Below are 144,179 nucleotides of genomic sequence, written 5' to 3' on the forward strand. Positions count from 1 at the left end.
GCCACCATCCCTGTTTCTGCAGCAAATTGGAATGAGTAGAAATTTGCAGATTGCAGAATTTGAATTCATCAGAAAGTTTGTTTTGCGACCCACTGCAAATTCTTATTTTCTAAACTGACCTTTTAGTAAATAGGGCAGTTTGAGAAATGAGTTACTGGCGGCAAAGAGTCCACGCACACGTTGCGACTAATTCTTGAAGACAGTATCTTAATATATTTCCTAAAAATCACGTGTGCATCTTAAAGAAGAAAACGATATTATTAACCTGGAAATAAATCTTAAAAATATATTGTCATCCGATCCAAGGGGTGTGTCATATGAGTCTTTACTGCATCAAGAAGAAACCAATGATAAAAGATCCCAATGATAGCACAATGCCCTTTTTCATTGCTTCCAGCAGGTTCTCTTTATCATGCTTAAAGTTGATTAAAGGATGTGTTGAAGGGGGGCGGGAGGAGCTAAAACCTGATTTGGACGATTTACAAACTTTGTTTTCTTCCAGGTGTGATTGAAGTTGTCCAGTGACCATGCCTTCACTGATTTTGATAATCAGGGAAGGCTGATGAGTTACTATGGAATTCTTAGTGGACAGAATGTTTGTACGTTTCAAGGCCCCTCAACAAATTCACACAACTGAGGGCAATTGTGCTCATGCTCTTGCTATTTTTGTTTACATCAGGGGAAACAAGGAGTTGAAAATATTGTGGGCAGCCTTTGGTGTAACTGACACAGATGGTCCCATGACTTGATGAGATCGTTGAGCTTTCACCTGTCTTTCCTAGCTTTTCTTGGCAAAGTAAGAGTTAGCTACTTCACTCAATTGTTCTTTTTTTACTTTTAAATGAAATACTTTCCTGTCCAATTCTTCTATTATTAGCCACGCGTACACTCAAGGAACACACATTTTATGTATGTAACTTTTTTTTTCTTTTTTTTTTTTTATTCCATTCGTTTAATAGAACTTAAAACCAATGAACAATCTATATTTTCATATAATAGTTGCCATAAGGAGAAAAGCACACACTTTCACCTGATTTTAAAATTGACAGTGCGTCATATATCCAATGAGACTATTGTTTTTCCTCACATTAAGTGGAGTTTTTCGGCTTGTTTGATTTAACCTTAAACATTTTCGGGATGGAGTGTGTAGGGAAATGGTGAGAGGGGCGTCACCTTGAGTTAGAAATGCAAAGTCAAAGGAGACATTTCTGCGGTGCCGATTCTATGATGACTCCATTCGCGTCTTAAATATTATTATTGCATATTATACTGTCGGAACAATGGCGTCTCTGCATTCCAGGGAAATGGCACTCTCTGCTTGAGCCTCAATCAAGCATGATCAAATTGCGCCTTGCAGGATAACATCAGCAATATTTAGTGTCCCGTGCTTTCAAAACATGAAATGATTGCAGCGCTTTTTTAATGAAACATTAGTCTCACTTTTAATTCAATTGCTTCGTGTGGACGAACGTCCCTTGCGACTGGGAAAAAAAATAAAAAAAATATCTCAAGTCCCTTCTCATGAGCCCAAGGGTAATAGATGCAGCCATGCCTCGTCAATATTCATGAGCTGTTAGCTTTCGTGATTTTCTGGCCGTTATCTCCAACGTAGGTGACAAATGAGCAGGAAGCGGAAGGTGACCTCTGGCACCCCCTGGGGACTAGATGGATGGTGCCCTGCGCATCGACGAGCGGTGTTTGTCCAATTATAGGCGGCGGGCGGGTACGGCGGGACGCGACAAGGTGGCTTTGCTTTTAAAAATAGTAACGCACTGCAACACCGCGGACCTATATGTGGACGCCTTAGGCCAGCACACTTATGCTAAGCAGCGATAAGAGGCACCAATTAGCTGCAAAGTCGTTAGTCGAGAACCGTACATTTCAAAGAATTTGTCTCAAGCTGTTTATTTCGTTGGCATAGGTGAAAGGCCAGAGTCACAAATGGCTTACCTGGTGCATTCAGATTTGCTGCTCAGCGTCTTTCACGATCTCCTCTTGTTATAATTGTGTTCGTTGTTCCACCAGAACACAATGTTTTTATCTAATGTGTCTCCCGCTCTCTGTCTACTTGTGTCCGTGTTGCCGTCCCTCACCTTGTACGGAGGGAATGCAAGCAAAGCTCCCACATGTCGTTAGATAGGTGTATGAATGAAACAAAGCTAGTGGAGTAGGGGGAAGCTTGTAGGTTGGGACACAGTGAAGTATAATTAATGCTTTATGTACCCCCTTTATCCTGTCAATAATGAAGAAGCTCCTCAATATAATTTGAACAGAATGCATTGACAGAGGTAGGAGGCAGATTCTGAGCTGGCCTGTAGGGCAATCTAACAGGTGTGTGGGCCATTTTCTGGCTGTTTGTGGGCCTTTTTATGGTCTATGGTGGGCATCTTTTTATTGTTGATGTTCATGATACCACAAACATCGCCTGCATCGCAGCAAGTACAAATGCATGCAATCTCCCAAACATTGCAAAACACCTGTAGAGTGTGTCTTTACAAGTTCAAACCTGCCACCATTTGCAAATGTGGGCTACGTTTTTGCAACCTGATTTGCTAATCATATTTTGATTCCGGGCCTATTTAATTTCCCAGTCAGACACCGGTAGGAGGTGGAGGTCGTAAGCTGGCAATGTAGCAAAGTGACGGAGATAGCGCAAGAAAATTATGAAACAAATGAATTTAAAAAACAAGAGAGTATTGGGAGAGAGGGGTGGGGGGAGAGTGAGCAGACTCAAAAACCCTTTAAGTGTGAAAAAGGCCGCTTTATTGGAACAGGTGCACATTTACAAAATACACAAACTCGGCAACCGCCTCACAATCTAAACCACAACCCAGGTTTTGTTCGTTTTTATTTCAAAAACCCAAAACCCCGCCCCCACCCCACACCCTCCATCACACCCCACCCCCACCCGTACATACCCAACACAAAACCATACAAAACCCAATAACATTATAACATTATAACATCACCTAATAAATATAACCTTACATTTCTGACTATAAACCAACATAACATATCCCCCGATCCATATTCTCCGAACCCCACGCCAATTAAACTGAACAATCCCCAAACAATAACCGATACAACTAACGGGTCCAACTTGGCCCAACACTGACGATCTCATAGCAAAACCGACACGCACCTGTCCCAAGCGACAAAGAACAACGTAAACCCCATGAACACATGTTTCAAACCGCAGCCAGACGAAAATAAATAAATAAATAAATAAATAACTAAAATCCCTTAAAAAAGGGGAGGGAGGGAGGGACAAAAATTCTAAGCTCAACCGGCCACCAGGTCACCAAGCCTAAAATGGTGCCCGGAGCGAGGAGCCCCGCCCATTTATAGGGGAGCGCACAAAACAACTAAAAACAGCCCAAAAAACGCCCAAAGAACCTGCTAGAAAGAATACCCCACCCAGATCTCCCAAACCGCCCGGGGGAGGAGACCTCCCGGTGGTCGGCTGCCCTCCCCCAAGCCCCCCTTGGGAGAGAGGGGTGGGGGGAGAGTGAGCAGACTCAAAAACCCTTTAAGTGTGAAAAAGGCCGCTTTATTGGAACAGGTGCACATTTACAAAATACACAAACTCGGCAACCGCCTCACAATCTAAACCACAACCCAGGTTTTGTTCGTTTTTATTTCAAAAACCCAAAACCCCGCCCCCACCCCACACCCTCCATCACACCCCACCCCCACCCGTACATACCCAACACAAAACCATACAAAACCCAATAACATTATAACATTATAACATCACCCAATAAATATAACCTTACATTTCTGACTATAAACCAACATAACATATCCCCCGATCCATATTCTCCGAACCCCACGTCAATTAAACTGAACAATCCCCAAACAATAACCGATACAACTAACGGGTCCAACTTGGCCCAACACTGACGATCTCATAGCAAAACCGACACGCACCTGTCCCAAGCGACAAAGAACAACGTAAACCCCATGAACACATGTTTCAAACCGCAGCCAGACGAAAATAAATAAATAAATAAATAAATAACTAAAATCCCTTAAAAAAGGGGAGGGAGGGAGGGACAAAAATTCTAAGCTCAACCGGCCACCAGGTCACCAAGCCTAAAATGGTGCCCGGAGCGAGGAGCCCCGCCCATTTATAGGGGAGCGCACAAAACAACTAAAAACAGCCCAAAAAACGCCCAAAGAACCTGCTAGAAAGAATACCCCACCCAGATCTCCCAAACCGCCCGGGGGAGGAGACCTCCCGGTGGTCGGCTGCCCTCCCCCAAGCCCCCCTTGGGAGAGAGGGGTGGGGGGAGAGTGAGCAGACTCAAAAACCCTTTAAGTGTGAAAAAGGCCGCTTTATTGGAACAGGTGCACATTTACAAAATACACAAACTCGGCAACCGCCTCACAATCTAAACCACAACCCAGGTTTTGTTCGTTTTTATTTCAAAAACCCAAAACCCCGCCCCCACCCCACACCCTCCATCACACCCCACCCCCACCCGTACATACCCAACACAAAACCATACAAAACCCAATAACATTATAACATTATAACATCACCTAATAAATATAACCTTACATTTCTGACTATAAACCAACATAACATATCCCCCGATCCATATTCTCCGAACCCCACGTCAATTAAACTGAACAATCCCCAAACAATAACCGATACAACTAACGGGTCCAACTTGGCCCAACACTGACGATCTCATAGCAAAACCGCCACCCAGAAAGCCGTGGGGTGAAAGACTGATACGGAGAGAGCCCCACCTTTCTGCCCCCCCAAAGCCTAAAACAGGGAGGGGTGGGAGCACGAGGGAGACCCTGGAAAAAGGGGAGGGGAACACCAGAATACAGAAACCGACTACCACCTACTCACCAACCAACTGACGAACCGTCAAACAGCGAGATAGAACCTCCCGCAACTCCAGAAGATACAGGTCCATACCCATACGAGACAGGTGTACCCCATCCCCCCGAAAAAATTCCACCGCATCATATTTAATGTCACTATGGACGATGCAACCGAAACCCAGGTCTCTACAAAACCGGGAAACCTCCAAATTCACCTTCCGCCGGGATTTGTCCACCGCCTTCGGTTTCACCGCATACCTCCAAACCCTTCGAGGCACCATCTCCGTCCAAATGACATGACAACCCGACCACTGACTGTGTAGCAAGGCCAAATCCTTTTTTATCGCCCGGAGCAGGACAACCCCTTTGACAGAACCCATGTCATTCTCACCCAAATGAATCACCAAGACGTCCGGGCAAACCCCCCCCACCAACCAAGAATTCAAGGCAGGTATAAGTTCTTTCCACAACATACCCCCCTTCCCCTTCCAAACCACAGTAAACAAACTGTCATTGAAACCCAACGAGGAACCAAAATAACTCTGTCGGGCTTGGACTTGAGCTCTCTTAATGAACGAATGGCCCACGATCCAAACGGTAACGTAAGCAGCCCGAGGACCAGCCACAGAACCTGAAAAAGAAAACAGAGTCAGACAGGCAAAACAGAGGTGGACGCCAGCGCTCCAGTAGGCTCATTACGAACATAGCGCCGAAAACAGTTAGAAGTCCAGCGCCCCAGACCCATGATGTCTTCCCTCGACCATCCCCTGTGGAAGGCCTCTGTGGCTGCCCCAATCCGAAAAGAATGAGTACCGTATGAAGACCCATCCAAACCAATATGTCGCAGCGCTTTTCGCAGTACCATGCGCAGTTGATAGTTCGTCACACTAGACCCATTGGCATGTTGAAAAACTCGAAACTCCACAAACCCACCCGACAGTGTCCTCCAACAAAGTCCCCAATGTAAAGGGCACGTTTCCTGAGGGGAAACCGAGTCTAACCAGACACCTTTCCCCACACTTCTCTGATCCGTTTTGGAGTGTGAGAGCCAAATATGGACCCCCCGCTCCGTGATCGTAACATCCCCCCACAGAAGGCCAGGAGAGGATCTGGTGCCAAGTAATTCAGACACACGAAAAGCTCCAAAAAACATCCACACCATCAACGTGGCAAACAAACACGCTTCCACTCGGTCAGTACACACCACCGGCAAGACAGAAACAACCTGGAACAGTTTTTGCCACGACAAAGGGGATCGCATAGTGCGAATAGCACCACTCTCTCTAGACCACCCCTCCAACATTCTCCTACCCAGCTCCCCAGCCGACGGAGAGTAACCCCACAAAAGCTTACCCATGAAAGAAACTCCAGCCAGCTTTCCAGCTATAGTAATTCGAGACAACTTCCTATCCATTAACACCAAAATAAACTGTACCACATCTTCCGACCTCTGCCAATCCAGGTCCCTCCGACAAGCGCCTGACTCCAAAAATTCCTTCCAGGCTAACTCATACGCCGTCCTCGTGGAAGGGGCCAGGGAACCTAAAACCAAGTGAAGGACCCGGTGTTTCCTATCGTCCAAAGGTGTTCCGGCATGGGAGTCGGCTCCTCGTCTGCCTCCAAAGCAAGCCCACGGAATCTCTCCCACTGTGAACGAGACAAAGCATCCGCAATGTCATTGTCCACGCCAGGCACGTGAAGGGCCCGAAAACCAATATCGTGTTTCAAACAACCCAACACAAACACTCTCAGAAGTTTCAAAATCTGGGGATCTCTGGCCGACTGTTTGTTAATCACCTGAACCACAGACATATTATCGATCCGAAAGAGGACCTTTTTGTGGGCCAACTCCTCCCCCCACAGTGTGACCGCCACCACCACAGGAAAGAGTTACAAAAAGGCAATACTCCTACCACCATTCTTCCATCGCATGGGCCACTGTTGAGCACACCACCGTCCCTGCCAGTAAAGGCCAAAACCCTCACTACCAGCGGCATCAGAGAAGATCTGTACCTCCCAACACCAATCCACCTCCCAACACAAAGGCACACCATTGAAGGAATGTAAAAAGAAGACCCACATACGTAAGTCCTCCTTCACCCCCGCAGACAGTCTCACTCTATGATGTGGAAGGGAATGACCAGACAAGGCTCTGCCTAACCGCCTACAGAAAGTCCTACCCGCCCGAACCACTCTGCAGGCAAAATTAAGGTGTCCCAGCAAAACCTGTATCTCCCTCACAAACACCTTTTCTTTCCCCAACATAGTTCCAACCAGCTCAAGCATTTTCTGTTTCTTGTCCAATGGAAGACGAGCCTGCATCACATGAGAGTCAAGCTCAATCCCCAAAAAAGACATGGTCGCACAAGGACCCATGGTCTTCTCTGGAGCCAATGGCACACCCAAGTAACTCATCAGTGATTGAAAAGATGTGAGAGCCGCATGGCAGGCTAAGGAATTGGCAGCACCTACAAAAAAGAAATCGTCCAAATAATGAGTGACAAGGTCATGGCCACTCTGTGTAGTAAACCACCATTGAAGAAAGGTGCTGAAAGTTTCGAACAAAGCACAGGACATAGAACAGCCCATTGGCAACGCCTTGTCCACGTACCATTTCCCAAGGAAATGGATGCCCAGAAGACACCAGTCCTCAGGATGGACTGGAAGGAGCCGAAATGCGGACTTAATGTCGCATTTTGCCATCAGGGCGTCAGGGCCCGCCAAGACAACCAGCTGCATGGCTACATCCACAGAGGAATAAGACACCGATGCAGCTTCCGGGTCAATGAAATCATTTACGGACTCACCGTCCGGCCAGGACAGGTGTTGAATGAGCCGGAACTGACCAGGCTCCTTCTTAGGGACTACACCAATTGGGGACACGATAAGGTTCGCCAGAGGCCAGTCATCAAACGGGCCCGCCATCCGACCCTCACTCACTTCTTTGTCCAATTTCGCCTGTACAATGTCTGGGTGTTCGCTCGCTGACTTTAAATTCTTGGACCAACGCCTTAAACGCGGTCCCTCATACCCCAAGCGAAACCCCACCTGAAAACCCAACAACAAGACCGACCGCGGCTCCGCAGGCTCATAGTCCCGCAAAGCCGCGGCCAATCTAGTTACGTTAACCGGAGTACGAGCCTTTGGGCCCAGCTCCAGATGAACCTTTTCCTCCCCTGGGAGCTGGGGGTTGTTGTGGTGGCACGAAAGTTCCTGAACTTTGTTGGGAACCCTGGGGCCCTGGGGTCCTAGGACCCCAGCAGCGGGACAACGGATGACTCTTCCTCCCACGTTGGGAACATTCATGGCGGAATTTACAAAACTGTCTGGTACAGGTCCCCGTATTAAAATCCCAGCATGTGCCGATGGGCGACTGGGCGGAAGAGACGGCCCCCACCCCTCCCCGGGTGGGACGGGACTGAAAGGGACGATACAATATAGGAAGACCACTGGCCGTAAAAATGGTTTTACCAGAGGCAGACGAGCCCATCGTTTGCTGCCAAAGATCAGAGTCCAACTCCCCCCATTTTGCCTCAGGATCCCAAGCCATTCGTGCCCTGAACTCCTCATCATATTGGGCCCACGCATAATCATTCCTGGTTAGCTGAGCCTTACGTATAACATCCATGTATTTAAACAGGGACACGCAGCGCTCAGGGAATTTCTCACAATAGACGCTGGCAAAAATTAAAAAGGCCGCCGTCCAATTTTCTATATTCAGGGGAACTTTGGGGCGTTTAGCTAACTCGAACTCCTCTTCTTTAGAACCTTCCTTAGCACGAACTTCCCTGTGGAGCAATTTTAACAGCTCCACATACTCACCATTCCATATCTTTTCTTTCGTACTAAGCATCAAATGAGCCCCCAAAGGCTTTGTAACACCCATGTACGGCAACTTTTTGATTTTAAGTTCCTTGCTGTGAAGCACCCTTGTCGTAGTACCCACACCACCAGTGGACGTGCCACTATCTACCATGTGACTTGTATTAATCTCTTCACCATTAGTACCAACACCTTGATCACGTACCACACGTCCTTTATACAGTTTACCATCCTTTTCCGTCGAAATTAAATCGACACCAACACCAATAGAGACCATATTGGGCCGCACGGCCTGAACCACATTCTCACCTGGATTTAAAAGAGGCGGTTGACTGGTTTCCGTCCTCCATGCCATCCGTGCACCGTCATCTGCCCTTCGAGGAGCCCTCACCGCGGGGCCGAGCACTCGTGGCCGTGACGATTCCACACGACTCCGAACCACTTGGTCCTGTAACATGTCACGAGAAACATTAACATGCCCCCCCCCAGACACAAAATCACGAACCTCGCCCTCCTCAGGGCTATCTTCATCATAATCTAAGATCAGAGAGTCCTCCAACTGAGGGGGGGGGACAACCACCGAAGTCTGTCTTGACTCCACCGTATTTGAACGACCCTGGGCCTTACCAGCCCGCACTCTGGACCTAGGTGGGGAGGACGACTGAACTCGTCTATACACCCCCCCACCCGAACTACTGACCACCTGTTGACTTCCAGAAAAGGATAAACCAGTAGTCAAAACACCACGTGGCACGGGAGAGGTCGTACGCAACCCGCTCCCATGAGCAATGCTGGAATCCACCGCCGAGGCCGGGAAGGTCATACTGGACCCGGAGGCACCGCCCATGTAGAAATCCCTCGTTGGGACCATCGAGGTCGTATTAAACCTGCTTGTGATGGCCACGGCGGGATCCCTCGAAGGTATGGGACGTGCCGCGCGAGGCTCCACCCGCACTTCTCCTCGGCGTACCCGGGCTGCCTGCCGCCCTGCCAAGTCTGCTGCCGATGATCGAGCTTCGTCCTGCAAAGAAAAAGGCCGGACTGGTGTGCCGGGTCCCTCACAAAAACCAACTCTATGAGGGGCAGAAAAACCGCTAACAGTAACCCCGCCCCCCCTACTCGACATCCTAAAACCTCCAGAACTAACCACACTCTTCCTCTTTAAAGCATCGCAGAGACGCGGAGACGGCGGACAAACCTCCTCATCCGAACTAGCATTCAACACAGCCTGAATAACTCTCGAAGCCGTCCCCTGAGGGTCCCAATCCTGAACCCCCCCAACCGAAACAGCACCCCGGGAAGCAGGCCCCGAACCCGCCAATCCACCATGACCTTGAAAATCCCCCGACAGCCTATAAAAAGCTCCTTCCCCCCCCACACATCGCTGAGCCACATCCCCCACCACCCGAAACTGGCGGGAATCACCCACAGACCCGCCCGCGCTGCCCAGCTCCCCACCCGGAACCAGAAAATCATGCCGCCCCGCACCCTCTCCCAGACCCATCTGGGCCCACTCCCCCTCCCCCAAGGAGCTGCAACCCCCAGACATGGCCTCCCCCCCCACAGCTGACCCAGATGGGGAAAACAATAACGGACTCTGCGGCTCCCTACCCACCGCGCAAACCAGAACGCCACGGCCCTCAGGCCCCCCGACACCCGCAGAAGACACCAAAGGCCGCGCGACATGCTCACCAACCGCACCACCATCAACCGTCACCGGGACCTGCCCCACATGGCGGCGTATAACGCTCAGGGGAGCGACCACCTCCTCAACGTCCGGATCCGGGGCACCCCGCAACGGTTGCTGCGCCACAGAAACCACATCCAAAATGGCCTCCACCCGCCCTGCCTGAGTGACGTCAGTCCCCACCCCTGCGGAGGCAGAAGCCGAACGCCGCGTGCAACCACGTTGCCTGGAAGCACGACGGCCCCGCAAAACGGGAGCAGAGGCCGCTCTATCCCTCAGACCGATCTCAGAAACCTCCCCCTCCCCGAGAGGGAAACCCCCAACCCCAGCCCCCTCCAACAACGAAGAATCCAAAGAAACGGCCGGGTCAGAAGAACTAGCATCACTCCCCCTCCGGGCCCTAGAACCCCCCCGACGGGTCCTAGAACGACCCCGCTCACTTACCCCATCCTGTCTCCGACGTTTCGGGGAGTAACATGCTGCCACCGCAGCCAACACCCCCGCAGAGGCCTCCCGCTGGGGTCGCGGGGTCTCGGCCCGACCCCGGTCGCCAATGACCAGGTCCAAACGCCCAGCCTCGCTGAGCAGGCGAATAGCTTCCAACACGCGATAATCCTCACCAGACATGATATCGGATCAGACTAGCCAAGGAAAAGGAACAATACTACCAAAGTATGCACACAAAAATTCTAAGCTCAACCGGCCACCAGGTCACCAAGCCTAAAATGGTGCCCGGAGCGAGGAGCCCCGCCCATTTATAGGGGAGCGCACAAAACAACTAAAAACAGCCCAAAAAACGCCCAAAGAACCTGCTAGAAAGAATACCCCACCCAGATCTCCCAAACCGCCCGGGGGAGGAGACCTCCCGGTGGTCGGCTGCCCTCCCCCAAGCCCCCCATGGAAGAGAAGGAGAAAGAGAGAGAGAGGAAACAAAAGTTTCCATGCATTTGCAAAGCCCGTAGGCGGTGGTGTGATGGTGAGTGGCCCCCCTCCTTTGCTTCATTTAGCCCTGGGTTGTGGTGGCCCCCGGGGTCCACAACAGACCTTTTCTGTTATATTATTTGAGCCCTGGGGAGTAGTAGACTCCAAGAGATGCGGGGTATCGCGAGCCTCCTGCATTTCTATGGTAAGTATCAAGTATCAATTTTTACATTTACATTGCTCCAGGGAGATGGGGGTCCCGATAGCTGCGGGGGGGGGGGGCGGGGGGGCAAGCATCCCCGCTGTATAATGTTAAGTGCCCCAGGGAGGTGGTGGTCCCTCAGGTTGAGAGGTCCAAGCAGCCCCCATAAATGAAAGTTAAAGCCCTGGGGATGTGGTGGTCTCCACATTGTGGGCTCCACCTGGCTCCGCATTTATTTTGGATAAAACCTCAAGGAGGTGGCAGTCCCCAGGGCTGCATGGGGGTGTGTGTCCAGTGCACCATAATATTTAGGTTTAAAACACTAGGAAGGTGGCAGACTCTGGGGCTGCGGTAGGCCCCCCTGCATTATTCAAATGTAATGCTGGGGTGAGGTGGTGGCCCCCGGGATTTTGGAGGGTCTGCGAGGCCTGCTGCTATTTTAATACACTAGCCACAGGGAGGTGGAGCCAAATCAATTACAGGACATTGAAGACTGTCTGGTATTAATCCCATCCTAGTCGCCAATGTAAAGAAATCCATTAGACACAATAAATATAATTAATTAATATATCTTTAATGGAGCTTGTAAATCAGCTTCCATATCTGTCCTGGTATGTCCCATGAATGTTCCCTCAACATTCTTTATTCTTGACATTCTTTTACATCTCCAAGAGCCGTGGCTTCTGCACAGTGACAGCTGGTGGTTCAAACTAATAGGGGACATTTGCAGTGGCCTGCAGCGAATGATAAGAGCCAGGGAGGCCCTGGGGTTAGTGTACAGACTTAGTGTACCGCTGCTTCTGGTCTGAGCCCTGGCCACATTCAATCTCAATCACTTTCAACCACGTCTGGAGGATTTTGAAGTGTTATGCGAGATATACCCGGAGAGCTGCTAACAGAAGTGTTAACGGAAGCGGCTGAGGCAGTAGGGGGAGTACACTGCGGCGAGCCACAAGCAGCAAGGAACGGGGATCAGACGGAGTATTGGAAGTTGTGCTTGGTTAATTAGAATTAGCCGTAGGTGGGAAAAAAAGGGAGGTGTGAAGAGAAGATTGACACGGCGGTGTCTAGGGGGGTGCCGTCCATCACTGGAGGGACAGGACCTCTCTCATAGGAAGTAAAACAATTTCGAAACAATTCCAAAAGTTAAACGCATACATTGTAAGGAGAATGAGGTCTGGGAGAACCAGAAAACAATTGTCACGGAAAGCGGTCAGGCAAAGGGAAAGAAAACTAAGGAAAGCGAGGACTCTCCGAAAAAAATTCAGGAAAAAAACAAGCTGTTAATTCCCCTACAATATTCAATATTCGGAAAGCCAGCTATCAATAGAAAATTCATGTTATTAAAAGACCCTACAACAGCAATCTTTTCAGAAACAGGCCAATTAGAGGGTCTTCCAAACCCATTAACACCACAAAGAAATCATTTAAGTCCCGAGATTAACAACATGGAGAGTACAGAAACTCGGAATAATAGTCATATAGTTATCCAAGCTCAAGTTCACGCCACAGACCATTCAGAATACTCACATTCAACAACTAAGTCAGCATTACAAGCAATACAATTTACACAAATACCAGAAGAAATGCATTTGGAAATTTCGGATACCCTTAAATCTGCAAAGCTTCTACAGAACAATTCATTGCTACATTCAATTTCATTAACAAACATCACTGATCTCCTTCAAGCTCTGGAAGTTGAAAATACAAATTTCCCAGAGAATAGAAAGAGCAAAGTATCAATAAAAAAATGAATAGATATAAAGCATTTGAGGATTACTATATCAAGTACAGCGGAGCCAATCGAATCCCAGACCCTATCAAACAACACGGATATCATGCATGATCTAGAAGTTGAAAAGCCAAACGCTCTAGTGAATAGAAAGTCAATAGAATCAACAAAATAAAGGATAGAGCCAACGCTCACAACAATTGAAATATCAAGTACTCTGGACCTGCCAACCCTGAGCGTATCAATTCATAATACAAAAAAAGCAGATCAAGAACATCTAGTTGAGCTCCCCCTAAGCACTGACACAACAACCCCAAGACAGAGTATAATCAGAACAGCAGATAATGTTGCGAATCAAGGAATAAACAAAGATAATAAGGGAGCTACACATGTATCAGAAGCAGAAGGGGGGACTCAGCAGGCAGCATACACATCATTGCTCAAAGTGAGGGGGGCGTGGCTTGGACGCCGATCGGGATGGCGGCGTGAGCTCGCAGCTCCGCGCGGAATCCCGCTAATTCTCCTGTTTTCGGAACCCTAGGCGACCCGGAGACGACGCTCCTGCCCTCTGAAGTGTGAGGGGACAGCTGGGCACAATCGGAGAGTCGCTGGGGGACTGCTGGCCCCGAGGAGACAGAGTCGAAGAAGCGGCCGAGGTGTTGCCGAGGGTGCGAAGAAAATGGCGGCGAGGAGGTCGGACGGCCCCGAACTTCAGCCCTGAGCCAAGTTGTCGCCGACTGGCAAGAGATCCTGCAATCAGCTGATCGAGGCACTAGGGTCGGCGGTGCTGTGTCCTGAGACCAGGGGACGCTGCCTTGATTCGCCCGGAGCTTGGGGACCCTAGTTGGCCACCGCCCTGAGACTCATCCTTTCCCCCTCAGGCTTCCGAGGGGGGCGGCGGAACGGAGTGCGCCTCGCTGGTCGTTGCTCCTGAGAGTGTCGGTGGGGACATTGCTCTGCCCGGTGCCCGGCGACTGTCACTGACCTACGGGCGCCGACGAAAAACGGGCTCCTGGACCTGTGACGCAGCACCCTGGAATGGCGGCGATCGGAGGGCCGAAGGCCGAGAGACGCGCTGAGGGGGACTCGGCGACATCAACTCGGCTGGGCGAGAGTCCCTCCCCGGAGCTTGACCAAGAACAGCGGCTGAACCGGCGTTTAGATGCCATACTTGATGCGATCACCTCGACTAAGGACGCATTGCACCAAGACATCGCCCAAGTGGCCACGGGCCTGGGGCTGCTACGCGCGGATCATGCGAAGCTGGCAGACAGGGTTAAGGACCATGACCAACTGTTGCTGGACCTGAAGCCATCGGTGGTGACCGCGGAGCACAGGATCACGGACATATTGGCCCGGCTGGACTCGCTGGAGCGGAGGGCGGAGGATGCCGAAGGCCGCAATAGACGGAACAACGTGCGGGTCGTAGGCCTGCCGGAACGGATTGAGGGGGAGGATGCGGTGGCCTATATGGAGAACTGGTTCCGCACTGTGGTGGCGCCGGAGGGGCTCACTCCTTTTTTCACTCTGGAGCGGGCTCACCGGGTACCTGCTCGCCCGCCGGGGCTTGGCCGCCCCCCCCGACCGATGGTGGTGCGGCTCCTCCACTACAAGGACCGAGATCTCCTCATCCAGCGGGCCAGGATGTCGGGCCCTTATGAGGTGGAGAACAGTAGGGTTACGATCTTCCCGGACTACACCCAAGCGGTCCAGAAGAACAGGGCATCGTTCCTAGCAGTGAAGAAGGAGCTCAGGGAGGAAGGCATCCAGTACTCCTTGCTCTACCCGGCTAAGCTGCGGATCATAATGGATGGGTCTACGCACTTTTTCCAGACTCCGGATGAAGTTTGGCAATGGCTGGAGTCGTATAGAGCGGGGACGGACAGATCACATAAAAGTAGACGAGACGAACCCAAGCAGCCCCGGGTGAGGCAATCGCAACGCATCAGATCCCGCAACAGGCGCCAGCGGGAGAAACAGGAGGCTCAAATGGCGGCGGAGAAGAGGGATGCACTCGCAGCGACGGCGGCCATTACAGGGTCGCAACAGAACAGTGAACGGGCAGAAACGGACTCGGGAGGGGAAGGCAGCAGGACGGGAGAGAAACTCTCAGAGGCGGAAAGCTCGAAGGGGCCGATAGTGACCCCACAGACATCGGATGGTATCTTTTGCGGCTGAGTTTGGATTGGGACTAGATCGAGACTTCATGGTAGGGTGGTATCCTGCTGATGGAGGGCGGGATGCCGGGAGGGGGGGCTGTGTGCTTCGGAGGGGATGAAGGCGCGGGGCGCGAGCTCTGCTTGCTGGGGTCGGCGGTGACTCACCCCCCTTGGGCCCTTAAGGCCGACTGTGGTGGAGACCACAGGGTAAGAGTGCGAGAAGTTGGTTCATGGTTTGGATGGGGGCGGACATTGGGTTTGTGTGCTCTGTCCTGGGGAGTGGGGTTTGGGAAGTTTTTCTGTTTTGGGTATGTTCGGGGGGGGCAACTGCATTGGGGGGGCTATGAACATTCGTTACTTGATTCGGACTGTACGAAGTTGGAATGGGGACATTACCTAATTTGAAATGCCTGACGTGGAATGTCCGGGGGCTGCGAACTATGGTGAAACGTCACAAGGTCCATGCATATCTAGTACGCAGGGGGGTTCAGATTGCAATGCTCCAGGAGACTCATCTCACTAAGAAAGAGTGTGCTGCCTTGCAGAAAAGATGGCGGGGCCAGGTGTTTGGCACCACTTACTCAGCGTATGCCAGGGGGGTGTTGATCTGGGTGAGGGCGGGGATACCCTTTCAAGTGCTGAATCAAGTCGTGGATCCGGATGGCCGGTTTGTGGCAGTGGAGGGGAGGTTACATGGACGGGATGTGGTTTTCTGCTGTGTGTATGCGCCGAACACTGATCAAGCTCGATACTTTGATAGCCTCTCGGGGTCTTTGGCCTCTTTCCTGGCGGGCCCAATAGTGCTAGGGGGGGACTTTAACTCGATCACGGATGTGGCTCTGGATAGGTCCCATCCCCCCCTGGTGGACTCCCCGGTGCGCAGGTTGACCGCACACAGGAAGGACTGGCAGGATAGATGGGGGTTGCTGGATGTCTGGAGGGAGCGGCACAGGGAAGCCAGGGATTACTCCTTTTACTCTGCTCTTCATGATCTGCATGTCAGGATTGATTCGGTGCTCTGCGGTGGATCCCTAGCCCCATTGATTTCCCATGCGGAGTACTTGGCTAGGACTATCACAGATCATAACCCCCTATTGGTACACATTCAGTGGCAGAGAGAGCGCTCAGTAATACCAACATGGCGGCTTCGGCCGGAGACGCTTGAGGATTCTGTGTTCAGCGACGCGGTTCGGCAAGGCATTGATAGCTATTTCGGAGTGAATGAGGGCACGGCCACGAGTAGGTCCACTGAATGGGATGCAATGAAAGTGGTGGTGAGAGGGGTGTGTTTGGGTAGGTTTTCGAATGCTCGCACGACTGTGTTGAATGACCTCATGAAAGCGGAAGAAAGGTTGAGGGACTTGGAGCGCCGCAGGCCGGCTAGGCCAGATTTACAGGCCCAGCTATTGGAAGCGAAGGAAGTGGTCGCCACCGAGACGGAACGTTTAAGGTGCTATGACTACAGGCAGTATATCATCAGGGCGCACGCGGAAAGGGACAAGGTGGGTACCCTCTTGGCCAGACTAGCCAGCCCGGAACTTAGGGGCTGCCCAATCCTCAGCATTAGTAATGCGCAGGGTGAGATGGTGTACACCCAGGCAGCAGTATTGGAACGTTTTAGGGGGTATTATGAGGAATTGTACCAGAGCCAGTTGGGAGTGGGGGTTCAGGACATTGCGGAATACCTGGGAGAGAGGCAGCTTCCGGTCCTGGATGAGGAGGACGCGAAGGAGCTGGGCAGCCCGATCACGCTCACGGAAATACGGGTGGCCATAAAACATATGGCCCGCAACAAAACGCCCGGGGTAGACGGACTGCCGATTGAATTTTATCAGCAGTATGTGGACAGCTTGGCTCCCAGGCTGCTGGTGGTGTATACAGAAGCTTTCGAGGCTGGGGCATTGCCTGGGTCCATGCGGGAGGCCTTGATTGTGCCGCTCCTAAAGCCTGGCCGGGATGCCGCGGATGTGAGGTCTTACCGCCCGCTATCCATGCTGACGGTGGATTATAAGATTCTGAGCCGAATCCTAGCCACCAGGCTGGCCCCATATATGACGGGCCTGGTACACAGGGACCAGGCCGGGTTCATACCCACGAGGAGCACGGCGCTGAACATTCGCCGCCTGGTGGGGATAATGGACGCCATCTTGGACGAGGAGGGAGCCCCGGCGGTCCTGTCTGTGGACATCGAGAAGGCCTTTGATAGCTTGGAATGGCCGTTCCTGGACGGAGTTTTAGAGAGGTTTGGCATGGGCGAGGGGTTCCGCAGGTGGACAAGGGTCTTATATGCTTCGGCTACGGTGAGAGTGCGTTTGGGCGGCCTGGTGTCTGCGGCGTACCCGGTGGGCAGGGGCACACGACAAGGATGTTCTCTGTCCCCCCTATTGTTTGCTCTGGCGATAGAACCTTTGGCGGTCCATGCGAGGTCGGGTGACAGGTACGTGGGGATAGCCAGCGGCGGGCCGTGGCATTATATATCGCTATATGCGGATGACTTGCTCCTGTACCTAGCTGACACCTCGCGGGCATTGGCCGGAGCGATGGATCTGTTTTCGGAGTTCGGCCGGCTGTCGGGCCTTAAGGTCAATTGGGCGAAGACTTGTGTGTTCCCGCTGCGAGCGGGATCGCCCGACCCTGGTGGCGACCTGGGCGTGGTGTGGGAGCCATCTTGTTTCACCTATCTGGGAGTTCGCGTCTACCACGAAACTGCGGACCTATTGGAGGGCAACATTGGTCGCTGTGTCCGGGCACTGAGGGGCAGCTTGTCTTTCTGGTCGACTCTCCCGCTGACGGTTCTGGGTAGGATTGCACTTTTGAAAATGGTGGCGCTCCCCCGCTTCCTCTATTATTTCCTAACGCTGCCTGTCTGGATTCCCCAAGGGGTCTTTAGAGACCTGAGATCAATGATTATTGGCTTCCTATGGGGGCATGGCCGCCGTAGAGTCGCCCTGAGCACGCTCCTTCGCCCCAAGTTAGAAGGGGGCATGGCTGTGCCCGACTTCGAGCTGTATTATTTAGCGGCGCAGTTGCAGGTCCTCACACAGAACGTAGCTAGGGTGTTTCGGGGTCCGGAGGAGGACCGGGATCGGGGGATACAACGCCACGTGCTGTCCTATATTGTCATGCAACAGAGGCTTGAGTTGCGGGCCCTCACCATGGAGGAGAGGACGCTCCGGCTGTGCTGGCAGAGGAGCCTTCGGAGAGCGAAGGCGTCGCGGCCCTATGCGCCGGAGATCCCGATCGGCATGCTGACGGCCTTGCCGCACGGGGGAGATTGGTCCCCGTTGCTGGATTGGGAGGAGGCGGGACTGCAGGTGGTAGGCGACTTATACATAGACGGGGCTTTGGCACCGTTTGAAGCGCTCCGGGACCAGTTCGGGCTGCCCGATGGGGGGTTCCTCCTACACGCGGCAGTGGTGGCTGCCATACAGAAGCACTGGAAAGGGGGGCTCATGGAACCGACAACGACTATGGCGTGCCAATATGTGGTGATGGTGGCAGGCACGTTCAAAGCTGTGACGTGCCTCCATAATAGGATGCTGAATGAGGGACTGGAACCGCTCCAAGGGCTCAAGGCTAAATGGGAGGAGAGCGTGGGCCGGCCCATACCAGATACGGCATGGGGACACATCCTGCGGCGCACGTGGAAGGGCACGAGAAATGCGCGCTTTCAGCAGGTGCATTTCTATGTGCTTCATAGGGCTTATTTAACTCCTGAGAAATTACAGCGGTACTTCCAGGTACCGGATGCCCGATGCCCACGGTGTTCGTCTCTGGGAGCGGACATGGATCATTTGTTTTGGGGGTGCTCGCACTTGGGGACCTATTGGGCGGAGGTAGGTGAACTCCTGAACGAAGTGACTGACAGGGAGGTGGAATTCGATATGGCGGCGTGCCTGCTGCTCTGGTTCCCGCATACTAAACACACCAAGGTGACAAGCAAATTCATCGACCTGGGTCTGATATTGGCACAGAGGGAAATATCGTGGCATTGGAAGTCCAGGGGGGGACCCTCACTGCGTAGGTGGAAGAATGAATTGCTGCGGTGGTCTGACTGCGAGAGTGTGCTCCGGATGAAGCAGGCTGTCAAGATGGGGAATGAGAAGGTATTGGATGCGGCGCGTGCATGGGAGCTAGTGTTGCTGGCCTTGCGTGATTCTTTGGTAGAGGACGAGGATGGGGAGAACTAAGCCGGTGGACACCGCGGGGCGAACAGAGAAGTGCTATATTCCGCACTGTTGTGGTTCCATCCAACTCGACAGGACGAGGCGTATACCTAGCAGTTACCGGGGGGGGGCCTTGGGGGGACTGGTTCATGGGAGTTTGGGGGGGGTCGGAAGCCATTAGATGGTAGCCCGTCTGGGTACCTTGACTCTATTAGGATGGTGGGTAATGTGTGGAGTGTGGAATGGCTGGGGGGAGCGGCCAGGCGAGATAGAACAATAGCGCCTAGGGCAGGCCCCGACATGGGCGGTACCACTGATTATTACTGGGATGGCTGACGGAAGTGTTGTTGTGGGTGGGGGGGTAAAAGCAGATACGTAAAACGATTTTTCAACCATGGTCCCTATGGGACATACACCGTGATGTTTTCCTATTGAATGAAACAACATGCCGCCCGGCCCCCGGGATGCGGGCTGAATGGCTGTGTACAATTTGGATTTCTTATTGAACGGGGGGATGTCACGAGTGAACTGGTTGACTAACTGTATCCTGTGGTTTATAACTCTGCAATAAAAATATAATTAAAAAAAAAAAATCATTGCTCAAAGTGCTGGAAACAACAATAACAGTCCTGAACATGCAGTCTGATACGTTAGATACCCAGATTGACCTAATGAACATTATAGCCTTGTATATTGTAGGAATAAACATGAAACTGGAAACACTAGCTGATCTAACAACGAAAGACCGATTATCAAAAACGGTATTAAGCAAAGACTGTGTGTGTGGCCCTATAATTGATAAGCTAAGTAACGTTCCAGCGATTCTAACAAGTACTTTAAACGATATAAAAAGGACCAATGATTGGGAGGGAGTAATAAACTGTCCAACAAAAACTGCAGTAGCATTTCCACAAAGCGCTACAAAAGTATCAAACGTGGCCGAAACTCCGATAAGCCGCACTGATATCGAAAGTCATAAGCATAAAAAGGGCAACGCTGGTAAGGAACCACAAAATATGAGAAGTGATGGACATATGACCACAGTAAAAAATGCAATAGAGGATCATAGTGAGCAGCAGCTACAAGAAGGTCAAAACAAGATAGAGATGATCCGGCAAACAAAGAGACAGAGAAAAAGAGCAAGGAAATCCAGAAAGAATAATCTCAACGTAATACAGGAAACTTCGACCAGTAGGAAATGGTTCCCCATCTTTGAAACTTAAAAACTCGACGTAGACCCAGTGACGCAAGTCGTACAAACAACTCAAAGATCTATAGTGGAGGAAGACTGTCAACAAGGAGATCTTACCCAATGGACATCATTAAGCCACAGTATACAAACAGATGAATCATGTGATATAATGCAGATAAATCAACATCAAATTGTATGTGCATCGAAAAGAACCATCGCAAAGTGCACAACCACCAGCAGGAATTATCAGCCAAAAACCATGGGTTGCCCACAGATGGGGCAAATAGATCACCCGCCTGAGTTGGGAAAAAAGGAAAACTACGCAAATAGAAGCAACAACCCACTAGGGGATCTCTCAGGAAAGGTACAAAGAGTGACAGTAGAAGAACCGCAAGAAAGGCTACCGTTGGGTGATAGGAGCAACACCTTGGGAAGAAATGGCACAGGAGATCCGGATTTCAGAAATTCTCCAAACAAACAGGAATCGAAGGACAAGGTACAAAGAGTGAGAGTAGAAGAACCGCAAGAAAGGCTACCTTTGGGTGGTAGGAGTAATACCATGGGAAGAAATGGCACAGGAGATCCTGACTTCAGAAATTTTCCAAACAAACAGGAATCGAAGGAAAAACTGAGCATTACAATCAATACACAAACTGGAGTTAGATATGGTAGCATTCACAGGGAAGTAACAGACCACACCGCATTGACCCAAGCTGGTGATCACCAGAATAACCCAGTGTAAAGAAAGGAATTTACGGAGAAGGAGCAAAGAAAACCTCTGGTAGGAGACATGCCTAATGAAAACTTTATAATTAAAATCATTAAGCACGAAGGTGACAGACATGGAACCACTCAAAGAGAGGTATTCCAACGCTCCGAACCAAGTCTCATACATCTGAGCGATAATCGAGAAAAGAACCTGGATAAACAGATCATATTGACACCTCATTATCTTTCTCAGGGAGAACAAGACCTTCTCAATCAAGGGAATTTATTAAAATTAATAGCTGAAATTCCGTAACTGAAGCATTTGTCTACTTCCGACTTGTTGTCAATCAAATTTTCTCGAGAAAGAAGAGAATAGTAGTACCGAAAAAACATTATCAACGTGGAAAAACAAAGATATCGTAGCACTAATAATGAATGCAAGAGAACTGTTTGAAAGTTGGGGTATCACAATGACAAGATCAGTAAAGAGACGATATCCCATACCTCTACTAACAGAGATAAAGAAAAAAAAAAGAGAGGAATTACAGATCGTACCTGCATACTCAGTACTCCACAACCCAAGAGGAAAAACAAACCCGGTTGGAGACGCTACAGTGAGTCCTATTCCTCAACAAGAGGTCAATAAATGGAACTGGATGGCTACAACCTTAAATGTAAGGAATATGGAATGACCAGCCACAAAGGAAAAAGCTCCACCAGGAGTAACATAAGATTTTTAATTCGGAATGCCGCGGGTGCTAAAAAAGAATTAGAGGAAGACACAGCCCCAGCTTATTGGGAGTCTCATGACATCATCACACTGCAAGAAACATGGATGATGGAGTGTAAGGATGCACCCAACTATACACTCCACCAAGTAAAAGCTACCAGAATACACAAGTGTGGAAGGCTGAAGGGGGGTTTAGCAACCTATATTTCAACCGCGCTAAACAATCACACAGAACAATTACAGAGTACTACACACGACCTACAAGTTATAAAAATGGAACAGTGCCAAAAAAATAATACAACAGTAATTCTAATAAATCTGTACATTCACCCGAAGGTAAAGAAAAAAAAGGAACAAATTGAAACTTTAATCTCATTAGTCGCTTCGATCAGATTTGATAATCCAGGTTGGGAGATAATTATAACTGGTGATTTCAATTCAGATCTAATCTATACACCAGACGATGATGATCAGTTGTTAGTAGACAACGAGGAATGGTCCGTTCCTCCACAAGCATGTGCATTAACACAGAGACAGGATCTAAAGGGGCAAAAGTTGGTTCAGACACTGGAACATATAGGCCTGCGAGTCCTAAATGGTAGAACAAAAGAGGACAATCCACCACGCTGGACCTATCAAGGGATTCATGGGCAGTCAATTCTAGACTGGGTCAGCTAACCACGGCAAACCTTAAAAGAATTCGATGGTCAACAGAAACCTACCAGAACTATTAACATTGGCAAAAGAAATCATCGAAGCCACAAATACAACAGGCAAAAATGCAGTAGAATCTTGGTCTATCTTCACCGAAACGCTATTGTTTAAGGCACCAAAAATTAATTTCGTAAAGACTAGGAGTCTCAAGCCTAAAACAAATATGTCCAGGACAGCCTACATATTAAGGAAAAAAACCTAAATATACATGGCAGGATATAAAGACTGCCCAAAAACATTACAAAATCCAAATTTGGAAGGACCTAAAAGCACAACAGGAAAGCCTCTGGAGAAAATTACTTTTCAATGCCAAAGAAACAAATATTAGGCTTTTCTGGGAACAAGATAATACATTGATTAGATATAAAAAAAGTGATAAATAACGCATCTATATCAGAGAACGCGTGGGCATCCCATTTAACTAAAATATTTGATGACCATACAACATCTGGGAATCAGCCAATCACTTTGAGTACCAAGGCCTTTAACACAGTGAAGAATGTTGCTGGATTACTAGACCATGGAACAACTGCACCCCAGGAAATTCAAAGCCATTCAGAAGAAGACATTACAAGCATAATAAAAAAGGCTTGCAACGATGGCGCTCCAGGTCCAAATGGCATCCCCCAGGCCATTTTTCGGACGGATCCAGAATACTGGGCGAAATCGCTACATGGTCTGTACAATGAAATCACCTTAACAAATACCCTCCCGACAAGTATGAAGGGCTCAATCATTAATCCCATCTACAACGGTGGTGAATGAGCAGAGCCGGCAAACTACCGGTTAATTGCTCTCATGGACGTGGAAGCGAAATACTTTGCCACACTAATCCTGGAGGACCTAGTGGAATAGTCCAATACAAATGGCCTGATTCCCGTTAATCAAACAGGATTTCGTAAAGGTTGTGGCACCACAACAAAAATGTTAGCACTGGTAACTATGGTCGATAAATGCAAAAGCCAGCGAAGACCGGTACATGCATCTTTTATAGACTTCAAATCGGCGTTCGATCGAGTGAAACGTGGACTACTATGGGCCAAACTACACAAACTGGGGCTTCCGGACACAATATTACGCCCTATCATCGAACTCTACACAAACACGTGGGTCCGTGTAAAACTAATGAATGGTACCAAATTACCAAAAAAAATACCAACTGAGATTGGATTAAAACAAGGCTGTGTATTAGCCCCCATCTATTCAAACTTTTTATGGCCGACCTCTCACCTCGATTGGATCAAGCAAAAGCTCACCCAGCAGGGCTGAGAAGATTGCCCATAACGCATCTTTCTAAAGCAGACAATATAGTTCTGTTTAGCCTGACCCGTGTAGGCCTTCTAAGGGCACTAAATGAACTTTCGCTGTTTCTAACACCAACGCACTAGAGAATAATGAGACAAAAACAAAAACGCTGTCGTTCACGAACCGACCACGACAACAGCATCAATTTAAATTAGGAGAAAAGCGCCTTGAAATAGTAAAAACCTATAAGTACCTAGGGGTATATATCGACAAAAGTCTGAACTTCCAATCACAGATTCAATATCTTGGAAAAAAAGGAAACGGAAATATTTATGCCTTTTGCGCTATTGCGAAGAAGTTACATGGCCCATCATTCTCACCTCTAATCTCTGTGATGGCCGAAAAAAACTCCTACTGTCAATCATATATGGGAGCATAGTGCTAAATGGGAAAGATGTCAAAATCTTAGACTCACTACAGACAAAGGCATACAAAAGAGTTTTCAGGCTACCACAGTCAGCAGCCCCGGCACAGGTCCGACTTCAATTTGGCCTAATCAAGCAGGATATTGGGAGAAAATATGCGACAATTAAAACATGGTATAAACTATGGCACAATAGATCCAATCTGCTAAATGATGCCCTGTAGCAAGCCCAGGAGGATCCAAATTCAAGTTACGGTAAATGCTTAAAAAAGGCATTAGATGAAACTAAGATGAAGGAGTTGTGGTCTAAGAACCTGTCACTTCAAATCTTCCGTGGCTTAGCAAACAAGTCATCAAAACTGCAATCATTATTGGCAGACAAAGCCACCTTAGCAAAAGATCGCACGGATGGATGGTTCTCCAATCATATACTACACTTTGACCGGCGGAATACCTCTGCGCAACATACTCGCCGCACTTAAAACTCAAATTAATGGCATCTAGATTTGGGGTATTACCAAGCAGAGTGAAACAACCATCATGGAAATATAGTGGCATCAAATCTTGTGGTTTATGTGGGGAAGCCTGGCAAGACATCATCCATCTAATATGCGTCTGTCCTAATTTAAAAATGCAACGTATAGGATTTCTGAAAAAGGCATTAAATGACAGAGGTATTCAAACATGTAGAGGGGCAATAATTAAAGGACTCAGCATGACTGACCTGCAGCTGGCTTGTAAAATAATGACATATTTACTGTATTACGAGACAAATTTTAAATTGGCATAATGAGAAGGACACTTCTGTTGTTTACTAAGATAATGTTTAATTCATAAGTGGGTTCATGCTTTAAAAAAAAAAAGGATGTCCCCTGTTTGTAGGAGTTCCATTGCGTCGTTGTCAGCAGTTGTTCTGAACCCAGCCATGTTCCAGCATATTATTCTAATCCTGGATCTTATTTTCACTTCTGTTTGGCCTCTAGTGTCAGTTATCCTAGCTTCCCTTGGAATTCGATAGCGTTGAGGCCCACAAACGCTTCTATACTTTCCTATGCTAGGACCATGTTCTCCAGTTGGTGTGCAAAGCTGCTGAAATCCAGGTCCAGTCATCCAGCTTCCTTGCGTCGTTGGTTGCATATGCCCCTGTACAATATCTAATGCCACCACTCTTGTAAAGATGGATTTTGATGTTGTTCTCTCAGCTGTACTTTGGAAACCATTTATTGCCTTTTAGTACACATTTTTGGCACTGTTGAGCCTCTTTTTGTTTATGACCTCTGCAGTAGGATATTGGGATATTTCTCTGTTGTGCAAATGTCTACGCGTATCCCCCACTCCTTAAGTGTATCTTTATTCTGCCATGATGTTTTGAGCCTCGACCCAGCTCGTCTACTTTGTCAGAGTTGACTGTCTGTGGCTTATCCAGGTGTAGGTCTTAAAGTGCATGGATGCTAAATGTGCTGTTGTTAAGTAGGCCAATGAGGGTATGCTCATCAAGAGATATAAGATTTTTGACTGATTAACGGTATCACCTAGACCTCTTGTTTCGAATTCGGGAGTGAAAATCAGTTCAAGTGGTGTGTTGGCCATAGAGACGTCATCCCTTTAATTGATATCTTCATTGCATGCAAGGTCATTATTCGGGTGTTTTTGTTCTAGAGTCCTCACCCGGATATTACTTGGTCTGTGCCCTTCTTGTGCCGTTTCACCCGTTATAGCGCTGGTGAGGAAATTGACCATCCTTGCATTTTGGAAGGGTGTCATCGCCCATGCTGTTGTCGTTTGCAATGAGGCTGTATTCAAGCCTTCGCATTTTGTTTCTAAGAGCGATGTTTGTGGCATTCCTGTGCCAATTGACCATTTTGATGCAGAGGAGGCAGCATCTGCTGTGCGCATAGAGGCATGTCTCCAGGTCTATCAGCAGTCTCTGCGGCTGATGAGCTATTACTGTCCTTGGGAAGTCCCCTTTGGTTGCCCTGGAGGTTCCAGACATGCTCCTTTTGGTGCGCTATTACTCATGGAATGTACGGCCTCTGATTCGAGTTTTGCCTGAGGCTTAGTGTTGGAAAGTAAGAAAAAGGGGTTATTTCAACTGTCAGTGTGTGATGAGTAAAGGCTGTTAGGTTTATTTGATTCCTGTTGTTTTTTGCCTGTCCCACATCATCCAAAGTTTAGGAGTTTGTTTGAAAGATTGGATAGTTTGCTGGGCCCCTAGAGGTACAGTCTGCTTCGGTCATTGAGGGTTTGTGGGCTGCATTCAGAGATTTTTCTTTTGACGTCTAGAGAGATGGCCTGCGATTCCGTTTGGTTGTTCTGCTGGGGTGCTCGTCAACCATGCTGGTTTTGGAACTGCAGCCTACATCTAGGAGTGTGCTACCAATGTTAATTGTATCATTAGGTTCACATAGATCTTTTCGGGTAGTTCCGTGCTTAGAACAAATTTCCTGTTTTGTTTCTCGTTTGTCCATGCTTCCCTGTATTGCTTTATTAGGGTGAATAGCAGATCTGGCAGCGTCGTCAATTTTTCAACTATTGATTCATTTGTGGTTTTTTTTAGGCTTGCAGTGGCCCCAGAACCTTTTTCTCTTTGGGGCCACAAGTTGATTTTGGAATTGAGCATATCCACTTTTTTTATCAATCGCAAGTACGCTTTGAGCCAGCATATATATATATATATATAAGTTCCACTTGAATCTACAATCTGTGAGATTGCCACGTGAGTGCCTTTCATGCTGCCAGCAGGGAGGAGTTTATTGTTTTCATTATATGTGTTGAACCGTCCTTGTCATTGGAATCTGGGTTTAGCGGACTGGTGCCGATTAGTTGGTCCATTGGTGTTCCTTTACCTGCTTCTATCCTTTGAAAGGTTTTACTATCTGTGTCTGTATGTGAGTTTTCAGCGAGTCTGAATTCAGGTCGTGGAGTCATTCCTCGGACATGAACTGTAGTGTGCGAGGTGTCAGGGTCGCCAAAGTCCCTGTCCCACTTCATCCAAAGTTTAGGAGTTTGTTTGAAAGATTGGATAGTTTGCTGGGCCCCTAGAGGTACAGTCTGCTTCGGTCGTTGAGGGTTTGTGGGCTGCATTTAGAGTTTTTTCAGGCTTCTTTTGTGCCAGTGACATGCCCTATTCCTTTTGCTTGTTTTCACCAATTTCCGTAGATTTTTCTTTTGACATCTAAAGAGATGGCCTGCGATTGAGTTTGGTTGTTCTGCTGGGGTGCTCGTCAACCATGCTGGTTTCGGAACTGCAGCCTACACCTAGGAGTGTGCTACCAATGTTAATTGTATCATTAGGTTCACATAGATCTTTTCGGGCAGTTCAGTGTTTACAAAGAATTTCCTGTTTTGTTTGTCGTTTGTCCATACTTCCCTGTATTGCTTTATTAGGGTGATAAGCAGATCTGGCAGTGTCGTCAATTTTTCAACTATTGATTAATTTGTGGTTTTTTTTAGGCTTGCAGTGGCCCAAGAACATTTTTCTCTTTGGGCCCCCAAGTCGATTTTGGAATTGAGCATATCCACTTTTTTTTATCAATCGCAAGTACGCTTTGAGCCAGCATATATATATATAAGTTCCACTTGAATCTACAATTTGTGAGATTGCCACGTGAGTGCCTTTCATGCTGCCAGGAGGGAGGAGTTTATTGTGTTCATTATATGTGTTGAACCGTCCTTGTCATTGGAATCTGGGTTTAGCGGGCCGGTGCTGATTAGTTGGTCCATTGGTGTTCCTTTACCTGCTTCTATCCTTTGAAAGGTTTTACTATCTGTGTCTGTAGGTGAGTTTTCAGCGAGTCTGAATTCAGGTCGTAGAGTCATTCCTTTGACATGCACTGTAGTGTGCGAGGTGTCAGGGCCGCCAAAGTCCCTGAATTGTTGTAACAAATGTGCTCTTCCTGATTTAATTGCAGGGGTAGAGCATGTCTAGGTGGTTCCCTGGATGCTTGGATTGATAAGGTTAACAGGATTGACTGACTTGTTCAAGGTGTCAAGTTCCTGGTTGTTGATGCAATGGACAAATGCCTCTATTTCGAGCACGTTCCCTTTATGGCTGGTGCCCATGGGTTTTTTGTCCTGGATTTTTGCTGATGTGTTGCCGTCATTTATTGTTCATAATATCTCAATGATGTCGGTTGTGGCTGATGGCACTATGGCAGTTTCCGGCGTGCAGTGATTAAGTTGTTTATTAGCAATCCTTTAGGCGCTGAAGCTGTCCGCAGGCATACCTGCCCAACTGCCATGTCTGCGAGTCTTGCCATCTCTGCGGATGATGGTTTCTTTGGGCTGCTACAGGCAGCGTTAGTTGGGGTACTGGTGGCACTTCTCTCCGTGGTGTAGATGTTTGTCTGGATATTGCTTGTCCGGGGACAGGACTTGGGACTTCTGTGGGTCTCATGACTCCCCGTGCAGCTACCTGCTGTTTCTGCCTTCAATCTTGTGAACTATTGATCCATCTGGATACTTGTTGAGGTTGGATTGGGGTTAGAGGGCTCACTGCCTCTTGTGGGGCTCAGTTTGTCCACTCCGTCCGCTGCTCTGAGCTTGTGATGCGCCTTAAGGTCCGTCACAGTCCACCAGAATTTGCTTCCCTGTCCTCCCTGTATTTTGCCCTGGAGTCTTGCGCACGAACCTGGTTTTATTCCTGGCAGTGTTGGACTGCCCTTGTCGCTGCCCTCGCTTTTCTGATGGTAATACTATTCCTACGGGCCTCGAATGCTCTGTGTGAATACTTCCAGTTAGTGTGAAATGTTGAATCCTGCTGTCTCAGACTGCAAGCTCGCTCTGTTGACCGCACTCTAGAATTTAGCTGCCTGGTATGGCTGTGCTGGATGTACTGGTTGGTTACGTGGGCTGTTGATACAGGCGCAGGCACAAGCTGTTCGGCCACAAACATCTGCGTCATTAATAGGTGGACGGGTGGATCCCGTTAGTGCGCTTGAATTTAATGTCAGGTGCCTCCTGGCTAGGTGGCTTGAATAATGAGATTGTATGCTGGAGGGGTCAGTGGGGCAGAGTGTCAAGTTAATTGGCCCCTTAACACACTTTGCCTCTGCTTTCCTTCTGCTCCGTACCACAGCCCCTCCCCAACAGCATAATGCACTTAGGGGCCCCACTCGCCCACAGGGTTTGTTACCTCAGACCCAGAGGCTCCAAAGGCTGTGACTTGTCAGATCCAGTAAGGTCTAGTTGCTCCCCACTGCAGCAATGGCTCAGTTCTCCCTTGCCCTGTCTGGTGCGCTAGCTTAGACCCAGCTTGGCCCTGGTCCTGGTGTGGTCGTCTGCGCCCTCTGTGCTGCTTGCGCCCTTCTGCTCACTGCTTCTGCCGGGCAGCAAAGTCCTGCCAAAAGCAGTCAAGGTGAGTTGTTGCACGTTATTACGAGGAAGACCGGCTGGCAGGAAAGCAGGGGGGAAGGCAGGCAGGAGTGCAGATCTTGCGCAGGTCTCCCCCCTGGTCTCCCTAAGCTCTTTGACTGGAGGCCGTGGAGGCGGGCCGCCAGTTGTGGGAGCCGGACTAGAATGACGGTTATGGAGCCGGTTGTTGATGGGAGGCGAGCAGCGGCGGATCAGTGCTCATGTGTTTGTACAGCCGTTTGTATGGCATTCGTGTGTCCGCCGCTGCTGACTGCTGTGCCCGTTGTGTGTAAGGTTCAGGCCTGTACTGGGCATAGCGGGCACCGGGCAATCCTACGGTGCTCCGCAAGATTGGGGGCCAGTTGGAGCCCCTGGGGGCCGATTCTGTTACAGTGCCATTTTTTGCACAGCTGCAAAATCGGCCCTGCAACAAAATCGGCCGAAAACCGGCCCTAGCAAAGCGCTCAGCGGCACCTCCAACCCCCCCTGCAGCCGAGCACTTTGCCAGGGCCGGTTTTGGTTCCCAGTCCGGCCCTTTTAAGGATCGGCGACGTGGGGCGTCGTAGGATCGTTCACAAAGCCTGAACTGGATGTGCCCTTACTGCGTGTCACACTGCCACCAGCAGCACACATGGTTCTGTTTCCATCTAGTAACCCAACACAATCTCTTGGTAGGGTCTTCTGCACAATCATGAGCCAAACAGATTGGCAATCCCGTGAGCACGGAATTGCAATTCCTACCACTCTAGTGGCCCACACACAGTTCTGTTCTCATATAGCAATCCTATATAATCTCTTGGTGGGGCCTTCTGCACAACCATACACCAAACAGTCCAAATCTATGGGTGGGGCCTTCTGCACAACCATGTGTCAAACAGACCAACACTCTACTCAGCATGGAATTGGCACCAGGTAGAGCACCATTTTTACAGGTTGAGCCAATAGTTGATTTCTGCTCTGTATATATTAATCTTATGCATGTTCACAAGTTATAACATTGCATGCTCATGCACCTCATAGCTTGTATTTTCGCAAAGGTCATTTCACCTTACACTGGCCATGTAAAACCCCATGATGGTGTACCTGGGGAGGTTGCTAATTTTGGCTTGTGATAAACATAACAACATTTAAAAAATTTTATATTACACAATTTTACGGTATAGCTTATGATATCTTTTGCTTCTATATCTATTGTGTTTTAATGCTATCGTTTTGTATAAGATTTTTTTTTTCAGAATAAGATTTTATTGTGTTGTTAAAAATTGCATGACAAGCACAGCGCCCCGGGAACCGAAGGAGCTGTGAGCATTAGAGTAATAATCACACTTAGGCAATTCAAACAACAGTTTAAGATTAAATATTGTTTTTACGTCCCCCCTCCCCTCTCCCTCCTACTCCCCCTACCCGGAACCCTCCTCCCGCCCCCTGCACAGCGTCCAAGTAGTCTATAAACAAAAATAACATATCAAGAAACATTCGGTGTGTATTCCTCATTGCCCGGGATCAGCGTCCAAATTACTCTCTTCAGGTCCACCATGTGCTGGCGGTTCCAGCCACAGTCCTCTATAATTTGCCCATCTCTTCCAAATCTTATACTGCTTCCGAGGGCAGCCCCTGGCTTCAAAGAGTTTTGTATAAGATTTTAACTAATCATACAATAAAGATTAATTCAGTAATCTAGCTGTCTGCCAACGTTTTGAAAAGTGCACCTATTGGAAGTGGACATTTTCTTGCTTTACTATCCTGTGTATCTACCTGCTTGGGGAATTCAAATATGGTTTAGTCTGACAGTTGGGCTGTTTGTGCATTCACTCTAGACAGTCACACAAAGGGAGCTGGGGTTTGCCCTGTATATTTTGATGGCCTATTACAGGCTGATGGGCCATCCTGAGCTAGAGTGATGTAAGGAGTTGTCACTGGCCCCTGAATCGGGTTGTGCCTGCTCTCTCACAATGCTGTCTCCCCACAATGTACTGTGTCTGGAGCAAGACAGGATCTTGTAGATAACCCAGACTTTCCTTTGGTGTGTGCCTTTTGCAAAGGCCAAAAGGGGTATAAGTATTGGACCTGTAAATCCACATTTTTAGAATATTTCTAGAAAAACAGGAGACTGCCAAGAGGAAGAACTGAAGAGTTGTCATGAGTTTGGCCTGCAATTGCTACTCCTGTCTTGGAGAGACTGAGGACTGTACATCTGCTTTGGTATCCTGATTGAGAAGATTCTCCAAGGGCATGTGTGTGCTTGCCTCCTGTTAAGAAGTATCAAAGCCATCAAAGACTTCACCTGCAGCCCCTGAACTCCTCTGCCATAAGTGGTGACCTGCCAAGTGGTGCCAATTTCAGTTCTGGTCCCTTGGAGATGGCTTCTGCTGCAACAAGAGCTGAAAATCCACGCATCACCCTCCAGCGCACTTTTTCCCGCCACAAGCTCACTATGTGGTTGAAAAAACAATGCATCACCGCGGTGCAGCAGAAAGTATTGATGCAATGCCTGTCCATAGATGAGAGTACTGCAGCAGCTCGATTCTGGATTCCAAGACCCCCTTTCTGACTCCGATGCAGCCCCTGCTGTGCCGCTGAAGGAATTGACACATCACCTGCCCATGGCTGGGAGAATTGACTCATCTCCTGTTTAACCATATCAACCCCAGTGCATCCAGATTTTCCATGCATTGCATCTATGTGCCAAGTCTACATCGACGCTGGGCTTCAGTAATAAACAGAGGCTATGTGTCTGGAGAAACAATGCACCACCTCCCCTCACAGTATGAAACTGATGCATCACCTCCTCTCAGAGTAAGGAACCAACGCATCACCTCTTCTGCGTAGCAATAAGGAACTGAAGCATCGCCTCCCTTAGGAGTAAGGAACTGACACATTACTTGCTTTTCTGGTGCCTGACCTCCCTTGCGCCTCGTTTCATCTTTGATTTTGACGCATTGCAGGTACTTTGTGCTAAAAGTGATGCATCCGTAGGACTGAACTGTTTTAAACATTTTAACCCCTTAAGTGCTGCTGACGGCCAACGGTCGTCAGCAGCGCTACCTCCCCAGTGCTGCGCACGACCATTGGACGTCCATTCAGCACTGATTCCAATGGACAGCGCAGCACTGGGGAGGGATGTTTACACGCAGCTAAGGTGTTAAAAGAGATATATTTACTTCTGTATGTTGACTTTTTGTCGGTTTGGTCTTGGTCTTGTTTTAACCAAATAAAGATTGGATATTTTTCTAAACGTGTGTGGTGTCCCTTTGAAGTATTTCCTTTGTGTTACTGTGTGTGTTTCATACAAATGCTTTACACATTGCTTTGAGATAGGCTTGACTGCTTGTGCCAGGCTAGCAAAGAGGTGAGCAAGCGTTATCTTAGCTGTGTGATCCCCTTACTCTGACTCGAAGGAAGGCCCCCTCCTTGGACAGGGTGCAAACCACTGCCAATTAGAGATCCCAATTTCTAACAGGGTCTAAATTGGATTTCTTCATGAGTGGCCGAACCAAGGCATGTTTCCATGCCTGTGGGACCTGCCTCGCCATTAACGAAGTATTTTAGGAATTCCACCAGTATTTGAAGAATCTCTGGGTTTAATGTGTTTTAGATATTAAGTTATGCCTCTAGTGTTAATGCTTGCAGAGATATCCAAGCCACATCCAGAATGCATCCTACCAGATCACAGTTAATTTAACATAGGACTTCAAGGGAATTTCTTCCTCAATCTTTTGCCTTGTGCAGGAGAAAAAAAATTGTTATTGCAGCGCCTAATAGCTCTATTCTAAACTATGAGTTGAATCTGCACTTATAAATACCAGGTGCTATAAAGAAATTTGTTTTCCATATATTTTTTTGCACCTGATATTTCCAGGAGCGATCTTACTATTGGCAACACAGCACCCAGAATTAACATTTTTGGTTATAAGATGCAGTAGAGAAAAAAAAGTGAGGGATTATTACCTACATTTTCCTTTCATTTGGATCAGACACTAAATGTACTAGGGCACAATTTTCAATCAATATTTATTAGTAAATTAAATAAGCATATAAGATATGCTGTACACATTGAACTCAAATGAATAAAAGTTTATTTTTTGAGAACTTTTTTAAGTGCAATAACCCACCAAGAACCATGTGGTGGATATATAGAGGAATGCAAGGCAATCAGTGCAAGTGAGGCTTGTATCTAAAGAAAGCACCTGATAAAGGAAAGACACATACTCTGGCAGACTTCTCAGAAGCAGCAGTGATGAAGCTCTGCTGCGGCATCACCTCAGACAGCTAAATATGCAGATTCTACAAATGCAGGTGTACATACATATTCAGTAGCAGCAACAGCAGCAAAAGCAGCAATAACAACAACAATTTCAAAGAGACTTTGGGTTGATAAGGAGATGTATCAACCCACTAAACATGTCCAGATCATACATTCTCAGCAAGTACCAACTTGAGATGGAAACTATATATTGCCAATGGGATGCTACAAGCACAGCCTTACTGTCCAACATTGATATATTGATGACAACACCATTCCTGATTAACCTTCTGGCTGTATTTTATTTTGGGCAATTGATGGCTTTAAGGGCTCAGTAGGCTCTATGCTTGCTATGGCATAGCCCACACTTTCTAAAGTCCTCTAGCATGTAAATCATGCCCTTCAGATACTTGCATAACAACACATCACATTATTTCTTGGTTCTGTAATATCATAGATGTTCTTGACCATACACATGTGGCACTTGTTTCACTGAATGCAAAATACCAAATTAATCAAAACTGGTAGATACAACATACTCTCATTGTTCACATAATATGTGATGCAGACATCATCTTCACTCATTGCTGTGCATGCTTTCTGGCTCCACCCTAGATTCAATGACTTTAAGAACTAGAGATATACTAAGGCAGTACATCACCATCATGGGACATGGCTACTGACTGAGTACAAAACTTACCTATAATCTTGCACTGTATAAATAGATCTTGATATAATATATATTCATGTACATATTGTATAAATAGATCTTGATTTTACCTTACCTTCGTGATTCATTCACTAATGAGTGAGATACCAATTTGACCATGTTTAAATGGGAGAGCACAATCACTTCTTCCATTGGTTAGCAGGCTTAAAGAGCACAGAGTCCCATGGCAAATAAAGATGGTTTCAGCAAACGAAGGCAACAATCTGGGGAAATGCTACACCAAAGATGGTTATTTCCAACATGTCCCCTCCCAGCAGAAAGCAGGGAGAAGTACCCAGCCTCAAGGGAGTTCTCATCACAAAGCTGTAAAAACCTGTAAAGACAATCAATATTGACATGGTCAGACCCAGTGTATGTACCACACTAAAGCCCATTTCATGGAGGGAGCTGGACCACTTCAGCAGTTTTGGCTTCTCACCCCAAATTTGTTTCAGCCCTCTGAGAGGTCTTTGGTCTGTCTGAACATGGAAGTGAGTCCCAATCAGGTATTGCCTCAACTCCATCAGTGCACAAACCACTGTAAATGCTTCCCTCTCAGTTGCATGTCTACTCAATGGGGAAGTATCCTCCTTCTGAAAACTACAGGCCCTCATCATTTAACTGTGACTTAAAGTCCAATGCCATGCTCTGAGACATCAGTCTGAATTAGGAATTCATTGGAGAAGTCAGGTGGCTTGAGGACTGGTGCTATACACATGGCCTCCTTCAAGTATCAAAACATTTCTGGCACATCTCAGTGGGGATTACATTTTTGGGCTGCCTCTTAAAAGTGAGAACAGTTAAGGGGGAAACAATGGTGCCATTGACAAATCTCTGGTAGTACTCAGTGAGTTATAAGAAAGCTCTCACCCCTGACTGGGACTTGAGAGGCTCCTAAGTCATAATAGTTTGTAGATTGGGCTGAAGTGGATAAACCTTGACTTCAATGACTTTGTGGAACAAGAACGCCACTGATCCATGCACTATCTGGCACTTACTGGATTTGCTCAGGCCGGCTTGCTGCTGGGCTTGAAGCACTTCCCATCCAACAATGGCCACTTCCACCTCAAGGGCTCTGACAAGCCTAGGGTCATGCCTTTTATTGGCTTGTGGAATCTCTCAAAAAGCCCATTAGTCTGGGGGTAGTAAGCTGTGGGGAACCTGTAGGTTACCCCACAATCATCCCACATAGACTTTAGGTAGGCAGAAATGAATTTGATGCCTAGTCAGTCCAACAAGACCAGGTTAAACCTGTTTCCTAGGGAATCTAGGCCCAATAATACCAATACTGACCCTTTCAAATTGGGCTTCCACTACAGGGAAAGGAAGCAGGGGAGCTGTATGTTTTTTTCTTGATTTGCCACTGGCTTGGCAGGTAGTACATGACCTGCACAATGCATCTGCATGGTAGAAGTGAGTAACCAGCCAGTCAAAGTTTTTGCCTGCCCCGGATGTTCTGCCATGGAAATGTCATGACCACACTCTAGTAGAAAGGCCCGGTAGCACTGGGAGGGCACCAACACATGAAGTGGCCCAGGCTCGAAGACCTAAGACCTAATTTACAGGAGACCATACTCCCAATCAATGAAGTGATCACCAGAGGTCTTGGCAGCTGCCTGAGCCTCGACCTACCACCCTATACCCTCAAGAGTATGCCATTCCATCTGCACCTTGCAGGTGTCTGTCTGGTCTCCCATAGGGCATGTCATCATAAGCACCCACTCAGTTAAACCCAACATCTCCGAAAGACACCAGAGCTCTACCTCTTTCCACTTTCTGTACGCAAGATTACTTCCAAACAGACAGTCTACAGGCAAGGCTGGATTCACAGCAACCTTTAAGGAACCCAAGACCACCCCCTCTCAAAAGTAAGTAAAGCTGCTAGATAGTGGCTCACCTAACTGTTGTATGTCACAGTCTGGTTGACTACTTCAGGGACTACCTGCTAAGATGTCCCTACATGACACCTGACAGTAGTCATACTAGCTCCTGTGTCTATGAGAGCCTTCATCCTCCACCCATTGATTGTGAGCCTCTCCATGTATTGTTTGATCTTCTTGTAACCCAGGGACTTTAGGGTAACCTGTGCTATTGCCAAAGTTTAACTGGGGCAACATACTTCCCTAGCACTACTCTAGCCATTCCCATGAAAAGCCCACATGTGGGGGGCTGCTTCCTGGGGGGACTGATGGCATCATCCTTAATGTGCCCATATTGGCAACATTCATGGCACTTGGACCGGAAGTAGTTATGGGAACTCTTCCTATCAGCCCTTTTTCTGCACAGGATTGGACAGGGGTTCTTTCCCCAGAAAACTCTTTTGGGGGCCTTTAGTGAACTCCTTTTGTTTGTTCCTGTTTCCCTCATTCTTTTTGTTGGTGGTGACCCTATCCATCTTTCTTGGGTACCCCCAGATACCTTTTTGGACACTTTGGTACTATCCCAGAGGTCAACCTCATTCGCAAGCACTCTGGGTACACTGAACTTTGAACCAATCAGGTGTTGGTGCAGCTCTCTAAAAACTATTACTGAATATGTGCTCTCTCATGAATAGATTGTACAGACCATCATAGTCATTCACTTTGAGCCCTTCTTTCAATTATCTAGTGCTCTACTGGAGTAATCCATGAATTCGACCCAGCACTGTTTAGAGAGTGTCTGGAGGTATAGAGGTATTTCTCTATAGTAACACCAAACTAGACAGCTAGGCTTTCTCTCATGGGGTCATACCTCATCGGGTCAGTTTTATCTAGTACAGTATCTCTCCCCGTGGTTGGTAAATGCTTCTGGATACTAGGCTCCGATTATCCTCTAGAACTCTGTTCATGCACAAAGCTACTCATAGGCCTCACACCACTTGAGGAGGTCACTTCCCAACAAACAAGGTTAGGCATATGGTCTTTAAAGATGTGGACCCTTTTACCTCCTCTAGCCACCTGTGTGTCACTGCCACCATTTTCACTGGACTTTGTAACCCTACTGGCTTTTAGGTCTAGTTCCTTCATGCCAGCAGAATTTTCTTCTCTTCTAGAGCTGGCCTCTTCTCCTCTAAGGCTCTCAAAGTCTCAGCTTTCCTCTCCTTCATGGCCAGTCGCAGAGTCAGCTCTCTCTCCCCTTGTCTGTCCTCCAGCGCTTCAGAGCTCATGCTGTGGAAGCACACACTGCTCTCAGCCCTGTACACAGCAAGGGAGCTCACTCATGTGGGCCCTTCTCTGTGGCTCTGAAGCCGCTACCAGGATATTCTCATCCTCCTCTATCTCTGGATTTTGGAGTATGGTGCAAAGCAGTTAGCCTTCACATGGAGTCAACAGGTGAAGTATCTATGCAGCACTCAAACAGTAATGAAGTGAAAACAAGACACAAGAAAAATCCCAAACCATTAAAAAAAAAACTAGAGTAAATTTTAATAAATAAAAAAGGCATAAAAAAGATAAAAATACAATAAGTATACTCAAATATATGAATTTTTAAAGTTTTAATTGAAATTATTGTACAAAAGCGCCACCTGCAGGTATTTGGTCGCCTTCGGCTGGTTAAAAGTCAAAAGTTAAGGCTCACTTTGTTGGAATGCAGGGCAGATATAGGGAGCAGGTTCATCCTGGGGGAAACGTTTCTCTTCTGACAAAGAAACCTTTATGGGGAAAAAGTGGTTATTTATAAGTTGGTGCAGCAAGCTGAGAACTGCATCCGATACAGGGCTCGATAATGGCAGGTTACAGAAGAGCGGGGTCTATGTGCAGTCATCGACGATGGTGGGAAAGGTCCGAGTTGGAGAAGTTCAAAGTCTTTGCCTATGAAGCCTCAATGTCGATCAGATGCTGCTCGGTGCAAGTCCTGATGCTCTCGATGTTTGGAGATAGAAATATTTCTGGAAGTCACAAAGCCAACCAGTGATTCAACATCAACTGCTTTGTGCTTCAACAGTGATTTCTATCCCTGACGGTTCTCAAGGCAGAATGTTCACAGATTGGGTACCGGAGGAGTATACTCTGACACTAGCCAAGCACCTAGGACCTTGAGAGGCAGCGCTTGGGTGCTGGACTCACTCCAACAACTTCCAGAAGCTGAGTCCAAGACAGTTTTCTTTTTCTGATGATTAGCTGGTTAGTCACTGGAAAGGGGTCTCTCTGGATGTTTGTTTTGTCCCTGTAGCTCAAACAGGAAGTCAACCAAGTGACCCATGGGTCCTGAGTTCAAGGCAAGCAGGTCTAGTCTTCCTTCAGGTTTCAGACAGCAGAGCAGTCCTTCCTCTGATCTACACAGATCCTGGAGTATTCACAGGAGAGGTTTGTGGGGTCCACTTGTATGCCCAGTGCTAGCCAGTGGGCGGAAGGAAAGGCTTTTTCCACAACTAAATCAGTTTTTCTCAGTTTCTCTATGCTCACTGGGGGGGCATATTTGTTATTGTGTTGTATTGCCTTTGCACCATGCAAGAGGGCGCAAGGATGAGCAAACACTAAAGTCAGATTTATCAAGCCCCGCAAGGCCACCTTGCCTAGCCCTGAACGGCTTGATAAATCTGGAGTAACACAAGGCAGCAGAAAGGGTTCCATGGGTGGAGCTTAGGTTTTCCCACGCATCCATCCATGGATTTTGGCTCTTTACCATTAGTGGTAGTCCTGGGAATGCATCTGAATGCTACGCCTCCCCATTGCACATATAATGAGGGGAAATATCTTTATTTCTCCTGATATCTTTTCTCTTACTATGTTTGCTTCATTGTGTAGCACACATAGAAAGGGGAAAATGCCTCTCAGGATTGTTTTTTCTTTAGGAAGGTTTCCTTACTGCACAAAAACATTCCCGCTTACAACGCAGGCATTTTGCACCATGGTGCTATAGTGCAAGGGCTCTACCATTGCACTGTGGTGCAAGGGTGCCTCTATTGGCACTAGGTAGTCAAAAGTGCACCAGCACAAAGAAAGGGCAGCAATGCACCATGTGATATTAAATATAGTGCATTCCGGCCATTTCACGCAAAGCATCACAGAAAGGTGGCTTGCTGCATTGTGCTGCATGAAAGTGTGATACATGTGCCCCCCAGGTTTTGTGTCAGCCTAACTAGAGAGATAAAGGGGAGGCATGCCTTGGTGTGAGCTTTATTTGCCACTGATAACGGAAGCTCAGTTAGGAGTAGGGCATGGCCCCCTAGGACATTTTATCAAGGGAGAAAATCTCCTCCACGCTCCTGGGGTCCTTTGCCTACTGTCTGAGAGCAATACCCATCTCACTGCAGGAAAGCCATCAGGGGTCATGTGACAGCTGGAAACTGACAAGAAAGTCTTTTGGTTTAAGGCACGAAAATGCAACTTTTTAAAAGTGTCATTTCCAAAACTGTATACAATCTGACTTGACTGTTAAGTTGGATTTTACATTTCTATAAAAATGAGATCTTTAACCATTTTCCTAGATACTTCCAAACTGAAATGTTGGCTTATTAAAAGTAATAGTGTAAGCCAGTGTTAACCTATGGGAGAGCCAGCCTTGCCTTAGTAAGAAATGACTTTTAGTGGTATTTCATTTCCAGGACATGTAAAAAGTAACATATATATGTTCAGCTATTTTGAAAAAACAAAACCTAAGGGCATTTAGATCCTACCTTAACTGTGACTGATACATATTAGAAGGTAAGGTTTAGGCCTAGAAAATGTTTAATTTCCCAGGTCTAAATGGCAGTTTCAAAGTGCATACCAAGGTCCCAGGGGCCGGACCGTAGACTTGACATGGCACAATGAATGCTGCAGCCCACTTGCAGCATTTAATTTGCAGGCCCTATGCACTTGTAGTTCCATATACAAGGGATTTACAAATAAATTAAATGTGAAAATCAGGAATATGTAAATTTTACCATGTTTAAAGGGAGAGCACAAGCACTTTACTACTAGTTAGCAAGAGTAAAGTGTGCAAAGTCGAATAGCCCACAAAAACAATTTCAGTAAAAGATGGCCGTAAAACTGAGGGAATGCTGCACAAAATATGGTTATTTGCAACAAGCACCCAAATCACCTTGCTGAGAGCTCAATGGTTTCTAGACAGCTTGTTGATTCATTAGAAGACCGAAGGTTTTTGTGTCAGTAAAAGGGCGCACTGCCAGTTCATACGCATATAGTTTCAAAATAACATAAAGTCTCCAGGTGCTATACGGCGAGTGGACAAACCCAAACTACTCATGTGAGTACAGAACTACTCCTATCAAGTAAACCGTTTGCCAAAGCACTCTGTAAAGTAACGATGTTTTGTACAATGACAATATACAAGCACATTCCAGAACACCAATATGACAGAAGTGAGTAAAGTTCCACAAGATGAGTAAATCTTGGAGTCTTTTAATGAAGAGTACAGCCAGCCGACACGTGTTTCATCGCCTTCGCGATTCCTCAGGGCTGAAACAGACAAATGAGTAGCATATAGCATATTCTTTGAACAGATATATTATCATATCAGACCATGTTGTCTGGACATTAAATACATGCAGTAAATGCTTCCTCCAGCAGTGAACATACAGTGAATTGTTCAAGCTCGTTCTGCTAGTGCCACCACAACACATCCGTGTCGAATAGGGTGTCTCTAATCGAAGTTCTATAAGGACGTGAGTATAAGTGATAGTGATAGTGATTGTGATGGGTTGGTGTGGACGGAATTAATTGCTCAAATCTGCGTTCAATGATCCCAATGACACATAGAGACAAAATCCTGCTACGCAGCGAGAGTGTCCTAACCGTGTGCGGCTCTTTCATCCTTCATGCCAACCTTGTGAATGGTGCAAAGTTTGTGTCATTGCGAAAACATACCTAGATGGCCGTATCAACATCAGAAGGTCTGTGATATTGTTAAGAGAAAAATAAAATCGGAGAAATCTCATCACTAACCAAACTTAAGTGATATTAGGGCAAGATATCACCATAATGAGACTGTTCAAAAAGAACTGTACGTCGACTCACCGCTTAGCTGGTGATAATTCCGACCCAGCCGGGCCTTCACTAGTAGCACTAGTTTGAGTGCGTCCAGAAGCAGTGACAGTCCTATTATCTGTGACATAATCAGGGTAAAATGTGTCACAATACATATATATTGTTAAGATCCTCCATTTTTAGACTAGGCAGACTCTGCCTGCGCAAAGAATGTCACAAAGATTCTCTCATTAGAATCATATTGTTAAAAGTGCATGCGGTGGAATTCCCTGTTTAACAAATTGTCATGATATTACCACTTAATGGCCACAAATCTGATACATACGTCGAGTATTCTGTATTCACCTATGTATGGTGACTACTCCACTTACATATATTTAAAAGGAGTATACGTCTAAGTAGGGCTCGGAAATCACTCGGGGTTCTTCACCAAAATTTCGGACCTTCTGTGGTTAAACAGAGTGCTGTTTGAAGAAAATAAATCTCACATCAGTGACCACTACATAAAGTTATACTCGCGTGAATATAAGGGTCAGAGGGTGCTCGCTATCTTACCAGGGTAAATTCTTATGTCAGGTAACCTGATGCGGTTCCAAGCGCAGAGTCAAAGAGTGTTCGCAAACTCCCCAATTTCAATTCAATTGCCAGAAAACCTGATGCGGTTCCAAAGTAGAATAAATAACAAGCTACAGATAGATAAAATATAAAAGCGTGGATTCAGGATTCTAATTGTGACTCACGAATCCTCAAAGTACAAATTACGTTCGAGCGTGTTGTAGCTCTGCTTACCCGTGTGCGGCGTCTTCAGCGGTAACAGACGAGTGAAGCTGTTCCGGGCCCGGTTCCGTGTTTGGACACGTGACCACGTTTCCGCCCCCATTTAAGCGCGTCTAAAACGTCAGGCAGTCCCTCCTCTAAGAGTACATTTCAGAGGTACTATGTCGGCCATATTGAAAGGATAATACATATTTCTTATCTCTACCCAAAATCCGAGGATTAATGTTGCGATTGTAATATGTGATAGAGATAATTAATATGACGCGGAGATGTGGCTTATGTGCATTCGTCGTGACTATGTTACTGTCGAATTACGGCCAGTAAATAGCAATAATGTCGTTCAAAATATTCCAGTTGATACACAAATGAGTGTGTACCATCCTATATAGGGAATTTCACACTTGTCATATTGACTACGTTCCCCAGTGCAGTGTGACATTCAAACTATAACATTGTGTGCCATAGTGCTTTGTGCATCGTGACTTAAAACAGAGGGGTTTGCCCTCTGTGTGTGGATGGCCCAATCATACTGTGACTGCCTATCACAATACAATGAGTGCATCATCATAATTCATGTTTCGGTATTTACAACAGAACTCTTCGGTTCGGGAGACTCATCCCAGCGTTAAGAAAGATTATAATATCAATAAACATATTTTCACACATGTTTTTCCAAAAACACAGTTCTGCAATATTATTGATTCCTGTGACCATCATAATTACATGTAATATAATAGCGTCAATATTCAGTCACCCAAAAAGTATTGCATTTCCTGGTCATAGTTCAATCCTAGCTCTACAGATTTCAAGCGCATAATCCAAGTCGCTTCTGTGCGTCTTAGTCTTAATTCACGATTCCCACCTCTCATTGCCAAAGGTACAGTTTCTATGCCGAAAAATTGTACATTTTTGTTTTGCCGGCCTTGTTGGCAAGAGTCAACATGTAAGGCTACAGGATATTTGGGGTTGCAGTTAACAATGGCTCTCACATGTTCCATCATTCTTTCTTTCAAAGATCTGATCGTGCTTCCCACATACTGTTTACCACATTCACATTCAATAATATAAACAACAAATTTAGTTGTGCAGTTGATATTACTTTTGATGTTATAACATACCCCATCGGGGCCCATAAATGTGATTGTTCCGTGTTTTGCCCATTTACACATACTGCAGAATCCGCATTTGTGGAAACCCACTCCCCGTTGAGTCAGCCAGTCTGCACTCCTAGTATCCCGGGGTACTGAGGGACTCAACTTGTTCCGTAGTGTGTTCCCTCTTCTGAAGGAGATTTCTGGACGTTCTGTGATACAGTTAGTCAGTGCTTTTTCGGATTTCAATAAACTCCAGTGTTTGGTAAGACTTTTCCGTAAATCCGAATGAAGTGAATTGAAATCCGTGACCATTCTTATATGGTCTTTACCATCAATGTTTGGTTTCTGTTTAGTGATTAGAGTGTCTATTCTCTTCACTTTCTTGATTCTTTTCTCAGCTTTTATAATAGAGTTTCTTGCATAACCCCTGGTCTGAAATCTTTCTTTCATGCTGGCAAGACATCTCCCGAATTCACAGTCCTCACTACAGTTTCTTCTTGCCCGAATAAATTCGCCAAATGGTATGGCGTTAATCTGGTGTAGGGGGTGAGAGCTAGAGGCATGCAAAATTGCATTGCATGCTGTTGATTTCCTGAACAGTCTACTGTGCAAGCAATTAGATGAGATATAGAATTCGATGTCTAAGAATTCCATATTTGTTTTGCTCCACTTCATGGTAAAGTTAATCTTCCACGTATTGTTATTTAAATATTGAAAGAAATTCTGTAGTTGCTCCTCTGAGCCTGACCATATAAGGATACAGTCATCTATATATCGACCCCAAAAGATTATGGAGTCGATATATTGACTACCTTTCTCGCCCCAAATTAAATCTGCCTCCAGTGCGCCCATAAACAGGTTCGCAAACGAGGGTGATATTTTTGAGCCCATGGCCACACCTTGCTTTTGTCGATACCAGTGTTTTTCACACATGAAATAGTTATTTGTTAGGACTAGTTCTATCATTGTAGATAGCATTTCCGTATGTTTCCATAGAGTGGCAGGTCTATTGCCAAGGAATTTATTGATAGCCTGAATACCTAAGTCTATGTCAATGCTGGTATATAAAGATGCCACATCCATCGTCACAAGAAGAAACTCTTCTTGCCATTCCATGTCTGCTAGTGTGCTCAGAATATGTTTGGAGTCCTGGATATAGGAAGGTAAATTTTTGACTATCGGGCCAAGAAACAGGTCCGCATATTCTGCTATTCTTTCTGTGGGGCCACCTATGCCAGAAACAATTGGCCTCCCTGGTGGAAAAGGTAGGTTTTTGTGAATCTTAGGCAAAGTGTATAACCATGGGTAGATAGGTCTAAATATTTTTAAGTACAGATATTCTTCCTCGTTCAGTAACCCCGATTGTTTCCAATTTAATAAATGAGAGTTTATTTCTATTGTTAAGGGACCAATGGGGTTATAAGTGAGGCGTTCATAGCATAGTGCATCTTGTAGTTGTTGGTTAATTTCTAGTTGATAATCAATGCGATCCATTACCACTACATTTCCTCCCTTGTCCGCCTCTCGTATAGTGATGGTATTGTCATTCATAAGTATGTTGAGTGCTGCTCTTTCCCCACTGGTAAGATTGTCCTTATATTTGAACATTCTGCTTTTGCGTAGACGGTTCAAGTTATCAAGATCCTCTGATACACGTCTGTAGAAGTTATCTATGGCATTGCCACCAGGTAATGTGGGAATCCATTTGGACTTGGACTTAAGCCCACTGGCAATGCTATAGTCAGATTCCACATTTAATTCATCTAGAAGAGTGTCCATATCAAGAGGAGAGTCTTCCATATCGGTCAATGATAAAAGAAGGTGAGTTGCATGTACATCATTTATTGATAAGGATTCAGTGGTGTCTGTTACAGGTGTATTGATATTAACCCCTCTATCCCTTTTCTCCAAACCAAAGAAATGCTTTTTCAGTTTCAGGTTCCTCACAAATTTAAACAAATCAATTTTCAATTTACATACATCACCAATTGCATATGGGTTGAAACTTAGACCTTTGCTTAGGAGGGAAACCATGTCTGGAGTGAGATGTAGTTTGGAGAGATTAATCACCTGTACTTCACTCGTATTGGCACCAGCTAATTCCTGTTGGCCCCTGATCTCAGTTTCCTTCTGTAATCCTCTGAGCTTTCGTCCCCTGCCCCTCCTGGTTTTGGATCTGACTGGTTTCTTGCTGTAGGGAATCTGTTGCCCTTCCTGATCCGTAAAACCTCTTGAAAAAAGGGTGGCATTCCTTGTCTATCTTGATTGTCTGATTCTCCCCCTACAGTACCCACAGAGTTAAGAGAGGTGTTACTGGATGATAGGGAGGCAGGTTCTGAGCCTTGTGTTCTTTTGTTAACATTCTTGGAACTATTGGGAATCAGGGAATCATATTTTTTATCAAAAGTAAAAATTCGACCACGGGAGTAGTCCAACTCATCCCTTCTTAGTTGCCTGGCTTTCCTATTCTTAATATCGGATTGATGTTTTAATAGGATTTCATCCAGGATGGTGTAATTTTTAACAGTAGATTCAGGTCTGTTAAGATCCTTAATTTCTTGTTCAATAGTAGCTATTTCTACTTGTAATTTAGTAACTTTGAGTTCCGCACTTACAATTAGTATTTCCATTAACGTAACAGAGTTGCTAGAGAGAGATTCTTCCAATTTAATCATGAGGTCAGCATCTAGGTCATCATAGGTGGGAAAAATTTGGCCTCTCAGACCTCTAGGGACACGTTTTAACCTCAAATACTGTTTGAGAGTTGCCCCGTCCCACCATTTTGAGTTTTCAAGCTTCTTTAAGCGTTCTAATTTAATGAACTTATCTCTAAGGCCCTCAATGCGAGGGGGATTGGTGCTGGTGGAAGCAGTTTGAGTGGACATGCCTTTCGCTAGGTTCTCAAACAACTCTTCTGCCATTTTGGTGCGATCCATGTTGGTAGTGTCAGGTGTGTCTAGCAATGGTATACTAGAGATCTACTTTAAGTAGATGAGATGCGCGGCGGCTACCCTAGACTGTAAATAGACTAGAAGACCGAAGGTTTTTGTGTCAGTAAAAGGGCGCACTGCCAGTTCATACGCATATAGTTTCAAAATAACATAAAGTCTCCAGGTGCTATACGGCGAGTGGACAAACCCAAACCACTCATGTGAGTACAGAACTACTCCTATCAAGTAAACCGTTTGCCAAAGCACTCTGTAAAGTAACGATGTTTTGTACAATGACAATATACAAGCACATTCCAGAACACCAATATGACAGAAGTGAGTAAAGTTCCACAAGATGAGTAAATCTTGGAGTCTTTTAATGAAGAGTACAGCCAGCCGACACGTGTTTCATCGCCTTCGCGATTCCTCAGGGCTGAAACAGACAAATGAGTAGCATATAGCATATTCTTTGAACAGATATATTATCATATCAGACCATGTTGTCTGGACATTAAATACATGCAGTAAATGCTTCCTCCAGCAGTGAACATACAGTGAATTGTTCAAGCTCGTTCTGCTAGTGCCACCACAACACATCCGTGTCGAATAGGGTGTCTCTAATCGAAGTTCTATAAGGACGTGAGTATAAGTGATAGTGATAGTGATTGTGATGGGTTGGTGTGGACGGAATTAATTGCTCAAATCTGCGTTCAATGATCCCAATGACACATAGAAACAAAATCCTGCTACGCAGCGAGAGTGTCCTAACCGTGTGCGGCTCTTTCATCCTTCATGCCAACCTTGTGAATGGTGCAAAGTTTGTGTCATTGCGAAAACATACCTAGATGGCCGTATCAACATCAGAAGGTCTGTGATATTGTTAAGAGAAAAATAAAATCGGAGAAATCTCATCACTAACCAAACTTAAGTGATATTAGGGCAAGATATCACCATAATGAGACTGTTCAAAAAGAACTGTACGTCGACTCACCGCTTAGCTGGTGATAATTCCGACCCAGCCGGGCCTTCACTAGTAGCACTAGTTTGAGTGCGTCCAGAAGCAGTGACAGTCCTATTATCTGTGACATAATCAGGGTAAAATGTGTCACAATACACATATATTGTTAAGATCCTCCATTTTTAGACTAGGCAGACTCTGCCTGCGCAAAGAATGTCACAAAGATTCTCTCATTAGAATCATATTGTTAAAAGTGCATGCGGTGGAATTCCCTGTTTAACAAATTGTCATGATATTACCACTTAATGGCCACAAATCTGATACATACGTCGAGTATTCTGTATTCACCTATGTATGGTGACTACTCCACTTACATATATTTAAAAGGAGTATACGTCTAAGTAGGGCTCGGAAATCACTCGGGGTTCTTCACCAAAATTTCGGACCTTCTGTGGTTAAACAGAGTGCTGTTTGAAGAAAATAAATCTCACATCAGTGACCACTACATAAAGTTATACTCGCGTGAATATAAGGGTCAGAGGGTGCTCGCTATCTTACCAGGGTAAATTCTTATGTCAGGTAACCTGATGCGGTTCCAAGCGCAGAGTCAAAGAGTGTTCGCAAACTCCCCAATTTCAATTCAATTGCCAGAAAACCTACCAAAGTAGAATAAATAACAAGCTACAGATAGATAAAATATAAAAGCGTGGATTCAGGATTCTAATCGTGACTCACGAATCCTCAAAGTACAAATTACGTTCGAGCGTGTTGTAGCTCTGCTTACCCGTGTGCGGCGTCTTCAGCGGTAACAGACGAGTGAAGCTGTTCCGGGCCCGGTTCCGTGTTTGGACACGTGACCACGTTTCCGCCCCCATTTAAGCGCGTCTAAAACGTCAGGCATTCCCTCCTCTAAGAGTACATTTCAGAGGTACTATGTCGGCCATATTGAAAGGATAATACATATTTCTTATCTCTACCCAAAATCCGAGGATTAATGTTGCGATTGTAATATGTGATAGAGATAATTAATATGACGCGGAGATGTGGCTTATGTGCATTCGTCGTGACTATGTTACTGTCGAATTACGGCCAGTAAATAGCAATAATGTCGTTCAAAATATTCCAGTTGATACACAAATGAGTGTGTACCATCCTATATAGGGAATTTCACACTTGTCATATTGACTACGTTCCCCAGTGCAGTGTGACATTCAAACTATAACATTGTGTGCCATAGTGCTTTGTGCATCGTGACTTAAAACAGAGGGGTTTGCCCTCTGTGTGTGGATGGCCCAATCATACTGTGACTGCCTATCACAATACAATGAGTGCATCATCATAATTCATGTTTCGGTATTTACAACAGAACTCTTCGGTTCGGGAGACTCATCCCAGCGTTAAGAAAGATTATAATATCAATAAACATATTTTCACACATGTTTTTCCAAAACCACAGTTCTGCAATATTATTGAATCCTGTGACCATCATAATTACATGTAATATAATAGCGTCAATATTCAGTCACCCAAAAAGTATTGCATTTCCTGGTCATAGTTCAATCCTAGCTCTACAGATTTCAAGCGCATAATCCAAGTCGCTTCTGTGCGTCTTAGTCTTAATTCACGATTCCCACCTCTCATTGCCAAAGGTACAGTTTCTATGCCGAAAAATTGTACATTTTTGTTTTGCCGGCCTTGTTGGCAAGAGTCAACATGTAAGGCTACAGGATATTTGGGGTTGCAGTTAACAATGGCTCTCACATGTTCCATCATTCTTTCTTTCAAAGATCTGATCGTGCTTCCCACATACTGTTTACCACATTCACATTCAATAATATAAACAACAAATTTAGTTGTGCAGTTATTATTACGTGTCGGCTGGCTGTACTCTTCATTAAAAGACTCCAAGATTTACTCATCTTGTGGAACTTTGCTCACTTCTGTCATATTGGTGTTCTGGAATGTGCTTGTATATTGTCATTGTACAAAACATCGTTACTTTACAGAGTGCTTTGGCAAACGGTTAGCTTGTTGATTCATGCAAGCATGAGACACATGCCTAATTGTGAGTGAGGCAGAGCAGAATTACTTCATTGAATTCCTCTCCATCTGATTCTGATTAGTTTTTTCCCTACCTTTTGTTTTCTAGGTGTGAGAAAGCCTGAGTCCATTTTTTCAGTCACGAAAACTAGCCAGAAACGTATGTCTTATTTCAGTTTCTATTATGCCTGACACGAAGATGCCCCATCTGCCAGAAAACAGTTTCCCTTTCCTCCCTAACTCCCTACACCTTCCTCACTCACCCCTTATGCCACTTGTTGTGTCCTGAGAGTTAAAGATATGGGACAATTTTGGTTCCTGAATGGCTCTATAGAACATAGAATAAATCTTTTGATGTGGTTAATAAAAACCATGATTTTGAAAGTTGAGTTCCTGATTACACGCTGAGGAATAAAGACGTGTAATACTAAGCTCTGTTTGTGGAGTAATCATTTACATCTAGAGAGTCTTGGGAGGACACTACAAATGGCGATGAGATAGTGATACCAAACTAGAAGAATTAACAGTGCCCTTCCAGAGAGGTTGCAGTGGCCCAGAAAACTGCTCATGCATGCAACTCATGACTCAATCAAACTAAGATCGACTGTTGGCGTATGTGGAATCAAAGTGCCTCTCCAGCTTTGAAGAAAACAAAAGACTCCCAGAGATTTACTCATCATTGGCCAGAAACCTGCTAGTGATGCCGTGAAAGAGGTACTGCGCCACAGCGCAATACTGAGTTATAAGCCATACGGAATTATAATGCTAAAGGCAGTGACAACCAGGTACCGAAAAGCACTGATGGCAGTGATAGCTGAATGCAAAGTAGCGGGGAAGACAGTGATAGCCAAATAGAAAGAAACTCTAACAGAAATAATATGCAACAATAAAAGATATCAATGTACTTACCAATATCTGAGTAAAGCGAGTCATCAGACCAAAGTATTGGGTGAAGTAACACAAGTGGAAGTGCAAGTGTGCCTACTGACCTATTGCTTCAGCGCCAGGGTGGTGCTAAATGAAGATGTCGGTCTAAGTAGACAGCCAACATTACCAGAGGGGGCTCTGCCAGTGATTGCAGAAAGTTCCACAGGTTATGATGCCTCCATAATTCTGAAACAACCACCTTCATTGGATACTGCCAAAAACCAAAATATTGGTGACAGATGGACTCCCTGGATAGAAACGTTTGATGATTCCTCGATGCACTGGAATAAACAGATCAAATATCTAAAAAATCCTGCTGGTGAAGGAGTGAATGAGGTAATAAAGAAAGTACCACATGGTGACAAAGTCTAATAGCCTCAGATCAAAGAGGAGCTAAATATTAAGTTCAATCCATTGCTGAATGTCGATAATGAAAGATATATTTTCAGTCAGGAATGACAGAAAGCTGGTGAAATCGTTGACAAATTGGTCGAAAAACTTCATTTTCTCATCAAATACTGTCACTTAAATGAATTCATTGATGAATAAGCCATACGCTACAGAGTTATAGATGGATATTTGTCAGATTCATTCAGACGATATATGCTGTGAGAAACACTCAATCTGGAGTGAGTACTCATGGCTGCCAAAGCTGAGGAACATGCAGATTGACAAGCTGCTGACATGGAGGCCAGAGGAGCCCAAAATGAGTCTGTCATGAACATGAAAAGTGAGCAGAAACACAAGACTAAAGGACACAAAGTGATGTTACTGAAGAAAAAGAAAATGTGCTTCAGATGAGGATTTTTTTCCCCCTAAAGTTAAATGTACCATTATTGGACAAGTATACAAGGGCTGCTGGAAAGAGAAAAATTTTATAACAGTTTGCAAGACGAAGGAAAAGCTAAGTGCGTCATGCAGAGGAAACAAAATGGATGCCTGGAGGTTTCAGAAGCGATGTTTTTAATGTCCACAAGGCCAAGCAGCCATATTAGCGGAGGCAAATAGACACTAAACAAAGTGGGTTGTTGTCTAAATGTTGTCAAGAGTTCCTCAGTGTTGTTGTCAAGTGACAGTAAAGAAGATGGATGTGCAATGTCAGTGTTTACCTCAGAGAAAAGTAGGAGGACAAGTCAAAGAAAAGTTGCCACATCAGATCACAAAAGTCATTCTAACATTGTCCTAAAATTGCAGTAAAGGTTATAGTTGACACTACTTTTTAATATAGACAGTGGTACATGCGTAAACATTATACCTGAGAAGTACCACAGACTATCTCCAGTGACCTATCTCACACTGTCGAAAACTAAAGTGTATACATGGGCTGCATCAACGCCATTAAAAAGTCAAGATTTGGTGTAGCAACCACAAAACACAAAAAGACAAAAGTACAAGGACCAATTTATATACTTCAAGGTACTGCATTGAGAGCTTGTTTTTACTCAGGTCACTTCTGCTGCTGATATAGGACAATTATCTGTAAATGACATCATGAATTCTCATCATGAAATAGTAAGTCAGTTCCCATCTTTGTTTTCCTGGATTAGGAAACCTTAAGATGATGAAAGTGCAACTGCATATCAAAGAGGACATTGATCTGTTGCTCAAAGACTTTGTCGAATTGCAGTTTGTTTTCAAGACACCGTTGAAAATGAAGTTGAAATTTTACTAAAGCATGATACATTGAGCAATCTACTGGCCTGACACCATAGTGCCCGACACCATAGTGCCCCAAAAGGACAGTGAAGGAGCTTTATGCATCTGTGTTGATATGCGTCAAGCTAATAAGGCAATTGAGGGAGAACAACATCCAGGGCTACACGTTGCCAACATGATCACACAGTTAATTGTTGCCAACATCTTTTCTCGCCTTGATCTGAACAAAGGATATCATCAATTGGAACTCAAAGAAAATTGCAGGTATATTACTACCTTTTCTACCCATATAGATTTGTTTAGATATGGAAGATTATGCTTTAGTGTGTCATCAGCTGCAGAACATTTTCAAATGTCATTCAAAATATAATACAGCCTGTCACAAATGCTTTAAATTATAATAATGACATATTGGTCTTTGGAGCCTCATGAAAAGTTCATGATAAAGCTCTTGCACAAGTGTGTCGATTACTTGCTGATGCCAGTCTAACGTTGAATGCAGAAGAGTGTCAGTTCTTCAAAACAAAGCTCTAATAATTCTTGGGTCATATTTTCTGTAATGGGAGAATTACTACTGATCTGGCTAAAGTACAGGCTTTGTCAGCCACCCGTCCCCCACAAGATGTTAAGATGGTACGTTCTTTTCTTGGCATGGCCAGTTGCTGTTCTAGGTATATACGTGACTTTGCCACAGTAAGTGCTCCCTTAATAGACTTTACTAAAAAAATGCTTCATTTCACTGGGCACTTGAATGTAAACAAAGCTTCATGAAAATCGAACATGCAATTGAGAATGCTACTGAGGTGACCTAACTTGATCTGAAGCTTCATGCAGAGGTTGTTGTTGATGCAAGCCCAGTTGGGTTGGGAATGATCCTTGCCCAACACAATGTACACCCAAATGCTCAAAGGCATATTGTGGCAAATGCTAGCAGTAGTTGGTCACCAACTGAACGTACCTATTCACAACCAGAAAAAGAAACTTTAGCAGTGGTGTGGGCTTGTGAACATCTCCACTTATTTTTATATGAAAAGCATTTCACTTTTAACACAGATCATCAAGCATTGCTTACCATCTTTGGCAATCCTAAAGTCAAGATGCCTCCTCGTATTGAATGTTGGGGTTTACGACTACAGGAATATGACGGCACTATTGTGCATCGACCAGGGAAATATCAAAACCCTGCTAACCATGTTTCCCGAGGGCCAGTACAGTGTCATGGTACCAGTTCCAAAGCAGCTGTAGCATATATTAACTTCATCATAAAGTCCAGTACATATACCGCTATTTCATTGGAACAAATCATTAATGCCACTAGCACAGTTTGTAACATACTGATACTCGAAGACATTATTGCACATCAATCCTGGAAGCACACTCAACCTCTTACAAAGGACAGTAAATATCAGAAATTCAAATATGTGAAAGATGAACGGTCCATTACTCAGGAAGGCATTGTCTTGTGAGGTTTGAGAATTGTCATATCGCAGAGTCTATTTATCAAAAGGAGGACAAAGTTCCTAGATCAGGGTGCAAAAGTCACCCATTGATCAAGGTGCAAACAGTCACCCATAAAGGTGCAAAAGTCACCCATGTATCAAGGTGCAAAAAGTCACTAACAAGGGTGCAAAAGTCACCCATGAATCGGGGTGCTAACAGTCACCCATATTTTAAAACACAGAGAAATTAAGAAAGAAGGTAGACTAAAGTAATCCTAGGTTTGAAAATGTCCTAATATGAGAGGGAAAATAATTCTACATCCTCTGCTGCCCTCAAACACCCCGGGGGGTGTCATGTTTCATCATCGGGCGTTTGCTCCTCATAGGGCCGGCGCTGCAATTCCCTACGGGTCCCCCGAAGGGTCACTTTATCGGAGATCTTAATTGAGGATTGCCGGATGTTGCATGCGGGTGTGTGGGGATTGGGTAAAAGGAAGGTAAATCAATTTATGTGCACGTGATAGTGTAAAAAATGACTGACCCCAAAAGGGCCCATTCGGCCTACGTGTCAAAAGTCAAGGCCAACATGTTTCGCGCCTCTGTTGCCTGTAGGTCATTGGCGCTTCTTCAGGACCACAATAATAAACAGTGAAGTGCACGTGCTTTAACCCTTTCGATGCTCATGATGAGCTCAGCTCGTCATGATGCACAGTTGAGCTGTGCTGATGACGAGCTGAGCTCGTCATGACACCAGCAAAATGGCAATTTTCAGCACAGGGGGGGGAAAACGCCTAGCAGCCAAGGTGATAATAAGTAAAGATTAAAATGAGAACCCTCTTAACTTAGCCAGGGCGGGTCTGTATAGCCTCAAAGTGGTTACAGCTGCTACATGGAAGCCGCTCCTGGGTAACACCTAGGAAAAGGAAAAACATAGTAAACCACAAGTGCGCATCAATGACATCTTAAGCTTCATAGAGTGCCATTTTTATGCACACATCCTTCCAAACAGGAAATTTAAGCGGACACACGGGATCAGTCCAACGAGGGGCGGGGGCTGCTGTTCATAAAGGCCCTACGCTGGATTAACATTTATAGTGGTAAAGTACGGCACCTAGACTAGGCTTAGGGTTTTGTATAGCGGATGGCAACGGTGTAACATTAATGTAACACACTCAAGTCGGCAGCACTATCTACATGTAGAATTGGTAGTTAACCATCAGCATGCTTACCAAGGACTGGTTACAAGTGCTCCTCCGATCGTGTTATACTAAGCTCCATGTGTGGTGTAATCATTTACATGTACTGGGCTGGGGAGGACACTACACTACTCAGAGACATAGGTATAGTTGGCAACTGTAGTCAATAAACCCCCATGTAATGGTGAATTCCCTGTGGATATACGACTGGAAAATTATGCCCCTACAGCAATTCCGAATTTCATGAGGGTTTACTCGTAATTGCATGTTACTTTGGCGAAATGACTGCACTATACCATTTCCCAAAGTAACATACAACATATAATAAGCACTTACGCCAGTTTAGAGCTTTAGTTACTGCAACACGAGGTGGAAGTGCATTCCCTTTGCTGCACCATCACCTGCTGAACTGCCTCCAGGCTGATGCATGGGGACAATATTGTTCGCTCTTCTGTACCTTACTCAGGCCTCTCAGGGGCTTAGTAACTGTGTGTTAGAGCCTCATTCATCATACTTCGCCGGGAGACACCTACAGAGAAAAATGCAATCCAAACATAAATAAAAGTCAATAGATCAGTAGATGAGAGAGGGGCTGGGAATTCAATCTGAGTCATTGGAAACAGATTCTAAAAAGCGAACTGGCACATCAGCATCAAACCGAAGCTATAACAAAGGACAGCTCTCAGGGGAAAAGAGGATTTTCAAGCAGAAGTGAGTGGAAAACCTGTTCCAGTGCAGCAAAGAATGCATTTTTACAGAACATAAAGGCATAAAATGGCACAGCACGATGCGGTGTCCTAGCCAACTCTGCTGAGGTAGCGCTTCCATTGTTATACTGTCTCCATTTAATTAGGCGTCTGTGTCGATATAGATATGCTTTGATCTGATGAAACTGTGAACATTTCTTTGTGCTTAACTACCTTAAAAACACAATGCAGGCCGCAGCTCTGGAATGGAAAAGTATTTCAAGGTATGTCAGAGGATTTGTAAAGCACAATTTCTTCCTTTGCTATGAAGGTGGTCGGGCCTGAATCTGGATCAGCTAGTCATGATACTGCCAGTAAATATGTCGTTGCTCAGGCGAACGACTTTATCAGAATCAGTGACCCCAATCTATGTGTCCCTTTGAGGGTTTTGCCAAGAAGCTCACTTATCTACCACATTAGTAGGCATGCCCATTGCCATGCATACGGACAAATGTGAAAATCATTGTCAAACTGTGGGCCTGAACTGCTAAATTAGATTTTGTGGCCACAAAATCTTTGATTTTGCAAAAGCTAGTCTTTGTAACTGCCAAAGCCAAAGTCTCAATGACCAAAGGCGCATTATGATTTGCAAATGTCTTTTCTAGTTGCTATGCACTCCTTGCAACCCATTACAAATCGAAAGAAAAAGTGTGTGTGAAATTGGCATCCCCTCCCCTTACCGCTTTGAAATGAAGATTACAACTGTAGTTGCAAGTCTTTAGGTCGAGCATTCGAGACCTCTTTTACATACTTAAGTATATACCTAATTTATACTTATATGTGTATGTACTATGTGGGCTCTGGAGATCAGCCCTAGGACTTGGCTGGTTCCGCTTAGGGACTTTTTTGTTCTGTTCAACTGCTTCTATTTAACTGTCTTGATAGAAAACAACCAACAGAGGTCAGTAAAATAGCAGAATTGCTTTCTGCTGAGAGACTTTGTTTTTTTTTGTTTTTTTGGCAACTGCCTCTATTTAACTCTCTTGATAGAAAACGACCAGCAGAAACCAGTAAACATCGTGACTTAAAACAGAGGGGTTTGCCCTCTGTGTGTGGATGGCCCATTCATACTGTGACTGCCTATCACAATACAATGAGTGCATCATCATAATTCATGTTTCGGTATTTACAACAGAACTCTTCGGTTCGGGAGACTCATCCCAGCGTTAAGAAAGATTATAATATCAATAAACATATTTTCACACATGTTTTTCCAAAAACACAGTTCTGCAATATTATTGATTCCTGTGACCATCATAATTACATGTAATATAATAGCGTCAATATTCAGTCACCCAAAAAGTATTGCATTTCCTGGTCATAGTTCAATCCTAGCTCTACAGATTTCAAGCGCATAATCCAAGTCGCTTCTGTGCGTCTTAGTCTTAATTCACGATTCCCACCTCTCATTGCCAAAGGTACAGTTTCTATGCCGAAAAATTGTACATTTTTGTTTTGCCGGCCTTGTTGGCAAGAGTCAACATGTAAGGCTACAGGATATTTGGGGTTGCAGTTAACAATGGCTCTCACATGTTCCATCATTCTTTCTTTCAAAGATCTGATCGTGCTTCCCACATACTGTTTACCACATTCACATTCAATAATATAAACAACAAATTTAGTTGTGCAGTTATTATTACGTGTCGGCTGGCTGTACTCTTCATTAAAAGACTCCAAGATTTACTCATCTTGTGGAACTTTGCTCACTTCTGTCATATTGGTGTTCTGGAATGTGCTTGTATATTGTCATTGTACAAAACATCGTTACTTTACAGAGTGCTTTGGCAAACGGTTAGCTTGTTGATTCATGCAAGCATGAGACACATGCCTAATTGTGAGTGAGGCAGAGCAGAATTACTTCATTGAATTCCTCTCCATCTGATTCTGATTAGTTTTTTCCCTACCTTTTGTTTTCTAGGTGTGAGAAAGCCTGAGTCCATTTTTTCAGTCACGAAAACTAGCCAGAAACGTATGTCTTATTTCAGTTTCTATTATGCCTGACACGAAGATGCCCCATCTGCCAGAAAACAGTTTCCCTTTCCTCCCTAACTCCCTACACCTTCCTCACTCACCCCTTATGCCACTTGTTGTGTCCTGAGAGTTAAAGATATGGGACAATTTTGGTTCCTGAATGGCTCCATAGAACATAGAATAAATCTTTTGATGTGGTTAATAAAAACCATGATTTTGAAAGTTGAGTTCCTGATTACACGCTGAGGAATAAAGACGTGTAATACTAAGCTCTGTTTGTGGAGTAATCATTTACATCTAGAGAGTCTTGGGAGGACACTACAAATGGCGATGAGATAGTGATACCAAACTAGAAGAATTAACAGTGCCCTTCCAGAGAGGTTGCAGTGGCCCAGAAAACTGCTCATGCATGCAACTCATGACTCAATCAAACTAAGATCGACTGTTGGCGTATGTGGAATCAAAGTGCCTCTCCAGCTTTGAAGAAAACAAAAGACTCCCAGAGATTTACTCATCAATGGCCAGAAACCTGCTAGTGATGCCGTGAAAGAGGTACTGCGCCACAGCGCAATACTGAGTTATAAGCCATACGGAATTATAATGCTAAAGGCAGTGACAACCAGGTACCGAAAAGCACTGATGGCAGTGATAGCCGAATGCAAAGTAGCGGGGAAGACAGTGATAGCCAAATAGAAAGAAACTCTAACAGAAATAATATGCAACAATAAAAGATATCAATGTACTTACCAATATCTGAGTAAAGCGAGTCATCAGACCAAAGTATTGGGTGAAGTAACACAAGTGGAAGTGCAAGTGTGCCTACTGACCTATTGCTTCAGCGCCAGGGTGGTGCTAAATGAAGATGTCGGTCTAAGTAGACAGCCAACATTACCAGAGGGGGCTCTGCCAGTGATTGCAGAAAGTTCCACAGGTTATGATGCCTCCATAATTCTGAAACAACCACCTTCATTGGATACTGCCAAAAACCAAAATATTGGTGACAGATGGACTCCCTGGATAGAAACGTTTGATGATTCCTCGATGCACTGGAATAAACAGATCAAATATCTAAAAAATCCTGCTGGTGAAGGAGTGAATGAGGTAATAAAGAAAGTACCACATGGTGACAAAGTCTAATAGCCTCAGATCAAAGAGGAGCTAAATATTAAGTTCAATCCATTGCTGAATGTCGATAATGAAAGATATATTTTCAGTCAGGAATGACAGAAAGCTGGTGAAATCGTTGACAAATTGGTCGAAAAACTTCATTTTCTCATCAAATACTGTCACTTAAATGAATTCATTGATGAATAAGCCATACGCTACAGAGTTATAGATGGATATTTGTCAGATTCATTCAGACGATATATGCTGTGAGAAACACTCAATCTGGAGTGAGTACTCATGGCTGCCAAAGCTGAGGAACATGCAGATTGACAAGCTGCTGACATGGAGGCCAGAGGAGCCCAAAATGAGTCTGTCATGAACATGAAAAGTGAGCAGAAACACAAGACTAAAGGACACAAAGTGATGTTACTGAAGAAAAAGAAAATGTGCTTCAGATGAGGATTTTTTTCCCCCTAAAGTTAAATGTACCATTATTGGACAAGTATACAAGGGCTGCTGGAAAGAGAAAAATTTTATAACAGTTTGCAAGACGAAGGAAAAGCTAAGTGCGTCATGCAGAGGAAACAAAATGGATGCCTGGAGGTTTCAGAAGCGATGTTTTTAATGTCCACAAGGCCAAGCAGCCATATTAGCGGAGGCAAATAGACACTAAACAAAGTGGGTTGTTGTCTAAATGTTGTCAAGAGTTCCTCAGTGTTGTTGTCAAGTGACAGTAAAGAAGATGGATGTGCAATGTCAGTGTTTACCTCAGAGAAAAGTAGGAGGACAAGTCAAAGAAAAGTTGCCACATCAGATCACAAAAGTCATTCTAACATTGTCCTAAAATTGCAGTAAAGGTTATAGTTGACACTACTTTTTAATATAGACAGTGGTACATGCGTAAACATTATACCTGAGAAGTACCACAGACTATCTCCAGTGACCTATCTCACACTGTCGAAAACTAAAGTGTATACATGGGCTGCATCAACGCCATTAAAAAGTCAAGATTTAGTGTAGCAACCACAAAACACAAAAAGACAAAAGTACAAGGACCAATTTATATACTTCAAGGTACTGCATTGAGAGCTTGTTTTTACTCAGGTCACTTCTGCTGCTGATATAGGACAATTATCTGTAAATGACATCATGAATTCTCATCATGAAATAGTAAGTCAGTTCCCATCTTTGTTTTCCTGGATTAGGAAACCTTAAGATGATGAAAGTGCAACTGCATATCAAAGAGGACATTGATCTGTTGCTCAAAGACTTTGTCGAATTGCAGTTTGTTTTCAAGACACCGTTGAAAATGAAGTTGAAATTTTACTAAAGCATGATACATTGAGCAATCTACTGGCCTGACACCATAGTGCCCGACACCATAGTGCCCCAAAAGGACAGTGAAGGAGCTTTATGCATCTGTGTTGATATGCGTCAAGCTAATAAGGCAATTGAGGGAGAACAACATCCAGGGCTACACGTTGCCAACATGATCACACAGTTAATTGTTGCCAACATCTTTTCTCGCCTTGATCTGAACAAAGGATATCATCAATTGGAACTCAAAGAAAATTGCAGGTATATTGCTACCTTTTCTACCCATATAGATTTGTTTAGATATGGAAGATTATGCTTTAGTGTGTCATCAGCTGCAGAACATTTTCAAATGTCATTCAAAATATAATACAGCCTGTCACAAATGCTTTAAATTATAATAATGACATATTGGTCTTTGGAGCCTCATGAAAAGTTCATGATAAAGCTCTTGCACAAGTGTGTCGATTACTTGCTGATGCCAGTCTAACGTTGAATGCAGAAGAGTGTCAGTTCTTCAAAACAAAGCTCTAATAATTCTTGGGTCATATTTTCTGTAATGGGAGAATTACTACTGATCTGGCTAAAGTACAGGCTTTGTCAGCCACCCGTCCCCCACAAGATGTTAAGATGGTACGTTCTTTTCTTGGCATGGCCAGTTGCTGTTCTAGGTATATACGTGACTTTGCCACAGTAAGTGCTCCCTTAATAGACTTTACTAAAAAAATGCTTCATTTCACTGGTCACTTGAATGTAAACAAAGCTTCATGAAAATCGAACATGCAATTGAGAATGCTACTGAGGTGACCTAACTTGATCTGAAGCTTCATGCAGAGGTTGTTGTTGATGCAAGCCCAGTTGGGTTGGGAATGATCCTTGCCCAACACAATGTACACCCAAATGCTCAAAGGCATATTGTGGCAAATGCTAGCAGTAGTTGGTCACCAACTGAACGTACCTATTCACAACCTGAAAAAGAAACTTTAGCAGTGGTGTGGGCTTGTGAACATCTCCACTTATTTTTATATGAAAAGCATTTCACTTTTAACACAGATCATCAAGCATTGCTTACCATCTTTGGCAATCCTAAAGTCAAGATGCCTCCTCGTATTGAATGTTGGGGTTTACGACTACAGGAATATGACGGCACTATTGTGCATCGACCAGGGAAAGATCAAAACCCTGCTAACCATGTTTCCCGAGGGCCAGTACAGTGTCATGGTACCAGTTCCAAAGCAGCTGTAGCATATATTAACTTCATCATAAAGTCCAGTACATATACCGCTATTTTATTGGAACAAATCATTAATGCCACTAGCACAGTTTGTAACATACTGATACTCGAAGACATTATTGCACATCAATCCTGGAAGCACACTCAACCTCTTACAAAGGACAGTAAATATCAGAAATTCAAATATGTGAAAGATGAACGGTCCATTACTCAGGAAGGCATTGTCTTGCGAGGTTTGAGAATTGTCATATCGCAGAGTCTATTTATCAAAAGGAGGACAAAGTTCCTAGATCAGGGTGCAAAAGTCACCCATAGATCAAGGTGCAAACAGTCACCCATAAAGGTGCAAAAGTCACCCATGTATCAAGGTGCAAAAAGTCACTAACAAGGGTGCAAAAGTCACCCATGAATCGGGGTGCTAACAGTCACCCATATTTTAAAACACAGAGAAATTAAGAAAGAAGGTAGACTAAAGTAATCCAAGGTTTGAAAATGTCCTAATATGAGAGGGAAAATAATTCTACATCCTCTGCTGCCCTCAAACACCCCGGGGGGTGTCATGTTTCATCATCGGGCGTTTGCTCCTCATAGGGCCGGCGCTGCAATTCCCTACGGGTCCCCCGAAGGGTCACTTTATCGGAGATCTTAATTGAGGATTGCCGGATGTTGCATGCGGGTGTGTGGGGATTGGGTAAAAGGAAGGTAAATCAATTTATGTGCACGTGATAGTGTAAAAAATGACTGACCCCAAAAGGGCCCATTCGGCCTACGTGTCAAAAGTCAAGGCCAACATGTTTCGCGCCTCTGTTGCCTGTAGGTCATTGGCGCTTCTTCAGGACCACAATAATAAACAGTGTAGTGCACGTGCTTTAACCCTTTCGATGCTCATGATGAGCTCAGTTCGTCATGATGCACAGTTGAGCTGTGCTGATGACGAGCTGAGCTCGTCATGACACCAGCAAAATGGCAATTTTCAGCACAGGGGGGGGAAAACGCCTAGCAGCCAAGGTGATAATAAGTAAAGATTAAAATGAGAACCCTCTTAACTTAGCCAGGGCGGGTCTGTATAGCCTCAAAGTGGTTACAGCTGCTACATGGAAGCCGCTCCTGGGTAACACCTAGGAAAAGGAAAAACATAGTAAACCACAAGTGCGCATCAATGACATCTTAAGCTTCATAGAGTGCCATTTTTATGCACACATCCTTCCAAACAGAAAATGTAAGCGGACACACGGGACCAGTCCAACGAGGGGCGGGGGCTGCTGTTCATAAAGGCCCTACGCTGGATTAACATTTATAGTGGTAAAGTACGGCACCTAGACTAGGCTTAGGGTTTTGTATAGCGGATGGCAACGGTGTAACATTAATGTAACACACTCAAGTCGGCAGCACTATCTACATGTAGAATTGGTAGTTAACCATCAGCATGCTTACCAAGGACTGGTTACAAGTGCTCCTCCGATCGTGTTATACTAAGCTCCATGTGTGGTGTAATCATTTACATGTACTGGGCTGGGGAGGACACTACACTACTCAGAGACATAGGTATAGTTGGCAACTGTAGTCAATAAACCCCCATGTAATGGAGAATTCCCTGTGGATATACGACTGGAAAATTATGCCCCTACAGCAATTCCGAATTTCATGAGGGTTTACTCGTAATTGCATGTTACTTTGGCGAAATGACTGCACTATACCATTTCCCAAAGTAACATACAACATATAATAAGCACTTACGCCAGTTTAGAGCTTTAGTTACTGCAACACGAGGTGGAAGTGCATTCCCTTTGCTGCACCATCACCTGCTGAACTGCCTCCAGGCTGATGCATGGGGACAATATTGTTCGCTCTTCTGTACCTTACTCAGGCCTCTCAGGGGCTTAGTAACTGTGTGTTAGAGCCTCATTCATCATACTTCGCCGGGAGACACCTACAGAGAAAAATGCAATCCAAACATAAATAAAAGTCAATAGATCAGTAGATGAGAGAGGGGCTGGGAATTCAATCTGAGTCATTGGAAACAGATTCTAAAAAGCGAACTGGCACATCAGCATCAAACCGAAGCTATAACAAAGGACAGCTCTCAGGGGAAAAGAGGATTTTCAAGCAGAAGTGAGTGGAAAACCTGTTCCAGTGCAGCAAAGAATGCATTTTTACAGAACATAAAGGCATAAAATGGCACAGCACGATGCGGTGTCCTAGCCAACTCTGCTGAGGTAGCGCTTCCATTGTTATACTGTCTCCATTTAATTAGGCGTCTGTGTCGATATAGATATGCTTTGATCTGATGAAACTGTGAACATTTCTTTGTGCTTAACTACCTTAAAAACACAATGCAGGCCGCAGCTCTGGAATGGAAATGTATTTCAAGGTATGTCAGAGGATTTGTAAAGCACAATTTCTTCCTTTGCTATGAAGGTGGTCGGGCCTGAATCTGGATCAGCTAGTCATGATACTGCCAGTAAATATGTCGTTGCTCAGGCGAACGACTTTATCAGAATCAGTGACCCCAATCTATGTGTCCCTTTGAGGGTTTTGCCAAGAAGCTCACTTATCTACCACATTAGTAGGCATGCCCATTGCCATGCATACGGACAAATGTGAAAATCATTGTCAAACTGTGGGCCTGAACTGCTAAATTAGATTTTGTGGCCACAAAATCTTTGATTTTGCAAAAGCTAGTCTTTGTAACTGCCAAAGCCAAAGTCTCAATGACCAAAGGCGCATTATGATTTGCAAATGTCTTTTCTAGTTGCTATGCACTCCTTGCAACCCATTACAAATCGAAAGAAAAAGTGTGTGTGAAATTGGCATCCCCTCCCCTTACCGCTTTGAAATGAAGATTACAACTGCAGTTGCAAGTCTTTAGGTCGAGCATTCGAGACCTCTTTTACATACTTAAGTATATACCTAATTTATACTTATATGTGTATGTACTATGTGGGCTCTGGAGATCAGCCCTAGGACTTGGCTGGTTCCGCTTAGGGACTTTTTTGTTCTGTTCAACTGCTTCTATTTAACTGTCTTGATAGAAAACAACCAACAGAGGTCAGTAAAATAGCAGAATTGCTTTCTGCTGAGAGACTTTGTTTTTTTTTGTTTTTTTGGCAACTGCCTCTATTTAACTCTCTTGATAGAAAACGACCAGCAGAAACCAGTAAAATGCCAAAATCACTTTAGCATCCCCTAGATTCCAGTCCATTGAAATTGTCTTCCACAAGCACACGTAGACAATAATATTTTTTTCAAATCTTGCATTTTCATTGATATGACTACCGACGGCCCTGATTTTATATTAAAAACAGAGCTTCGGACTATTCCATTGTCCGCTGAAAGGCAATATTTCTTTCCATGTGTTTCCGATACCTGGTGTGTCACGCAGTTTGGTGCTTCTTTCCCCTCCATATTAAAGAACAGTAGATATTTCAGCACCCAGGCTAATGTGCTGCATAGCTAAATACAGATAAGGTCAAAAAGGTGAGACCGATTGCATAGCAAATGCTTGTTTTTTAGATGCCAGCACCCGAAAGAAGGTGGTATCAATTAACATAGTGGAAAGAACTGCATTCACTATGGTATTGCACCTTCTAATAGGCTAATGTGGGTGTAAAAGGAGTAGGGCTGGGTATCAAATTAAAAATTGCTATTTTGCAATTTTAAATGCAGGGATGGAGGCCTCCTGCATTCCCAGACCGTTCAATAGGATTTACAAACAGAATACTGCCTAATAAATATACATGGGGGCAAGGTTCCTTGCATCCTACTGAAGTCTCATGTTTTTGCAGGCAATGGATCTGTACATCTATCACAGTTCAAAATACGCCCTGGGTCACAAATAAGTTGCTGTCCAAAATCAGCACTGAAATATTACCTTAGGCTTTGCAGATAATTCCTTCTATGACATTTCTATGCAGTCTTATGTGTGCGTGTGTGTGTGATCGTTGTGTCAGATTTGTGCGGTTGAAAACCCTGCATTGGACTGTGGCAACATCTTGTTGGATTTGTTTTGTGAGCACAGTGATTCCCAAGTATAAAGGATTATATGGCAGCATTTAATGAACACTTACCACCCCTATATGGGGCAGTAAAATGCATGCCTACCTGAGTAGTAAGTTACACCATGTAGGTTGTGTGTTTGGAAGGATGTTATTTTATTTTGGTGAGGAGTGTTCTGTGTCAGGCCTGATGACCAATGAGGCGTGGTTATCATTTTCTGGGAGTCAGCAAGTAGCAATAGTGTTGGATAATGAAGAATATGAGACAGACACGCAGTATTATCGCTTACAGCATGCTGATAGTTTTGAAATAGCTGTGCATGTCCCTTTGTGGTATTTCAGTTCATACAGTGTGCTTATCTGGTCCCTGCTTCTGTGCCCAATCTGAGAATTTGTGTACAGTTGTGCTCCTGAGCAGGAATGGATAGGAAAGAAAGAAAGGGAGAGAGCTGTTGGGATGGACATTGTTATTATCATCCCAAATCTGAGTATCTGCTTGAGATTTAAAATTGATTTTAGGTAAAAATCATAAAAGTATACATGTCAGAAATAGAAACACTATAACAAATAAACATACATAAGTTAAAATACAGCATTTGCAATTTAAGAAGAGAGTCTGCCTCAGAAATTGTGGCAAATCTGAGAGCACAGAGCTGGGAACCAGCTTTACTGAATGGTCCTCAGATATTGGACAACTACATCAGCTGCAGGTCCTCACATACACAGACTACATGGGGCAGGGGGACAGCATCTTCTGGCTGGAGGACAACCACTCACCATCCTTCATTGGTACATCAACATTTGCATCCAGTTGTCCGACAAGCAACACGCTGCACCACACTCCACTACAGATCCACCAAAGATGCTTGACCTAAGTCACCACAGACGAGCTGTGTAGCACCCTCGCCTAGGACACTTCAACCAACGCCACCACCACACCCTGCAACCTCACACACTGGATCAGCAACTGATCCAACACTCTTGCCACATTGGCAGACTTTCCTGTGCGGCACAACAACAGTTAAACCACCTGGGACAAGGCAGAACTACTGGACTCATACAGGTGTAGGCGGACTCTTGTGCAACCTTGCAAGACAAACAACAATCAGTTACCTTTCAGCCCTGGAATCCGCAGCACGCAGACATCACCATATCATCAGCACGGACAAGAGGACATCCTTCAGGTATGGCCTAGGCACCAACACACACAACAGGAAGGACCTCATCGGTATAGTGAGTGAACTATCTGACCCCAGCTCTACATCCAAAAGACACCCCACCCTTGCAAGGCCAGGGGGATACCTTGCAACATTCTACCACTGCAATATTGTGGATGTACACGACTGTCTAGCCACACAGAGGCAGACAGCGCTATTATCCACAGGACATACCCCCCCTCAGGTGCTGGACTCCCGTCAGCAGCAAAGACACCACCCGGCTCATGTACACCATCCACTCCGGCTCTCCATCAGGACCCTTCCCACACAACATCTCAATCACAGCATACACCATCTTTGAAGCCCACCTCCGGCACACCATGAATGTTTCCTTTGAGTATGCCACTTTCCATGGGAGCTGCAGGCATGCAGAGACCCAGGCCCTTCTTTAACAACGGATGGCAGTACCGCAGGATCTCCTGAAACATCACCCTGCTTCCCTACCCGGCAAATGTCATCAAGAAGACAGTCAACAAGCAACTGACCATCTCCCTCCAAACAAACATCTCCAGGCAACCCGCCCGGTCCATCTTCCACAGTAATCACCCCACTGCAACAGCCCTCATTGCCACCACCAATGACATCTTGGACCCTGCTCAACAATGCTGAGACCACCACCCTCACCCCATCGACCTCTCAGCGGCATACTACACCATGTGCTACCACACTGTCAGATCACACATCTCCAACACTAGGATCCAGAGGAAGGCCCAGGATGGAATCGCCAAGTACATCACCAGCAAGGCCCAGGGAGTCCGCCTCCCCCTTCAGCATGTAGTACACTGGAGTCATCGGGCACATGCCCCAGGCTCATCTCTCACCGTGACATTCTACAATGTCTCCATGACCCCCCTCTCCACGATCACATATGCACACGACCTCATCATCATGTCCTATGCCATTGACACCCAGCTGCTCCTCACCCTCACCAAAGACCCAGCCACTCCCAGATCCAACCTTCAAGAAGGCATGTGTTGCGTTGACAAATGGATGAACATCAGCCACCTGAGGCTGGACTTGGACAAGACTGAGCTCATCATCTGAGGAATCTCCTGTTACAGCTGGGACAACTCCTTGTATCACACCGGCCTGAGCAGGGCATAAGCACACAGTGGTCATGCACGCAAGCAGGTGTTCATCGTACACTCCTCGCTCACAATAACCATGCAACTCAACACCATCCCTACCTCATGCTGCAAGTCCCTCTGCATGCTGCAAATGATCTTCAGATACATTTCCTGCTAGTCATGACAGACAGTCACCCAGGTCCAGGTCCACAACACCAGCCAGCTCAACTACGGCAACGCCCTCTATGCAGGAACCACAGCCAGACTCCCGGAGGACTTGTGCACATCCAGGGTGCATCCGCACACCTCGTCAACATCCCCTGCCACAGCCACATGACCGTAAACCTGAGATACCTACAATAGACTCACTGTCAAACTGCAGGATCTCCTTCAGACTCCTCAGCCACACTCAGGAGGCACACCACAGCCCCAGCCCCAAAGACGAACATGGACGTCTCCTATCCAACACCCCATTGCCCGAACTCCGTCCAGCCAACCTTGCCCAGGGCACCATTCTTCACATCCACAGTACAACTGCATGTGGGAGATAGTTCTCCCACATCACCAAACAGACATGGTACTCCCTCCCAGGGCACCTCCACATGACCCATGCCCTCTTACACTTTCATAAAACTATGGCAAGCACCCCCTCCTCAGCAGCTTGAAACCATCACAGGTGAGAATTGTGCTCCTTGTATGTATTTGATGATACATTTTGACCTATGAGTGTCCTCGACCGGACTCAAATTCCAAAGTATGGATGGCTTGAGTTTGTTCCACACTCTGGCATACTTTGACATAACCACACATGTATGACTCACAGTAAATTACTGCAAAATCAATTTCACTTGTGTTTGTTTTGTTTATTTATCTGTCTGGTGCAGAAAATGTGAGTAAGTGATAGATGCTGTACAAAAATGCAGGGAATCCAAAGTTCACAAAGGGAGATGTGATGCCTTGCAGTTTGAGTCAACAGAGTCCAGACCACAGTGCTTGGCATCATTGTTCAGACTGCAACCAGTAAAGCCATGTGGGATAGCAGGACATTCAATGAGGTGATGCTGTTGCACACACAGTCAAAATGCCAGACCAGGTGACCTGGGAGATGCGCATGGCCCACTGCCTCTCACTGTCTTTTCCATGGACGACCTACCTTCGTTGGGGGACCCTCATATGCAGGCGTTGACGATGATTCCTCCTCCTCACTCCCTTTGCCTGTTGGCAGTCTTCGCCTAGATGTTTCTTGCCTAGTGACACAGGGAGGGTGATGCATGTTGTCTGCGATCCGATGGAGTGAATGGCTTATGTCCTTTTGAACCCACCAGGAGCTCAGCCAGTCTTGCCTCCATCCGTCCTTGGTGTTCTTGTTGAGTGGCATGTTGCTCGGCCTCCAGGTTTTTGGGTCCCCATTACCTGGCTGAACTCCCTGGTGTCCCGCTGGTATGCCTCCATGATGTTGTGCAGTTCAGACATACCGGGGCCTGCAGCTGGCTGGTTAGGTTCTCGCCTCCTCCTGGTGCCACTCCCACCAAACCTGCCCACACGAGCCTGGCCTGCCATTGTGGGCACATCGGGTCAACGGAATCCCTGAGGGATGACAGTAGTGGTGTTGCCTGCCACCTCTTGGGTGCCCGGCGAACCTTGTCCCTTATTGTCAGACTGGCTCAGGTGTTGAGTGTGGGCAGGGCTCCGAGATGTCTGCTGGGATGTGGCAGGAATTGTGGTGGTGGTTGGCACAGATGTCCCTGATCCAGGTGCTGCTGGGGTTTGGGCACCAGAGGTGCCAGGTTGGTCAGGGTCATCCGTGGAGTGGTGAGAGGCGTCGCTGTCGGTGGGATCAGGGTCCTGCAGAGCCTGGGACTGTGATTCATCTCCCCATTGCTGGGGTAGATTCCGCTCATTGTCCTGTGGGTGTGAGAGACAGACAATGTTAATTCCATTTAATGCAACATCCATTTTTCATACACATTGTCGTTGGCACTGTTCCACCTGGTAGTTGTCTGATTTAGATTGTTCTCAATGTTCACTTGTGAATGGGTATGTTGTGGGCTCACATTGATCTGTGCTCAGGAGTCATTGACATGTGGGTGTATATTTACAATGACTAGCACAGCCCTGCATATCATCAGGGATTCGCCGGTCATTGTGCATCACAGCTATGCCAGCATGGATGCGACACATTAACAATGCGGAGCACCATGGTGGAAAAACGGCACAGCTGTGTCACGCATCTGTGCCGTAGAAGTGGCACATTGCTCGAGTTGTGTCGCCGGAGCAACGCAGATCCAGCAGTGCTCTGTGGGGCCCTATCTGCACAATGCTGTGTCAAACTTTAAGCCTGTTTCAAGCATGTGTAGGGTTTTGATGCAGCATGTGCTTAAAAGTGACTGAGTGAAATCTTGAAGATTTCAGTCAGCCACTTTTGGGAGGTGTTGCTTCGCCGTGACGCCCACCCACCCCAACCCACCCACTGCACAGTACACCTACTTCCAGTGCAGGACTTTAGAACGTGACACATGTCCCAGATGCATCACCTTTTAAATACTCAGCACCATGGCGCCACTTTTGTGAGGCCGCTGCGTCACAAAGGTGACACAACGGCGTCGTGAAAGAAGCACAAGGGCTTGTAAATCTGCACCGTGGATTTTCTGCTTGGATGCTTCAGCAGATCTGTATTGGTTCTGTTAAGTTACATGACGATTGCGACTGTGGGTCAATCCATTGCCTGTCCCAGAAGGCTATGTTTGTGTAAGGGGTGTGTGTGACAGGCCGTGCTGGTAGTTGGAGTCTGATTTGAACTGGGCCTCCCTCATGGTGTGGCTGTCCCCCCACGGAGCATGCTGCCATGACAATGGTTGTGAGTTCCTGTCCAAGAAATCTGAACTTGTTGTCCTGGTGTTTGTGTTTGCCCTGGTCACAGTAGGGCCTTCTGCTGCTTACACCAGGGCCCTGTGTCAGCTATCTTGTCAGTACATTCCCACTCCCTGTGCATTTAGCATGGTGCATGGGTGTGTACCCGGGCCATATGTGATGAGGGAAATTGGGCATGGGCATCCAGAGAAATGTTTTTGGTGGTAAGCTAATTTTTAGCTTCATCCCCATCCCCCTTGCACCCTTCTGGCCCTCCTTCTTGCACCCTTCTCCCCACTGCCTTGCTCCCTACTTCCCTCTGCCCTGCACCCTTCAGGCCCATTGCCTTGCACCCTTCTCCCCACTGCCTTGCACCCTCCAGTTCCTGTGCCTTGCACCCTTATCCCCACTGCCTTGCACACTTCTCCCCACCGCCTTGCACACTTCTCGCCCTCTGCCTTGCACCCTTCTTGCCCTCTGCCTTGCACCCTTCTGGCCCTCCCCCTTGCACCCTTCTGGCCCTCCCCCTTGCACCTTTCTGGCCCTCCCCCTTGCAACCTTCTCCCCACTGCCTTGCACCCTTCTCACCACTGCCTTGCACCCTCCTGGCCCTCTGCCTTGCACCCTTATCCCTACTGCCTTGCACACTTCTCCCCACTGCCTTGCACCCTTCTCACCCTCTGCCTTGCACCCTTCTTGCCCCCTGCTTGCACCCTTCTCGCACTCCCCCTTGCACCCTTCTGGCCCTACCCCTTGCACCCTCCTGGTCCTCCCCCTTGCCCCCTTCTCTCCACTGCCTTGCACCTTTCTCACCACTGCCTTTTACCCTCCTGGCCCTCTGCCGTGCACCCTTCTCCCCACTGCCTTGCCCCCTTCTCCCCACTGCCTTGCACCCTTCTTGCCCTCTGCCTTGCACCCTTCTTGCCCTCTGCCTTGCACCCTTCTGGCCCTCCCCCTTGCACCCTTCTGGCCCTCCCCCTTGCACTCTTCTGGCCGTCCCTCTTGCACCCTTTTCCCTACTGCCTTGCACCCTTCTTCCCATTGCCTTGCACCCTTCTTGCCCACTGCCATGCATCCTTCTGGCCCTCTGCCTGCCCCCTTCACCCCACTGCCTTGCACCCTTCTCCCCTCTGCCTTGCAGCCTTCAGGCCCTCTGACTTGCACCCTTATCCCCACTGCCTTGCACACCTCTTACCACTGCCTTGCACCCTTCTGGCCCTCTGCCTTTCACCCTTCTCCCCACTGCCTTGCCCCCTTCTCCCCACTGCCTTGCAACCTTCTCACCCTCTGCCCTGCACCCTTCTCACATTCCTCCTCGCACCCTCCTGGCCCTCCTCCTTGCCCCCTTTTCCCCTCTGTCTTGCACCCTTCTCACCATTGCCTTGCACCCTCCTGGCCCTCTGCCTTGCACCCTTATCCCCACTTACTTGCACACTTCTCCCCACTGCCTTGTACCCTTCTCGCCCTCTGCCTTGCACCCTTCTCGCCCTCTGCCTTGCACCCTTCTTGCACTCCCCCTTGCACCCTTCTGGCCCTCCCCCTTGCACCCTCCTGGCCCTCTCCCTTGCCCCCTTCTCACCACTGCCTTGCACCCTTCTCACCACTGCCTTGCACCCTCCTGGCCCTCTGCCTAGCACCCTTCTCCCCACTGCCTTGCACCCTTCTTGCCCTCTGCCTTGCACCCTTCTACCCACTGCCTTGCACCCTACTCACCACTGCCTTGCACCCTCTTGGCCCTCTGCCTTGCACCCTTATCCCCACTGCCTTGCACACTTATCCCCACTGCCTTGCACACTTCTCCCCACTGCCTTGCATACTTCTCGCCCTCTGCCTTGCACCCTTCTTGCCCTATGCTGTGCACCTTTCTGGCACGCCACCTTGCACCCTTCTGACCCTCCCCCTTGCATCCTTCTGGTCCTCCCCCTTGCACCCTTCTCCCCACTGCCTTGCACCATTCTCACCACTGCCTTGCACCCTCTTGGCCCTCTGCCTTGCACCCTTATCCCCACTGCCTTGCACACTTATCCCCACTGCCTTGCACACTTCTCCCCACTGCCTTGCATACTTCTCGCCCTCTGCCTTGCACCCTTCTTGCCCTATGCCATGCACCTTTCTGGCACGCCACCTTGCACCCTTCTGACCCTCCCCCTTGCATCCTTCTGGTCCTCCCCCTTGCACCCTTCTCCCCACTGCCTTGCACCATTCTCCCCACTGCCTTGCACCCTTCTGGCCCTCTGCTTTGCACCCTTCTCCCCACTGCCTTGCACCCTTCTCCCCTCTGACTTGCAGCCTCCAGGCCGACTGGCTGTTATTGTTATTGTTATTTGGATTTTGTATAGCGCCAAATCACCGTCAGGTCTCTAGGCGCTTCTGACAAATACAGCAACAAGAGATTGATAAGTAAGCAAGGGATTCGGATTATATCAGCCTAACTCACAGTCCAAAGGCATCTCTGAATAAAAGTGTCTTCAAAGATTTCCTAAAAAGGAGGCGGTTAGTTTCTTTACGAAGGGCCTCAGGTAGTTTATTTCACATTTGTGGGGCTTGGATTGAAAAGCATCTCCCGCCTTTGGTTGCCATTTTAAAGCGCGGACATGACAGCAATTGAGAGTTCGAAGATCTTAAAGCTTGCTTGGGATTGTAGACTTCAAGCCTCTCTTTTATATAGGCAGGTGCCTGCCCATAAATTGCCTTATGGGCAATGCACAGGCTTTTAAATTCTACCCTTTGCTTTATGGGGAGCCAGTGTAGCCTGTGCAATAATGGGGAAGCATGGGTCTGTATGGGTAGTCTGAAAATTAACCATGCTGCATCATTCAAGGTGACCTGCAGGCGGTTAATCAGATTTTTTGGCAGACCTAGATATAATGCATTCCCATAGTCGACCCTGGAGACTATTGTTGCCGAGACGATGGTTCGGAGCATGTTTAGGGAAAGTAAGGGGACTAACTTTTGCAACTGCCTAATCAAGTTAGTACAAGTTCCAACGACGGAGGATACTTGGCTGGTCATTGAGAGCTCCTGGTCGATCTTAATACCAAGGCTCTTTACGCTAGGGCATGGCTTTGGGGTCGGTCCAAGCTCTTGGGGCCAAAACAAATCATTCCAAGGTAAGGTGGCAGTTGAAACTACCAGGACCTCCGTTTTATCTGGATTCATTTTAGCAGATTCGTCATCATCCAGCTCACCGTGAACCTTAGTATATTCTGGGCCATGGACTGAGCCGATGTTGTATTATCAACAGCTGAGTATCATCGGCATAGTTAAAGACTTTACAGCCCATGTTAGCCAGGGAGTCTATCAGTGGCTGCAGGTAGAGATTGAACAGGAGTGGTGAGAGTGCGGACCCTTGCGGGACTCCGCGCTCCAGAACACCCACCTCAGAGACACGGTCTACTAGTTGGATTCTCTGAGTCCTCCCTAACAAAAAGGATTTTAACCATTGGAGGGCCCGGTCTTTTATCCCAAACACAGCCAGCCTGTCCAGGAGCAAGGCATGGCTGACAGTATCAAACGCCGCTGAAAGATCTAAAAGTATCAGGGCGCTTGGTTTTTTACTGTCAGCCATGCATCTAAGCTCATCCAGCACCGAGAGCATTACTAACTCGGTGCTATGATGGGCACGAAACCCCGCTTGCCGCTCCTGGAGTAGATGATATAACTCCAGGAAAGATGACAGTGATTTTAACACATGCTGTTCTAAAATCTCGGACAGGAAAGGCAGCTGGGATATTGGCCTGTAGTTTTTCAAGCAGGCCGGATCAGCCCCTGTTTTTTTTATCAAGGGTTTGACTCGTGCCTCTTTAAAACTAGCTGGTAATAGGCCTGTGTCTAGTGAGTTGTTTAAGAGGCCTAAGATCTGGTCCTCCAGAACGGGAAGCGCCAACCGAAAGATTCCAGGGGGGCAAGGGTCTGCGGGGAAGCCTGACTTGGTTGAAATGGCGAGCTGTCTAAGAGTTGTAGAATCTATACTTGGAAATCTAGAGATGGTGAAGTTCAGAGGAGTTTGGGGGGCCTGCGAAATAGTAGGCATATTATGGATATCCTTCTTAATGTCTGACAGAATGGTTGCCACTTTCTCAAGGAAGTAGCCTTGAAAGGTGTTACAATCTATCACTGTATCTACCCTTTCATCCTTCTTACTTAGTTCTTTTAAAATTTTGAAAGTTTCTTTCTGGACATTAACTGCATTTTTTATGCGGGTTTCGTAATAGTCCCCTTTAGTTGATACAATACCTTTTTTATATACCTTCAGAAATGTTTTATAAAGTTTGCGGTCTGTATCGTCTTTAGACTTCCTAAAGCATCTCTCAAGATGGCGAAGCTTTCTTTTTTGATCCCTCAAAATCGGGGTAAACCAAGGGGCTCCTTTTTCCGCACCCTTTATTTTCTGTATCTTTTCCGGGGCTATCTGGTCGATAGACTGTCTAAGACTCACCACTATGGTGTTGTAATTTTGGTCTAGATCTACATTGTCATGTGGGCTCGTTGACTGTTGTAAATATTTGGAAAGGGCATCGGTTAGGGTTACCGAGTCAACTTTTTTCCACTGACGCACTTTTTTAGTTTTTAACGGGAGTTTGACCTGCGGACTATCCTGTGGACCATCACACAGGAGTAGATGGTGGTCAGACCAGATACATGGTACAATGCTCGTGAGGGCCACCTCTGGAATAGAGGTCCAGATTAGATCGAGGGTGTGGCCCTTTATGTGAGTTGGGGCTTCCACTAGTTGTTCAAAGCCTAATGCGGTCATGGAGGTCTGTAACTGACGTGTTGGCAGATCTTTGTCTGCCCTGTCCCAATGGACGTTAAAATCACCTGTCACCAACATTTTCTTGTATCGTGTACATATATCCGATACAATAGGGGAAAAAAGTTCATTGAGTACTGAGGTACATTGTGGTGGACAATAGACAGTAAGAAAGATAAAGCAGGAATTATTCAGGGTGATTTTTACTCCAAGTAAGTCTACAGAGTTTATTGTTTCAGCTAGGACTTTGGCCACTGTTAGCTGTTTTTTAAAAATAATTGCTACGCCTCCACCTCGAGCCTCGTCCGGACGATTATGCCAGATCATATCATATCCGCTTGGGAGAGCAGCTATGATGTCGGGAGAGGAGTTTTCACCTAACCATGTATCCGTAAGGGTCAATATGTTGATGGTCTCATCCTGTAAAAGAGTGAATATTTCCAGGTGATGTTTCTGAAGTGACATAGTATTTAGGCTAGCAAGCTTCAAAGGAGATAGTTGGAGAGTGTCCCTACAACTAGGAAAACGTAAGATGTTAAATTCCTTTAGGATGGACACCGTTGTGGGATTTAAAATATGCCCACCTGAGTCCAATAATAGAAGGTCACTTGCCGAGTAGGACAAACGCCTATCAACGTGCCTGGTCCCTGAGCCCGAACGGGCAGGACTGTGGCACAACTCCGGCGCAGGTCCGGCGCGTCCGCTGCACGCGTCCGCTACGCGGAGTCATCACCGTCCGTTTTTGTAGTGCTGCCAGAGCGCGTCACCAGCCCAGCCCAACCCAATATGGCCGCCAAAACCGGAGACCCTGCTCTCGGCGTCTACACTCAGCCGAGAGCCGGTCCGGAGGTAAAGGGAGGGAGGAGAAGGGACACAAAGCGCCAAGAAGCACAGGGGAGTCTCTACACACTTCTTAAAATCAAGCATGCAAAAACGACATCAAGTATGCAAAAACGAAATCCCCACTGCCTTGCACACGTCTCCCCACTGCCTTGCACCCTTCTGTCCACTGCCTTGCACCCTTCTCGCCCTCTGCCTTGCACCCTTCTCGCACTCCCCCTTGCACCCTTCTGGCCCTCCCCTTTGCACCCTTCTCCCCACTGCCTTGCACCCTTCTACCCTCTGCCTTGCACACTTCTTGGCAACCCCCTTGCACCCTTCCCACCCAATGGAGGGCGCTGCCATCTGGAACAATAGCACCATTTCAAAACCATGATGGACTAGGGCCGGCCCTGACTGGGCCCAAACCAGACACACTGGCAATCCAGGGGGGGCTAAGAGCCCCCCTTACCCCCCGCGGACTCCCATGCAATTGGGTCTGATTTGGAGTCACACAATGCATTTTGTGACACCCACCCTCCCAGCATACCGGACGTCCAGTTTTGGGTCTGTGCTTCCTGTAGCATGGGACATAGCATGGCCTTGGTTTGTCAATGGGGCATACACATGTTAGTGACATTAGCATTGTTTTTGCCTGTAGTTGTGGGTGGCACGCGCTTGGGGGTTGTTGCAGGCATTTTTTGTACTTGGGGTGTGGAGGCCATTACCCCCATGTCACATGATTTGATTGTGTACTCACCAGGCTCTACGACTCCTTCAATGCCATGTACTCCCACTGGTGGTAGCAGGGCCGTGACCTTCTCCTCCCAGGGATGGTACTGTACTGGTCTGCGGGGACCACCACCTCCAGTGAGTTGGCTTTGTGCACAGTCTTCATCTATCTTCCGCTTGACCATCCTCCACAGATCATACCACCTGGCCTGGCACTCCCTCCTGGTGCGTCTGATGGGTCCAACAGCATTGACCCTACTGACTATCCTCTCCCACAGGCGTGTTTTCTCAGCTATGCTGGTCCGTCTGACCAATGCGCCAAACAGCTGTGGCTCGACTCTGATGACATCATCTACAAGGATCTCCATCTTCTCCTTTGTGAACTTTGGATTCTTCTGTGCGGATATGGTGTGGGGTGACGGGTGTATGGATGTGGGTGTGTGGGTCTGAATGTGAATGGGGGTGTGTGGGTCTGAATGTGATGGGGGTATGTGTGAAGGGAATACGTGTGCAGTTGGTGTGTTGTCAGTGTCTCTTGCTAATTGTATATGTTGCAAAGGATCATGGTTTGTGTGTGTTGGCCCTTTTTATTGGTCCATTTGTGGGTGTGGCTTAGTTTGGTTTTTTGGTGAGTGTGTTATAAGGGGTGGTTCTGAGTTAGGCCCTCTGTTTGCCTGTTTGGATCTAGCCAGGACATTCATTTCCATGGTTTGCACACAGGAGAAATGTTTTGTGGTGTAGTGTGAGTCGTTTTCACCCTCCTTGTGCTGTTTTTCAGTGTCTGCATGGTTTAGTACGGCTTGTTTACTTGTATTTACTTCTGTTTATTCGTGTGCACAACACGACGTTCACGCAGTACGAGTCGTTTTCTAACTCCTTGTGCTGTTTTTTGGGGTTCTCGTGTGCTTCGTTCAGCGGTGGTTCATCTCGTATTTACTTTGGTGTGTCGCTCATATGCAATGTTTTTACGGGGTTTACGTGCGCTTCGTTCGGGGGGTTCATCTCGTATTTGATTTTGTGGCTCGCTCATACGTGTTGTTTTTACGGCGTTCGCGTGCACTTCGTTTGGGGGGTTCGTCTCGTATTTGATTTTGTGGTTCGCTCATATGCGACATTTTCCGTATAACTCTAACGCGAATTTTCCCTGTACTAATCGCATTCGGATTCACCGGTCTGGATAGTACATGTCGGGTCGATCAGCATGTTTACGATGAGTACGGTTCACTTTCAGGTTCCGTATAGTATGGATTTTTACTTGATTTTCGCAGGGTTCGCAAAGATTTGGACGTATCTTCTGCCAACGGATCATTCTACGCGATTCGGACAGGTTTGTACGATTCGTACGAAAACAGCTACAAATACGAATCGTCACACAAATTTCTTTCCCGAATCGGAATTGACCCCATAGTGTTTGTTAAGTAAAATTTAAAAACACGTGTATACTTTTTATAGTAAAAACAAACTTAACAGTAGTGTTTTATAACTTATAATTATACTGCATGGTTTTATAGTATTTATTTTTGGGACATTTCCATCTATATTTATCCATATTTTTTTAAAATAATTGTATGTGTATTTACCCATATATAATTCGTCGGGTTTTGTAAAAAAATGAATCTGAAATTAGTATATTTCCACATTTATTTTACTGATAAATATGCACTCATGGCTGAAAGACTGACCGTTTTCACTCATGTAAACACTCTTAGATGATAAACTATACACAACCTTCATAATAAAATGTGGAAGTTTTCTTATATGAAGATATATATTGCTCTTTAACCACTTGGCTGCTAAGGCAATATTTTACTTTTCATTGAATTTCCATTGAAATCAATGAAAAGTGCATGACGAGTTACCCTTGTCATTAGCGGCGAAGAGGTTAAGGCTCTTTACTAAAAGCTTTTTATTGTTTTTACCCTTTTACTTTTAGAATGACAGACCTATTGGCCTACTACTCATCATTGACAGCATCTAAAAAACACTCAAAAATTAACTCAATTTCCGTATTTATCCACACTTTAAAATAAATACAGAAAGGAAAATAAATACTTTTTCTGTCTGTATTTATCTGTAAAACTCAGTAAAAACATAAATCAAGGAGCTCTAATTATAATATATAAATATTTTCAACTTAATTAGCAGTCATTAACAGATAAGTGTGGTAAAAGTATGATGCAGCACCTATAATACCTGACTTTCAAGAACAGCGTTCACAGTTTGATTCCAAAGTCCATCAGCATCTTTTTTTTTTTTCTTTTTTTTTTTTTCTCATATTGCGAAGGTCTATGTGTTCGGAGTTTCAGGTGTCTGCCTCTAGTTTTTTGTTCTTTTCCGATTCTGCCCCTTGGTCTCTCTTGTCTGGGGAGTTTATCATCTTCCCGATGATCTTTAGAGGAGTACCCTTAGGCCTTCACATAATGTAAACTCTGGTTTCGAAACGGGGGAGCTAGCCACTTTGGCTACTCAACAAGTACCATACTTGTTCGCCAGAAGTTGTTTCGCATTAATCATAGGAACAATGTTTCTACCCTGTATTAGGATTTAGGTGGTTTTCAAAACTTTCCCAATACTTAAATCTCTTACAGATGTTTCCCTTTCTATCTAGTTTATTAATCCTTACAGCCGAGTTCATCCACTCTCCATGTGTTGGGGGGGAAGATCCTACCCATTTAATGTAAATCTCCCTCCTTGCACGTACAATTAACACAAAGAGTAAATTTTCTTGACATTTTTTTAGACCCCCTCCATCTACTGTATCTTCGATCCCAAAAAGAGTAAGGGTAGTACTTACAGTTATTTGTTTGTTCATGATTATGCTCAAGGTCTTACCAACTTCATTCCAAAATTCTTTTAGTAGGGGGCAGTTTCTAAACATGTGGATGTCGTCTGCCTTTTCTACCCCACATTTCGGGCATTTCTTTACTCCTGCGTTTTTAAATTTGGACAGCTTTTTTGGCGTCCAATAAGCTCGATGTATGGTATATAGATGGTTTCTTTTCAATGCGGCAGATTTAAGATTCGACCAACATTTCCCCACTGACTTTTCCCAATTTAAATCCAAGTCGGCTGTCAGTAAGTCTTTCCCCCAGATTTGACCTTCTATACTCGTGTTTCTATCTCCAGCAGTTATTAACGCCCAGTACCACTTTGCCACTTCTTTAGGTATCGGTGTAGTCCTTACCATTTCTTTTTCTAATTTTTCATTTTCTTTATTGTATGTGGGTATCATTTTAGACCAACTTAAGATTTGATAATATTTAAATTTGGAAATTGAATTATTAGTCATCTTTTGAAGTTCTGACCATGTATTCAGAGTTGAACCGTTATAAGCTGTCCCCAGTAGTTGATGTTTGCTAGTTTCAAAGGAGTTGCCAATGAGTCTTTTAGGCATTCTGGAGTTCCCGGTGAACCCCAGATGGGGGCCATTTCGCTATAGTACGGGATGTTTAAAGTTACTCTGATTTGTACCCACAATTTTGCTGCCTCCCTTAAAATCTTCAATTTTATTTTTTTTAAATACTTGGGATGTCCGGATTTAAATAAGAAGTGGTCAACTGATTCTGTCGTTACTTGTAGATGCCTTGGATAGTTTTGATGACTTTTTAATAGCACTCGGATATTTTTGAAATGAAACGCCCTGTGATACTCCACCAAATCTGGACTAGCAAGTCCTCCATCCTGCTTCCCCCTCCTAAGTTTTTTCCATGAGATCCTTGTGCCCTTCGAGGCCCATATGAAACTTGTGATTTCCCTCTGTGGTTTTTTTAACAATGATTTTCCAAATTCAGAGGAATTGTATTAAAAAGGAATGTGAACTTTGGTACAATTGACATCTTGATGATGTTGGATCTTCCTATCAAGCTTAGTGGTAAGGTGGACCATACCTTAAGCAGCTTTCTCACCTCTCCTGTTACCTTGTTTGCGTTGTGTTGCGGAATCTTCTCTAGATCATGATTCACTAAGATTCCTAAATAACTTATTTCTTTCTTAATGTTTGGGCTTTTAAACTGAGTGTTCCAGGTCATAATTTCCGTTTTTGTGGGATTTACCAGATAACCAGAGACCTTCCCAAACGCCCTTATGGTTTCTTCAATCGTTTCCTTAGCTTTAAGATAGTCGTCCGTAAAAATCATTAGGTCATCCGCATATAATGCTATTTTCTTCTCCCATGTTTGATACTTAAATGGAGTGATTCCTTTAGCATTTCTTAAATTATTTGCAAGCGGTTCAATATATAGGTTGAAGAGCAGAGGCGAAAGGGGACATCCCTGCCTCGTTCCTCTGCCTATCTTCACATCATCTGTGAGACTGCCATTGATTAAAATTTTGGATCTTGGTGTCTTATATATTTGTTTCACACCATGCTTGAAGGGCTGGCCAATGTTGTTTTTAATCATGACTTTCTCTAAAAAGGTCCAGTTAACTCTGTTGAATGCCTCTGCGGCATCGACAGTAAGTATGGTAAGAGGGGCTTTCTTTTGCGTGGCTATGTCTATTGCAGTCAGAAGCTCTTGTGTGACTTCATGCAGTTGTCTCCCCTTGATGAATCCTTTTTGGTCCAGGTTTATAAGTTGCGGCAATATTTTTCCTAACCGTGCTGCCATGACTTTAGTGAAGATTTTATAATCCGAGTTTAGCAGCGATATCGGACGATATGGCTTGCATCTAGCAGGGTCCTTACCAGGTTTTAGGATGATGATGATTATCGCGTTGTTCCAGGAATCTGGTATCTACTTTCTTGCTTGAGGATCAAGTTTGCCAGATCCGTGATATGCGGGAGCAGGGTATCTCTTAATTCCATGTAAAACTCGTTTGGTAAAGCATCAGGGCCTGCTGCCTTCCCTTTCTTCAAACTCTTAATAGCCTCCTCTACTTCACTTGCTAGTATCTCCTTATTTAGTTCTCTCTTGTCTTCTTCCGTTAGTGCTGAGGATGGAACATCCTCAAGATAGGTGTTGATCAGGGTTTCTTGCAGATTTGTATCTTCCGTGTATAGTACCTCAAAAAAATTCCTGAATTCTTGCTTGATTATGTCTTCATCGGTGCTTTGGACTGTTTGACCTTCCTGGTGTATACTCCTTACTTTATTTCTGGCTAGGTCTGTTTTAAGTTTCCACGCCAGCCACTTTCCACATCCTTCCCCATATTCATGTTTTGCTAGCTTGCTTGACTCCCACTTTTTTCGCACTCTTTGCCTTCTAGTTTTTCTCTCTTATGTTGTCTTTCTTGCAGTAATTCTTCTTTTCTACTCGTATCTTGTTCCCTTAATAATAAAGTATCTATAGTGTTGATGTTAATTTCCAGATCTGTGATCTCTTGCTTTAATTTCTAGTTTTTATAAGCCCCTAGACTCAGCAACTTCCCCCTTAACACGGCTTTATACGCGTCCCAAGTTATCTGTTTTGTGGTGCCTGTTTTGTTAAGTTCAAAGAAGTTTGTTGTTTCGATTTCCAATTCCTTTACAATTTGCTGGTCTTGTAATATAGCCCTCTCTACTGTAAATCTTCTTAGCGTTTCTGTTGTTTTAACCTGTAGAGTTAGTTGTACAGCCGAGTGGTCTGATATATGGGCTGGGAGGTGGGCTACACTTTTTACACTTCCTGACAGATCTCGGTCGATAAGAAAATAATCGATCCTCGACCTGTGTCCCAGTTTTTTATTGTACAAAGTGAAAGGTTGCTTAGTTTCTCCTTTATCCCTCCAGATGTCAATCAGCTCTAGGTCTCTTTTATAAAAGCCAATCCACTCTCTCATTTTTGGCAGATTTGCCTGTCTCCCTGGTGGTGACCTGTCTAATCTGGGATCCTTTACTAAATTAAAATCGCCTCCCAGTATTATAGGTGAAGTAACTAATAATAACTGCGAATAAAGTTTTCGTAAGGGATCTGCATCATCCAGATTTGGGCCATAATATCCTGCAGTCGTGAAAGGATTATTTTCAATCTTTACTCTGGCAATCGCCCATCTTCCTTTATTGTCCACTTCTACTGAGTCCATGACAGCTTTTAGTGATTTTTTTATAATTATCGCAATTCCTTTGATATTGCATTATTGTGTGGTACAAACATATGTATCTACCCAGCCTAGGGTCTTTGTTATTTGAGCCCATTCTTCTTTCAGGAGATGCGTTTCTTGCAATATTATTATTTCGCTTTCTGATGTTCCAATATACTCCAAGATTTTATTCCTTCTACTCTTCGTCCTCAGTCCAATTACATTCCAAGAGAGTATTTTGATGTCTCTACTTATGCTCCCCATTCATTCTGTTCCTTCTGACACTTTCCCACTTCTGCACATAGCTTATGTCATTGTTTATAAAATGAAACTCTGCTATGTTTTTACTTCTACTCCAGCGTATGAGGATTTTTTTCCCCCTATTTTGCTCCCCACCCTTTTTCTTTTTTGTGATGTTTTTATATTTTCTTTTTTGTGTTTGTATGTTGCCATCCCCGGGGAAGCCTCCTTCTTCTTTTCCTTCGGTTATCTTCGTAACCCTTCGTGACTCTTGACTTTGACTTTGTACATTAAGAAAATTATTGTTAGCCTTACACCGTTATACTTTTAATATTTATCCAGTATTATGTTTGCAAAGGATTTCTCGTTAGCTCAATGGTTCTTTTGATCTTGTTTGATCCCGCATTAGTTCAATGAGAGATTTAACCTCTTCCAGATCTTTCATGTTTCTCATTTTGTTCCACCACATTATCCTAAGTGATGGTGGAAATTTCATCTGTACCGTAGCACCCAACTGCTGAAGCTCTGACATTAAGTTTCCTAGTTCCCATTGCCTGGTTTTGGAGGCCTTCGACATGTCAGATCTTATTTTGAAGGTCAAGTTATCTTTATTAAAGTTACCTTTTTTCAATGCCTCTCCCAAAATTTTGTCTTTTCGCACGTAAGTTTTGAAGTTAACAAGTATTTTCCTCAGTGTTTTCCTCTCTTTGTTTTTCCCAAATGGGTCTCTATGTGCTCTCTGTATATCTTCTTCTAGCAATGCCTCGTCGCCCAAGGGAAATATTCTGCCAGAAGTGCTACCACATACTTCTTCATGTCTGGTCCCTCTTGATTTTCCGGAACATTCAAAATCCTGATATTGTTCTTTCTTGCCTGGTTTTCCAGTGACTCGATCTTTTCATTCATTATCTTACTTTCCTGCCTCAGGGAGTTTATTTCTTTCCGGTTCTTTTCCACCCTTTTATCCAGGGCGACAGACTTCACTTTCTACCGCCGTCACTCTGTCACCCAGTGCATTTAGCTTATTGTCCAACTTCTCACAGACTTCCTGAATTTTACTTGTTTAGCCTCTGAGATAGAAAATGTTTCCCTCATTTCTGTCCATATTTTTTCTAGGAATTCATCTGTGTGTTTTTTTTGGGGATTCTTTTTGCCCCCCTTGTAATCTTTCCTCATCATCTGTAGTATTGTGTGCTATATCGACGATGATCTCCTTTTCACCCCCTCCGCCATGAGTACTTTTTGGGGCTTAACTACTTCTTCCAACTTGCTTCCCTTGTTAGTCTTCCAGATGTCCTCCAAACACTTTGTTTCAACCTTGCTTTTGTTCTTATTTTTGTTCCTTTTTTTGTACTATCTGGGGCCACTTTTTCAGGTTCCAGCAGTGTCTGTGGGCTCACCAAAAGAGAGGGTGGTATTACTACACTTGGGGAGAGAGTATCTCCTTCTCCCCTCAAAAGTGAGGGGCCTTCTGGAGGGGGCTATGCCTGCATATAGGCCTGATCTTCTGTATATGAGCCCTGTTGCTGTTGAACTTTGAAGTAGGTTCTTAGTGAAGGTGTCACTTTTATTTTGGTTTTCAACGAGGAAACTGTTTTTCCCTTGGAGGTGGATGACCAAAGTCCATCAGTATCTTAGCACACCACTATCTCACTGTAGGCAACACCTTGCTTAATCTTCCCAAGGCCCCAAGCGCCGGCACACCTTTCCGGGCGTAGCTTTACGCTTTACGCTTTACAAATGCTGGCATTTTTTTAATCAAAAACCATAGCGATAACAAATATTAAAGCTTTTTTTCCTTCTATTGTAAACAATATTTTTTTAATGTCTTCTATTTAGATATTTTTAATCATGAGAATGCAAAGGACACAGTTGACTGGGTAACACTTTTTAAACTCTCTGATGTATGTAGATAATAATGACCTTATACATGTTACTATGGAAATCGAAACCTTTACAGCTTCACAGTTTGTAAATTTTCACAACACGTGCACAAATAAAACAGTTAAAACGGGAGCATGTGTAAACTGTAAAACGTGACATCTACATAGGCGGAGCAGAATCTTCCTTCCATAGACTACTAAAACCAAAAACTATATAAACCACACCTATTGTGCGATTAGTTTTGTTTTCACGAGTTATTTCTGCATCGCCAATCTGTGATGCAGTTTCCCTTTTCTAGCATCAGATTCTTGTTTTGCGTCAACAAACATATTCCGGAGTTGTAGGTTGTTTCATTATTTCATAATAAATAGTTATAATTTGTGGCTATTTGTCAATATTTAAACACTTTTATCTAGAAAACAGAGTTATTGCATGTTTTTCCCTTTTTCTCTGTAACGTCAGCAGCTTGTTTTCAAAAACAGAACAGATTACAACAAACATTGCTCCTTTTCTGGCTCCTTTTAGCTTATATATTGTGACTTTCTATTTTATAATATTGACACTCTATTTCGCTTCAGAGGTGTTGGTGACCCGTCGGCGCAAACCCTAAACAGTTACAATCAACGTCACCACCTTCCAGTTGTTAATGTGTTTTCCCCTAGGGATCATATACTGTTAATATGTATATTATAATATTAACAGTTATGCTGATCTTAGTGGAGTTCATGACCCTTTGACACAAAGAGTAAAGATATATAAGAAACATCACCAGCTTCTGTTTTTTTGTCTGTTCCCCCCTTTTGATCATATACTGTGAATATATATATATTATAATTTTCACAGTCATGATCTCAGAGGAGTTTATGACCCATTGCCACGAAGATCAAAGTTTTTGACCCCCCGGAGAAAAGAAGCTCAGAAAATATTTACAGCTCAAAAGTATTTTGTTATGGATGTTCTGTTAAATAGGTAAGATTGTCCTTTTCTTTTTACTGTAATAATGGTATCAATCGTTAATCTGTAATAGATTGTCCTATTGTTAGAGAAGAGCAATAGGAGATTTTTCGGCGCCATATGTAATACAGCTTACGAAACATTAGAACGTACTTGATCAGATATTTTTTTCAGGTAGCATATTTTACCAAATTGCAGAATAAAAAATTATAGCTTTCATACATACTTTGTTACTTTAAATATTTTATAAACCCTACATTTCTGAATGTTATTTTCTAATTTCTATTCTTCTCATTTGCGGTTCCTATTCACCTTCTCCCGTTCTCCCTAAAGAATATATAGGACCGGTTCTGAATATTATAATAGTACTATCCTATATATTCTTAAGTGCGTATGTGATTTGTTAGCGGAATAGTGTGCGACCTCTTAGCACTACAACAGAACGTTCCTGAATTCTACAGAATACAAATTTGAAAAATAATAATGCATACATTTCTATGTAATATGAAGTCACTTGTATTTAACTGTTTACTTGTTCTTCTGACCTCAGATAATGTAGCGCGGGAGTGTTTGTTGTAGCACTTCTATTCTACTTTATCTAAAAGTAACTGATGCCCTCTTACATTATCAAGAATATGGGGCAACACTTTTACAAACTATAGCAGAAAAAAGGAGGGTATTGCCATGCTTAACTGATATTTTATTAAATTCTATTTTTAAATGTCACCCCTTTTAAATATACAGCGTCAGTTTCTGAAGTAAGTTTATTTGTATTTGCTAAATAAAAACTGTTTCAAACCTAGACTGAAATTTTTGCTGCACAGCGACACCTCCCCATCAGAAAAGTAAACTCCACATCATAAGTAAATAGTGCTCCTGGGAAGTATCCCACCCGTAAACCTGATTAAAAAAAACTCTGCAAGACATTGTCATTTTCCGCCGTGATTTGTACACCACACAGCAATAATATAAATGGCCCTTAAAATATATACAAACTATTTTTACCTTCATTATCCCTGTCCACCACCTTGTGACCACTGTACAGAGTAAATAGTGTTCCTAACCTCCCCTCTACTACTTTCTTTTCCCATACTCCTTTGGAAATGCATCACAAAATCACTGACAACAGTGAATCGTTCCAACCCAATAAGGAGCAAACTTGTGCTCGAAACACTTTAGCAAATAAAATGTCCATGTTGTTCAGCAGAGGAGAAAGGAATGACTGCCAAAACTTCTACTTTTAATGCTTCATAGCCAATGAACATTAAGCTTCGTAAGGTCCCGCTTGGAAAACTTTACCCAATGAAATGTCCCTAATACTCGGCGAAGAGGGAAGGAATCGCTGACAACACTTATACTTTCAACAGTTTACAGCCAATCAACATTAAGCTTGGGAAAGTCCTCCTTGGAGCACATCAGCAAATCAGATGTACCTCCTACTCCACAGAGCGGAAGTGAATGGCTGGCAACAACTCTATTTTCAATAGTTCGCAACTAACCAACATAAAGCTCAGGAAAGTCCTCCTTACAACATGTAAGCCAATTAGATGTCCTTGCTACTCTCCGGAGCAGAAGTGAATTGCAGAAAACAATTCTACTTTCAATAGTTCGCACCCAATAAACATTAAGCTTGTTGTTGGAACACCTTAGCCAACTAAACGTTAAATTTGTTCCACGCACACATACAGAACACTGCGTCCTACATATTAATACATTTCCTGTAACAAAGTGACTATATCCATAACAAAACTGAACACTGCCTAATAAATAAACATTATTCTACATTATATTAAAGAAAAGCCGCAATAAGCAGCATTGTTGTTTTCCCGATATAATTTCCAAAGCCTACTGCACCCCCTTCCCAACATGAGTGGAGCCCCGGGACTGTGGGGTCCCAGCAAACCCCTGCTATTATTTTTATTATATTTTCCTCTGACTTCTTCTACGACTAACGGTTCCTATGGAAAAATGTTAAAACTCCAACACAGTTACTGTTTCAATTACCAACACTGTGTGGTGAACCTCTAACCTCTGTGCTCACTTAACTGTTCCATGAACTGTCACTATGGTAACAGGCAGTAAGCAGTTTGGGGGTAGGGTTGAAAAGTACTGGCTGTACAGAAACCGTTATATTTACTCAGGATCCTTTACATAACAGAAAGGAAAGCAAAGTAAGACGGAACACTGTGCAGCAGATTTACAAGCCCCTTGAGCCACTTTTGCATCACTTTTCCCATCTTAAAAATGATGCAACAGTAACACAATGAACTTGTAAATCTGCCCCAATGCCCATTACGAGCAAAAGAAGTACACAACTCTTTCAATTCTTTATCGATCACAATTAGACAGTGTTGCTTCATGATTTATAATGCACTTGAATAAATACTTAGTGCCTATTTAAATGGGAGACAGGATTGTCGACATTACAAAACTTAGGGGCATATTTACAAACAAGGCGTTAAAATTGTCGTCACTTTAACAGCATCAAACTACAACAAAAACAGCAAAATTGGACTTGAAAATTTTTTGTTATCTTACCGGAAACTTTTTACAACATTGTTGTTTGCTATGCAAGAGTGAGAGTTAGACCCCAGGGCTATAAAATAAATGGTGCCTACCCCGGGACACTGCTGTTTCCTATGAGAGGACGGGAGTCTCAGGCTCCCGCCCTCCCATAGCAAAGTTGGTTTGGATTTTGAAAGAGAGACCAGGGAAATCTGTTCTCTATTTCAAAATCCAAACTAGATTGCTTTTCCACATGCATGTTAGCATCTCCCCATGTGGAAAAGCAATGCCGGCTCTCGAAGGACGTGGGGATCTGGCAGGACTGTGAGGGCATTTTGGCTCCCCCCACGGTCCCTGTTAGAACTGGGGGTCTCTTGTTGGCAGAGGTAGGTACCATTGTCCAAATGGGGACCCTTGCTTCTCGTCAGGATAAGGAGGATACACTCTTTAGATAACCCCTGCTCACCCCCTTGGTGGCTTGGCACGAGCAGTTAGGCTTATCAAAGGCAATGTGTAAAGTATTTGTACCAACAATCACAGTAACACAGTGAAAACACCACATACTGACTCCACAACAGTTTTGAAAAATAAAGGTATTTAATCTAAACTACACAAGACCAAAACGACAAAAATCCAACATACACAGTTCACAAATATGGTTTCAAGAGTGTTCTTAAGGATGCGTTAAAATAATCAACAGTTGCGTCACGTTTTAGCCAACAGTACCTATAGATGCGCCAAAAGTTCCAAGTGAAAGATGTAGCGTTGAAAAGTAAGCGATGCGTCACTCCTGAGACTCTGGGGAGGCGATGCGACAACCCCACTGGACGTAGCGGGCATGTTGCGGTGACTCCGGTCTGTATGGGGAGGGAGGCGAAACCTTGCGTGGATTCCGGTGGACAGGTTTCGTGGAAGCGTCTCGCAAAAGGGACGATGCGACGATCTTTGGGGCAGCGACGATCTCCGGTGCGGCGACGATGCGCTGCTCAGCAACGATCTTCTACTCTTGCGGCCCCTCGATGCGATGGCTCTGCAACGAGGTTCGCATCGACGTGATGCGGTCCACAAGCAAGAGGTGAGACGATCTCACCCAGTGATGACAGACTCTGCGACGATACTAGCAGCAATGGTAATCTTCCCGCACCGGAATGGTGCGTCCTGCAAGCGAAGGATACAACACCTCTGGCAGCAGAAACAGGCGCTGCGACGATCTCAGCCTTCGTGGCGGTGGGAATTTCCTCGCACTGACAGGGATGCGCTCCGCAAGCGAGCGGTGCATTAAAACTTGCAGAAAGTCTTTAAATCTTGGTTTGCAGCTTCCCAACACAGGTACAACTTCTAGAGGCACCCCAACTGGCCCAAGCACTCTAGGAAGGACAGAACTCTCTCAGCAGAGTTCAGGGAAGCTGGGGGTGAAATCCTTTTGTTCCTGGGACTTCTTAACAGGGAGCCAGTTCTTCTTCAGCCCCTTGGAGATTCCTTCAAGCAAGGGGACACAGCACAAAGCAAAGTCCTTCCCCTCTCCTTGGCAGCAAAGCAACTGCAGGTCAGTCCAGCAAAGCAAAAGCAGGCCAGTCTTCCTTCTTCAGTCTTCCAGCTTTCTCCTTAGCAGAGGCTCCTTCTTGATTCCGGGATGATCTAATCTTCTGTAGTCTGGGGTCCTGTACTTATACCTCTAAAAGGCTTTGTTCACTTTGTGCAGGAGGGCTTTGAGCCCGGTCTGAACCAGTTCTGGGTGTTCCTTGAGCACTTTGTTTTCCTGGCCTCTCCTTTCCTTTCAGAGAGAGGGGCAGGGTCATCAGCTTCCCAGCAGGAGGTGAACTCAGCATTGTGGAAGGCAGGCACAGCCCTATTCAGGCCCAGGTGCTACCCCCTCCCACCACTCTAGATGCAGATGAGCTATTTAGCCCAGGGATGGCCCTCTCAGCCTTTGGGAGCTACCTAGCCCCTTTCACTCACAAACCAGACAGTCAATTCACAAACAGGCCAACGCACACAGAAAGGCTAGACAAGAGAACAGCCACTTTCTAAAAGTGCTGTTCTCAAACACAGAATTTAAAAAACACATATCCTAAAAGATGTGTTATTAAATTCTGAGTTCAGGGATACCCGACTTTTATGTCCTATCTTGCTCCTATGGGAGTATATGCTGGTAGCCACTGTAGCCAGCATTCCCCATGATAGCCTATGGGGCAAGATAGCTTTACAATAGTGAAAAACGGAAATGGCTGTAATTTACTACCAGAGCATGTCACCTGCACAAGTACATGCCCTACCTTTCACATACACTGCACCCTGTCCAAGGGGGTACCTTGGGCCTTCCATAGGGGTGACCAATGTGCACAGGGAGGGAAGGGTTAGGCCTGGTCAGTGGGGACACTGACCAGGAGTACATGGCAATTCACAGACTGCACACAGTCACTGCTGTGGCAGGCCTGAGACACCATTTTAGGGCTACTCATGTAGGTGGCACAATCACTGCTGCAGGCCTACTAGTGGCATTTGAATCACCACCCCTGGCCCACCCAGTGCACTTTACTAGTGACTTCTTGGTGATACAAATATGCCAATTATGGATAACCAATTTACAACAACAATTTACACAGGGAGCACTTGCACTTTGACACTGATCAGCAGTGACAAAGTGCCCAAAGCAACTATACCAGCAAAAACAAGATCCAGCACAGCATCAAAAATACAGGAGATAGAGGCAAAAAGACAGGGGAAACCATGCCAAAGATGCCAGGTCTAACAGTCCCCTACATTTTTTATAAGGCCCGGGGGATGGGGTCCCCGGGGATATTGGAAATTACTGATATGGGCTTTCTTTTACAGTAAAATTAGAAGTCGCACACCCAGCATGGTGCTCAGTGCGGCCCCCTGGTGTGCACGTGCTGGATGGACAACTCATAATCTGTAGGGTGCACGACTCCAGTGCCTTTCATGCACAACTTCTACGAGTTTGGGAGCCGGCATTGCTTTCCCACATGGGGAGCTACTAACATGCAGCTCTCCATGTGGAAAAGCAATCTGGTTTAGAGTTTGAAAGAGAGAACAGATTTACTTGATATGGGAGGGCTGGATGGGTACCCCGGGATACTTCAGGAGCCAGCTATCCCACAATACATAAAGCCCAAGGGAGTGGATGTCCTCAGGGCTTTAGAGACCTTGCAGCCGCCCCAACCATTTTTTTTGTAGCCCCGGGGGGTAAAGGGGCCCTTGAGTGCTCCAGGAGGGGGGCGACGCAGTCCCCCTCCCACAATACATAAAGCCCTGTGGGTGGTGGTCCCCGGGGCTTTGGGGACCTTGGACCCCACCATTTTTTTTGTAGCCCTAGGGATTGTGGGCCCCCCATAAAATTCAATAATTTTGCCCCTTGTATTTAGTCCCCCTGGGTGTTAATTGTAAAAACAGTTCTGTTTTATTTTATTTATTTTTTTTACGGCAGATTCCGCGCACCCTACACTCACCTGCCGGGTGTCTTAAAAAATAATTTTTTTTAAAAGAATTGTGGGACCCCCTAAGCAGGTCTAGAGGGTAAAAGTATTTCTACCCTGCCCCTTCCTACGTTTTGCACATATATTCCACTGACTTCTTCAGTCTCGCTTCTACAGAGGCACAAAATGGCAGCCAACACTTCCTGGTTTTGAATGTTGACAACCACTAACAGCCAATTAACATTCAGCACGTGATCAGAAGGGTGCGCTTATGGTGCACTCATGGTGCGCTCAGGGTGCGCGGATCCACAGTGGCCATAGATATATAAATGCTTTTAACTGTCATTTTCTCATGAACTACTTAACAGATTGACACCATTTAAGAAAAAGGCACAAGTCTGAACTGAGGACTACATCTTTGCCAAATTTGGCGTCATTCCGTTTAGCAGTTCGGGATGTAGCTGTGGCTAAAGGTCCTATGGGAAATTGCATGGGGAAAACGCATTTTGGGACCCAAAATTTTGGGACCCCCCTTTTTTCTCGGCCCCCGCTTGATGAATCACTGTGAAACTTTCAGAATAGGAGCTGACCGTAAGTTTTGAAAATTTTGCAAAGATTCATCAACTGGCGCCAAAGTTATTCCAAAAAAAATGTTGCTGATACCCTATGGATAATAGCTCTTAACTATAACTACCTACTACCTACATGTATGTATGTATGTATGTATGTATGTATGTATATATATATATATATATATATACATATATTACCTACTGGCGGTCGCCAGTAGGTATATATAGTTAGGACCTAGTTACCATAGGACATTCTGAACATTCTATTGGGAATAACTTTAGTGCCGATTGAGGGATCTGCCTGTAATTTTCCGTAAATTTTCCTCGCTGCGCTCTGCTCCTTCCCTGAAAGTTTCGGGGGGATTCGTCAATCGGGGGCTGAGAAAAAAGGGGGGTCCCAAAACGTGTTTCCCCCATGTTAATTACCGTAGGGACATTCTGACAAGGCTACAGCTCGAACGGCTGAACGAAATTACACCAGATTTGACAAAATGGTAGGGACTGGTATGCAGCAGTGCCTTTTGTATGTTTGGTGTAACCCCCTCCGGTAGTTTTTTAGAAAATTGAATGTGAAATTGAGTCCAATGCAATTTTCCATAGGACCTTTAGACACAGCTACAGGCTGAATGGAATTACTGCAAACTTGGCAAAATAGTAGAGCCTTGTATGCAGAAGTGCCTTTTGTATATTTGGTGAAAATCCCTTCAGTAATTGTTGAGAAAATCGACTTTTTTCAAATTATATATCGATAGGCGGGACACGGTGCGCTCACGGGCGTGCACTGTCCTTGCACTGTCCTTGCACGTGCGCGGACCTTAGCGTGCACGCGTTGAATTCTGATTGGCTGTTGGACGTCTGTCAACATTCCAGTTGTGGCAGATGATAGTGGTTGTAAACAGAGGTGTAATAGTTGATAAGGAGGCAGGGAAGAGATTCCTGAGCCCCCCAGGTTTTGTCATGGGGTCTGTAAAGGACCCCGAAGGTTGAAAAAAATAAAAATAAAAATATTTAAAAATCGCGGGGTCCGCGCACCGAGCGCGGACTGCGGCTCAAAAAAGAAATACATTAAAATAACAAGTTTCAGTGTTTAGATGTTGGTTGAGTGCAACATTGAGTGATGACTCTTTCACCTTTGGGTTTAGGTATGTGTTTTGTGGAGAGTTAGTATGGTAATCGGTAGAGAGCATTGGGGTTAGGTTGACGATTATGTGATTTTGAAAGTGTTGATAATTTGAACCAATTAAAATGTTACTTTGGTTTTGATTTTGTTTGTGATAAAATTTGATTGGCTGGGTATCTGAATATGTATGAGAAATGAGAGGGAAACAGCCATTTTGAGATTTTAGTGTTTGAGGTATACTTCTGAGGTGTGAGATTGAGACAGAATTTACTGTTCAACAGTTTTCTAGAAGGTGAGTTGTTAATTTTTAAGGAGAACTCTGTTGTTCACTTTAAGTTTATAGGAAAAATGTTTTCTGTTAGTTATTTAATGTTTTTCTTTTATACTTATGGATTGAGGAAGGCAGTGGTTTATATTTTTAATTTTTGCTTGACACTATACACTGTCCAGGGAAACACAGCCATTGTGTGACTATATTGTCTGAGGTAGTTTTGTGAGGAAATTATTGTGTTCAATTTCTGGTGTGAGATTTACACAGTAGTGACTCTTCTAATAGAATTTATACGTTTTTCTCTGCCCTATCCCATTCTTCCCCTGCACCATATCACTGTCTTTCTGTTTCTTTTAATAGTACACTAACATCTAATGGCTGAAAATGAAGAGTCATTTGACATTGTTATAGAAATTTTTGTGACTGTTATTGAGGATGATCATGCAGTAAGCGCTGTTTCTCTTTCTTTTAATAGTACACCAACATAAAATGATGAATGAAAATGAGGAGCCTACCAACATCTTCTTTGAAATAACAGCAACGTTTATTGAGGCAACTTGTTCTGCGGTGTTTATTGATCCTATAGATGAAACAAATCATGAAGAACATGAAGGAGATACCGTGGCAGATTTTTTTGATGAAACACTAGATATGGAATTAATGGAATGTGTAGACATTGTTGAGTTTGACGAATTATTTTCAGACACTTTGACGGATGAAATTCCTGATGAAGAAATGCTGCAAGTTCTTTTAGATTATGAAAATTCAGAAAAATAAATTTTAATTTAGTAAAGAAATTTTTTGGGGAAATGTTACTTATTTAAATTTAATTTATGAGGTAGTAGCAAAGTGATACAATTTTGTGTTCTTCATGTCTTACATCCTTTCTCTCACTGATCGTCTCTGATGTATTAGTTTACAACATAAGTAAGTTTATAGAACAGCAAGTGTGTTTCACCAGAGTAGGAACTCATGACTCCCTACGCCAATTCTGACCACACATTGCGAAAGGAAGGAATCATGTGAACAAATCTGTTTCTGCTTTCCTGAAAGACTACAGTATGGATTCAATATACCACAATAACTAGCGTTACAACATACAAGGTATCTACAGAGGAGACAATGTCCATTTCCATTTAGTTCTATTTGTTTTTTTTTTAAATCCAATAGGTCCGCGCACCGTGAGTGCTCGGTAAATGCACGGTGCGCGAACCCAATCGCCGCCATATTTTGTGGTTTCAGAAGAGAGTGAAAAATATAACTTAAAAACATGTGAAGGGGGTAGGGTAGAGTGTCCCTGACCCCTTAGGCCTTCTCAGGGGGTCCTTCAAGGACTCCTAAAGTTAAAAATAATGTTTATTTTTTAGAAAATACCAGAAAACACGATATGTCCGCGCACGGGGATTGCTCGGTGAGTGCTCGGTGCGCGGACCTTGGTAAAAATGATTTTTAAAAAATTAAGTTAAAAATCATATTTGAGTGTTTACATGTTAGTTGGCTCTAAAAAGAGCTGTTGTGTTCATTGTGTTTTTTTGGTACCTACAAGTAAGTACCAATGCAGAGTGATTTTACAGAGATAGACTCTGTTCCCTTTATCAGTGAAATGTAAACCATCTGTCCTATAGATGCCTTGCATGTTGTAACACAAGTTGTTGTGGTATATACAACCCATTCCATAGTCTCTCATGTATGCATAAACAGATTTATTTACATGTTTCCTTGCTTTCTCAATCTGCGGGACAAAATTGATTGGACCAATTCCATTTTTGCCATTGGCATATATTGGAATAGACAAAGGCAGTTTGAGGAAAAAGTGACATCAATTGTCCAAAGATGTCCTTCAATAGCATTTCCAGACCATCCCCAGTCAAAGTGCATAAGTCATTTCCACCACAGTGCACAATTATGAGGTCAGGGTGTGGGAGATGCATGAAGGATTTCACCAATGGTATCATATGGTGACATCTCAATCCTCTCTGGCCAATCCATAAAATATCCACATTTGGTAAATCAAGGTTTAAAATTCCTCTGTTTGTTGCATACCTTTTTGACCGGAATACAAAGCTATGTCCTACAACCTACTGTTGAGACGCGTGAGAGATCTGGGCATCGGGGGGACCGCGCTGGGCTGGCTAACATCATTCCTGCAGGGAAGATCGCAGAGGGTTCAGCTGTCAGATTTGGTCTCAACATCAGCGGCAATAACATGCCGAGTGCCGCAGGGATCTGCCCTCTCACCGCTCCTTTTTAACATATACCTACAGCCACTGATTTTTGCTCTAAACCAAATGGAGTGTCAAATTTTTAACTACGCCGATGACACACAGATTATCATACAAATTGAGGAGTCATCTGATACCCAGGCTAGGTTACATAACATCTTAAAATATACGACCAACTGGATGTCCTCCAACTCCCTGAAGATTAATCCAGAGAAGACCGAAGTATTGCCTATTACCATCTCAAGCAATCCCTGGAACGATCTTCTCTGGCCTCGGGAGTTGGGTAGGACACCGATACCTGCAAAAGTGGTGAAAAGCCTGGGTTTCCATATTGATGGTAATCTATCCATGAAAAATCAAGTGTCTTCGGTGGTTGGCACATGCGTTGGCCTCCTAAGGCAACTCCCGAAAATCTTCCCAATGCTCTCTTTTTCCACACGAAGGACGTTGGTGTCCGCAATGATCCTAGGACGTCTCGACTATGGGAATGCCCTCTATGTCGGGCTTCCCCAGCAGCAACTTTCGAGACTACAAATCGTGATGAACGATGCAGCCGGACTGATTTTTGGAAAGCCTAGAAACACCCATGCCTCTCCTCTTTTACGCCAATTACATTGGCTTCCTATTAGGCATAGGATTCTATTTAAAGGTCTGTGCATCGCTCACAAAGCGGTTTATGGCAATTCACCTAACTATATTAAAGCCAGGTTGGTGCAATATACCCCCAGAAGAACCTTGCGTTCATCTGAGGACGCTCTTCTGGTGAATCCGCGCTATCGTCTGACCACCTTGGGTGGACGGGCTTTTTCAACCACTCTCCCCGCAGCCTGGAACAAGCTACCATTAAGTCTCAGGAAGGAACCAAATTTAATGCCCTTCAGGCGATCTTTAAAAACAGTGCTTTTTCGAGAAGCGTGGGGTGTGATATAACTGGGTTGTCTGCTCTCTGAATGGTTTCAGTTTTTCAAGTACAAGCGCTTAGAGACCAATCGGTGATAATGCCCTATACAAATGTAATAAATAAATAATTAAATAAATAAAAAACCATACTGAAAGCATGTTCAAGGCAGATCTGGTTGTACTCAGATGAGGGCTGTAAATGAAATGGCAGTTAGAAAGCTTGCAGTTTAGAAAAAAAGAGGAGGACATTCACTGCACTTGAAGCTTAAGAAATGCTTTCTGAAAATGCAAAAGAGCATATTAGGGTGCATAGTTTTGTTTTTTAAAAGAAACAATTCTATTGGTTCAGAAAAGGTCATTGAAAGTAACATTGCACATGATTAGCTGTTATATTGAAAGCTCTAACAACCTTGATGGATTCATTTGCAACATAGTATGATGAACTTTTAAACTCTGTTCTTCCTTAGGTGGGAGTTACCATGGTAACAGGTTGAATGAGCAGTAGGGGGATGGGTGAATATTATGTGAGTTTGAAGGTGTGGAAATGTAGAACCAATTGAAATGTTAGTTTAGTTTTTAAATAGTGTGGGAAGACATTTCATTGGTTATGAGCAGAAATAAGTGAGAAGAATAAGTGGGAAACTGCCATTTCTGTTTCCAGTGTCTGAGCTGCAGTTCAGGGATTCTGCTTAAGAAAATCTGGTGTGTGTTTCACACTGTTCTACATTTTCAAAAGCGATTTTAAAGGTGAGTAATATAGAGAGAGTGCTGTTTGCAGTATTGGGAAGCATAACACGCATATTGGGCTTCATTACTGTTGTATTTTGAAATTGAGCCTGGTTTCTGCATTCTAGTGTAGTGCTCATTTAAATGGGTTGTGCTCTGTGTGTAAAATGATTTACCATGCTAAATTTTTTTTGATAAAATGTGTGGCTTAAAGATTTTTGACAAGGATCACAGTGAGTGACTGTGTGAATTAAGGAATTATATTTTCACCTTTTTCCATAATGTTAACTGAATGGTGCATATTAGAAATGACATTTTGAAATGAGTTAGGTTTCAGCAATGTAATGAAGTGCATATTTAAATGGGCTGTGTTCTCTGTCTAAATCGATTTACCATGTTAAATAATGTTTTCTGAAATGTGTGGCTATAATATTTTTCACAAGGGTCACACTGTGTGTGTATGTGAATTAAGGAATTATATTTTATATTTTAGTGCATATTTAAATGGGTTGTGCTCTGTGTGTAAAATGATTTACCATGCTAAATGTTTTTTGATAAAATGTGTGGCTTAAAGATTTTTGACAAGGATCACAGTGAGTGTCTGTGTGAATTAAGGAATTATATTTTCACCTTTTTCCATAATGTTAACTGTATTTTCTGACAGTTTGCATCTCTTAGCTAATAGGGCAAATTCACTGAAAAAACATAGGTTTCAGGTCATATATAGTTTGGAATTAGCATTTAAAAAACCATTGAAATTGCTACTATATAGTTAGTTGTATGTTTCACAGCATTACTTTGTACCAACTAAAGAAAGAAAAGGAAAGTGACCACGCCCAGCAAATAATTACAATGAACATTGGACCAAATACAAATACGCTCTACCAGACTGTTCAAGGGCAAATTGGCACAACTAACTATAAAAAAATATTTTGGAATGTTGATAACAAAGAAGTAATGAATGAGCAGATAGAAATGCTCATCGACACTTGCTTTAAAGATACTGCACTAGAATCAGGAATTGAGCAATGGGAATACTTCACAGGACTATTAATCAGGACTCAAAATGAATTGCAATCAAATAAGAACCAAAGAAGGAAAAACTTACCTTGTGACAAGGATCAGCAGTTAAACCTGCCATATGCAATTACGAAATTAAAGAAAGAGCGAAACAAGATTATTAGGTCAATGAAGAAACCAGAAATAAAAGCAGAACATATGGGAATTTTAAAGCAACTAAATCAAAACCTAAAAAAATTAATTTGGTGCGAGAAAACTAAAGCAAAACAAGAAAGCTGGGCAAAATTACTTTACGCCAGTAAGCAGAAGAACCAAAGAGACTTCTGGAAAATTATCAATCAACTAGCTAGGCCCAATAAGCAAGTAGTCTCATCACCGCTAACTGAGCAGGAATGGGAGACTTACCTGAGGAAACACCTAAATCAGGATATTACTCAAACAATCGCGCCGGATAAGTCTTATGAGGAAAAAAATGAGAACAACATGGAATTTTCCAGTCATTGCAAAGAATTGGATATGCAAATACCAGTCGAGAAAGGAGAGATAATTAAATTAATAAAAAAACAGAAAAACGGTGCACCCGGTCCAAATGGGATACCATTTGCACTCTTTAAGGAAAACCCTGAACTTTGGGCGCCTATCCTAGAAAAATTATTCTTAGAAGTCATACTAACAGGAACTGTCCCCAAGTCATGGCGAGGATCCCTAATAACCCCAATTTTCAAAAAAGGGAACTGGGCACTGGCAGAAAACTATAGGCTAATCACCGTACAAGATACGGACACCAAGCTGTTTGCCAGAATCCTGTTGACTAAACTAACAGAATGGGTGTCGGACAATAAGAATTTGCCTTTAAATCAAACAGGCTTCATTCAAGGATTGGGTACAACCACAAATATTCTTATTCTTACCCTACTTATTGACAAGTCAATTAGACGGAAGCAACCTTTATATCTATGTTTCATAGACTTCAAATCCGCATTTGATTTTGTAAGCAGGAATTTACTTTGGGAAAAACTCGAGACAATGAAAATACCATCCTCAATACTTAAACTGATTCGTCTCTTGTACACAGACACATGGGTAAGTGTGAGGATGGGGGACGGCAGTACATTATCCAAGGAGATTCCAGCAAAGGAAGGCCTAAAACAAGGCTGTATTTTGGCTCCCCTCCTATTTAATTTGTTTCTTGCCGACCTAACGCCAATATTGGACAATGAAAATGCGCACCCCCCGAAGTTAGCAGATAAACAGCTCACGAACCTATTATATGCAGATGATGTGATACTATTGAGCCATACCAAAGTGGGTTTACAGCGACTAATTGGGAGGACTCTCACGTACTCTAAGGCAAATGGTATGGTCATAAACGATACAAAAACCAAGATTATGGTAGTTACTAAAAATAATACAAAAAAACACACTACTAAGATGTATATGAATAATATCGAGCTGGAGCAAGTGGAGTCCTACAAATATCTGGGGGTTCTATTTAATTCATAAGGCAATTTTCAATTACAAAAAAGGGACATCCAAAGGAAAACAAATGCATTGACTGCTGCTTTCAAAATTTTGCAGACATCACTTCCCAATTTAACTTATGGCCCTCTTCTCAGTATTATTTCTGCAAGACTAGACCCGACTATCACATACGGTAGTGAAGCTGCGATGGGTAGGGATACTGAAATCCTGAATAAAAACATAACCAGAGTATATCGGGCGTTATTTCGGCTTCCAGCAAACGCTTCTCCTGCACAAGTAAGATTGGAGTTTGGAATAATTAATCAACAATATACAAGGTAAGCACATTTCATAAAAGTTTGGAACCAAATAAAAACTGATGACCAAAATGAAATATCGCAACTTTTATGGAAAGAATTAAGTAATGACACGAACTCTCTGGCAGGGCTGTATCTAACGAAAGCGATAAAAGAGTTTGAGGTGACATCAATATGGGATACAAATATTACCAAGACATTATTTAAGAGGATAATTAACAAAACTGCAAGCTTTCTATCTATTCTAAATGATAAAGCTATCCTTACCAAAAGAAAACATGCTTGGACAATAATAAATGGTTATAAAAAGAAAGAAATCCAACAATACTTGGTGACTCCCTGGACGGAAAAAAATAAGCATGTGCTCCTCAATGCAAGATTTGGCAAAATACCAGGCCTGTGCCATTGTCCACCTTGGGCAAGAACGGTAACGCAAACCGAATGTAGATTGTGCAATGCCTGTGAGGAGGATATCCTTCATCTTCTTTGTATTTGTCCGGAACTCTCCCAGGAGAGAAAAAATTTGCTTAAGATTCCACTTAATGCACGAGGCATAAGGACATGCAGGCAGGCCCTAATAAGGTGTTTGGACTCAAATGATATTGTTTTAAATGCTACGTTTCTAAAATTTCTAAAGACTGCTAAAAGGAAATTAGGAGATATAACTATTTTAACTTTTTAAATTTTGAATCATATTTTAACTGTTCTGTCCATGAATATAGTTTTTATTGATTTTTTTTTCTCTTTTTTATTTTTCTTCTTTTCGAATGTGCAATATTGTAAGATTTTAAATAATCAACACAATAAACTTTACTTACTTACTATATAGTTTGTTGTACTAACTATATTTTGCGCACCTGCAATTCACTGCTGATGATGTCACATATTACATCATTCATGACATGGTCAGTGACATCACTGATGACATCACTGATGACATCTCAAATGACATCACTGATGACATCACTGATGACATCTCAATTGACATCCCTGATCACATCACTGATGATATCATTCATGTGATAATACGATGCACCTCTTCACACTCTAATATAACCTTTGATATACCCAGTGTTAAACACAGACTACCATTCTTGAAACCATTGACACACTAATACCAGTTACTAGATATGCACACACTGATTGTTAGGTCTATACACACATCCAATCATTTACCCATAGAATCACTCATACATACAGTCACTCATCAATACAACACTATCATCTACACTCACACTCTGCCACTCATCCATGGAGCTACTCACACATCTAGTCAGTCATGCAAAGAAAAAATCACACTTTCATTTCCTCAACTATACAGTTATACACACAACACCTTACTTATTCAAACATATACTAACACATACTTACTTTGTTATACAATTACTGTTACAAGAACACAATGATCCATACAGCCACTCGCACAATCAGTGGCTCTTATGTATACTCATTTATGTATGCCAGCTACCCACACACACACTCAGTCTCCCATACAAATACTCGGGCAACCAATCAATAACACATATAGCCACTCATATAGCTACTGATCAACACATGCAGAAGCTTACACAACAACAGACATACTGATGGACACATTCAGACAGTTTAGTCACTAACCTATGCAAAAACCACAGTTGATGGACAGAATGCAAACATTGTCATACATTCACCCCTGTACAGAGATCTATATTCTGTCCATCACCTGTGGTTTTTGCATTAGTCACTAACCCATGCATTCAGTGAGACACATTTACTCACTCACTCATACATTCAGGCATGTACCTACTAAATCCTTCATCCAGACACTTATACATCCACTCATTTTTCAATATGTAAAACTTATTTAAACTTTATAGAAACACACAGTCACTGGATGATGTCATCAGTGATATCATCAGTGATGTCATTTGAGATGTCATCAGTGATGTCACTGACCATGTCATGAATGATGTAATATGTGACATCATCAGCAGCGGATTGCGGGTGCAAGAAATATAGTGTGTACAACAAACTATATAGGAGCAATTCAATAGTTTTTTAAATGCTAATTCCTAACTATATAAGACCTGAAACCCATGTTTTTTTCAGTGAATTTGCAAGGTTTTTTAAATGCTAATTCCTAACTATATATGACCTGAAACCTATGGTTTTTTTCAGTGAATATATATATATATATATATATATATATATATATATATAATCAGTGCAACAGCAGAAAAAGTGTTGGATAGTGGAGGGGTAACAATTATTATTCCCACTCTAGTGAGTGCAACAGTAGGGAAAGTGTTGAATAGCAGAGGGTTAAAATGTACTATTCCCACTCCAGTCAGTGCAACAGTAGGGAAATTGTTGGATAGCGTAGGGGTAAAAGTGACTATTCCCACTCCAATGAGTGGAACAGTAGGGAAAGTGTTGGATAGCAGAGGGGTACAAATTACTATTCCCACTCCAAAAAGTGCAACTTTAGGGAAAGTGTTAGATATCAAAGGGGTAAAATTACTATTCCCACTCTAGTGAGAGCAACAATAGGGAAAGTGTTAGATAGAAGAGGAATGACATTTACTATTCCCACTCCACTCAGTGCAACAGTGGGGGAAGTGTTGGATAGCAAATGGGTAAAAATTACTATTCCGGTGAGTGAGGCAGCAGCTAAAGTGTTTGATAGCGAAGGAATAAAATGTACTATTCCCACTCCAGTCAGCGCAACAGTAGGGAAAGTGTTGGATAGAGAAGGGGTAACAACTACAATTCTCACTCCAATCAATGCAATAGTAGAGAAAATGTACGATTGTAGAGGGTTAACAATTAATATTTCCACTCCAGTCTGTTCAAAATTAAAAACAAACAAAATTTAAAAAAACACAATAAATAAAAATGTATATACATATGTTAAAAATGTATATACAAAAATAATTAATATTAAACTATGAAAAAATAAAAACACATTATAATTTTAAATACATATATGAAATACCTACAAATTTTATATTAAATACAACAAAAAATATTTTTCAAACAAATACATATTTTTAATTAGAAAATATTTAGAAACAAAACATTAATTATTACATAAATTTCGTTTTTTTTTCATTTAAAACCCTATAGCACCACACAATTCACAACGCACATCTAAATGTAGAACAAATTGTACTTCCATAATTAACGTAATTAATTACAGATTAAAGAAATATTATTCATTAAAAAACAAATTTAATCTCATAAAAATATATTAACTTCCCACACTTTACCCAATAGTCCCCACAATCCACACCTAAAATTAAACTGTATAAAAATTATTACACAATTAAAACTTATTTTCGATAAAAAAATGAATAGTATTTGACTACTAATAATAAACTAAGCAAAATTAATGGACTCCTCACCTTTTAGCCTATAAAAGTAAAACGCACACACAAAAAATAACCAAGTACCCTGATTACAATATCAAATAATTAATATTAATGATCAACTAATTATTAATGAATTAAACATACATTTCTTCCCACCCTTTACCCCTATTAACTCCACAGCCCACACCTAAAATAATTACACAATTTCCATATTTAATTTTCGAATAATTAATTAATTATTAATAATTTACAATGAATTATTAATTAATGAAACATTATTTACTTCCCACCATTTACCCCTATAAACCCCAAAACCAGCACCTACAATTAATTACACAATTTTCATAATACATTTTCAATCAATGAATTATCAATTAACAACTAATTATTAATTCATCAAATATAAATTACTTCCCAACCATTACCCCTATAAACCCCACAACCTGCACCTAAAATTAATTAGATAATTTACATAATTAATTACCAATTAATTAAATAATATTAATTAACAACGTGTTAATTATTTGTTAATAAATTATTTCCCACAATAAAAACAAAAAAATCTGAATTAAATAAATATTTATAAATAAAAAATAAGCATTCATTTATCATGATTAAATTACTTCCCATCCTCTTCCTCTATAACCCCCCATTCCACTGCAGAACTAAAAAATGCAAAATGTAATTAAAATAAAATTGATAACTACTAAAAATGTAACACATATATTAAGAAACCAAAATACATTCTTATACAAAAAAATACATCACATACATTTAAAATATATAATACAATACAAAACACAAAAATCAATATTTCAACAACTATATTTATGCAAACAATACTAATGATTTTTTGTTTTTAAATTCTTTTTATTAACATCAGCTCAGAAAATGACGCAATCAGAAGACAATTACATTGCATTGCAGTTTTCCTATTACAAGCACTAGAACAGAGTTAACATGTCAATGACAACACAGTACTGACCTACTCTATCCCTCTCCCACCATCCTTAAAGGCCTCTGTAGATTTGCCAGGCATTCAATATTTTTTCCCACCTTTTTGGGCACCCCCTGCTCTTGTACATTGTTTGCTCCGCTTGTCTGCACCTATCGAGGTCCCTTTTCCATTCTCTTATTGTTGGCATTTCTGCAGCCCCCATTTCCTTGCTACATTTCATTTGGCCACACCCAATGCTAGTGTCACCCATTTTCTTGTGTATCTAGGCCAGTTTTCCTCTCCGGAAATTATAAGAAGCACCCATTTCGGCATCAGGGGTACCTCTACTCCTGTGACCGTTGTGAAGACCACCACCCACTTTGCTCCAAAACACTTGCAATCTTGGGCAGTCCCAGATGAGATGGTAGAATGGCCCATCCATTTCACACCCTCTCTGCCACTTTGCATCTTCACTTCTTTTGATAAAATATAATACTGTTCTGGGGTAATAAACTAGGTGGAGGACTTTCAGCTGAATGAGTCTAAATCATGCCCTGTTGCCACCTCCCTAGGGCCTTGTAATGCTTCCATCCATTCCTTGTCTTCAAATGGACTAATGTCTCCATCCCAGGTTGCCCTCAGTGAGTTCAGCAACTCCGAGGCGTTGTTCATTATTTTTTTGTATATCAAGGAAATGGCCTTTACAAACAGAGGCTCAGTCAGTATTCTGTCCTCTAAAGGTCTAGTTTCTATCAGTGTCTCTCATTCTTTGATATGGGTGCATCTAGAATATCCTAGCTGTTGTTATTGCAGCCACTCCCCTTTCTCCATTTCATTTTCTGATTACAGGGTTGCATATGTTATGTAGGCTTTCAATTTATTCACTGATCTTGGCCCGGTACCTATCCAGAGTGGGGTCATCCCAGTCAGCGAACTCTCTCACTCTAGGAACTGTGTTGCTGCCTGCCAAGCCAATACTACTATCCGAGTGTGGTGCAGTGTATTACTTGCCAATCATTTGGAATAGAGCAGCGACCTGGGCCCTCCCTTATCCATGGTTAGTCTATCTACTCTGTAAGCCGGTTCTGATCATTCTCCAAACTGCCATCCATTTACTGTCACTAATTAGTAGCTACAGACATCTGGAATTGTTAGTCCCCCGTCATAGAACTCTCTTTGAAGTTTTCGCAAAGCTATATGGCCGAGCCCCTTTACCCCACAGCAGTATTCACAGTTCCCCCTCCACTTACTGGAAGTACCGCTGGGGTACTTCATATGGTGTGTTCTGTAGAGCGTATAACAGATGTGGGAGAGTAATTATTTTAAACAATGCTGCATGCCCTGTCAGGGAGCAGTACAGGGCCAGCTAATTCTTGGCATCCGCAATTAATCTATCTAGCTGAGTACCTAGATTACAGCGATAGAATTCCTGGGAGCCTCTTGTTACATAAATTCCTAAATACTTGAACCCTTTCATCTCTACTGGGACTCTACATCTGGATGTTAAGTTTGGGACACCACCTGCCACGGGAAATAGCAGCAATTTATTCCAGTTAATTTGTTATCTGGAGTATTCCCCATATATTTCGAATACCTGTAGTATCCTGTCGATTTACTGGGGTGGTCTTGTCATGAACAGCAGAAAATCATCAGTGTACAGTGAAATATGATCCTCCCATACCTCCCCAATCGGTGTCCCCCATATGATGGGGTCTTAACGTATCCACACCACCAGAGGCTCTAGGGCTAGGGAAAACAACAAAGGGGACAGAGCACACCCTTGTCTTCTGCCCTTTTGGAGAGGGAACACACTTGATACAGTGGTATTAACTTGTACTGTGGCCAGTGGGTTTTGATAAAGTAATCTCACTCACCCTATGTGTGTTGGTCCCAATACTAATTTTCTTAGCACTGCAAAAAGATAATTCCATTCCACGCTATCAAATGCCATTCTGGCATCTAGGGACAGGAGCGCTATTTTTCCATCTGGTGTCACCAGATGTAGTACCCCAAATATTCTACGGAAATTGGGTCTGGTCCCTCTATTGGGCATGAACCCCGATTGGTCTGGGTGCACCAGTAAGGTAATCACCCTGCCCAATCACTTGGATAGAAGTTTCGCCAAGACTGTGAATTCAAAGTTGAGCAGGGAGATAGATCCATATGAACGACACTCCGTAGGCAGTTTACCCTCTTTTGGTATGACCACTATTACTGCCGTCCTCCGGTCTCCAGGGAGCCTTCCCTCCGATTTGATCTCCTGTAACATAGCTAGTAAATGGTCTGCCGTGCCCCCTAAGAGACATTTACACGTCTCAACAGGGAGTCCTTTAGGACCTGCTGCTTGAATGCTGTCATTTCCTCAACTGTTACATCCTCCTCTAACATTTCTCTGTCTTCCTCTGACAGTCCCAGGAGCTTAATATCTTGCAGGAAGTCACTACAGTCTTGCTCAGTTTTTATCTAGGAGGAGGCATACACCTGCTCATAATATGTCGGAAATCCTTCCGCTAAAACTTTCCCCTTGTCAAGATTCTGCCCCGACTGATCAATCAGGCCAGGCACCCATCTACCCTCCACCCTTTGCTTGTCTAACCAGGCCCAGTAGAGCTTGATACATTTGCTTAAATTTATTATAGAAAAATCAAATGTAGTAACACACAATGTCAGTTAATCACAATGCATGAGCCATATCATTTGTTCAATAAAAGTGCCCCAAGAAAGGAAAAGGGAGTGGGATAGCGTGATGCTGTGAGGGAAAAGGACAGTGAGGGAATAACGTTCGTGACACCTTATATATTGCAATGTTAATTTAAAATGCAATACAGTTTCATGGCTTCAGATCCCTGAGCCAAAGAAAATGGGGGATTATAACATATCCCAAGGGTTTAAACTATTTCTGTTGACACCGAATAATTCAGAATAATGGGGGAGTGTCAACTGAACAAGAGATAGAAGTAGCCGTCGACGTTTCAACCCCACGCTACACTTGTAGGCGTTTGTATAGCCTTACATCGGGGTCTTCATCAGGACAGGGTAATCAGCAAGGGAGCACTACAATATCTACTCAGGTCGAGCAAGTGGCATGGTTATGTCCTCTTTATTCACGTCGGGTAAACGAGCTGGATCTATGTAAACACCAAAGGTTAGGAGTATCCAGCTCCTATAACATCTCTCCGTAACGACGGTGCGTCACTAAGGAACACCTCCGATGTGCCGCGTCTTGTTTTAAAATTCACGGAGTTTGAAAAAGAAGCCTTTTGCGGTTAATGACTGCAGAAGATGAGCGTGGCTCGTTGAAAGGGTTTTAATCACGTAGCATGAACACACTGGATCTATATAGCCCATGAGGGTCGGAGTATCCTTATCACAAACTTCGGCGGAGCGTCAAAACGATCGCATCACATATGCTGCATCTTTGCTAAGCGGTCACGGAGCTCTAAGTTGCAGCCTTCCCGCGGTTGCTGAATGCAAGGAGCTGGATACTCCTAACCTTTGGTGTTTACATAGATCCAGCTCGTTTACCCGACGTGAATAATGAGGACATAACCATGCCACTTGCTCGACCTGAGCAGATATTGTAGTGCTCCCTTGCTGATTACCCTGTCCTGATGAAGACCCCGATGTAAGGCTATACAAACGCCTACAAGTGTAGCGTGGGGTCGAAACGTCGACGGCTACTTCTATCTCTTGTTCAGTTGACACTCCCCCATTATTCTGAATTCTTCGGTGTCAACAGAAATAGTTTAAACCCTTGGGATATGTTATAATCCCCCATTTTCTTTGGCTCAGGGATCTGAAGCCATGAAACTGTATTGCATTTTAAATTAACATTGCAATATATGAGGTGTCACGAACTTTATTCCCTCACTGTCCTTTTCCCTCACAGCATCACGCTATCCCACTCCCTTTTCCTTTCTTGGGGCACTTTTATTGAACAAATGATATGGCTCATGCATTGTGATTAACTGACATTGTGTTTTACTACATTTGATTTTTCTATAATAAATTTAAGCAAATGTATCAAGCTCTACTGGGACCCTTCTTTCCTACACTGTATAGCACCCAGGTCCCATGTGGATTCCTTGGGTAGAACCCCCCTCTTAGATCAAATGTCTAACCAGGCCAGCAGCTTATTTGCTTTATCCCCAACATCATATAATCTGTGTTGTGTGGCTAACGCCTGAGCTTTGGCGCTTTCTTCTAGCAGATCTCTTAGTTCTTTTTGGCGGAGGCCCAGGTGGTGTTGCCCATCTGCTGAGTCATGCCCAATCTGTACTACCTGGGATTCCAGTACCGTTATTTCACCTTCTACCGCTTCGACTCCTACCTGTGGCTGTATCCTTCCTCAGAGCACTGCTTGAAGGCCCCCATATTATATAGCTTTAGGGTCTACAGAACCCACATTTTCAGCAAAGAAGAGGTCTGCAACTTTCTTAGCGACTACCCTGAATTCTTCATCTTGGAATAATCATGGATCTATCCATGGTGACAAATGCAAAAACAACAGTTGATGGACAGTATGCAGAACAATGTCATACATTCACCCCAGTACAGAGATCTGGGCCTAAATCCATCTTTTTTTTGCACTCCACACCACCCCAGTTCAGACATGGCCATATGCAAATCAGCCTTGACCCCGTGCCTCATGGGAACAGTCAAGCCCGAACTGCCAAGCCATGTCCTTCCTGGACCGTAATCGGGCATCCTAGGACCGGTTTCTGGCTATCAGCCGTCATCAGCCAGGATAGCTTGACTCCAGTGGTGTGGAGAGCATGGGACTCACGTCTGACCATACCCATCCCACTCGTGGTGACGAATGCAAAAACAACAGTTGATGGACAGAATGCAGAACAATGTCATACATTCACCCCAGTACAGAGATCTGGGCCTAAATCCATCGTTTTTTTGCACTCCACACCACCCCAGTTCAGACATGGCCATATGCAAATCAGCCTTGACCCTGTGCCTCATGGGAACAGTCCAGCCCGAACTGCCAAGCCATGTCTTTCCTGGACCAGAATCAAGCATCCTAGGACCGGTTTCTGGCTATCAGCCGTCATCATCCGTGGTGACAGCACATACTCTCTTTTGGGGCCCATGAGACCCACTTCCACTAGGGAACGTTCTGATACCCTGCGCCTAGTGCGTTGCACCTACAAGTTCTTCCAATCTAGTGAGTTGCGTAACGTTATCATAAAATCTAGTCTTGAAAGACTCACACTCACGGCTGCTAGATGTATGTATTGTTTTTCACTGGGGTGTTGGTGTTGCCATATATCACCCAATTCCATTGCCTGGAGAAAAACCCTCAGATGGCCTACTATTCTGCCCGTTCCTACCTGCCTAGTGATGTCCAGTTCTACATTTATGATGTCTCCTCCTAAAATTAGATGCCCCTCTGGAAGCTCAAGTAGCCAGGGGCCAGCTTTGCCAGCATGGTGGCCTGCAGCACCGGAGGAACGTAGAATGAACAGAGGTTTACCCTCTTCCCTTCCCTTCCTTTGTCCCGCTAATCACTACATATCTACCCAGGGTGTCCTACCATACCCTCCCCTAAATAAATGAGAGCGATTTTCAAATGAGCACTTTCACTCCACTGGGACCTCCGGTGTACCCTGCATGTGCCACTAATGTGTATGGAAATCTGTTTAGCATTTTACATTGCCCCTTAGGTGCCTCTCATGCAACAGGACAATGTCCAGCAGGTGTCGCTTGATATTCTGCAGGACTACAGAGCATTTTAATTTACCATTCAGCCCAGTTATGATCCATGACCACACTCTCAAGGGGGTTCATCAAAGTCATACAATACGCCATTGTTGGTAAAGTCTCTGTACCGATCACTTGTACAGTGGAACAAGCACATTACTCTCCCACTGTCTGTGTTCTTGTATAGGGCCTGGTATTTCTATATGCTTTAAACCTATTCAACACAATTGTTCCATACAACAACTAACATACAATCCCCAACTACCTTTACCACCTCCTCACTGCTACCCTTCTACTAAGGTTGTGCCACCCACAACTTTCCAATCTGCAGAGTGCCTGTCGCCTTTGAACATACATTAAACCGTTATAACCTGGGGAAGGCTTGGCCAGGCCCGTAGGACTACCACAGGGAGGAAATGGCACCAAGAAACCGCACCCTCAGGACAAACCCATTCGAAGGCACCCTCATGTGCTTATCCCCCTACAAACAAGATACTTTCTATGGATTTGCTGTGACTCATAGCACTACTATGTCCCAACCTGATTTCAGGCATTTTTCCTATTCGCTCTAAGTTCGTGACAGTATCTGTGGTTGGGCCATTTGTACCTTACTTTGGATCACTATTCCTTACTCGTCCTCTCTCACACTTGTTCTGGGCAACCACTCTTCATTACTTTCGCTGGAGCTTCGCTCTTGACTCTGTGTGTGGTTTCCTTGTCTCTGCCGTCCCTGACCAAATGTCCTGTCTTTCTTTGCCTTTTGCTCTGGTTCCTGGCTGCCACCCTTCTAGCCATTCCCAGGCATCCTCTGGGGTTGTGAAGTGTCAGGTCTTACCTTCTGCAATTACTCATAGCTTTGCTGGGAACAGCATCATTTATTGTTATGTTATGTTATGTTATTAAAATATTTCTAAAGCGCGCTATCAACGATTGGTTTCTTGGCGCTGTGATCAGCAGTGACATGAACATAGAGGAGGGTTGCGTTTATTGGAATGCTTGTCTAAAGAGCAAGGTCTTCAAGGCTTTCCGGAAAGAGAGGAGATCTTGACAATTCCGGATCTCCAGGGGAAGGGAATTCCACAAGCAGGAGGCAAGGGTAGCGAACCTACGGCCTCCTGCGCGCTTAAGTTTGAAGGAGGGCGTCTGCAGGAGGCTCAGGTGGAGTGAGCGTAGGTTACGAGAAGGGGTATATCTGGAAATCAGTTGGTTAATGAATGAGGGGCTTTTACAGTAAAGGGACTTGACAATTATGCAACCAGTTTTAAAGGCACAGCGCTGGGTTACTGGGAGCCAATGTAGTTTCCTTAGGAGGGGGGTAGCTGCATGACGCCTTGGTTGGTTCAGGATTAGCCTTGAGGCATGGTTCTGTACCATCTGGAGTTGCTTAACTAGGTAGTTGGGAAGACCTAGGTAGATAGCATTCGCGTAGTCCAGATGGGACAGTACAGTTGAAATCACCACCTGGGTGATTGCCTCGGGTGTAAGCAGATGACGTACCTTCCGAATTTTTTTTAGTTGGAAGAAGCACTTGGAGACCACCTGACCTACTTGCGCTTTCAGTGATAGGTCGCAGTCCACGGTGACTCCAAGTGTTTTGGCTGACAAGGAGGGTGTTGGAACTTGGCCCAGTTCAGAAGGCCAATAGTATGGGCCCCAGTACTTGGCGCTATCGCCGGTCAGGACTAACTCGGTTTTCCCCGGGTTTAGTTTGAGCTGGTTCTGGTCCATCCAAATTTTAATAAAGCTCATGGTAGACTGGAAGTGCAGTATGGAGTCTTCAGTGTTGTCGATGGTAAAAAGCAGTTGTAAGTCATCTGCGTAATTGAACACTCTCACCTGTTTGTCTCTTAAGGTCTGAATCAGGGGAAGTATGTAAAGATTGAATAGGTGAGGTGACAGGGAGAAGCCTTGTGGCACTCCGCAGGTGATGACCTGTTTAGCACCCATTAGGTCACCAAGGCGTAGTGTTTGGTTACGGTCTGTCAGAAAGGATCTCAACCAGCAGGCTGCTAGGTCCCGGACGCCGGCCTGTTCAACACGGTCGACCAAGATGTTGTGGTCGACCGTGTCAAAAGCGGCCGAAAGGTCCAGGAGCACCAGGGCCTGTGGGGAGCGGCTGTCGGCGCAGTCACGCAGGGTGTCCAGAACTGTCGTGATTACTGCTTCAGTGGAGTGTGCAGGCCGAAAGCCTGCCTGGTGGGGGTCGAAGCAGGAGGATTCCTCATTTCAGTACACGATCTCTTAGCTCCCGCTTCTCCGCTTCAAAACTCCTCCGCTGTTGTTGCAACTGTAAGGTAAAGTCCGGAAAAAAGCTAATCTGGGCAGTGCCAAATTTAATATCTCCCATGGTTCTCGCAGATTGACGTATTACGTCACAATATCTATAGTTGAAAACTTTCACTATTATTGTCCTTGGGGGAGCCCCCGGTCTAGGCAGCGGAATTGGCACCCTATGCACTTTTTTAATCGAGAAAAAGTTGGAGAGTCTCTTGGGCTTTAGAACTTTTGTGATGCGGTCTTCCAGCAAGAGATCTACCGACCCTCCTTCCAACCCCTCCGGGACCCCCACCACCCTAATGTTTCTCGTCGCTCTGCCTTCTTAGTCTTCCAGCTTTGCCGCCATTTCTGTGGCCTTCTGGGTAAGTGTCTGTACCTGGGCCTCGAAACATTTGGTGGTCGACTGGAGCTGGGTGATATTTGTCTCAACTGTATTAACCCTCTAAGAGAGTTTGTGCAGATCCGCTCTGATCAGGTTTGTTTCGATTTGTACCACTTCAATTTTAGGCTCTAATGTGCCCTTTAGGTCCTGATAGCTGTCATGATTGCACTCAGTGTGGGCTCCGCCATTTCTTCAGTTTGTGACACTGCATGGTTTTTTAGTACAATATATTTGTCCATATTATTGGTTTGGGGGAGACCCATAACTCTCGGCTTACCCATTATGCACTTGATTATTTTTTGGGGTGTCTCCCACTCTTCACTTCTGCTCAATTCCGAACTCCGTTATGTCCCCGCTATTCAATGATCCTGTGGGCTTTGCTACAAAACTCATGCAACTTTGCTCCTAGACGCGCTCTTCACACTCAGGCTATGTGCATCGTTATTCTCCCTCAGGTGGGATCACTCACGATCCTAAATGTTGTAGGGCCCTGGAGAGCACCGCTATGCATTGTCTCTGACTTATATATTTTTAAAAACAATATTTCTTACCTTAAAATTTATATTTTGGGCCATGATATTTTTGTTGTCTCTATTTCTGACTCATATTTAGCTCTCAATATTTCTGTAATTTGACATTTCCAACTCAATATTTGGTCTGCACTCCAAGTAAAGTACAGCAACAAGCAGAAAGAGCCAAAATAGAGATACGAAATGAGCTGAGAGAGTCATACAGACCTACTCAGTCACTCATGGACCCACTCACAGACCCACTTACAAACTCAGGCACCCAATCATACACCTATTCAGAGACTCGTGCACCCACTCATAGACCCACTCAGACACTTGTGCACTGACTCTCAGACCTACTCAGACACTCATGCACCCACTCATAGACCCTCTCAGATGCTCAAACACTTACTCAGAGATCCATTCAGGGAGTCCTTCGTCCACATGCCAGCTATGTACACACCCATACAGTCACCCACACATCTACTCAGGAACCCATACATCCACTCATACACCAACCAACCTACACATACACGTACTCAGAAACCCATACTCCCACTCACCTACCTATACAGTCACTCACACACCCTCCCTCAAAGGTTACCGTCAGGAAATATGTTTTTTCAAGTTGAAATTCCCTGAAAATATACAAATATTACAGGGATGTTATAATTAGGAAACAGAATTACAAAAAATAGAAACCCACTGAAAAAAAACAAAGGTTACAGGGACACTATAGTTAGGAAATGGATTAAAAACATTAGGAAATTCACTGAAAAAACAATGGTTACAGGGACGTTGTAGTTAGGCTTAGATTTCACTCATACAAAACCATAGAAAATTTGCAGTTATCGTTATCCAACCTAACTATAACTTGTGCCACCACAATGCACTGTTTATGAACTCACACATTACATCACCCATGACATGCCCAGTGACATCACTCATGACATCTCATGACATCATTAATGACATCTCTATTGACGTCTGCACCATCTGCAGCTGTCTGGGGCTAGGGGCTAGCCATTATGCCCAAATGTGAAACTATACCCCATTTGATTTAAAATCATTACACTCTACATACTACCCACTGAATCCGTTGCTAGGCCTTAGATTGAACAGGGTAGTGATCATGGAAACTAGGTCTTCCTTCCCAGAATCTGAACACTCTTTGAGCACCCAGAGATGTGATAACCATGAAACACAGACACAAACAATCACAATTATATACCTAAAAACCCAGTCTTTGGCAAAACACAAACTAGATCTATTCCCCTTACTGGACTCTACTGAACCAGACATCCTTTTGTTAACAGAAATCTGGCTCTCACAGGAGTCTGCCTCCGAAATTTTTGTGGCCCTCCTCAACTACTACTACATCATCCATGCAAACAGACCAGTCTGGAAAATTGGTGGAGGGGTTGCCACCATAATATGTCTAGAATTTAAATTGACCAAAATCATTATGCTCTGCAATATTTCAGCGGATAAACTAGTTATTAAATTGGACTCAGCACAGGTACCTCTAATCTGTGTACTGCAATATAGGCCCCCTCAGAACATCCCCGTGTCCCCCCAAACATTAGGCGAGCAGATGGCTCATCTAACAATCAACTATGCCAACATTCTGCTGCTCTACAACTTTAACTATTGGACCAATGATGCAATAGGTGGACCACACTCTGCAAATCTAACCGATCTACTTAGTGGGATGAACTACACTCAACAAGTAACATCGCCCACACACATCAAAGGACACATATTAGATCAAATTTGGACATCCAAGCTTACAGTGTCAGCATTGACAGTGTCCCCTTGCACTTGGTCTGATCACTTTCTAATAAAGTTTGTGATCAACAATATAACTACAGATAATTGCCCCAGTTAAAGAAGGGTTCAACGCAAGGAACTGGAACAGCATCAACATCACCACCTTTGGCAACACACTGGCAAACACGGTTCCCACTAATCGGTTATCCAGCAACCTAAATGAGGAAAACATCACTGCATGTCTGACAGCAGCCAGCAACACACATGCCCCCCTCAGGACAATAAAAATAGCCAGGCATCATGAGGCCCGGAAATGATTCTCAAAAGACTTAAAGGCCCAAAAACTTTCACTGCGCCAAACTGAAAAGTAATGAAGACAGAACTGCTCCGTTGATAAAAAAGAGATTTTCTTAGCCTAACTTAAGGAATATAAAAAATTCCATTCAATCCACTAAGGCCACTCACTACTCTTCAAAGATCTTGATCGCCACAAATAAACCACAAGAAATATTCACAGTTGTCAATGAGTTGTCCAATCCTGATAGAGTCACAATACAACCCTCCCCTATCCCGTCATTCTGCAACTCCCTGAACAACATTTTCAATACTAAAATCTCCTCAATTAAAGCCAGCATTCCTGCTAGCTGTACCTATGTGGCACTCAAAATGGCATGGAGAAACCCTTCTCCCTCCTTCATAGTTCCCCTGTTAAAAAAACCTGGGCAGACTCCTTAATTCTGATAAACTACCACCCCATATCCTTGCTTCCCTTCCTGGCAAAGGTATTGAATCTCACGTAGCACACTGTCTCTGTTCATTTATTGAAAAATCTCATTACCTTTATTCCCACCAAGCAGGCTTCAAACTCTCTCATTCAACTGAGACAGTAATACTGACAGTGTTGGTCAAGCTGTCGACAAGGGCACTTCTCAGGCTCCAGTGTTGTTAGATCCGTCAGAAGCATTTGACACAGTTGACCACGGCATTTTGGTTGACCATGTCAGGGATGCAGGACTCTAGGAACCGGCTCTTAGCTGGATTATGTTCTTCCTGGAGGCCTGTTCCCAGTCTGTTCGCCTCTCCCACTTCACAGCGCCTAACTTGAAGTAGACATGCGAGTACCTCAGAGATCTTCATTATCCCCTCACCTGTTCAACTTGTATCTACTCCCTCTGATCTTGTCACTAAGAGAAACACATGTGAGTACGTTCAATTATGCAGATGACCTGCAACTAATATTCACCATTGACAAAATGGCTAACTCTAAGTCTGAATTTCAGGTCACCATGCACGTCTACAACTGGATGAACAACAACCACTTAAAGCTAAACCCAGACACAACTGAGCTGATCCTGACAGGAGGTACTCAAAATCCTTGGAGCTCACTCATCTGGCTTGTTGAGTTGGGCTCTCCCCCAACCCCATCCTTCATAGCTCAGGTCCTCAGGCTCACAATCAACTGTGATCTATCTATGAAGTCCCAGATTGGAACAGAAGTCTCTACTTGCTTCTTTCAGCTGCAGACGATAAGGAAAATCAGCAGATTTATTACTAGGGAAGCACTTGTGCAGGCATTTATCATATAGACTAAGCTAACTCACTGTACTTAAGTCTGCTGCTATGTCCAGTCAAAAGATTGCAACTTGTGCAGAACCAGGTTGCATGACTGATGTATCATCAGCCTAGATGGAAACATGCTTCCCCTCTTATGAGGAAGCTATACTGGCTCCCAATGTCACAATGCTTGCCTTTAAAATCAGCTGCCTTATTTTCAAATCCTTGCATGGTAGGTGCCCAGAGTTTATTTATTTCTAACATCATTCAGAGCAATATACCCACCCATAATCTGCGCTCATCCCACATGAACCTTTTGATCATACCGTCTTACAAATCAAAGCAGCTAGGCAGCTGCAGATTTGCAGTATTAGCACCCCGTTTCAGGAACACCCTGCCCCTTGACATCAGATCCTGTACAAACCTTCCGAAATTCAGGAAACTGTTCACCCAGCCATATGATTAACTCACTGGCACTCTGGCTACTCCTATATATAGTGCCAAAAAAACAATCAGTGAAGATGCGCTCTACAAATAATTTTATCATTTAACATAACATAACATCACTGATGACATCATTCATGGAAGCACTCACAGCCCTATACAACCTCTAATACACCTACTTACACAAATACATGACCAGGCACATACCCATACAGCCACTCACACAGGCACATACTCACCCGCACAGCTACTCACACACCCATTTAATTAACTATACAGCCACTCACATACTCAGTCACTCACTCACCCATACAGTCTCTCAACTCAGCCACTCACTCACCCATACAAGCACTCACTCACACACCCACTAACATACCAATTCCCACATCCATACAAGCACTCACACATCAGCACACTCACCCATACAGTCATTTATACAGACACTCACTCTCCAATACATCTACTCACATACCAACTCACTTTACCAAACACCTACTCAAACATCCAGTCCCTCACCCATACAGACACTTACACACCCAGTCACTCACTCACCAAGTCACTCACTCATACAGCCATTCATACAACCACTCACTTTCCTATACAATCACTCTCTGAAACCATGAAACCACTGACTCACCAATACAGCCACTAAAAAAGCCTCTCACTTACCCACACAGACACTCACAACTCATGTATACACCCATACAACTACTCACACACCCATTGAGCCACTCACAAACCCATGCAGCCACTCACATACTCACTGACACATAGATATAGAAACAGTCACAGAGCCACTCACATCATTTATGTTAAAAGTAGTATTTTGAATTAGAAGTATAGCCAGTATACTAATTTTTGTTTTGTTGTCAAATGTTTATGGTCTTGTACAAGTGAAATCTGAGCCTAGCTATAACATCCCTCTAACCTTTGGTTTTGTCAGTGAATATATATATTCCAAGAACTCCGTTATCTTCCCCTGCAATCCTCCAGGAACAACGAACACGGACCCAGCAGGTACTTTGCAAAATTGCCGCAATGACGCGTTTCAGGCTCTGTGAGCCCTTGATCACACACACACATATATATATATATATATATATATATACATATATATATATATATATATATATATATATATATATATATATATATTTATATTTATTTATTTTCACTGAAAAAACTATAGGTTTCAGCCACGTTATAGTTAGGAATTAGCATTTAAAAAACCTTAGAAATTCACTGATAAAAACATAGGTTTTTCTCACATGTTATAGTTTGCTGGACTCCACTGCTGATGACGTCACACATTACATCACTCATGACATGGTCAGTGACATCACTCATGACATCACTCATGACATCTCAAATGACATCACTGATGACATCACTCATGACATCATCCAGTGAATGTGTGTCTTTCTGAAAATTAAATATTTTTTATATATGTATATCTCAAGGTCGATGGAAGAATAACTGGGTAAATAAGTGTCTAAATGGATTTTTTTTGTAAAATTGATTATATAACTGACTGATTAAGTGTATCTTAGTGAATACTGGCGAAGGACTGTCAGTCAATCAATTGAGCTTTATTTCGATTTAGAATATAAATCATAAAAAGCGAACAACAGTCATATAGCAATACATTTCATTTACAGTAAGTTCAATATGTACAAATAAAAACAATCATACCAAGTCTTCCACGTACAGAGCTCAATTAAAAAGTAATGCAATTATTCTATGTTAAAATACGAGGCTATACGTGAGAGTTCTCGCTTTTTGGTTTTAAAACTTAATTGATACTTTTAAAAGTTCGCCGAAAGTTCAATAGATGACTCGTTGTTAAAAGAAGAAAAAGAAAACAAGTGATTAACTTAAAAACGCTCTATGTCTGACCGTGCATTTCAGAAAGTTCACAACAAAATAAGTAGTCCTTTCACCATCCAACTGCTGCAGAAATAGAAATGCTAGACGGCATTGTCTGTATCCAGTTTGTTTTAGTAATGTGATCAACCACGTTTTCCTGAAATCGTTGAAAAATTTGCAGAAGAGGATGGTGTGCATGGTCGATTGAGGGGAAGTATCGTCACATGGACACAACGGGAGGTCTTTGGCCCAATTATTTCTGGTGGGGAATGTGACCAATCGATGAAACAAGTTCAGCCTAAACCTTACCAAGAGATACCTCTCATAACCAGAAGTGTTGAATGTAAGGTATGGCTGGATAGAGGTGGTCGTTTGTATTTGTAGGGAGCGTGCTACTGAAGGTTTTGTTGCCTCTTTCATTAGTCTCAGTTGCTCTAAATGGGATAAGCATTTCGTTTTTAGTGTCTTTCTTGAGACTTCAGACATTGAAGACGGATCATAATAGTACCTCGCCCATCCTAGATCTTGCAAAAACTTTTTTATGTAGCACAGCCAGCTGGAGTTGTGGGCCTTGTCCAGTGCTAGGCAGTCCGTTAGAATAGACTGGGTAAGAGTTGCTTTATCGTTCCTCCAGATTCTATGCCATAATAGTATTGGTTCAGCTTTTGCTAGATCAGTAACATGTGGCAGACCCAACTCTATATGGCACGCCGTAGTGCCCGTGCTCCTTGGGACCGCTAGAAGATATCTCAAGAAGGAGTTTTCCACTTTCTAAATTTCATCTATCGGTGCAAACCCCCAGAGGCCGGCTCCATTGAGAGCCACTGATAGACATTTGGCTTGGTAAATCTTTACTAGTTCACAAGGAGGTCTTTTCCCTAACTTTCTGGAAAAGTTCGCTAGAGCTGCTGTAGTTCTTAGGAAAAGTAATTTTCTAGTTTCTACAGCTATATTCCAAGCTAGTTTGTTATCTATAGCTATGCGGGGGCGTGGCCTGGAGCCAAAGATGGTGGGCGTGTAGTTCTTGAGCTCCGTCCAAAGCCCTAAACACTTGCAATATATCCTGCATCACCTGCTGATAGCCCACCTGATTCCTGTGCAGCGAGCCCCCGGGGGTGTGCGGCGTGGAGCGGATAGGTGTCTCTCCCCGCGGCCCGCATCTAAAGAACTTTGTGGCTTCGGCGCCTGTTGCGGCCTACGAGAGGGTGTGAAGCCCCGGGCTCAAGTGAGTGACCTGCCCGAACTGGTCCCGGCTGCTGACGCGGTCCACTAAGGGCCCCTGACTAAGAAACACCCCGAATCACCAGCCGAGGGGTCGGACTGCAGAGAGGTGCCCTACCCTCCCTGAGGCCCGGCTGCCTCCCTCTTCATTGCTGTGCCCTGCCCAGCCATCCTACAGCGAGGTCCGCGGGGGACCCGGGAGCACACTCGGACCAGTTTGTCTGCTCTCTGCCCGCCCGCATCGCCAGCAGCACGCCTTCCATCTACGGCGCTGGCCGGGGCGGCAGGGCGGGCGACACGGGATACAGGTTACCGGACACCAGCGCGGTGGGCCCGGCTCCCCCTGGATTCCATTGGGCACTGCGGGTGGCGGAGTGGCCCGACTCTGTGGAGCGTTCACGCCGGAGCCATCTTGTCTTCACACCCGGGCTGGGATTATACCCCCGGGCCTGGACAGTGACACGATTTCTGCCCCCTTGCTTGCCAGTCGGCGGACCAGGAGCGAGGACCCGACACGGGGTGGCGCGCGGCGGGGACCAGCGCACCCCACGGCGAGAAGCTGAGCCTGGATACCTGGGCTGCCGGCCTGACCCACGGTAAGGAAGTGCGACACGCGCTTTGACGCCCGGCCACTACACTCCAGTTCTGCCATCTGTCGCGCTCCTGCTTGGGTTCCACGACCTGCCTGGTGGTGGCCTGGGCCCTGCTGTCTGCCCCTGCCTGCCCCTGCAGACCGGAGGCACACCTGCCCGGGGGCCCCCCGGTGGACCATCGGCTCACTCACCAACGGCGCCACATCCAGATAGCCTGCACAGTCCCTGCCGGTCCCGGGATCGACGCTTCTGCCACCCTTAACCACCGCAACTTGATCCCCCAGCATTCATAGCCCGACGTGCTACGATTACATTTAAGTGGACGGCGGCGGACTGCTGCGCCCATTACGGTGCCACCCTTCTAACGAGATCCATGGGCAGACACAGGGGAAAGACTCATGACCAGGGCGCCACGACGGACATGCAGTCCACGGGATCCGAGGACCCGCTGGCCCCCTCCAATGTGGACATCATCCCACCGACCGGAATGGGATCACAGGACGCCAAGTTGGACCTTATCCTCAATGAGATGCGCATGGACAACATGGCGACTGGCCTGTCCCTATTGCGTGCGGACCACAACAAATTGGCGGAGAGGGTTGCGGAGCAGAAACTGGCGCTAAATGGCCTCGTGCCACAGCAAACGGAACACTCCACGAAGCTGGAAGGCGTGGAAAAACAGCTTAAACAACTGTGGGAGAGGGTGGACGATGCCGAAGGACGGGCCCGCCGCAATAACGTCCGCATTCTGGGCATTCCGGAAAGAAGCGAGGGGAGGAACCCCACCCAGTTTGTGGAGGACTGGCTACGAAACCTAGTGGGCCAGGAAGACCTCACTGCCCTGTACAGTGTAGAACGGGCGCATAGGATGCCTCCGCGGCCCCGAAACCTGGGGCGCCTCCTCGCCCCCTGATCGCACGCCTCCTCCACTACAGGGACCGGGACACTGTCCTACGTGCGGCCAGGGAGAAAGCACCGATCCGCTTTGAGGATAAGAACATTTCGATCTTCCCTGATTTTACGCCCACTGTGCAACGCGCCAGGTCCACCTTCATGGGGGTGAAACGCAAGTTAAGAGACAGGAATATGAAATATACACTTCTGTTCCCCGCTCGACTCAAAATACTTCACGACAATAAATCTCTCTTCTCTGATTCGCCGGAAGAGGCGGAGGAATAGATGGAAGTCACTCTAACACCACCGACCTCACAGGACCCGTTTGAGGATCGTCGCCACGGTGTCGACCACAGGGACCCTCAAAACCGCAGGAACAACGCTTCCAGCCCTGGGCGTCACTCTTCCCACGGACCACCGACAGCGGGGACGCATCCCCATGGTAATCGGATAGAGGACCGCACGTCATCATCACCACGGCTGCGGCTAACGGAGGAGGCACTGGCCGCTCACTACGCGAAAGCACCTGAGGACAGACTTACCGCCACCACCGACACCCACACGGAGGTGTCCGGATCTGTGGACAGCTTGCAGCTCTTTCCGAAAATCACAGCCCAGATGGCGGACGAGTTCTGATCGACTACACGTCTGATCCCATCCGGGTGGTAACATATACCTGGTTCCCTCCCTTTTCCTTCATGTATGGTGGGTTACATACATAGGGGGCACACTTTGTTGAGGGCTATCTTGCCCATGCAGGCCATCCAGTGACAGTTGCCAGAGGCCTACCACCCCCCGTATGCACACAAACTTAACTGACTTGTGCCCACGTTGGGCACTATGGTTTGGCTCCCAGGCACGTTGGCTTGGGGACCTTTTTGTTCAGGGGTTTCATGTTTATAAGACACTCTCACCTACCAGCAAAGCAGAACTTACATGGTCACCCAGGTGTCCCACTTGGCCACACCACACGGATAGTTATGGGGCCGCTTAATAATTACCAACTGTGCACCTGGAACGTACGTGGCATGGGAGCAGTACAGAAACGTCATAGAATCTTGGCTCAGCTTAACCGTAGGGGGACACAGATTGCTTGCCTGCAAGAGACACAATTGAACGCTGCTGAAACTGTGAAACTGCGCAAGAAATGGAGGGGACAACTCTTTGCTACCTCCTATTCTGCGTTCTCAAGAGGAGCGGCGATCTGGTTCCGCGGCTCTGTCCCCTTCCAGATGTTGGAGCAAAGCATCGATAATGAGGGTCGATATGTATTTGTACGGGGCCTGTTGGACGGGGATGCTATTGTATTTGGATGTGTGTACTCGCCGAACTCAAATCAATCGGAGTTCTTGTTAACAGTGAACGGGGTGCTTGCGGAATGGGCTGATCATCGCTGGTTTATTGGGGGTGATTTCAATGCTGTGCTTGATGTTACATTGGATAGGTCACATCCCCCATTACAGGCAGCTGAGAGTAGAAAACAGGCGGATGCTCTTACGAGATGGGCTGAGGGCTGGGACCTGACAGACGCATGGCGCAGCACACATTCACAGGAGAGGGAATATACTTTTTTCTCGCAACCACACCAGCTTCACACCAGAATCGACCATATTTTCTGCTCCCGCTCCATAGCGGATTCAATTGTCCAGACCCAACACATGGGGAAAACTCTATCCGATCACAGCTCCGTAGAACTCGCCTGGCAGTGGGGCAGGCGGCTGGCCCCCATCCCAACTTGGAGACTATCTCCAGATCTCCTTGAAGACTCGGTATTCCGGGCCTCCCTGTCTGACGCTATAGTAACCTACTTCTCCACAAATTTGAACACGGCCAGCACCCGACAAGTGGAATGGGACGCTTTTAAAGTTTGTCTGAGGGGGGCAGCAATGGCCGCTGGAGTGGGTAGGAAACGGGAGGTCATCAATCAACTGAAGGAGGTGGAGGGCTCGCTAGCGTCCCTAGAGAAGGAAGCAGCCGGCACAAATGCACCCTTCACACCACTGCAGGAGGCTCACATTAGACATGCAGAGCTGCTGGAAGACCTGAGGCTTCTAGACTATAGAGAATACACGAATAGGCAGCATACACAGGCAGATAGAGCCGGTCCCCTTCTAGCCCGCCTCTTACGGGATTTCCCAGTTAACCACCCTATCCTGAAAATCTTAGACCAGGCGGGCAACCCAACTACCACCCAAATTGGGATAAACACGGTGTTCAAGGAATATTACACCACGCTATACAGACCCCCACAGCCCCTTTCCGAGATTGCATTCGAGGCCTTCACGAGGGACTTGGACCTACCTCAACTCACTGACAGGCAAACCAAAGACCTGAAGCGTACCATAACAATAGCTGAAATCAGGCAGGCAATACGAGCTCTCCCAAAGGGCAAGACCCCCGGAACAGATGGCCTACTGACTGACTTTTATGCAACGTACATAGACCTTCTGGCCCCACGGTTACACACTGTTTATTTGGAAACACTACGGACAACCGCCCTACCACAATCGTCTATGCAGGCATTAATCACGTCCCTCTTGAAGCCTGCTAAAGAAGGGCTTCAGATGGCCGACTACAGACCCCTGTCCCTTCTCAATACTGACTCCAAAATATTGAGCAAGGTGCTAGCATCGAGGCTCGTGCAATACGTACCGCAGCTGATCCACTCGGATCAATGTGGTTTTGTTCCGGGCCGCAACACGGCCATGAACCTCAGGCGATTGGCCCAGCTTATGCTCGGCGCCCGGGAGGACACGAGCTCCGAAGGCTGCATATCTCTGGATTTGAAGCAAGCGTTTGATTCCCTTAGGTGGGACTATATGTTTGCCACGTTGTCTAAATTTGGGATACCACCCGAATTCCTCGCCTGGGTCAGATTGCTGTACACCATCCCCACAGCTAGAGTGCGCACCTCCGGCCATATATCAGCTCCTATAGCTATAGCACGGGGCACCAGGCAGGGCTGCCCACTTTCCCCCCTCCTCTTTGTCCTTGCCCTCGAGCCTATGCTCTGTAAACTTCGGTTGATGGCCCTCCGACATGGCATTCTAGGGCATGGGACGGCGCATATTGTGTCCGTCTATGCGGATGATATTATATTATATCTCCGAGACTTGAGGGGCGACTTGGGCCCTGTTTCCCAGGTCTTTGAGGACTTTAGGACGATCTCTGGCTTGACCATAAGCGAATCCAAGTCCTATGGGTTCACCTTTGCAACCACAGGCCTGACTACCCCCCTACCCTTCGCCCCCCACGAGTTCCAGATGGCAGAAACCACCTTCCGATACCTGGGGATGCAGATTTATAGGGAAGCTGACACGATGATTGACGGCAACCTTGGGAGGGCCATTAGAGCACTGAAATCGCAGATACAATTCTGGCTAACACTGCCACTCTCAATACCCGGCAGAGCGGCGATATCTAAGATGGTGATGCTCCCCCGTCTTCTCTACCACTTCACCAATTTACCGTACCTGATCCCAGCAGCGACATTTAAGACTCTTGACACTCTACTCACCGAACTTATATGGGGGCACGCCGCAGACGTATAGGTTTGTCCAAGCTGCAGCTCCCCTCTGACGCCGGCGGTATGGGCATGCCGGACTTTAGAGCCTACAACTATGCGTGTCAGCTACAATGGCTGGCCTTCTGGGTGGCGGGTCGCAATCTTCAGGAGATTAATATGACGGATGAGGAACATGAAATGGGGAGAATACACAAATTACTTCTGCCCAACTCGGATATACCGAGAGATGCCCCACCACTCCTCAGACTAGCGATAATTTACTGGCGGAAGGCATTAAAGTACACGTCCCCTAAGTCATCTTATGCCCCCACGATCCCGCTCTTGGGCATCCCGCTGGGCTCGGGAACTCTTACGGCGAACTCGCTAGTGCAATGGCAAGACGCAGGAGTGTCGCATGTAGGTGACCTGTTTGCGGAGGGGCACCTGTTGTCCTTTGAAGACTTTAGAGCCACCCATGGCGTTCCTAGAGGCTCCTTCCTTCTTCACGCTGGCCTTCACCATTATATAACACATAAGTGGTCACCTGAGGGCCAGGAGCCTGTTACAAACCCTCTCATCACGATGCACTACCTGATGGGCACGGGCGCCCACCTGACAAGATGGCTCACTGCTAGCATCAAGGAGGGGAGGGCACTCACTCTGTCGCCACTCCGGGAGACATGGGAGGGAGATATTGGTAGGCCCCTGAGAGACAAAGAGTGGGAGCGTATCCTTCAGTTTCCCAAAAAGGTAGTTAGGAACCCCAAGTTTAAATTCATTCAATTGATGCTGCTACATAGAGCCTACCTGACCCCGCACCGCATACATGCGATGTTCCCTGATGCGAAAAGCAACTGCCCCCGATGTGACACCGAAGACGCATCACTGATACACATGCTGTGGCAATGCCCCAAACTAGGATATTACTGGACCACGGTCCATGAATCGCTCGAGAGAGCGGGTGCTCTGTCCTGATCTCCTACACTAGAAAACACATTACTGGGGCTGGGGCCCTCACAACGCACCAGAACCGTGGCAACACGCTTCTCGGACCTGGCCCTGTTGCTGGCGAAGCGTGCCATCACGATGCGGTGGAAGTCACCCAAACCTCCCAACCCTGAACTGTGGAAAGCAGAGGTGGTACGATGGGGTAAGGCAGAGGGAGAGGCACTGCAGCGTGAGGAACACAGAGGTCTGCGGAAGACGCCAATCTCGCTGGACTGGTTTGCCACTTTGGGAACGTTTGAAACTGGGGATGACGTGGATGATGGGGATACATGTGACTTGCCGAATGTAGAATTAATGTGTCCTTAGCCAGACTTTCATGCACTGTCACTGACTGTGGTGCGCTACGATGAGGAGCCGGGAAACCCAAACCACTGGCCTTTGCCTCGTTCCACCTGTGTGTACAGATAGATGAAGCCACATGTTACAGCACCATGGGTGACCCAGTTTAACGATCATTCAGTCATATGCACATTGTGAGAGTGTCGGGTGGGTTGTTTGAGGGTGGAGGGAGGGATTGCATTGACTGGGGTTTGTCTAATTGTGACGGTTATAGTCATCGACAAAATGAAAAATCAAGATAACTATGCAATTATATGTTCTAAGCAGACGCACACATGTATTACCCTGCTTCCTACTGAAAATGGAAATTTCTGTAACTGCTTTACCTACTATGCTAATAAACAGATTTAAAAAAAAAACAAAAAAATAAATCTATAGCTACGCCCAAATGCGAATAGTTTTGTGTGGTCTCTAATTTTTGCCCATATAAGTGGATGTCCTTCATTTTTCGTTTGTGTCCTGTGCCTGCCCTCATAACAAAAGTTTTACTTGTGTTAATTTTCATATCGAGCCCTGCCATAAAAGCCGAGTATCTGTCCACACTCTTTTGCAGTTCCAGGGGGGTATGGGCTAAGATGACAGCGTCATCCGCATAGAGGAGCGCTGGTATAGGTCGACCATTCACCATAGGAAGGTCATGAGCTCCCCTAATCATCGCATCCTCCAGACCATTGGTGTAGAGAGTGAAGAGGAAGGGAGCCAAGACACATCCTTGCGTAACTCCCTTTTCCACAGAAAATTCCCTTGTTAGTTCCCCCTGCACCCCATAGCGAACTCTAGCTGTGATGTTAGAGTAAAGTTCCCTTAAAACCTTGAGCAAGTTTTGTGGAACGCCCATGTCCCTCAATAGAGTCCAGAGTTTCGAGTGGGACACGCAGTAGAACGCGGACAAAAGGTCCACGTAGACCATATACATGTCGCCCCTTTTAACATGAACATATTTATCTATTAATAGTGTCAAGTTCAGTGCCTGCTCTATGGTCCCTAGCCCCTGGCGAAAGCCATATTGTAGGTCCGAAATAATCCTGCCATCGTCCACCCAAACCTGTAATTGCTCAAGTATTAGTCGTCCTGCCACCTTTCCCAGCGAGTCCAGGAGTGAGATGGGACGATAGCAGGCTACCGACCCCCTATCTCCTTTTTTGAAGATTGGGACTAATATTGATTTGGACCATGAAGGCAGGAGGCCTACGGAGCATGTTGCATTGAGCACTCTGGTTAGAAGTGGGGTCCAGATGTCCATATGTGCTTTAAAAAGGTCAATTGGCACACCATCTGGACCCGGTGCTTTACCGTTTTTACTTGTACGTAGAGCCAATTCAACTTGTTGCATTGAGAAATGGAGGTCGATCGGGAACGAGTTTCCAGGTTTATCAGTGTGCGTAGTATCCTGGATAAGATAGTCATGGCACACGGGATCAGTTGGATTGATCATGAATATCTTTGAAAAGTGCTGGACCCACTCCTATTCGTCTATTACCACATCTATTTTAGGGTGATCTATGTTGTTTGCTAAAAAGGGGGACTTAATGACTTGCCAAAAGGCAGCTGAATTTTTGAGAGCACAGCTTTCGTGGTGTTGTTCCCAAAGGAGAGACTTTAGCTCTTTTTTCCTATTTTTTAGAGCTGTATTATATTTATTCCTAAGTTCTCTAATTTCTAGTGGGTTTCTCACCTCTTTCCTTAGTGCATTTTTTAGGTCTTGATATGTAGTTGTACATTTGTGGTTGAACTAACCATTTTTTGGCTTAGATTTATGTTTGAGTTCTCTCCATAAAGCATCATTTATAGTTTTAATGATCCTTTCAAAGTTAGAGATTATTTCCTCATCTGTGGTATCAGGATCAAGGCATTTCAGTATATGGGGATAGGCCCCTGTGATCACTTTAGATGTTATCTCTTGTGAGTCTACTTTCCCCCATTTCAGGGCATAGCCATTTAGTCTATTCAGCGTTAAGTTGTTTTGGTCTAGAATGGTACCCGGATTGATTTTAGGATTACAAGATAACGGGTATGAGATATTTAGGGGGTAGTGATCACTGAGTGCACTATCGTGTCTTATAAATTGAGTGTCCCCTATCCACGTCCCGTTTGAGACCAGAATATAGTCTATTGTTGTATTATATCCCTGACCATGAAAAGTGGGGACCAGTTTTGCCTTGTCATAGTGGACGTTGTTAGCGTGGACAAGATTTAGCTCAAATATGGTTTCATTAAGTTGGCTGCCAAGTGTACTATGCCTAAAGTGGGATATAGGATTTTACCATTCGTCGAGGATGCCACATATATTGCCAGCTGGACATGGGCCCAGATTAAAATCCCCCCCCAGATTATCACTGTTTCCATGTTGGTCTTTTCTGTTAGGGTACGAAGGGTAAAGCGGATAAAGGATACCAAATTTGTTGCCTCTTTCTCTGGACAGTTATTGTAATAGTTCACTATGAGGAACTTGTCCCTATTATTTGGGGTAACGGCAAGGATCTGAAAGCTACACTCACGTTTTATTATTTCTATTTCCGTCGCCGCCAGAAGATTGGAGATGTAGATGCTTAAACCTCCCTTTGCTCGTCCTGAGGGCGAGGGTATTGCTGGTGTAAAATAGGTCTTGAACCCCACAATATGTATGGGGTCAAGTAGCCAAGTTTCTTGTAAGGCGATGATATCGAAGTTGGAGATAAATCTCGTCCAGTCTTCAAGTAAAATGTTAGTGCATTGCCCTGCTATATTCCAGAATGAGGTAAGGAGGGAAGGTCTAGATTCTCTTCCTTTAGGTATCCTCTTTCCTGAATTAGTTTGAGTGGTATTTAGATCCTGGGAGAGAAAAGTATTTGGGTCCTGAGAAGGAGTATTTATATCAGACGGTTCATTAATGGAGGTAATGGTGTTCGCAAGGTCATTAGTGCTAGCCAGGGATTCGTTTTGTTTTGTCTGCTCCTCATGCGGGTTTAGTCCGAGGTTTATCTCGGTGTTTTTGGAGAGAGAAATTGTGGGGCTGTTTGATCTTGGATATAGTATGTGGCTATGGTGCAGTCAATCAACTCCTTCAAGCCCGGACAGACTCCCATAACGGTTTTGAAGGAGAATTGAGTGATTAGCCTGGAGATGTTTCATAGTTCTATAATTGTGAGTTCTAAGGTTGGGAGTAGGGACCAATAGGGACCTAGGGTAGAAATATGTCAGGTCACAAGGTGAGATGGACGTATTCCCCTTTTCAGGGAACCAGTTTAAGATGTGACTTACTGTTGTATGGTCTCTAAAGTTGATGACAACTATATCTCCCTTTTTATCCTTTTTTCTAGCACCAAGCCATGAGAGGCGTCGAACTTGCAGTATCTCACCATTTAGGTGTGGAGGGAGGGGGCGATTCTGCCTAAGCCAGTATGTGGTTTTGTTTTTTAACTGGGAATAATTTTCCATCTTTCCTTCTTCTAGAGTTGGGACTCCTGTTAAGACCACCACTAGTGGGACTGCTTCCGGTGGCAGATCCACTTGGCGCCCCCATGGCTTTATTAATTCTTCTGAGCTGTTTTTATCATGCTTACTCTGTGACTTTCCCAGGTTGCGAGTTGTCTTTACCTTGTGTGCCTCGCCGACTACAAGTTGTTTAGTCTGATGTGTTGTCGTGCCAGTGTCTGGCCTAGAAGGTTTAGTTTTGTCTGACACTATACTAACTGGGTCTTTTTGGGTGGTACGATTTGTGGGCAGTGCCATGGTTGAATTTTCTATGACCGGCTTGGAAGTGCGGTTAAGTAGCCCTACGCTTGTCACTAATTTTTCCTCTAAGGAACCAAGCCTAGCTTCTAGTCTTTTGAGTTTCTCTATTATTGGGAGTGTAGATGCTCTAATTAAGTGCTCTATTGTTCGTATTAGGTCCTTTGAGGGGATTTCTAGTTTCAAGCGTGGAGGGGAAGTACCTAGATCATGTTTCGTCACAGTGCTCGATGTGTGGGGTTTAGCCGCTTTACCGGGGTCTATATGGCTAGTTTTTTTCTTATGTGATTCATTCCCTTGTTTCCTTTGTTTCCTCGGGGGTGAGCCATGTGCTCTGGGGAGTTGGGATTTTTTCCTAGTTTTCTGTGTGGCCTTTTCTACAGGTAAGGGCGTGTCAGGGATAAGTTCAATCTCAGGTGCTGGACTAACATGGATTGATGAAACTGGACTATGTGGAATATTGACTGTGTCAGGGGTGGGAGAAGCATCTCGTAACAGAATAGGAATGCTATTAATACTATTAGCAGTAGTGTCTGGGTTCTCAATTTCAGCTAGATCACTATTATGTGGTATGTTTACTCTCTGAGGCCTCACAGGCGAGATGCGCTTGTTTTTAATCAATTCGATAGATCGCCGTCGCTCAGCACAACGTTCTGCTAGCGCGCTCTCCCTGTCAGCGTCCAAGGGAATCCTATACACTAAATTATCCAATGTTCCTTTATTAAGAGTACTGGAATCTTTTGTGTCTTCTAGAGCCATAACGGATAAGTACACTTGACCAAGGGAAGGATAAGCAAGACAATGTAAAAGTATAGCCCCAGGATACTAGGAGCTAAATAAGTTAGGACGAGCAAATAGACAGGGGGCAGGACATAACAAGGGAAGAGAGAGCAATGGACGTAATACCTTAAAGAGGAATGTCAATGGGTAGGCCCAGCCCAGCCTCCTTCGGCTCCTGAATGCTACAGAGGGACCACCCTTTGTCCGGGCTTAGCCCGGCGCTGCCCCGCACGCTCCCGCGAGGCGGGGAGTGCGGCTTGATTTAATGCGCCTCCGGGCGCGAATGTCCTGTGGGCGGCTTCCGGCCGCAGGGGCTACAGGGAAATGTAGTCCGCAATGGACCACGGCGTCCTCTCCTCTCGGCGGCCGCACCACGCCAAGCAAACTGAACGGCCGCGGGAGGGACGCTCTGGCCAGCCACAGCAGAGTCTCAAAAAGGTCTTGGCAGAGGCAAGGGAACTCCTCGATATGGCACCAGTTCACCCCGGCGAAGGACTGGTTCTGGGACGGAGGCCTACGGATGCACAGGTGGATGATGGCAGTGACAACCCGGGCGTAGTTGGCTAATGCAGAAGGACGTACATCCGTGATAGTCGCAGCACCCGGGAGGGGAGTCACAGTACCGGAAGTAGCGAAGGCTAGTGAAGGAGGAGATAACGTGCTGACGTACAGGTAAGGGCCATGTGGCTCATGCATAGTAGGTATGGCATCAGCAATGCAGTCTAAGCAGCTCTCTGAACCTGTCTTGGTGGATTTACTTACCACCAGAAATATCGTTGACACGAGTCACGCGTATCTTTAGTTGGCCACAGTCCTTCGTCCAGGCTTAGTAGGCAAACAAGCTGCATTTTTCCTGTACCCCTAGCTTCTTTAAGCTCAGTTAGTCACTCCGTAAGGCGTCACCATCGCTTCACTTTCATCGCTAGAGCCCGTCCACAGCTAAACACCAAGCTATGGGCACGTGCAACTCTTAGAGGCATGCAACCAATGAAACATGTGTGCGTGCCTCGTGCTGGCAGCAGTGGGGAGAGAGAGAGGAGGGGGCCTCCTCTCTCCCTCCCCTTGGCGCATATATATGTATGCGCCAAGGTGTATTGACAAATGAGCGGGTGTATAAGTATCTAAATAGATGATTTAGTAGGTGTGACACTGGCTGTATAAGTGAGTGATTAAACATGTCTTACTGAATGCATGGGTTAGTGATTAAATTGTGTGAATGTCTGTATCAATCTGTCAGTTGGTGTGTAAGCGGCTGCATGGGTTGGTGAGTAGCTACATTAGTATATATATGGGTTATTGATTGGTTGCCTGGGTGTATGTGTGGGTGGGTGGGGGGTATGTGACTCTGTGCAAAGATTTGTGAGTGGGTGATTCACTGGGTGTTTGGGTTCAAGAGTGCATTTGTAAAGGGCTGTATGGGTGGGTGAGTGTATGCATGGGTGTGTTGGTAAGTGAATGGATGGCTCAGTGGCACATGTGTGAGTAACTACATATGTGAAAGGCAGTATATGTGAGTGTTGGAGTATATAACTGACTATATGTGAGAGTGAGTGATGTGATAGTGGCTGTATGGATGAGAGCTTATATCAGTGATTGTATAAGAGAGTAAGTATGTGTTAGTATCTGTATGAATAAGTGTGGTGATGTATGTATAACTGTATAGGTGAGTAAATGGAAGTGTGTTTGTTTCTTTGCATGACTGACCAGGAGTGTGACTAACTCTATGGATGAGTGGCAGTGTGTGAGTGTCTGTATAGGTGTATGAGTGCAAATGATAGTGCTGCATTGACGAGTGACTACATTTATGAGTGACTGTATGGGTGAATGAGTGGATGTGACCACTCATTCTGTGAATGGGTCTGTAATTTCTGGTATTGGTGTGTCTATGGTTTCAAAAATGTTAGTCTGTATTTTAGAGTGGGTGTATCAAAGGTTATATTAGTGTGTCAGGAGTTGCATCAGACTATCACATGGATAATGTCATCTGTGATGTCATCAGGGATGTCACTGACCATGTCATGAATGATTTAATATGTGAAATTATCAGCAGTGCATTGCGGTGCGTAAGTTATAATTAGCTTAACTAACTATAACGTCCAAATTTCTCTGGTTTTCTACGAGTGAAATGTCCAACCAAATATAACGCCCCTGAAACCTATGTTTTTATGTGAATTTCCAATATTTTTTAAATGCTAATTTTGAACTATGTCTACAGAGGTAGGACATGTGCAGAAAGAAGAAGAAAGCACAGAAAGAAGCAAGAGAAGTGCAGAAAGAGGCAACAGAAGTCCAGAAAGAGGAGGAAAGGTGCAGAAAGAATCAAGGGATCGGGAGAAAGACCCAACAGAGGTACAGAAAGAGGCCTTGTTGCAAAGTCATCCTGTCCCCCAACTTTTTGCTGACTGGTACTGGTGGAAATTGACTCTGACTAACTATGACCAGAGCTAATGCTATGCTGAAAGACACTTAGAATACAGTGAAAACACCTACATACACTAGGGTACACTATGGGTTGGTGAACCCCTGAGATTGGCATGACCTCCCCTGTAAGGCCCTAGTACATAATAGGGCAGGGGGATTAAAACTACCTCTAAGTCAGAGATGCACAAAGACGCAAGAGCAGTGCAGAAAGAAGCAACAGAGTTGCTGAAAGTGGCAAGAGAGGTACAGAAAGAAGCAAGTGAAGTACAAAAAAAGGTAGGAGAGGTACACAAAGATGCAAGAGAGGTACATAAAGAGGTAGGAGGGGTGCAGACAGAACAAAGAGATGTGCAGAAAGAAGCAACAGAGGTGCTGAAAGAGGCGCAAAGGCTGCAGAAAGAGCAAGAGAATTACAGAAAGAACCAACAGAGGTACAGAAAGAGGCAAGAGAGGTACAGAAACAGGCAGGAAAGGTGCATAGAGAGGGAACAGTGGTACATAAAGAGGCAAGAGAGGTATAAAAAGATAAAAGAGTGGTGCAGAAAGAGGCAAGATGGGTGCAGAAAGAAGCAAGTGAGGTACAGAAAGAGGTAACAGATGTGCAGAAAGATGCAAAAGAGGTGCAGAAACAAGCAAGATAATTGCAGAAAGAGGCAAGAGAATTGCTGAAAGAAGCAACAGAGGTGTGGAAAGAAGCAAGAGAAGTGCATAAAATGGCAAGTGAGGTGCAGAAAGGGGCAAGAAAGGTGCAGAAAATGACAAGAGAACAGCAGAAAGAGGCAAGTGGGATGCATAAAAGGGAAAAAGAGTACAGAAAGAAGCAAGAGAGGTACCTAAAGAAGCAAGAGAAGGGTAGAAAGAAGCACAAGAAGTGCAGGAAAAGGAAAGACAAGTGCAGAAAGAAACAACAGCAGAGCAAAAAGTGACAACAAGGGTACAGAAAGAAGCAAGAGAAGTGTAGAAAGAGGCAAGAGAAATGCAGAAAGAAACAACAGAGGTGCAGAAAGAGGCAAGAGGCGTGCAGAAAGAAGGAAGGTAGGTGCAGAAAGAGGAACAAGGGTTGGCACGAGAGGTGTAGAAAGAAGCAGGAGAATTGCAGAAAGAAGCAACAGAGATGCAGAAAGGGGGAAGCGGGGTGGAGAAAGAGGCAAGAGCGATACAGAAAGAAATGAGAGGTGCTGAAAGAGGCAAGAGGAGTGCAAAAAGAAGGAACAGAGGTGCAGAAAGAGGCAAGAGAGGTGCAGAAAGAGGGACCAGAGGTGTGAAAGAGGGACAATGGATGCAGAAAAAAGCCAGAGGAGTGCAGAAAGAAGCAAGAGAGGTACAGAAAGAAACAAAGGAAGTGCAGAAATAAGGAACAGAGATGCAGAATGAGGCGATTGGAGTGCAGAAAGAAGGGAGAGGAGTGCAGAAATATGCAAAAGGGTCGCAGTAAAAAAGGACAGAGGTGCAGAAAGAGGCAAGAGAAGAGCAGAAAGAAGCAACAGAAATGTAGAAAGGGGGAGACGGGGTGGAGAAAGAGGCAAGAGGGGTACAGAATGAAGCAAGGGAGATGTAGAAAGAAACAAAAGAAGTGCAGAAAGAAGCAACAGAGGTGCAAAAAGGGGTAACAGGGATGGAGAAAGTGGATAGAGGGGTACAGAAAGAAGCCAGATAGGAGCAGAAAGAAACAAAAGAAGAGCAGAAAGAAGGAACAGGGTTGCAGAAAGAGTCAAGAGGGGTACAGAAAGGGGAAAGAAGGGTGTAGAAAGAAGCATGAGTGGTGTAGAAAGAAGCAAGAGAGGTGTAGAACGAACCAAGAGTAGTGCAGAAAGATGCAACAGAGGTGCAGAAATAGGCAAGAGGAATGGACAAAGAGGGAAGAGAGGTGCAGAAAGAGGCACAAGGGATGCAGAAAGAAGCAACAGGGGTGCAGAAAGAAGGAAGAGGGTTGGAAAAGAGACGAGAGGTGCAGAAAGAAGCAACAGCGATGAAGAAAGACGCAAGACAAGTGCAGAAAGAGGCATGAGGGTGCAGAAAGAGGCACAAGTGGTGCAGAAATAAGCAAGAGAGGTGCAGAAAGAAGCAAGAGAAGTGCATAAAGAAGCAACAGAGATACAGAAAGGTGGAAGTGGGATGGAGAAAGGCAAGAGGGATACAGAAAGAAATAAGAGAGGTACAGAAAGAAACAAACAAAGTGCAGAAAGAAGGAACAGTGGTGCAGAAAGAGGCAAGAGGGGTGCAAGAAGAGAGAAGAGAGGTGTGAAAGAGGCACGAGGGGTGCAGAAAGAAGGAAGAGGGGTGCAGAAAGAAGAGAGGTGCAGAAAGAAACAAAAGCAGTACAGAAAGAAGGAACAGAGTTGCACAAAGAGGCGAGTGGAGTGCAGAAAGAGAGACGAGGGGTGCATAAAGAGGCCTGAGGGGTACAGAAAGAAGCAAGAAAGGTGCAGAAAGAAACAAAAGAAGTGCAGAAAGAAGCAACAGAGGTCCAGAAAGAGACACAAGGGGAGCAGAAAGAGGGATGAGGAGTGTAGAAAAAGGCACAAGGGTTACAGAAAGAAAGGACAGAGGTACAGAAAGAGGAAAGAGAAGTGCAGAAAGTAGCAAAAGAAATGAAGAAAGGGGGAGGCGGGTGGAGAAATAGTCATGAAGGGTGCAGAAATAAGAAAGAGAGGTACAGAAAGAAACAAAAAAGGGCAGAAAGAAGCAACAGAGATGCAAAAAGGGGAAGCAGGGGTTGAGAAAGTGGTGAGAGGAGTTCAGAAAGAGAGGTGCAGAAAGAAACAAAAGCAGTGCAGAAAGAAGGAACAGAGGTGCATAAGGAGGCAAGAGCAGTGCATCAAGAGGGAAGAGGAGTGCAGAAAGAAGCATGAGTGGTGCATAAAGAAGCAAGAGAGGTGCAGAAAGAAGCAAGGGTAGTTCAGAAGGATGCAACTGAGATGCAGAAAGTGGGAAGTGGGATAGAGAAAGAGGCAAGAGGGATACAGAAAGAAACAAAAGAGGTACAGTAAGAAGTGCATAACAAAGGAACAGAGGTGCAGAAAGAGGCAGGAGGGTTTCAGGAAGAAGGACAAGGGATGCATAAAGAGGCACGAGAGGTGCAGAAAGAGGCAAGAGGGGTGCACAAAGAAGCAATTTAGGTGCAGAAATAGACCCCAAAGGTGCAGAAAGAGGCAAACGAGGTGCAGAAAGTAGAAGAGATTTGCAGAAAGAGGCAAGAGAAGTGCAAAAAAGAAGGACAGGTGAAGAAAGAGACAACAGAAATGCAGAAAGAGGCAAGAGGGGTGCAGAAAGAAGCAAGAGTGGCTTGCACACCATTAGTACCAATTTAACACCGACATTTAGCAATAAGTAACAGGTGTCCATTCTAGGTTTACAAAGACCTCCCACCATGCTGTAACACTTGTTGCTGCATGTTTGGCAATGTTTAAGCAACAAACAAGGTTTTTTTGTTCAAATCTGCAGATTAGGCAGATGATGAATTATGTGGCTAATGCAGAAAATGTATAACTGTGTGAAAGTTGTTGCAGACAAACAGTCTCATAATTCCAGTGACCCTGCTCATACCTCTGACTAGGTACAGCAATACTCCTCAGTGATTCCTTCTTTTTTGTCTCATTGAGCGAATAGTTTAACTTCAATGGAAATGAGGAAGACTAACCTGAGGTTACCACTCCACAACACAGATTACCATACCGCATAATTGATCTCCATAACACATAACCTCACTCTACATAATTCCTATACACTAAATACCACAGACTTTCTATCCACATCATTTCACTGAAAAGTACATCCACTCCACTATAAAAACATTGGTAGAAATCTTGTACTTTTAAACACCAATAGCTCTAACTCTTGCAAATGCAAAACCTATTAAATACCAAATGCTTCTTTACCTGGTCATCACGTTTGCAGAGTGGTGGAGAAAGGGGGCTGGGCCTCCAACCGGCGCTCTCGAATTCTACAACATAGGTACAGGAGGTACCAGGAGGGATTCTTGGCCCCAAAGTCCCTCAGGAGTAAAGTGGACTTCATCCACCAACCAGTCCTGTGCCAGGAGGAGCGTTTGCAGAGTGGTGGAGGAAGGGGGTGTGTGGCCTCCTCGTAGCAATCCCACTGTGTGGGACTTAGTGGAGGTACCAGGAGACGTAGTTGGCCCCCAGGGACAATCTTGGGGGCACCCACCCCTCCTATTACCTCCAGTAAGTCTCACACAGCAGCATTGCTAAGTTCTCATAGCAGGCCACGCCCCCTTTCCCCACCACTCTGCAAACGCGTTCCCTGGTGCGCTCATGGACGGGGATTAAGGTCCACTTCGCTGCTGAGGACCAACTAGCCTACCTGATACCTCCAGTTTGCCCCAGATAGTGGGATTGCTGATAGGTGGACACAGGCCACACCCCCTTTGTCCACCACTCTTCAAACGCGCCTCCTGGCACACTCTTGGTTGGGGAATAAAGTACCTTTGCCTCCTGAGGGTCCCTGGGGGCAAACTAGCCCACCAGGTACCTCCAGTTAGACCCGCACAGCTGGATTGCTGAGAGTGGTCCGAGGCAACGCCCCCCTTCTTACACCACTCTGCAATGCGCCTCCTGGTGCACTGCTTTTCTAGGGATGAAATCAACTTGTGTCCTGAGGTACTCAGGACACAAGATGACCTCTTTGCCACACCAACAGTGTACCAAGGAGGCGCGTTTGCAGAGTAGTTTAAAAAGGGGTCTAGCCTGGGACCACCTCTCAGCCATCTCACTGTGTGATGATCACTGGAGGTGCCTGGTGGTCTAGTTGGACCTTAAGGACCCTTACGATTGAAGGGTACTTAATCTCCCAATTCAGAACACGCCAGGAGGTGCATTTGCACAGTGGTGCATGGAGGGGGCGGGGCCTCTGGCAAGATGCCGGCTTTTCCTTTTAAAAAAAATATTTTTAGAAGGCTTGGTTGTGTGGCCCCCTTCTTTTAGAAGTTTTTTTTGGCCCTGGAGACTCTTCCCCTGAGGGCCTGAGCATTAATTTTTTATTTACAAAAAATCAGGAAGGGGCCGCGTGGCCCTTCCCTGGGCCACTATTGGCCCTGGGGACCCCATCCTCCGGGACCTGACCTCGTTTTTATATATTTTGGTTTTTTTTTCCCGGGAGGGGGGCCAAATGGCACCCCCTCCCTTAGGCCACTTCTGGTCCCGGGTCCCCATGCCCTGGAGCCTGTCCTTGTTTAAAAAATATATACATGTTTCTGGGATGGGGCCAAATGGCCTCCCTCCCCTGGGCCACCTCTGGCCCCGGGGGCCGCATCCCCCAGGGCCTGGCCTGTGTTTTATTTGGGGACGCGGCCATGTGGCTCCCTTCCTGAGGCCAATTTTGGCCCTGGTTACCCCATCCCCAGGGGCACGGCATTATTTAAAAAATAAAATGAATAAACATCAAAAGGGAGGGGGCCCATTGGCCCCTTCTGGGCCACTTCTGGCCCCGGGGACCCCATTCCCAGGGGCCGGCCCTCAAGTTGGGGACTGTGGGGGGAGCCCCAATGCCCCCACGGTCCCTGCCGGATCCCCGCCTACTGCAGGGGCCAGCATTGCTTTTAGGCAGAGGGAGATGCTAACATGTAGCTCCACTTGCCCAAAAGCAATTCTGCTTTGCTTCTTGGAAGCAAGAGCAGGTTTGCTATGGCTTGGTGGGGGTAAATGACAAATCCCAGGGTGGGCACCTCAGGACATTGCAGGAGTCCTCCCTGGGGTGTGTCAGTCACCAGGGCCATAGAGGGCTCTAGGACGGGGCTGTGTGGTCCCCCCTCATCATTAGCAGAGCCCCAGAGGTGGTGGTCCCTAGTCCCCCCCGAATGCATGTTAAAAAAAGCCACAGGGAGCTGGTCATCCCAGGAGGCTACGGGGGACCCAGCAGGCCACCACTAATTTATTGGGCATTGCCCCCGGGACCTGGCCCACTTGGGAACTTATAAAAAATGAAGCACTGGAGCCTAAACTTCTTTTTTTGTTTATTTTTTTGGCTTGATTCACGCACTCAGTGCGAATTTGGCTGATTTTTTTAATGATTTTTTTAGCCCTAGGAGTTCTTTGGGGTATCCCTGAGTAGGTTAGGGGGTCAGGGTGTTTTTACCCTTCCCCCTTTTCTTGTTTTTTATCTTTTTTCTACTCCAATTATTGTTTCCCGTCGGAGGGGAGTCAAGAAAGCGGCATTCACTATGGACTACAAACAGTGCTGGGTACTACATTAACCACAGTGCTTCACTGCTACCATGCCCGAAGGGGCGGGATTTAACAACACCTGCAGAACGCTGCATAAAGACGCTGCTGCTTCCATTTCCCACCTACCTGCACCATGCCAAGATTAAGGGAGAACACTTTCCAAAACGCGTTGGCACAGATGGTGAAATCTTGCTCGGAGGACCATGCGGTTCTGTTGCTGCTGTCCTGCCATTAAAAGGATGAAACTTACAATGCGTGGGTGTCTTCATTTGCAGAGCGCAACTATGTTGAATATATATATGCACACAGCGGCGCCCCCCCGCCCAAGACTTCGCTCATGGTATCGGGGAGAGAGCAGCAGACCCCTGCTGATTGGGACACCTTCAGGAGGCGATTGCCGCCATATGCTCAGGAAACCGGGATTGGGCGGACTCACAAGCTGACACAGTCAGGGCATTACTTAATGCACAAAGTGGTCACTGTACCTGAGCTTGCGATGTGGGATGGCCTGCATGTCCTGTTTGAGTGAGCCATTGGATTGCAACGCACTGTGGGGACTACATCTACCAGCAACCTTTGCGTATGCCGCACACTGAGGTTTGAAACATCGTGCCTCTGATTGGATCACTTCATCATCCAATAGGAATACACCCAGCAGCATATTAAAGCCCCGTGCAGAAAACAAAGACTAAACACAAAGCCGGCAATGATTAAGGCAAACGCCGAAACGCGTCTGCCAGGTGTTTTCTTCTTCCAGATGCTGGCAAATACATTTTCCTGAAGAGGCTCCAAGCATGTGTCGGACCCGTTTTCATTAAAGCTTGATTGGTGTTCTATATTGTTGCAGCAGTCGGTGCTGCATTACCGATGCGCCTCTTGTTCTGGAGCTCCGCTGATGACCAACATCTTTACTGGTGTGACGTGCTGAATGCACACAGCGGCGCCCCCCTGCCCCAGACTTCGCTCATGGTATCGAGGAGAGAGCAGCACACTCCTGCTGATTGGGACACCATCAGGAGACGATTGCCACCATATGCTCAGGAAACCGGGATTGGGCGGACTCACAAGCTGACACAGTCAGGGCATTACTTAATGCACGAAGCGGTCACTCTACCTGAGCTCGCGATGTGGGATGGCCTGCATGTCCTGTTTGAGTGAGCCTTTGGATTGCAACGCACTGTGGGCACTACATCTACCAGCAATCTTTGCGTATGCCGGACACTGAGGTTTGAAACTAGTGCCTCTGATTGGATCACTTCATCATCCGATGGGAATACACCCAGCAGCATATTAAAGCCCCGTGCAGAAAACAAGGACTAAACACAAAGCTGGCAATGATTAAGGCAAATGCCGAAACGCGTCTGCCAGGTGTTTTCTTCTTCCAGATTGTGGCAAATAAATTTTCCTGAAGAGGCTCCAAGCATGTGTCGGACCCGTTTTCATTAAAGCGGGATTGGTGTTCTATATTGTTGCAGCAGTCGGTGCTGCATTACCGATGCACCTCTCGTTCTGGAGCTCCGCTGATGACCGACATCTTCCCTGGTGTGACGTGCTGAATGCACACAGCGGCGCCCCCCCGCCCAAGACTTCGCTCATGGTATCGGGGAGAGAGCAGCAGACCCCTGCTGATTGGGACACCTTCAGGAGACGATTGCTGCCATATGCTCAGGAAACCGGGATTAGGCGGACTCACAAGCTGACACAGTCAGGGCATTACTTAATGCACGAAGCGGTCACTGTACCTGAGCTCGCGATGTGGGATGGCCTGCATGTCCTGTTTGAGTGAGCCTTTGGATTACAACGCACTGTACGGCTGAACGGAATTACACCAAACTTGGCAAAATGGTAGGGACAGGTATGCAGTAGTGCCTTTTCTATATTTGGTGAAAAACCTTCCAGTATTTGTTGAGAAAATTGATTTGAGCAAATTATATATCTATATGCGCTCAACATTCAATTGGGAATAACTTTGACGCTGATTGAGGAATCTGTGTGCAATTTTCCAGAATTTTGGCCATCTCAGTTCCTCTCCTTCCCTGAAAGTTTCGTGGGGATTCGTCAAGCGGGGGCCGAAAGGGGGGTCCCAAAACATGTTTTCCCCATGTTAATTTCCATAGGGACCTTTAGACACGGCTACAGCCCGAACCGCTGAATGGAATTACACCAAACCTGGCAAAGTGGTAGGGCCTGGTATGCAGATGTGCCTTTGCTATGTTTGATGAAAATCCCTCCAGTAGTTCTTGAGAAAATTGAATTTGAAATTTTTCAAAGGGCATTTTCTATGGGACCTTTAGACACGGCTACAGCCCGAACGGCTGAACGGAATTACACCAAACTTGGCAAAATGGTAGGGACAGGTATGCAGTAGTGCCTTTTCTATATTTGGTGAAAATCCCTCCAGTAGTTGTTGAGAAAATTGAATTTGAGCAAATTATATATCTATATGCGCTCACCGTACGCGCACCGTACACATACGGTACGCGTCCCGTACGCGTACGTGCGCGTACCCTTACGTGCGCAAGCAAGTTTCTGATTCTGAGTCAACATTTCAAACTGCCCAAACCAGGAAGTGTTGGCCACCATCTTGTTTTTCAGAAGAACTGATGCACAAGAGAGCCCAAAACAAGAGTGGAAAACACGAAAAGGGGGCAGGGTAGAGACCCCCCAACCCTCGAGCCCTTCTCAGGGAGTCCCAAAAGGACCCCCAAGGGCAAATTTTTTTTTACAAAAATCACGGGGTACGCGCACCGTACGCATACGGTACGTGTACAGTGCGCGTACCCCGTGATTTAAAAAAATAATAATTTTTTGCACTTGGTGGTCCTTCTGGGACCCCCTGAGAAGGGCTAGGGGGTCAGGGGGTCTCAACCCTGCCCCCTTTTTGCGTTTTCCACTCTTGTTTTGTGCTCTCTTGTGCCTCACTTCTCCTGAGAAACAAGATGGCTCCTCAGGTGGTCCCAGAAGGATAATAACATATATAAACGTTATCCGCTAATAGAATTAGCATTTACAAAACCTTTGAAATTTATTGAAAAAAAATATAGGTTCACGCCTGATATATTAGGAATTAGCATTTAAAAAACCTTGCAAATTCACTTAAAAAACCAGAGGTTTCAGCCTTATATAGTTAGGAATTAGCATTTAAAAAACCTTGCAAATTCACTTAAAAAAACATAGGTTTCAGACCTTATATAGTTAGGAATTAGCATTTTAAAAACCTTGCAAATTCACTTAAAAAACCATAGGTTTCAGGCCTTATATAGTTAGGAATTAGTATTTAAAAAAACATTGACATTTCTCCTATATAGTTAGTTGTACTAACTATATTTTGCGCACCCGCAATCCACTGCTGACATCTCATTTGACATCACTGATCACATCACTGATGATATCATTCATGTGATAATACGATGCACCTCCTCACACTCTAATGTAACCTTTGATACACCCAGTGTTAAATACAGACTACCATTCTTGAAAACATTGACACACCAATACCAGTTACTACATACGCACTCACTGATTCCTAGGTCTACACACACATTCACTCATTCACCCATAGAATCACTCATACATACAGTCACTCAACAATACAACACTATCCTATGCACTCATACACCTATAAAGACACTCACACACTGCCACTCATCCATGGAGTTACTCACACACCTAGTCAGTCATGCAAAGAATCAATCACACTTCCATTTCCTCAACTATACAGTTATACACACAACACCTTACTTATTCAAACATATACTAACACATATTTACTCTCTTATACAATCATTGATACAAGTACACAAAGATCCATACAGCCACTCGCACATTCACTGGCTCTCATGTATAGTCATTTATATATGCCAACTCTCACATGCACTGTGTTTTACATATGTACTTACTTGGACATGTAGCACTGAGATATCCATTCACTCACCAACACACCCATGCACACAGTCAACCGCCCATATAAAAATGTATTTATCTCCCACCATTTTCCTCTAAGAACATCACCTACAATATTGTAACATATTAATGAATCACCGTAATTAATTCATAATTAATTAATTAATGATTTACAATTAACAATATAACTAATTAACATACTTACAAATTAATGGTTAATAATTAATATCTAATTAATTACCAATTAATAAAAACCATTACACCATTAACATAATTACAAATAAGTGTTATTAATCAATTTATAATTAATTAATTAATTAATTATAAAAAATAATTAACTTAATTAACAAAAGAAATGATTAAATATTACATTATTAAGTAATAAATTAATGTATTTTTAAAAAATTACTTCTCACCCGATTCCCCTATAAACCCACAACCCGCTACAGAATTAAATTACGCTAAATAATGTTAATATAGAACTAAATAATTCTAAATGATGCTAAAAATATATATTATAATTAAATTATTTCCCACCCAATACCCCTATAAAACCACAACCCGCTACGGATTAACATTACACAAAAATTAATTAACATAAAATTCATTATTTT

The sequence above is a fragment of the Lissotriton vulgaris genome, chromosome 7, assembly GCF_964263255.1.
Source record: "Lissotriton vulgaris chromosome 7, aLisVul1.2, whole genome shotgun sequence".
Lineage (NCBI taxonomy): Eukaryota > Metazoa > Chordata > Amphibia > Caudata > Salamandridae > Lissotriton > Lissotriton vulgaris.